Source organism: Mytilus galloprovincialis, chromosome 5, assembly GCF_965363235.1.
Source record: "Mytilus galloprovincialis chromosome 5, xbMytGall1.hap1.1, whole genome shotgun sequence".
In the NCBI taxonomy this organism is placed as follows: Eukaryota; Metazoa; Mollusca; class Bivalvia; order Mytilida; family Mytilidae; genus Mytilus; species Mytilus galloprovincialis.
This window is the reverse complement of record NC_134842.1, coordinates 86,774,711-86,890,030: the sequence shown is the minus strand read 5'-3', so window position 1 is coordinate 86,890,030 and position 115,320 is coordinate 86,774,711. Positions and strand designations below refer to the sequence as shown.

Genomic DNA, 115,320 nt, shown 5'->3' with positions numbered 1-115,320 from the left:
ATTTTCGTTATATTATGGAGACACCTCTTGATCAAATTTGGAAAAGTAAATTGTGTATATTTTTCTTTGAAATCTTGGGACAGAGTGGTTGAAGTAGTTAATCTATATTTTTCAGGAGTCTTTCAGCATTAAGGTTGTGAGTTGGAACTCTGTGGTGCAAACAATTGAGATACTAGTTCTAATGTTTTTTTTCCCAACATTTTTTCTAAATGCCCTCCCCCCGTTTCTATTGATGTCATCAAGACCAAATATGGACCATCGATAGATCTCATCATGAGGTATGACCAGATGAGGCTGTGTAGGATTTCATCATCCCCTTTAGAAGTTATCTCCCTTTTATTGATTTTTTTCAACATGGCCCCCCCTCATTGTTTTTAAAGATATCATGACCTTATTTGAACAAAAGTTAGATCTCATCATGATGTGTTACCATATGAGGCTGCTAAGGATTTCATCGTTCCCTATGAGAGTTATGTCCCCTTGAAGCAATTTCTTTCTTTTGCATTTTCCCAAAAAGTATTTAAGATAGAATCGATTTTAAAACGACAACATGTACAAGACCAGATGGCAATGTTAATAAACAAATACAATCATTTTGTTGTTAACCGTTATAAGGAGTTATTTCCCTTGAAAAAATATACACAATTTTTGAAAAATTGTATCTCGAGAACCGGAGGTCGTAAAGACTTGGGACCTTCACCAATAATCTTAAGTTCATGTGACCTTCAATTTGCACCCAAGGTCAAAGGTCACCGAGTGCCAAAAAAAAATTACACTGCAATTTCAAGCTTTCATATTAAGAAAACGATAAGAGTTTGCTGCATACTTACAGCGTATAAAATGTTCCTCTCGACGAGCTCTACATTTTATACACTGAGCTCAAAAGAGTCCGACTGTCTGTTCAAAAGTTACGACGGGATGATTCTTAAAAGTATGGTATTGTGTGTATATCTTTTTAAGGTAACAGATATCAACCTACTATAAACTGCAAAGATGATCAGCAGTTCAAGACCTTCAATTTGATGTCAATGTCAGGTCATGATGAAATTTCACCTTGACCTTCACATTATACTATAACCTTGACCTTGTGATATTTGAAAGGTCAAGTGGTCCTGAGTTGAATGGTGATAGTCCCATGTCTCTACGACTTCCGGTTTTCAAGTTTTGTATTGCATCATATATTTGATGATTAATTGTGACCTTGGTGAACTTTGAAATTGTCCCAATTCTTTTTCTATAAAGTTGTCCTTCACCTGTAGATCATATATCATTTAACGGATTTGAGATATCTATTGTCGTTTTAGAGATAATGCAGTTTGAAGTTTTGCGAGCGGAGGCATGTTTTTCTGAATCATCAAGAGCTTACCACTTAAAATGTGTTAGAAATTGAAGAGGTTGACATAGTTATATGTTTGACCAAATACCAAAAACATTCCATGGAAAAAAACACCAAAAAATCAATTTGAAATTTTCAAATTTTGCATTGACTTTGTAAGTTTCATAACTTCTATTTATATAGTTGATATTGCATCATTATTTGCACTTTGTCAAATGGGGTCATCTGATATATCAAATTGAAGGTCTTAATAAACTCTACTTAAAAATGAAAATTTAAACCCCCTTTTCATCCCAGGGGGACGGGTGGGGTCATTTAGTGCAAACATTCAAATTTCTCAGATGGTAAGGTTGTCGCATATCAAATGAAAGAACATAAAGCGTACATTTCAAATTTCAAATTGACGTCTCCCAAAAATGGGTTGGATGGGGTCATTGAGTGCAAAACATAAATTTTCTTTCAAGATAGGGTTGTTGTATATCAAATGAAAGGTCATGATGTGTACATTTCAAATATCAAATTCCTGACCTCCAAAAATTAGTGAGATAGGGTTATTAAGTGCAAAAATCAAACTTTCTAGAACATGGCGTTGTCGCATACCAAATGAAAGCTCATCTACTCTATGTTACATATATAATAATTCCGATCTCAAAAATGTAGGCGGATGAGGTCATTAAGTGATAAAAGTGAAAAGTTTTAGAAGGTATGCTTGTCGTATATCAAACGAAAGGTTGTACAAAGTTCATTACGAAAACATCACTTTTACAGGAAAGACCTTTCAATTGTTTTACAAACAATTGAGATACTAGTTTTATTTCATTTTTCTATTAAGTATAAGATAAAGTTCATTTATAGAAAAAAATATAGAAATCCTATATTAAATTTAAAAAAATGATTTAGACCCGCGAGCCCCCTTAAATATCAACCTTGTGTTAGTTCTAATTTTTTAAGAAAATGTCAAAATGATCTAGCATTTCCAGTGACATAGCTACAACTTCTAGCTGCAACAAATTATTGAAGTCTGATATATAACATTAAGAAGATGTGGTAGAATTGCCCACGGTCAATGAGACAACTCTCCATCAGAGGGGGTCTCATTGGGGGGTTCCGATTCCGGATCCCGCTTACTGTTTTGTCAGATTCCTGTATCCCGCTTACACTATGTACATAAGCAATTCTCATTTTTTTGTCATTTCCTGGGTCCCGCAAGACCTAATTTCCAGTTTGCACGCCACAAAAATTTGACTTTCATGTGTCACGCATACAAAAAATCGACAATCCCGCGTCACGCTTAGACCCCAATGAGACCCACATCAGTCACTAAATGACACAAATTAACAACTATAGGTCACTGAATGGTCTTTTACAATGAGCAAACCCCATACCCCATAGTCAGCCCGGAAATGACCAATGTAAAACTATTTAAACGAGAAAACTTGCCGCCTAATTTTAATATGTACAAAATAATGAATGAAAAACAAATATGCTACACAACAACATATGACAACCACTGAATTATACTCTTGACTTGGGACAGGCACATACAGAATGTGGCTAGGATGAAATTTGAAAAAAATAGGCAGGACAGGAGTTTTGAGTAAAAAAAAGGCAGGACGACAATTTGGGTAAAAAAAAGTCAGGACGACAATTTAGGTAAAAAAAAGTCAGGATAAACTAAAAAAAGAAGAAGGCAGGACCGATTAGAGTGAAAAATAAAAGATTTCCATAAACCAAATATAGTTGACCTATTGCATATAGTATTAGAAAAAGACTAAAACACAAAAACTTAACTTTGACCACTGAACCATGAAAATGAGGTCAAGGTCAGATGACACCTGCACGCTAGACATGTACACCTACCTTAGAATCATTCCATACAACAAATATAGTAGACCTATTACATACAATATAAGTAAAACAGACCAAAACAAAAAAACTTAACTATAACCACTGAACCATGAAAATGAGGTCAAGGTCAGATGACACCTGCCAGTTGAACATGTACACCTTACAGTCCTTCCATATACAGAATATACAAGACCTATTGCTTATAGTATCCAAGATATGGACTTTACCACCAAAACTTAACCTTGTTCACAGATCCATGAAATGAGGTCGAGGTCAAGTGAAAACTGTCTGACGGGCATGAGGACCTTGCAAGGTACGCACATACCAAATATAGTTATCCTATTACTAATAATAAGAGAGAATTGAACATTACAAAAAAAACTTTTTTTTCAAGTAGTCACAACCATGAAAATGAGGTCAAGGACATTGGACATGTGACTGACGGAAACTTCGTAACATGAGGCATCTATATACAAAGTATGAAGCATCCAGGTCTTCAACATTCTAAAATATAAAGCTTTTAAGAAGTTAGCTAACACTGCTGCTGCCACTGGATCACTATTCCTATGTCGTGCTTTCTGCGACAAAAGTCGCAGGTTCGACAAAAAAAAACTATGGACTAAAATATCCATGAAAATAAGGTCAAGGTCAGATGAACCTTGTTAGACAGACATGTGAACCTTACAATTATTCTATTCATTGAATAAACATAATGAATTACTTAGTTTCAGAGAAACAAAATTTAATACCTAATCCCAAAACTGAACATTAATCACTAAACCATGACTTTGTAAGGCTAGGCGATCTCTAATGATGGTAATGATGGACAGCTGTTAAAAGTCCTGTGGCAATTAAATGCATATTCAGGACAGGTACATGAATATTAACCCTGCTTTGTGCAATCCACAAGAAGAGCAGCAGCAAATATCAATTTTTGAGTCGTTTAGGTTTTAACATGCCAGAGTTCCAACTTGAGGCGAACACTCTAATACAAGACCACTGATGTTATTGTATAAAAGACTCCTTAGTTGTAAATGTCTGTGTCATTTGGTCTCTTGTGAAGAGTTGTCTCATTAGGGCACCACTTCTTTTTTATATGTATACCTAGCAATGAATCCATATACATTTGTACCAAATATAGTTGTCCATATTACACATAAAAATGGGGTAACTAGTCAAATAAAAAGACCATACAAATATGAAGCTATCCAGCACCTTTCAAGTTTGGACAATAAAATTTTAAAAAAGACAACCCTGTTAAGTATCCCTAAGTTCTGCTGATGATACACTGCCAAGCCAATGATGATGATAGACGCCAAGTGATGGAAATATAATTAAATATAAATAAATATAAATAAATTTAATTAAATATAAATAAATATAAATAAATTTAATTAAATATAAATAAATACAATTAAAGCATCTGCCTATGTCATACCCTCCACCACAGAAACCTCTTCCCCCTTTACTTGTCATCCAGATACAATTAAGATAAGATGACTTTTCAAATAAATTTTAATTACCAATTATTATGATCCTACACGATACAAAATAACCAAATGAAACCAAACACAATCTGCTTCTTTTAAGGTGGTACCTAACACTACAGGGAGATAACTCTGTAAAGTCAGCTAAACGTTTTAATTACATTGTGTTGTAAAAGGAATATTAAGCTTCTCAATGATCAAAATTGGTGTTTGTCAAACTGCTATATAACCAGTATAATTTTTCTGATAAAACGGTTGGTTCAAATTTTTTGAAATTTTTACATTTTTGTAAAAGGGTTACAGTAAATACTTTGTCAAAATTTTAAGAAAATTAAACGAGCCAAATTAATTTTAGTCGAAGTGTTGGGTACCACCTTAAGATGTGTGTAAATATCAAACAAACAGTTACTTGTGATATGCTTTTGATCACGGTTGTAAATTATCTTTAAAAAGGAGGAAAAGGATCTGCATCATGGGTTTGGTATCAGTAGCAAAATATTACAATAATGCAAAATAAATGACAGTACTGAGGATACTATCTATTTTCCTGGTTGTTTTTATTATAGGGGGAAATAATCCCAATGTAATTTCTTAGTCTATATATAATTACGTATAAAAGTTAATGAATTAAAATAAAATCATGTAAATTTTTTGATACATGTAATAAATTTTGTAATCATTTAGTGACTATTCTTTGTTTAATATATAAAATTAAGGCTTTCTAGTCCTTAACTTATAAATAAATAATAGAATTCCATTTAAAAAAGAATCCTCAGTATGTGTCAACTTTTAAAAATGACATCAAAAAACAATACAATTCTTATACAAAGTAAAACTGTGGTAAAAGCTATAATATAAAAATATTAAAACATGCATGTACAAATTATTTTTTGAGAATTACTCAACTTATTTACTGGGTAATGAAAACAAACTAAATATCTTGATCGGTGCAAAAATGATTAGATTACCAATGAAATAGCAGAGGTGGGAAAAATTTGGTTGATTATTTAGGAAATCACTGAAGTACCACTGGAGGAGGCCCCTCTAACAATCGGTGAGCACCCCCCCCCCCCCTTTATGAAAATTTCTGGATCCTCCGGTGAACAGATTACATTTCATTCATTCACATTTTTAACCTCAAGCTGTTTTAAACTATATAGTTTCTTTACTACTTCCAAATTTCTAAGCTATTTGTTTTCAAAATTAAGTAGTATATTTTTATATTTATTTATGGAATTATGGAACCCAGGAAGGGAGATAACTAGTGTTCAGTTATTATTTTTATAGTCCGATTTATGCATTAGGCCGGAATGTGGTATAGTGATTCAGTGTATGATATGTTTGCTCATCCATCTACAACTTTAACCCACAATTATCAAGATTAAATGGGACTTTCCCCGATACTTTCAAATAATCTTCAGTCTCTGCCGACATTGTGTACTATTTTTTATAACTTCTAAAGGTTCTTTAATCAAAGAATGGATTTTTCTTTTCTTATATCTTATTACTCATATTGAAGGATAGGTTAGTTCAGCTGATATCAACATAGATTTAGTTAGAGCAGATTCTCAACTTGCATCCACAAATCTAACAATTTGATCAATCTTCCAAGGACTGCATCAATAGTTGAAGGGTGAAATAGAATGTTTATGAATTTAACAGAGAGTTAAAAGCATATAAATGTCAGATCTCATTATGAAAATAAATATCTGCATGTAAAAGTTTTTTTTTTTAGTTTCAGAACAAACCCAATCATATTAAGGCTTGGTATAACAAGATTTTACAATAAAAAAAAATAAAATCAGATAAAAACCACTAAAATCAGATAAAATCATATAAAACACAAATGTTGTTATAGCAAACCTTACATATACTTCAAAGCTACAGTGGTAATATACTGTGGATTCATTTGTTTTCGTGGGTACCAATTTTCGTGGATTAAAGAAAACTTGCATGTTCGTGGATATTTAATTTCATGGTTTTGCGAACCTCTGTATACAAAGCCTATAGAAAATTTGTTATTCGTTGAACATTTAATTTCGTGGTTAGAATCTACCCACAAAAGCCACGAAAATTGGTATCCAATGAATAATAATGAATCCACAGTACTATTGTCTTGAAGTAGAATGTATTGAAAATTTGTATTAATGTCAATGACAAATTTGTCATAATGAGATCCAACTGTTTAAGACAATATTAAAAGAAGGATAAAAACATAATCAAAAAATTTCAAACTAACCTATCCTTCATATGATGAAATTTTAGGAGATGCTTCCAAAAGTTAAAACAAAGTATTTAAAAGGTCCATTCTTTCAATTGGGAACCCCAAAATTTCATTATAATAAATTAAAATACACACTGCCATTAGTTACAGAAGATAATCGGAAAGTTTCAATGAAAATCTACCAATAGTTATAACCGTGGATGAGAGATGATGATGGACAAACAGACAGAAAACACAAATCTTCCCATTGCAGAGGCGGTTTAGAGGGTCCCCAACCCCTTTTGTGGGAAATAAATTGTAATTATAAAGGGAATCACTTGGGCTGGCCTAGTCCCCTCTTAGGCAGTCAGTGGAGTAAAACCCAACCAAAAACCCAAACATTTTTATTTGGGGTCAGAAACTTAGTAGTTAAAATATTTAACAAGGGGCTAGTTTCATATTCTCTTTTCATAGTGTTTGGCCATCAAAATCCTACTATTTTGGATTGTAACCGACAAAATTCATTTCACAAAGCACTTGTAAGGCTTACATGGTACACAACTTAAAAATATATGTAAACCTATGTATGTCTTGTGGGTACTTTGAGAAACCATATGGCATACCTTTGGGACCCCTCAAATAACAATAATTTCAGTTGAATTTTTCATCAATCACAAAACAATAATTGAATGCAAGTAATATAAATAAAAAAAATTCTATAATTTGAAATTCAATACAGCAATAAAAATACAATTTGTTAAAAACTCATTCTGCTTACAAAATAACTGTCTACAGATTGTTCCAATAGAGATAGTAACTGTTCATCTGATATTGTTTGCAGGATTATTGTCTGAGGATTTTACCATACAACGAAGGCAGCAACTGTTACACTTTCAACTGAAAAGAAATAAAGTTAAGTTTCAATTATTTTATATCAAAATAATCTTAAGGGTATATAATAAAAATCCAATTTAAAAAAAAACATATCAATGAATGTGAAAACTCTTCTTATTTTTGCGACTTCATTTTACTGAAATCTGTCAATAAAGTTAATTATAAAGTCTATAATGTATTATAAAGAAGCGATTTATTTTATGTTGCATTAAGTCTTTTGAAAGATATCTATTGAAGAACCAGATGGGGCATTTTTTGATATTCTATGATATTACAAAGGCTGAAATTTAAAATCTATACTAAGGCCATATTTGGCAAGTGAACATTGTCATTTATCTTACCTCCTATACATTTCCAGGAATATGATTGGTTAAAAGCGTCCGCGTGCAAACCGTGTATATTTGATATTAGGTTAGTAGGGAGGCGGGGCTTATCTCATACACGGTTAGTAGTGGAGTTACGTCCCTTTATATTCCATATTAGGTAAGAAGGGGGCGGGGCTTATTTCATACACGGTTAGTAATGGTGTTATGTCCCTTTATAAAAACAAAACGTTACTGAGAAAAAATCTTAAAAGTTCCAACAGACGAAGAAATTGATGATTAAGATTGAATTAAATTCATAAAACACATTTAAACCTTACAAGTCGTTATTGTTGGCATCTGTTTGTGTAGGATCAATGGAAGTATTTTCTTAATGCTTACAGTATTGAAGACTTGCTCATTTTGAGAATCACTAGTCTTAATTTCACACGTTCAGATAGTCGGTAAGATAAATTCGTTACATAGTGTGCTAGTGACGTAATACGGTATATATGGGGTCAGTAAATTCCATATGGGGATTCGAGCTTCGCTCTTACCCCATATGGAATTTACTGACCCCATTTATACCGTATTAGGTCACTAGCACACTATGTAACTAATAATATGGTACTGATAAAATAAAGAGTATACTGTTGACCAAACTCTTATAAACCTTTAACCCTAAAGTCAGTATTTATTTCCAAATAATATTATTTATAGAATTATTTTCTTTTAAAAAGGGATTAATATTACTGGTACCTACCTATATATTAGCTGTATTAGACCACCAAGTCTTATTCCCACACCATGTATGTATGTATGTACGTAGATCCCTCCGTTTACGGAGCACCCCTCGAGAGCTGCGAGGGTACAGTGGAATCCGTGTACACTCCCTATCGGGATTAATGGAGATGTGTCACTAACGTATTTACAATGAAAACATGCCACAGAAAGTATCTAAAAAGAAATTAATACATTTATTAATTTTACAAACTAATTTATATGTCAACCTAAAGATTACTTTACAAATTGGTCTGATTTCTTACTTTATGTACCAATAGTTTAACATTCACCTATTTTGTAATATTTATATAAAATATCGAAAAACAAACCAAAATAGTCAAAGGTTTATGATTTGAATTCTGCACTCAACTACTTTGAATAATGAAAATGAGTTGTCTCCCATTGAATAAACATATCTTGCAGTTAATTACCAACTAGTCTCCCCTTGAAAGTTGATTCCTATCTCAGGATTTACTCTCGTAATTGTAATAGAAATTCTTGTTAATGTACCTGCTATCTCAAAACATTAAACTTGTAAATAAATTCTTCAAAGATGTTTTTCATGCAGAAAATAAAGATGAATATGTACTTTTTATACACATGTATTTCTAGAAAATGTGTAGAAATTGTTTGACTTCAATAAACTTGCCTTCTCAATTTCATGGTTAAGCCTCAGACTTGGTTGAAGATTTTATTGACCATCTTCCTTTGAGCTGCTCTCCTGGCTGCCAGGGTGGCTGTCATCATTATCTTAATTGCAATCTTTCAGTTTTTGGTCCATTATTTATAGAAATAAATAAAAAATATCAGATGCACTCTCAATTAATCACATATCTTGAAAATTTCACCAAATCAATTCTACCCGTAATGACCCATGATTTCTCCCACCCTCAAAACTATTATCTAGACCTCTGTTTACATTTTTTTTATTTACAGAACTCTAAATAACAGTCAATACATTTTTTTGTATTAGCTAGTATAATGCATTTGAATCTGATATCAAAGTAAAAACAAATGTGAAAATCAAGTAAATAGTTATATATATTCCCTACCATGAGGAAATTTCAAGAATGAGGAGTTAAACAGGGGAATAATTTATTACCTCCCATTGCCAAAAAAATTCACCTGTTGGGACTCCACATCATTGCTATATCTAACAAAAATACAAAATGGTAGAGCTATAATTAAAAATAAATAATTTGATATAAAATATTCAAACATTTACAAAAAATATTTAGCACCTTGGTATCATTCTCTCCCATTACTCTGACTTTCTCAACCATTAAAAAAAAATGGTCACCAAGATATAATCAATATTGCTGAAAGTGGTGGTTAACACTAAAAATCAATCAATCTTTTTTCACCAGGATGTTTCTTTACTATGATTATTTTGAAATAATTTGTTTGAGCTAAAAACAATGCTAAAAATAAAAAAACATTGGAAAAATATTTATATCATACAAATAAGAAAAATAAAAAAAATACATTTTTTTTTTTTAGATTCTCCATTCTTAACCTACTGGAAATGTTTTGAATACACATAGACCCATTATTAAGATAGTCTCAAGAAAGTCTACAAGTAATATTGTAAAATTCTGAAGTATCAATTTAGCATACAACTTCCAGTCTTGCTGAAAATGGAGAATCTTTACATTTTTTTTTTTTTATTTGTGATAAAAATTATAAACATTTTTTCAAACATACACAAAAATAGTCTGAATTACATTCTTTTTTGTTTCAGTCGTATTGCACAATAATTTCCTGCAGCCAAAGTTGAAGTCACCTGAAAAAGAAATATGCATTCTAATATCTGTCAGAACAATATTCAATGCAAAGGAATCAGTAACTGGTTTTTGCATTGATGATGCATAGAAAATTGATTTACTTTGTTTTAAAGTGATGTGTTGACATGAATTTACAAACAACCAGTCTTCTTTAGCAAACAAGGGATGACAAGTAGTTGGTTGTTGTCCAACATATTTGTTATTATTTCATTGTTTTATCATAAATCTAGCTGTTGGTTTTCTTGTTTGAATTGTTTCACATTTTATCATGTCGCCTACTTTCTGTTTAATAGTTAATTGTAAAGTATATGTTTTGCTCATTGTTGTAGGCCATACAGAGACCATTAGTTGCTTACAAGTTCATACAAGTGAGAGGTTTAGCTAGCTATAAAACCAGGTTCAATCCACAATTTTCTACATTAGAAAATGCCTGTACCAAGTCAGGAATATGACAGTTGTTATCCATTCGTTTGATGTGTTTGGACTTTTGATTTTGCCTTTTGATTTTTGATTTTCCTTTTTGAATTTTCCTTAGAGTTCAGTATTTTTGTGTTTTTACTTTTTACATCCATGTCATTTGGTCTCTGGGAGAGTTATTTTATTGACAATGATCTTTTTTACTTTATACATGTGGACAATTTTAGAAAACAGATTTTCTAAGTAACAGTATATTTTTTTATTTCCTTTATTTATCTTCATACCTCCTAATGTCCTCCTTCCAGATTATATATACGATTATAGTTTTAAGAAAAATTAAAGTATACTACTTCTCTGCATAATTAAAGTATAATACTTCTTAGCATAATGAAGAACTAGGTTTGTACATGCTCTTTGCTGAATAATTCATTAATTTATGTACTGGTTCTTACCATAAAAGTCAGCTCCAATGCCCATTCCCAACTTAAATCCTTACAGACAAGTTGTGAAGCTAATCTGAAATATAAAATGTTGTCATATTATTGATAAAATGGTTTAAAAGGATCACTTGTTACTGTATTAAAATTAAAAAGAAATGGGTTATATTCAGGGCCGTAACTACCTATGAGGCAGGGGAGGCAACTGCCTCCCCTGAAATTTCTACACCAAATTTTTTTTTGAAGTAATAAAATGAAATATGTACACGAAGAACTTGAATTTATATTTTAAACAACACAAGTTACAGTTTTAACAGTGTTATCAAGATACGTGATATATCTGTCCTTTTCCGGAATTTTGATAGAAAGTTAACCGTTTCAGTATAGCTTTATTTATTTTTTCGTGTGGCCGTCTTTCTGTCATTCAGTATATATTCGTACGAGAACACATATGAAACTTTGCTTTCGACAATTTTGAATAAAACTTAACTATTCACATTCATTTAGGGGCTCAATTAAGCAGAGGAAGTTCCCTTCGTATTGTGAATCTTTTATGATATCGGAAATTCGTTACCGGCTGAATCAGCTGTTGGATCGGTTTTTTTTTAACGTCTCCCGATCGCACGAGAACATTATGGTCAATGCCATAGTAGTTAAACACTCCCATTCGTTGTAGCAGGGACGTTCTATACTAAGTATATACTCAGAACAGAAGGTCCTTGGTTGTAGTTATATACATGTCTGTTCAGCTTACAACGATATTGAAATTCAAGGTCCTCGATAAAAAAAAATATCTTGCGTTCTATGATCTTGCTTTATATGTTTTTTTTAAACTTACCAGTTTAATTTCTAACAAAATTATCTTTAAATACAGATAATAATTGTTTGCATAAAAATTGCTTCCAGGATCCAGCAATACTAATGTGTTTCTTAAAGTAAGGAAATCGAAGAAAACGGGTTATTTTTAGGCATTTTACTGAGAGAAAAAAATCAGCGGTCACCATGTATTTACTGTTAATAATTATAGGTCAAAGTACGGCCATCAAGACGGAGCCTTGGCTCACCCCGAACAGCAATCTCAGGCTCAGACAGCTTGTTTTTACATAAAAATTGCTTCCAGGTTCAAGCAATACTGATGTTTCTAAAAGTCGAAATCGAAGGAATACGGGTTATTTTTAGCCATTTTACCGAGAGAAAAAAATCGCGGGGGGCGTTAAAGGCCTCAAATTAGACAATCGGCGGCTCCGAAACCCCTGCCTCCCCTGAATTCGAACCCTAGTTACGGCCCTGATATTCATGTACTAGATGTTGAGAACATATTGACTAGACAGCAATCCAACAACATAACAAACCAAATAATCATGTTAGATCCTTCAATTTACACTACACATTGTATTTGTGCTGATATCCAAAGAGGGTAGAAATAAATAACAGAAATTTAGTGTGATTATTTCAAGGCAAGGAAAATAAAAAATGGATCTAATTATTTTTATACATGAACTACATTTATCTTTTTTTTCTTTCTTCTTTTCGAAACTGTATACTGGTACCTACCTATATATTAGCTGTATTAGACCATCAAGTCTTATTCCCACACCATGAAAACATCTCACAGAAAGAACCTAAAATATAAAAATTGACAATTTATATACTTTATATTTCCATTTCCCCTACATTTACCAATATTGTTCGGATTTCTGACTACGTGTACACAAAAGTATAACATCAATAGCTGTAAAATCAATGTAAAAGATGAAAAAAAAGTCTTACAAATTTACTTATTGAATTTGAACTCCACAAAAATAATGGTTTAAACATATTTTATTGTTAATAAAGGTAAATCATCTGCACATTTTACAATGAGTTATCTCCCATTGAAAGGCAAAAAATAACATTTTACGTTAGCAACATCACTTTCTCCACTGTAACTGCATTGTATGCTCTAAATATACACTTTTTATCAAATAATGTATAGAATGTATAGAACTTGTTTGACTAAATTAAACTTGCCTTCTTATTTTCTTGGTAAAGCCTCAGACTTTGTTGAAGATTTATTTAACCATCTTCCTTGGAGCTGCTACCATGGTTACTTTTTCATGCTTTTCAACATAATTCTTTGTGCTGGTCAGTTCACTGAATACAATTTATGCACTTAACGAAATGTCCTTTCCATTGTATTTAATCAAGTGTACAATTGTCCCAAGAATGTTCCAAAGCATCTCACAATATTTTTTTTTTCCATTCATGTCAGTTGAAGTTATTCTCAATGTAATATACAAATAATATTTTCAATTCATACGTAAAATACAGTAAAAATACCAGATGTGCTTTTAAATTAGTAACCTGTATTATTGCTATTTTGGCCATTTTTCCTTTGATCTTTTTTTGTGATAATTTTCATATCATGTTACTCGCTTGAGATGGAAAATTATCGCTAGAAACTAAGCATGCACGTGGAGTTGCTAACGAAATTGACATGAAATTGACATGAAATTGACAACGTCGTCATACATTTTTAGGTAAAATAGCGATAAAAAGATCATCATTGTTCATCTTAACTCGATTGCCTTTCTCGCTTTCGCCGTCCCGGCTCAAGCGAGAAAATCAATCTCGTTGAGATGATCACTGATAATCTATAATTTTCTTTCATTTAGAGAGCTCTAAATAATAGCTCTTGTATTAGTTTGGAGACATCTGATATGTAAAGACCTAAAAAAGAGGTAATAAAAAAGAACAGAATAGTAATTGGCTAACACCTATAATTCACAAACATTTTCTAATGTTTTGGAGCATAGTTTAATAAAATATCCCTTCTTTTAAGTTTATCATCATGCACATCATACACATGAAAATTATACTCCAAAAATTGATCATAGCCTGGCCTTACGGTCATAAAACTTTCGAGCATGATTTTTGTACTTAAGACTCGAAAATCAATTAACCAATCAAATTGCTGGATTTCATGTTTCGAGCATCATTTTTGTGCTCTGAGCACTGAGCAAAGTTTTATGCCTTCAAGGCCTGAAGAAGCTCAGTTGTGCAAATTCATATTTTCCTTTAACAATGGAGAAGGTCTTTTAAATACTGAAATTTAAACGGTATATGGAATTTTAAAAGGTCAAAAATTGGTGATGACAATCAATCTTAATCAATTTGCATGCTCATTATGAGAGTTCTAAAGATATGAGTTCGAAACAAAAATTGTTACCTTCTTAAAAAGATTTTAGATTAAAAGCTCCCAATTCTAGAAAAATTAGAAAAATTATAAACATTTCAAACTGCAGTTAAGTTATAATTACACAAAACTGGTACCGTCTGTAAATTTTAATAAAAGTGGGGAAAATTCCTCAAACAATTTCATACTAGGAGTTACACAACTTCAACATGAGTGCAATCTTTCATTGAATAAAATTGAGAATGGAAATGGGGAATGTGCCAAAGAGACAACAACCCAACCATAGAAAAAAACAACAGCAGAAGGTCACCAACAGGTCTTAAATGTAGCGAGAAATTCCCGCACCCAGAGGCGTCCTTCAACTGGCCCCTAAACAAATATATACTAGTTCATTGAAGTTTTGATGGTACAAGAAACACTGAAAATATAAAATACAAATTTATTAAATGCAAAATAGTGGTATGAAGTAGAAAATCTTTTTAGGACCAAATTTAGAAAGAAAAATTGTGAACTAAAGAAATGGTAAAAAAATGCTGATTCTTTAGAATAAAAAAACAATTGTCCAAATTCAAATTGCATGTGATAAAAATCATTAAATTTTAAACTTTAATAACTGAAGAAAAAAGTTCCAAAATTTACAATTCAAAAGAAACATTTTTGTTCCCAAATCAAGTTTGACACATGTATCATATTAATAGGTGATGTCAAAATTTTGTTTTTCATAAGACTGCTTCCAAAAACCTCTGTTTGAAAAGAGGAGAAATCACTGATATCTTGACATTAATAGAGATGGACTTAAGCACAAGGTAACTCTTGGAATGACTGGTTCCTTAAATGGAGGATAACAGTCAGAACTAGCTTCAGTCAATACACAGACAGGAAACAGCTCTTTTTGGCCATTTGTAGAGGAAACAAATCCCATGTAATAACGTAAATAGTTTTTTTCCATCTTCAAATGATAAAAAAAGCAATTATTTAAACCCTCAGGGGTGGTTCAAGCCATTTCTAAAGAGAGGGGGCTCCCAGCCAGGAAAAAAGGCAGGGTTCAAACTAGTTTATGTTCTGATTCAATTGCACTGATCATCAAAAAAATTGTAAGGGTTCCCAAGAACCCAATGTCTCAACGACTTTTGCTGTTAATCCCAGGCTCAACAAAAATGAGGGGGAAAAAATCAATAAAAATATTCCTCTAGATATTATCTTTTGATTGTAAGAAGCTTCTGTCCAAGTTTGGTAAAAATCCAGGATAGTTTATGAATCTAATAAAATGTTTTAAAAACTTTAACTTCAGATTGTATTTAAGGTTAACTAAGTCCATTTATAAGTAAAATACGGAAAAACAGGAACAAAGTTTTAAATAATTTTCCTTCTAGATACTAGCTTTTGATTGTAAACAAGCTTCTGTCCAAGTTTGTTACAAATCCAGAATATTTAAAGAATTTATTAAAATTTAAAAAACTTTAACCACAGAGTGAATGTATTGTATCCTGGCATTTATAAGTAAAATATGGAAAAATTAATTCGTTTTATTTACAAAATTTACTTCTGGATACTATCTTATGATCATAAACAAGCTTCTGTCGAAGTTTGGTAGAAATCCAGAATAGTTTAAGAAAGTTATTAAAATTTCAAAAACTTTAAGCAAAAAATATTTGTGATTGCCAACGACGACGCCGCTGACAGAATGTAAGATGGCTAGGTCTCATTTTTTTCAACTAAAGTTGAAGGCTGGACAAAAAGTATTAATGGTATTTTACATTTACAGTTCAGCAAAATGCATAGTATTTTTTTTATTTGAATTGTCTATAAAAGATTCACTTATGATAATTCTTATAACAATACTTCAGGGATTGTTGGAGTAATTAAACTATATTGGCATGTTTTAATTTCTATGGCACCTTCATCAGAATAAAAACTAAAGAGTACAAAATGGTGAAGTGATAATTTGCACTTCACAATGTCAACAGGAGGAAAAATAATAAATAAAAAATAAAGAAGGTAATAATGGGAGTAGACTTTAAAAAGAATGTTACATAAAATTTGTTGAATAGTGTTTAATCAAATTTTGCAGAGGTACATGCTTCCAATTGGCTTCGCTCAGAGTTACTGCCTCTAATTGGGACCACTCTGCGGGGGGTACTGCTTCTAATTAGCTTTAGCAGACAGAGGTATATATGTACTGCTTCCAATCAGCTTCGCAACAAGACAGAGGGTATGTGCTCCCAATTAGCTTCACTAAGAGGTACATGCTTCCAATTGGCTTCGCTCAGACAAACATACTTCTTCCATGTTGAAATAGTAAGGTAAGCAAGTCTGTACTACATCCAGCATCGTAAATGGTACATAATTGCAATTCAAATGTCGTCCAAATTTACAAAAACATATTTTATTTAACATTCTTGATCCAGTTAAAGTTCACATCTACGTTCACTCCCTATTTGTAATTTATCCTGATGGTGTCATTGTCAAATGCAAATTAACATAACAGAATTCTGTACTCTCCTTTAGTTTCAATCCTGATAAAGGACCAATAGGAACCAAAATATATCTTATTGATTCACTGTAGCAATCCCTATAGTATTTTTCTTATCTTTTGATTGAAAGAAGCATCTGTTCAAGTTTGGTAAAAATCCAGAATAGTTTATGAATCTAATAAATGTTTAAAAAACTTTAACAGCAGACTGTATGTAATGTTTAATAACTTGAAGAAAAACTAAGTCCATATATAAGTGAAAAACAGAAAAATGGAATTTCATTTTTACTTCTGGATACTATCTTATGACCATTAACAAGCTTTTGTCCAAACTTGGTACAAATCCAGGAGAATTTAAGTAAGTTATTATAAATTTTAAAACTTTAACCAGAGTGAATGTAATGTTTCCCAGGAGAAAAACTAAGTCCATATATAAGTGATAAACAGAAAAAATGGAATTTTATTTTTACAAAATTTACTTCTGGATACTATCTTATGATCATAAACAAGCTTTTGTCCAAGCTTGGTATAAATCAAGGAGAGTTTTTAGAAAGTTATTAAAATTTCAAACTTTAAGCAAAGATTGAATATTTCTTGATGCTGCCAAGGACGACGCCAATGAAGGAATGTAGGACTGCTATCTCTCACTTTTTCAACTAAAGTCAAAGGCCTGACAAAAAGGGGGATCCAACACCAAAACTCCCACCCTCTGAATTTGCCACTGCCCTCAAAGTATGGTACATGATCCAATTGGAACCTGCTTGGTTAATATAACTGATTGTGTGCAATTTTTAAAAGAAATTTAAGGGGAATTTCGAAAAGAAATGTCAAAATCTTATCTACAAATCATGATGAGCCATTGTTAAATGTGATGAAAAGGTTTAAATTAAAAATAGTTGTCAATTATGTACTGATAATTATAAACCAAATAGTTACTAAATATTTTTAAATCGAATAAAAATTACACTAATTTTAGAAAAATATGATGTTGAATGGACAAAGAAGACATAAACAAATAGTCTAAAAAAAAAATATTTTAAGAATTTTCATCATAAAATTAAAATTTGAAACAAGTTATCTCCCTTGCTTAAAAGTAATAGATTTCAATTGTGTAAAGACCAAGAAACAAACAACAAATGTTGCTTATATACAACATTTGAGGCTTAATGATAAAACTTGATTACATTTTTTTTCAAGCAAAAAGTGAATACTGTGGATTCATTATTATTGACAGTGTTTTTTTATTATTTTTCATGAGAACCACAAATTTTAGTTTTTCACAAGATTATTTTTTGGGATTTGTATGGAGAATTTGTAATATGTCTGAATGAAAGCATATTATTGGGGATTAGAGTTGAAAAATTAACCCAAGAATGAGATATCTGAAGCAAAATAGATTTTACTACCATTTAATGCTAGGGATGATTATTTAAATTTCTCTGGGAAATGATGATAGTTTTAGATAACTCAGAATGAAATTATTTTTTTAGGGGTGTGTGAAATGATTTAATTAATTGCTTTCCCATTTGGTTAAAGATTTAAGTGATTTTGATAGATAAGAGATACATCCAATTAGATTATAATTTTTAAATGTTACTTTTACTTCACCATTACCTTGTTCCCAATAAGTGCTTTAAAGAAACAGATACCCTGAAATAATTTTGTTGACGCTCAAGTAAATAACATTTTGGGACATTTTTCACAATACTGTATTTGAATTCAATCTAAGATACAAATATACATTTAATTTTTTCGTTTCCAATACGTCATAATATGTCAAATACAATTTAGAATTTGATTTAAGACATTTGCTTTTGACATTGTTTCAAAAATTATAAAAAGTTCAGAGTAGCTATAAGCTCCAAATTGTGTTTTTTTTTAATATTTAAATGACCGTACAAATATCAAATACTTTCATTTCAGAATTACATATGAAGATTCCTTTGAAAGCAGAACACTTGAAAACAATAACACCATCCAAAGAACAAATGAAAAAACAGAAGAAAAAACCAGACACTAACTACTGAAAGCTACACCAAAAAGAAACTATGTTACATGTTAGTAAGAGACGCAGCGCTCAAAGCTCAATGTATTTCTGAAATGATAATTTGATATTTGTTTAATCTTCAAAAACAACTTTCAAGATGAACAATAATGTTCAGCTATGAAATTTTAAATGCAGATGACTGTGACCTAAATTTAGTTTCAAGTACAAATGTACTTTGTTATTCTCCAATTTGACAAGCAAGATGTATTGAAAACAGTAAAATAATTGGGGAAATTGTTTAATTACAAATCTGAAATTTCAGGTTTTATCCTTTTCAACTGGTGTATACCACCAAAAATTGCATGAATTGCTATGCAAACCCAATTTCAACCACCCAAAAGCACTGGCAATGCAAACAAGACAATGTTTAAAAATGTTTTATTAATATCAGTTGATCATCGGACCCAACGACCTAAAATGTTTTACAACTTAATAAACCTCATCTAAAGTTATTTCGACTATCACCATTTCTACATTAATCAATTTGACAAAATATTATAAACAAATCAAATAAGCGGGCTATCCACTCTGGGTTAATCTCCAACCTCTTTTTTTAGCTTCGACTGTTGTTGCATATTAAAGTATGCCAAATTGAACTACTGAAATTGATGGGCAAATCATTTTACTGCATTCCTGAAGAAAATTTTGTTCAATGGTTTAATAATCGGGGACGCTTTTTGTGTATTTTGTAATCAAACATATCTTCTTTCTGAGTTTTTTATTTGATTTCCAGTTTTTATAGTACTTTCTAAATTGTATCTTTACATCACTATTGAATGCCCCATTTTTTTTTTTATTCATTTTTAGTCAAAATTACGTTGTTCTCATGAAATGCTTACTAAAAATACTGTGATTTATGTATTCAAACTGAAATATGTTCTAATTGCTTCTGTAATAAATAAGATGAGGAAAACTTTTATAATTAAAAATGGCTCATCATAATCCAGAAACATTGTTAAAAATTTTGATGGTGAATATTTGTGAAAATCATAAATGATTTTGTTTTATATATAAATATTAACTAATTTCAGAAAATCAGAATCAAATTCAATCACATTTTCCCAATTACTAAATGCTTCTACCATAAAATAGTGGAGGAGGCTTTTTCACCTGGGCAAACTGATTTTCAATTCAGACAGCATCACATTTAAGCAGTATATATTAATAATAAAATACCCTAGGTTTAATAATGTACCCCTCAACTTTCTCAAGAGTAAAATATACATGAATTTTGATCTTGGCATAGTGTACCTGAATTTTACTTCACAAATTTAGAGCAAAATTGCATCTATTAGTTGAATTACCATATTGTATCGAAACCCTCATTTCATAGGAGTTACCTCCCCTTCTAATTTAGTGAATTTTTATTTCACTACTCAGTGGCGAATCCAGATCTTTTCATGAGGGGGCCCGCTCCAGCCATGCTACAGTGATTCCTTATATAATCTTCCCACAAAAGGGGGGGGGGGGGGGGCAAGGCTCCCTGGATCCACCTATGCTACTGTCATTCAAAATATCAGTGTTTTCATGTAAACCCGAGTCATTATTTGTTATTTTACCTTATATTTTCTGTAAAAAAAGATACATTATTATATTTTGGAACAGTTCAATTGTAAAAATTCATAGAAGCATATCTTCATTTACTCCAAAAAATATAGAAATTTTTTATTTATAATCTTTTATTTAACACATTTAATAATTTGGTTATGCATGAAAAAGGTTTGAACATTTCTTTTTTCATTCGTTGATTAAAGTAAATAAACATTTCCATTTTTTTTTTCTATTTAAGAAATTATTTACCTATTATATTAAGTAAAACATTTTGAAGAAAGAGATGAAAAAACACATAAAAAATTCATGTTGCATTTTGACAATTTTTGATAGAAAAAATGGAGCGAACAATGAAAAAAAACCATTTAACTTAGTTAAACAATTAGTAAATAAGTTAACATCAAATACTTGCTACCATTCTGTGGTGCCTGAGATCACCCTTTTTTTTTGTTGGTGCTTGGTGTCAGATCATTCCTGGTCTTTGGTAAGTTTGGTGTGTTGTGCCTGAAATCATCCCTGGTCTTTGGAAAGGTTGGTGTTTGGTGCCTGAGATGATCCCTGGCTCTTTAGTTTGGTTGGTGCATGGTGCCTGAAAACCTCTTAGGTCTTTGGTTGGGTTGGTGCTCTTTGCCCTAGTTCATGCCTGTTCTTTGTTTTGGTTGGTGCTCGGTGCTGGAGATCATCCCTGGTCTTTGGTTGGATTGGTGCTTGGTGCCTGAGAACCTCTCAGGTCTTTGTTGGATTGGTGCTTGGTGCCTGAGAACCTCTCAGGTCTTTGGTTGGGTTGTTGCTGTACAATATTTTGTTATCAGTGTAGACAATTTTCTGTCACTTCTTTTGTTTATGTGTTGTCATGTCTTTTTTCACCACATGGTTTTAGATTGGCCCTTTGGTATCTTCCTTTTTTTATGTAAAATCTTGTTAATCATTATACCTCACTGTTTGAATTTTGAGGATTAATATTATGGAAATACCATTAGAGATATGCTATTCCCAGATGTTCCAGGACATGGATACCTTCTTGATTACACTGTGTGTGCTGCTTCATTGAAAAAAGGGGAAAATTAAGATGTCTGGTGTGTTAAATTTTGTGAGGTAGGATATTTCTTGTGTTCCTTCTCAAATTTGTACACCAGTTAATACTTCTGATTGACTTTTTCTGTGTGTTTTATCTCATTGACAAAAATACACAAAAAATAAATACTGTATACTTATACATCTTTGTAAGAACTCTGAAATGGATATGAATAAGAAAGATTAGTAATTTGTCACTTTTATACAAAGAAATGGACATACAGAAATTTATATGCCACTTTTCTTCATCTGTTACAACCGAGCCATACTCTGGGGTCGTATGACTGAGGTTGTATCTAAAACAAAAACAAATTTGTAAATTATTAGTGTTGGAGAACATTGGTGTCACTTCCATCAAATGAGTCCATGACTGAAACATCCTCTTGGCTGCATCTGTAAAAAAAATCTGTAGCGTTTTGGAGAACGTTGGTGTCACTTTCATCAAACGGGCCCTTTAACAAGCTCATGGTAGAGTGATCTTGTTACAATTGTATAGTGCTGCGGAAACTATGCGCTACCCTCCCTGGCCTAGTACAACGGAGTCTATTCAAGGTCTATGACTGTAACATTCCCCTGCTGCAATCTGCAAAAATCAAAATTATAGAATTAAAAATCTGTTGGTGAACTCTGAAATGAAACATAAATAAATATACAAAATTACATACGGGCATAAAAGAATAATATCAATTAAACTTTATTTTATTTTCTTTAAAGTAAAATTCAAAATTAATTTTTTTTTTTTAATCAACTTTTTTTACTTTATTGTGCCATGAAATTTAGCATTGTAACTGCTGTAAAAATACCAAAACTATTGCCATTTGGCTTAGTTAGTCTGTTTCTTATGTTACCTTTTCAGACATGGGACACAGACTTCTTTTTAATGAGTTTTACTGTGTGAATTGCAGTGTGTTTGTTTTTTCTACGTTGGCTCCTAAGACGTATAGGTGTGGGTTGAGATCTCTCAAACCTGTTTAACCCACTGTATTTATGCACCTGTCTCTAGTTAGAAGCCTCTGGCCTTTATTAGTCTTGTATGTTTTTTAATTTTAGTTCATTTATATGTTTTTGAGTTTGGTATGACATTACTTTTACCGAACTAGTACACATTTTTGTGTAGGGCCTGCTGAATTTTCTGGTGGAGTTGAAGAACCATTAGTGGCCTTCGGTTGTTTTCTGCTCTTTGGTTGGGTTGTTGTATAATTTTGTATAAGATTCATATTTTTTGTTGGAAAAACCAGTCACCAAACCTGTTGTGTGCAGAGGCTCCCTTGTTTCATTTTTTTATTTTGACATTCTGTTCTTTTTATTATCTGACCAAGCTGAGCAACCTTCTACTACAATGGTACCTATTAAATGTTGCATGCATACAGACCAAAATGAGGTTAAATGATAGTCTTGGAAAAAAATAATAAATATGTAAAGTTTTTAGCTCATTTTTACAAAATTTAACTAAACAGACTGCTACCCATTGGTTTTCCCGTTTGAATGGTTTTACACTAGTAATTTTATGGCCCTTTATAGCTTGTTGTTCGGTATGAGCCAAGGCTCCGTGTTGAAGGATGTTCATTGACCTATAATGGTTTACTTTCATAAATTGTTATTTGGATGGAGAGTGGTCTCATTGGCACTCGACACACCACATCTTCCTATATCTACTTGCTAATTGCAGGTCATTACTTCATTATTCCACTTTAATTTATGTTTATCAAAAATGAAGTGCTGTTATTTATTGTCTTTTTTTTTTTTTTTTTTTTTTTTATAGCAAATGCCTCTTTAAGTGATAAATTATCTTAATGTATTTTTTCAAACTTTTAAAAAGTGAATGGAAGCTGACTAAAATACACAAGATAATTCAGTAATTTTTTTTTAACAATTTCAAGCTACTATGTGTGTAAAATATCAAAATTTAAGCTTAGCTTTACAAATTTGATGGATTCTTTAATGTTTTTTTAGTGAAAGTGACAAGCTCCTTGTGAAAAAAAGCATATTCTAGTATTGCACAAACCATAAGCCTTGCTATCAACAGTAAATTTAGTGAAAATATTAAAATCAAATCTTCTTATCATGTAGAAAAAGTTATGCTGCATTTTGTTCAAACTCATTTATACTCTTCAGAAACTAAAAAAAAATCAGTCAAAGTCAATCAAATGTTTAGCATTGACAATGCATTGAACATTTCAATAGGACTAACATACATATTATAGGTCTTTACGACTCAAGAGGTCAAAGTCCATAAAACAACCACCAATGACAAAATGCTTTCCATGTCCTCAACTAAGGCCATTCAACTTCAATAAACATTTGGTTTGTCTAGTCAAAGTCAAAGTGCAGTGCTAGTAAAATAGTCTCAACAGAGTAGAAATGAGTAAAAAAAAAATGTTTTTGAAGATATTTGAACATTTATAAAATGATATTTATTTCAAGATGTAGGACACACATTGGACATTTTAGTGTGCTGATTTGGGTCTCCATGCTGTGGTATTTTGTTAGAAGAATGGCATCCTACATCTTAGCCTTGGAATTTATTTTGGAAAATGAAAAAAAAACTTTTGTTGATGAAAGCATGGCAAAAGGCAATTTGATGTAAACAATTTCTGTATTTCTTTTATCTTAGTTATCAATTATAGATGTGAGAGTAGATAGGACCTTTATCAGGACTCTGGGATTGGGTGTTTTTAAGCTCGGGATTTCGGGATTGACCCTTTCAAGATCCGTGAATTCTTTTTTCAAATTTCTAGATGTCGAGATTTAAATTTATTTAAATTCGGGACTAGCTGAGGATTTCGAGTTTTTAAGCCGAGGATTTCAGGATAAGATTTCAGAATTATGATCCTTGTGGTCACAGTTATCTCCCATTGATTACAAGTAAGCTTCATCAAAACAACTCCATTCACTTGTTTAATTTTGAAAAATGACCAGAGCAACTGAATTAATTTTAAAGACCATTGAGGTAGTGGCCATTTTCCTTAATAATAAGAGTGACATTTTTCTCTTGCGGGGGAGTCAAGATTTCCAAATATTTTGTTGTTTGTTAATTGCATCTGACAATTTTTTTTTTTAAAGAACAAATTAGCTTATTCAAAATAATTAAATTTGAAACTCTTCAATTTGAAAAGTTTTCTGTATGAAATTTTGTAGTTTGGTTAGGCATTGCACAAAAAGGGTGGGCTTGATATAAAAAAGTTTCACCCTGCAACATGCTCATGTGCTTAGGTCAGATATTGGTGTGTATGTAAGTTATTTGTTAGTCTGTTTATTTTATTGACAAATCTTTTAGACTTTGGATGATTTACAAGTTCATGTATTGTATAAACATCAGTCTATAGTTGAAGACCTGTAGATGTCTTTGGTTATTTATTTTCATTGGGTAGCTGCCTTGTTGATTTATACCCTACATCCCCCTTTTTTCATAATGATGCATAATATCTAACCAACAAAAGGAATACTCACCAAGTTTGATTATAGATGAGGTTCTTACCATAATATTTGGTAACCCCAGATATACTTAACAGCTGTCTTACTGTTCACATTGCTTACTCTTCAAGGTCATCAATCTCTCTTCTGCTCTCTGCTCAGTTGTTGGCTCCTCTAAAACATCATTTCTTTTTAATAAATATGAAAGAATGGAAATTAAAACTCTATATTATTTATCATTCTTTATAAATCTTGGTTGGTTGGCCGGGTCACCAGACATATTTTTAAAACTAGATACCCCAATGATGATTGTGGTCAAGTTTGGTTTAATTTGGCCCAGTATTTTCAGAGGAGAAGATTTTTTGTAAGAGTTAATGACGACAGACGACAACGACGGACTGTGACGCCAAGTGATGAGAAAAGCTCACTTGGCCCTTCAGGTCAGGTAAGCTAAAAAAGAGTACTTAACCTATATTACCTTATTATAACTTATAATGATAAATTTCATTGATAAAATGTATGTCTGTATAAATGACTTGTATACTAATAGCAACAAAAAGTATATTTTCAGACATTTAATTTTTTTTAAAACTTTTTCAAACTTTTGAGTGAAAATGATAAAGGAGAAGGTCCGGTAAGGACTCATTTTGGCCTCAAATTTCAGTTTCATCTGACGAAAGATTTTGACCACTTTTTAAACACTTAAGTGTCTATTTTACTTGATTCAATTAGTTTATGTGAAAGATTTTAACTGATTTAGTCATTAAAAACGATCCGATTCCAGCTTAAATATGAAAAATCTACCAAATATGCAGAAAAATGTCACTTTACAGATGGTTTTTGTCAAAAATGAAAGTGGCCGCATCTGTGTTCATCCACAACCTTTATATATCTTATGTATTATCAAAAAATACAACTTACATTTCAATATTAAGGATGAACACGAATGCGGCCACTTCCGTTTTACACGGAAACCGTCTAAAATTTAACTAAAATGCTAGAATTTCGAAGATTTCAGTAATTTAGCATGACTTAATGGCGCTACAACCCGATATATGTGCATTGCATAGTCAAAAACAGCCCATATTTATGTGGCAGACGCATCCAACTGTCCAATAAATAACTAAAAGTTTACATTTTAACAATTTTGTAAAACTGTTATATTTTGGGGCCAAAAAGGGGTCTTACCGGACCTACTCCTTTTGTGCAAATTGATTATACATGTATGAGATGAAGAGTAGCAATAAAAGCACTGTTCCTTTCTTTTTGTTTGTTTATTTATGCTGTCTATGTACTGATTTTGTGTTCTGGATGGATATTCCTGTGTGCATATTCTTTGTTTACCAGCTATTAAACTGTAGCACTAGGTCTATCAAAGATGAATATCACTTTATACTTTAATGTCCAAATCATAATAATAGTCAAATCTGAGAAAAGTTTATCAAAAAGAATTTTGGAGAAATTCATCAAAAAACTAATCCAGAAGCTTTCGGTCTCAAACATTTATGAATTTTTTTTTAAGTATATTTAGTTAAGATCACCACAGAAACTTACAATCTAATTGCTAATATACATATAGTACAATATATTATAAGATAAACCTGCTAGTAATCCGGATGGTAAAAAAAAAAATTGATTAAGTTTTGTAATAAACTATTTGACTAGTACCTGTATTCACTTGGTCTACTGTATCAAGGGAAAATCAACATGTTTGTGAAATGAAGTTGATATACTGTCTTTCTTTCCTAGATGCATCTGAATACCAATTTAGATTTTAGATGGCTAAATTTGTAGTGTCAAAGTACTGAAAAGAAACATTTAATTTTAAAATTATTCCAGAAAATGTGTTGCAAACAAAAAAGTATGTGTGTTTACTCCTACCTTCCCTAAAGTTTTGTTGGGAAATTTATTGACTAAGCAATGTTGCTCCCATAGACTCAATACTTTTGAGTCTATTGACCCTACAATACAAGGTTTTCAACATAGACGTTTTCAGTAAGTTTTGCCAACCAGTTCAAAAACTTTACCCAAAGAGGTAGGGCCAATTTGCCGATGATTTTTTTCACAGAAGGGCCAATTTCAAAAAGTGCCGAAAGAATGAAATTTACTATAAAAACAAAAAATAGAAATGCTTTTTGATATCAATATCTCGATTTACATATATTATGACATATGTGGCCAAAAGTTAATTTGACCCAAAAAAGGATGAAAGTCCAATATGCGGATTTTCAGGTGTTTTTAGGTGAGAAAAACAGGGAATCCCCTCAGAAGGACATTTCAAACCAAAAAAAAGTTATGCTTTTTACGACTGTTGTTATTCATACTACTTGTTCCCTCAAAAATGAAATTGGTTTAGAGTGTCCTTATTACATAAAAAACAACTTTTTAAAGAAAAAATTGTAACATCGATAAATTGTACCGATATAGCTTCTTAATAAGAAATATATTTATAAGCATCGCCGTAGCTCCAGTAGTAGAGCACAGAACTACTAATAAATGATGGCTTTAAAGAAAGGGTTCGAATCTCGCTCAGAATATTTGCATTTTTTGTGTTGTTATATTAAATTTTAATGTTTCTATCATATTTTTTCGGATGTTTGCTTAATTCATAGAGTCATTCTGGTTTATTTTGACTATATAGTTTACTAGTTTATCATTTTGCATGTACCAAAGAAAAAATAATGGATTGCTTGTTGTGTGCATTCCTAGACGATCTATACTCTTGACTTACTTTCTATTCATGTGGTTACATTTATTACATATATTCAAGGACCAACTGCCGTCAAACTGATGTAGGGGCCTGTACATAACCAATAACACGAGAATTTATTATATAGCAATGAAACCTACATGTTGCGGGTGTTATATACACATAACTTAAAATAAGGCCATTGTATACAAGGTTCAAAACAACACAAACTATTTTTCGAAACCTTTTTTGAACATGGTATAATATGTAACAAATGCAGTCAACAACAATTGTGTCGCCAATTCACAAACTGTTTAGATACTAGTACTGAAATTTTTACCACCGTCCCTATACCGGTACCTTTGTCATCAGAAAATAAAACAACACAACAGAACAATCAATTACACTACAAATCGTGAGTGTAGGTAAAACATCAAGAAGCTGTTGCATCTGTATCACAACGAAGGTCCGATTTGTTAAAATGACAGAAAAGGCAATATAACATGTGTAAGTAACACAGGGTGATCTATGACCAACTGACGGTAAGATGTTCTCGGGTTAAAATATATACATGTAGTATCTTATCTTATCTTATAGACGATAAAACCTTAAAAGACCAGGAAAAGTACAGATATACATATATTTAGAATGAAAAAATCAAGATTTGAATTTGTTCCATGTTATTTGGCTCCTTGGCATGTTACGTGGTATGACACCTTGCATAAAGGATGTTAATAATAAAATAAAATCAATATTAAAAAATCAATAGCCTTGGCCTTGTTTTTGTAGGAATACCTGTTCAAGGTATGAAAATAGATGATGTGACGCATTTTCATGTACTATAATTAACATCTATCGAGCTATTTAAAGCATGATTTACCTATCTAATCGAATGAAACAAATCGACGGCAAATTGGCTCTACCTCTTTGATTGGTTAAACTGTTATTTGTTCCCTAGACAGATACATGAATGTGAGCTCTATTCTTCTTGTAATATTTGCCACTGGACATTATGCAACCAACAATCAATCATGAATCTTAAATGGTTAAAGTAAAATCTCTATGCTGTAACTTAAGTAAAGCTTGTATATATAGACATGCTCAGACATTAAGAAGATCTTTTACATCTCTAGTAGTAAATCAAACAAAACAGATCACATTAAAGAAATTTATGATAAATAAATGATACCTTAAATCTTCTATAACTTTGAACTCATTTGATGTCCCCAAAAATTTTAAGGAAAAACACAGGGGTTTGTCCAAGTATTTTTTGAAGTAAAGATCAATTTAAACTAAAATGAAGCCCAATTCAAACCTGTTGATCACATGATAATGTATACACTCAAATCTACTCACTTCACACTTGAGTAACCAGCCGTGTAGCCAAATATTTTCTCCTGACAAAAGTATTGCAAAAAAATATGTAACTGAATTTTGCTCAGATAAAAAAGAATTGCCCTGAAGGGAATTGTTTTTAACTTGTTAAAGAACAGTAAAATCTGAAGCATGAGGCTCAAAGAACCTGCATTCAAATTTTTAAGTTTGACCACGAAAACTGATAAACTAAAAAGTGGACCAGGGACAGATATGAAGAATCAAGTTCTTCTACCTTTTGAAATATAGCTTAATAATATATACACTTCAACCCTAGACTGCATCTTCATGCTAACTGTAAAAAAAAAAATATAAGTCCATTTATCAGTAAAATACGAAAAAAAGAAAAAGAAAAATTTTCAAAACTTTGCTATCGATAGTTGAGCAAAACATATGCTATCTATATTAATGAATATTCAGTTGGTGTGACTTTCACAAACATCAATATATTTGCTATTGCAAACTTGACAAATCATGACTGCATCAACCCAGTCTAGTTTATTGTTGGTTGCTTAACGTCCAGTGACAAATATTTCCTGCATATTTCGAACGATAAATGAACACGAGCCAGCTTCTCAAATTTCTTCAGATGGTCTTCTGTTTTCATATTTGTATTTGTATTTTATATTCATGTTCTTCATTTTTGAGAAAAGATTTTAAAAGCGGTGTTCTGAATGATCCATAAAAGAGGGGGGATAGGAGGGGTCTTGATCCCGAAATCCCGGACTTGAAAAAAACGAAATCCCGAGGTCCCGAATTTAAATAAAGCAAATCCCGACATCCCGAAATCCGAAAAAAAGGATTCCCGGATCCCGAAAGGGTCAATCCCGAAATCCCGAGCTTAAAAACACCCGATCCCGGAGTCCCGATAAAGGTCCTATCCCCCCTCATATAATGAAAATAATCTGGAAGCATATCAAGGGGTGAATATTTACCTTGGGTTTTTGTGGCTTCACGAACAGTTTCAAAGTTTACATCGTAAATCTTTTGCTTCTGTAAATTGTGTCCATCTTGTTCGTTTGAAGACAAAGTGCTATTTGAAACACTTTGGCGGGAAGTTTTCCAATGGCCAAAAATGAAGGGTCTTTAAACTTTAAACCAATGAGAACTAACAAAACAAGACACACCCTCGGTATTAAAACTACTCATAAAATTTGTTTTCCCACAGCCTTGTTGAACAATAAACTTAATTAAGATCTCAAATCGAGCATAAAAAGGTCTGATAATATATTTGATATAAAAAATGACATCTAAAGATCTTTTTAATATATGCTTCAGCAATGGAAAAACTAACAGTTTCCCTTTAATCATGGATACTGGTTTTCAGGTAGATGTTTATAATAAGTGATTTATTAGACTTTAATTAAGAAGGGTATTAATTTTTTTAAACTTTAACTTTAACCACAGAGTGAATATAATGTTAACTGGCAGAAAAAGTAAGCCCATTTATAAGTAAAATACGGATAAACATGATGATTTTTTTTACAAAATTTACTTCTGGATACTATTGTCTGAACATATAAAACAAGTTTCTGTCCAAGTTTGTGGTAGAAATCAAGGATATTTCAAGAAATTAAAATTGAAAAAATAAAACAATAACCACAGAATGAATGTTACTGGCAGAAGAAAAAAATAGTCTATTCATAAGTAAAATACGGATAATCAGGATTTCTTTTTTTACAAAATATTTTAAGAAGTTATTAAAATTTAAAAAAAAAAACTTTAACCACAGAGTGAATGTATTGTATCCGTGCATTTATAAGTAAAATATGGAAAAATTAATTCGTTTTATTTACAAAATTTAATTCTAGATACTATCTTATGAGAATAAACAAGCTTCTGCCCATGTGTGGTAGAAATCCATGATAGTTTAGAAAGTTATTAAAATTTCAAAAACCCCGTAAAAACCGTTCAGTTAACCACAGAGGGAATATTTGTAGACGCCACCACCGACGACAGAATGTAGGATCGCTATTGCGACAAAACTCGCATGCTCGACAAAAATCGTCGTTGACGCACATATTTTGATTTTCGAAACAAATAATATGTACTCGTTTAACACATGACATTGGTAGAATCTCTATGTCCGTACTGTGCTTTAATTTGGATAATGCATATGTGACATGTCTTCAAGAAAAGAAATTGGAGGAGAAATTGGTGTTTTTTTGGGGGGTTTTCTTTGGGGAGGGATTTTGTTCTGTTTACGTAATATTACAAATTTAGGTACATCGCTCCTCGGTTCATCTTCATCTATAAGTGTATTATTGATGGAAAGAAAGGCAAGTAATCTATACTCAATTACCCTTTCAGTTATGATTTTTCATACACCGATTTAAAAGTACACTAAACGGAACCAAACTGTAGGATATGTAGGTTATATGTCAATAAGACAGCAATCGAACGACAAAGTAAGCTCAGGACATCTATAGGACAACAAAATGTAGTTTTCGACAATAGATAGGTGTCTTCACAATATGTCAATTTCTAAATCGTCACTAATTTCAAGGACGTATATTAGACGTATGTTAGTTATACGTCCTTGCTAATTTATATAAAAATTGTTAATAAATTTAACAGAAACGATAAAAAAAAATCTAGCATTAAATCGCAATTGTACAAATAATTTAACAATTAAAACATTGAAATATAAAAATTTCAGAAAAAAAATACTTGGGACCTATTAAAAAAGATAGACTTCAAGAAATGAGAAATTATGATACATGCATTGTGAAAGCCTGCAAAAATAGCTAAAAACAACAATAATCCATGTATTAAATCTTTAGAAGTGAAAAAAAACCTTAAAAAAGAAAAACAAATATTAGAAAACCAATAAGGTCTTTCCTCACGTAGGAAAAAGATCTTAATGAGGTTACTTGCAGCCATATTCGTATATATAGAAAACATCAATATACGCCTATATGACAGTAATATACACGTATATGTATCTGGTTATACCAAGGAATTGTATATTTAAATATACAATTCCTTGGTTATACATACGCGTATGAAATTATATACGCGTATAATATAATCGCGCAATGACATGAACGGCCACTCATAGACGTCATTATTATAGGATTAAACACATTTTTTCTAGAGGTTATTGATGTGTAAATGTAACAAAAAATTTGTTCCGGCGTGACATTTGTTCCACCGGAACAAATTTCATAGGCAATAAGTTCCACTGGAACTTATGTCACAGAAAATATGTTCCAGCACTATAAAATTTGTTCCGGAACTAATTTTTTAACTAAGTGTGAAATAAGTTCCGGAACAAAAATCACAGAACCATCAATTTTGTTCCAATATTAAAATTTAAAAAAAAAAGTGAAATAAGTTCTTATGATATTAGTTTTAAACAAAGGTATTTTATAGAAATCAATGAAAATGTTCTGCTCAAACCTATTTCACAGAAAATAAGTTCTGTGCTTGCATGGGGTACATTTGCAATTGAAGGAATGACTTTAGCATGAAGATAAGAAATAAAAGCGATGATAATGTATCTATGTTTGATCGTTTATGTGGTATTCCACCTCCTTGTTTCCTGATGATCTGTCATTGGTGTTCTAATCATACATGTACTTAGCTATGGTCATTGCACAGTTTTTAAAGAGCGTGCATATTTTTTTTTTTTTTTTTATGTCTTTTAATATAATTGATCAGCCACTTTGTCCTTTTCAAAAAAGTACAAATATTCATCTTCAACTATAATACTTTTTTTGGAATGACTTTTATTATTATTTCTTATTCTACTCTTTCCTGGCTCATAAGTGCCATTTTTAGTATTATTACTTGAGCATGTTATTAAACTTTTGCTTTACTCCACATGATCCAATTGGATGTTTATACTTTTTATTTATTACATTATCAATATAATACATGTTTTTTATAATGACTTTAAACTCACTGATGACAAGTGCTCAGTATATAGGAAAACTTGTTTAACCAGTGGAACATATTTCACAGACAAGGAACTTATTTCACCAGGTGAGGAACAAATTTCACAAATCAAGAACTTATTTCACCAGGTGAGGAACAAATCTCACAAACATGGAACTTATTTCACTAGGTAAGGAACAAATTTCGCCAACCCAGAACTTATTTCACCAAGTAAAGTGTGGAACTTATTTCATAGAGATGGAACAAATTATATAGGAATTGTCTGTGAAAAAAGTTCTCCCAGAACATATTTCCTGTGAAATTAGTTCCACTGGAGCTTTTTTCACAGGAACAAATTTTGGCTCACATAAACCTGGGCGATTAACTCACAAACTGAATAAAAGTCCAAAGGTTGTCCTTTTCTACAGGTACTCCAACTTACTAGGAAGATAAAAACTGGTCCTTTAATAAAGCCAAGCGTCTGAAAAACAATGATCTTTGAGGCCAAAATGATTCAATGTGTCAAAGCGACACGAATGGCCCCGTTTCAAAAAGTTGAAAAATCTGCAATTTCAGTAACACATGTAGACACAAACGTGATAGTAGTCTCACATTTAAAAAATCAGCTCAAAATCTGGAGGTGTATAGAAAAAAGTCTGTATAACCATGATTTTCAACAATTTTCAAAGTTGTAAACCCTTAACTTTGGCAAAAATTAGCCGAGCAGATCAAAACTTAAACTTGATCTGTAACTCATCATGGGTAACTCACATACCAAAAATCAGCTCATTATCTGAAAGCTTTTAGAAAAAAGTCCGTATAACTGTGATTATGATTTTCAACAATATATGAGGTTGTATAGGGTATATTGGGATATATACGGGATATTTGCCATTTTAATTTTAGGGATATTGGGATATTTGTCCTAAAAGTAAATGGGATATGGGATATTGATGCATTTATAAAGATATTGAATTTTTAACATGAAAAAAAATAAGTGGAATTTAAAAGTTAAGTACAAAAATATTTACATCTCACTTGATAAAATTGCCCAAAAAAGTTTAGTGCTTTGTTGATTTTAATTGAGTTTATGGTCGTTTTATTTAAAAGTCATCCAAACCCAAGCGAAAAGTATTGATCTATTTTCGATATTTATATGCTCATATGTACTGATAATTTTAAAAGTATTTGTTTTGCTTTCCATACTTTGTTCCTTATTGTTAATTTTCCTTTTTTGGATGGTGATGTTCCTTTGGCACTATCTTACGGTGTTTGTATATTACAACACCTCCGCTATGCCCGTGTCTGTTGTAACGTTTTGGATTTTAATGAACTAAATCTATTTATTACTGGTAAATTATTAAGTCAGGGATTTCGTTACCACAAATCACTTAAAATCTTTACTAAATTCTAGATTTGGTTTTGAAGTTTGGTTCTACAAATGTACCTGTAGAAAACTTATTTCATTTTCACGAAGATGTTGTTTACCGTGCCATTGGATGCTGGATGTGTAATGATTGATAATTTAGTCTCAGATGCATTACTTTTTATTAGTTGTAATTGGCTTTGAACTAGCTGTCAGTAACTGCGAGCACTTTCAGATCTGTACTTAGTGTCTTTTTGTTGATGGGATGTACAAGTACTCGGTCACGTCCACTCTGTTTTTGTTAGTTGTATTTCTATTTGTATCCATCTGATGAGTTAAGCCTTTGTCAACTGATTTGTATAGTTCGTTCTTATGTTGTACTGTTACACCACTGTCCCAGGTTAAGGGGAGGGTTTGGATCCCACTAACATGTTTAACCTTGCCACATTCTGTATGTATGTGCCTGTCCAAAGTCAGGAGTCTTTAATTCAGTGGTTGTCGTTTGTTGCTGTGTTACATATTTGTTTATTGTTCATTTTTTATACATAAATTAGGCCGTTAGTTTTCTCGTTTGAATTGTAACAGTTCTACATTTGTCATTTCAGGACCTTTTATAGCTAACTATGTGGTATGAGCTTTGCTCATTGTTGAAGGTCGTATGGTGACCTATAGTTGTTAATTTCTGTGTCAAATTGTCTCTTGTGAAGAGTTGTCTCATTGGCAATCATACCACATCTTTTTTGATATTATATTTATGCTCATATGCATTGATAATTTTCTTGAAATAATCATAGATTTTTGTTAGATGTATCCATCTGATGATTTAAGCCTTATTGTCAATGTTTTTATTTGTTTTGATGCTTTATATGATTACAGGATATTTTCTTGTGTTTTACCTCTTATTTTTTATTTTTCAAAATAGTTTTAGGGATATATATATGGGATATTTGTAAAAAATATTTATTGGAATATTAGGGGTAAACATTATAGGGATACGGGATATTGGGATATAACTTAATGGGATATGGGATATTGATACCCTCCCTAAACAAGCCTCATATATCAAAGTCCATAGCCCGTAATTTCAGCAAAATTTAGGCGAGTGGAACGAAACTTAAACTTGATCTGTATCTGATCATGATTATAACTAACATACCAAAAATCATCCCAATATCTGAAGGCGTTTAGAAAAAAACTCTGTATAATAGTTTGTTGCAGAATGACAGAATGAAGGAATGACAGAAACACGGAATTACGGAATGACGGAATTACGGACGAGTTTTTGATAAAAAGCAAAACCATTGAAAGGTTCATGAAGCCAACATGCTTTGGCAGTGGCGAATCCAGAAATGTTCATAAGTAGGGGACCACTGACTGCCTAAGAGGGGGCCCGCTCCGCTCATGCTTTAGTGATTTCCTATATAATCAACCAAATTTTTCCCAGAAAAGGGGGGCCCCTCTAAATCCGCCTCTGCTTTGTAGACTTTGAAAGCACTAACATTGTAAACAACTCGGTTGGTTAAGAACAATTCAAAGGCAATTGAAACAACAAACTACAAAACTAAGAAATTTAAGAATTCATTCATCGTCAAGACTGTGATTCATTAGAACCAACTGGAAGAAGATATAGTGTGTGCCAAGTTAGTCGAGAGCTTCAAAAACATCTCTCCATCACTGTCAATATGCGCCCTCTCTCCCGACGAGTTAAAGCAAGATTTGGTTCCTTCGACGTAACGGTTGAACGATACGGATAGTCATACAGATAACTCTGCCAGACTGGATTCAATTCGTGAAACTATGTCAAGCTGGTATTATATGTCCTTAAATTCACTACACCAATTACTTTTATAAAGGTTATAGTGAATAGTGAATGCTAGTTTGTTGATGAGACTGCTTTCAAATCGGATAAGTCTACTCTTAGGACAGTATCTCATCATACTGCCCCAACGCCGATATTGACTCTGGCGCCAACCGATATCTCCGTGTATAGCAAGAACAGATGCAAATCTGTGTACTCTTAACTAGTAGCGTATAGCTTGGTTTTTTTTTATATTGTCCAGTGGCTGGTATTTTCGGTACTCCCTATAAACCAGATAAATAATCAAGTACAAGAGTTTAAAAAAACATTTTTCATATGATTTATATCCAAAGTCTTTAATATTATGGATTTTAGCAATATTATTCCCAAGTGTTCGACCGCACTTTTTGCAAGAATTTTCACATTCGACCAAAAAATGCCGTTGTAGCTAAATCTTACACCTTAATACTTGGATTGGTTACCTGCTTCCAACTGATGGATCTCCTGTAGTTGGTGATCGCAATACTGGTATTGTCCACCATACTGGTATAAAAAATTTGTACCAGTATTGTAACTTTTTTAAAACAGCAATACTGGTACATTACTGATATACCAGTATTGTAGTTGTATTGTTAACTATTTTTTTTATATATACTTTAATGTGTATAATGAATACTGAATTTTAAGCAAAATTAGATATTGAAGATGAAAGGGAGATTAAATGAACTCAAAAAGATAGAGGATAATTGTGAATTCAATTAACAACCTGTTAAAAATAATAACTAAATAAACAAAATATTACAACATATTATTCAAACAATTGATAATTATATAAATAATTGCTCATAATATGTCTATATTTTATTTAATTCAATGTAGATCAAATAAAATAAAAGCTTATTATCATCTGAATTAATTTTTCATAAATTCAAACAAATTATTTCACTATAACACTGTAAATTCAGCATTTACATGTATGCCATCATATTTTTTTTTATAGATATTTTAATATGACATTATATATGATCATATGCATTTGTTGGTCTTTATTTTCACTATAAACAAGATAAAAGATACTAATATCCAATAAATATTAAAAGTTGCTTTAATAATAGGGGAAACTGATTATAATCAAGTTTGTCTACATGAATGTTTAGGGTAGTTAAAGCAGAATTCAGAACCATATGGGCAATACAACATTTTGTACAATTTGTAGCAGATATACATGTATCTACTGGTACAAATACTTAAATTAGACAAGCACTGCTACAGTAAGAAAGCCATACAGGTTCTATTTAAACTAGCTTGAAATCTAAAGAGTGTAAGAGAAAGTTCACAGACTAAATACCTGAATATCAATATAGGAAAGTTGTGCAGATATGCCATCTAAAGAAGAAATAAACAACATCAATGCTGATGATACAGAAGCTATAACAGCATTAATGTCAATATAAAATGCGCTAACAGTGCTAAAATATACTATTGAGTCTTGGATTGTGAGAGCTGGAAGAAACGTAAAGAGTTTGTTAAAATGCTGAGACAGTACGGTTCCCTCAAGAAAAAAAAACATCTGAATATTTAAAACTTTCTTTGATTACAATCACAGTTGTACCTGACATCTATGGCAACATCAGTTAAAGTTACTAAACACACATGTACAATCATTCCATATAAAATGTTTTGTCATGTCATATGTTAATATAATTATGCATATATATGTGACACCTTTAATAAAAGATTAATTACCTATATGTCTTGTTTATTTAAAAAAAAAAGGCAATGGCTATTCGTCCGGCTAGCCGGACGAATAGTCAAAAATGTCTATTTATCCGGCAAGCCGGACAAATAGCATTTTTACGGTTTTTCGCTATTTGTCCGGCCAAATATATAATGATGAAGATATAACATCGTGTTTCTCTCTTTTGTTGTTCTGCCTATGAATTTCCTGTAAGGTAAACAGTCGGGCCAATCATTATTGGCTTCATCTATGATTTCAAAAGATCCTTAATTTATAGTTTCTGTGAAGTTTGGTTAAAGTAAGGTCCCTATATGATTATGCACGATTCTTCATTTAAATTGTTCGGCGATTTTTAATTCATATGTAATTTGAGAAGGGCAGGCACGTGCAACCTGTACCCAAAAGTAGGATTGTGTTTTCGATAAGATTTTTTAAGAAAAAAAATGCATATTAGATACAACAGAAAAAGGGGGGCTACCCAAACCCTGGTGTCTTATTCCCAGTCCAGGCATATCAGTATGTTCATAGATCTGCGTTGTAGTATAACTAAAAAATAATGCATCCAACCAAGTTTGATATAGTATTTTTTCAGAATGCGTTTTGACTCCATAACGTAAATGGGGGTACATCATCAATTTCCGACTTTAATTTCATGCTTTTTATTCCTCACAGTTAACATGTATACGCTATTGTTCTAGAATCACTCCTATAGACATTTGTTTAAAGCAATCACATTATCTCTGGTTTTCTCTATGACATCTTTAAATATGAATCCCGATCTCCAATTCTCAACACGTCCATTGCATACGCGCGTGTGTTATCCGACACCGCGTGTGTTATCCGACACCTCATCCGGGACACTTTCCACGTCACATGACACTTTTATTGATATTGAATATTTGCGCATCCGCAGACGGATGGCCGGACGAATAAAGATTTTTAACTATTCGTCCGGCTAGCCGGACGAATAGACACTCCGTAAAAAAAACCCACAACACTGGTACAATACTGGTACAAAATTTTTGTACCAGTATTGTGCACAATACTAGTATACCAGTATTGCGATCACCAACTACAGGAGATCCCAACTGATTCCTACCCACGGTGCAAAATTAACTCAGTTTGTTTGGATTTTCCTTTTCTAAAATGAATACATTTCGACTTTCAGTGTTAATCAATACTCGTCAACGCTTACAACATTGGTGAAGTTTATCCAATATACATTGAAGGTTCAATTCAGATTTTGCTAATATAACTATGTCACCCACATAAAATAAACCCGAAAATTTCCTATCATCTAAACATATTCCTATTCCTATGTATATGACAAGCAACAGAAACACATATCTCCCTTTGACACCCTTATACGGCAAAACAACAAAACTGACATATACGATATAACACCAAATGAAACATAAACTGGAAGGTAGTTAAATAAAATAATCACCGAGAGGTTAGAGGTTGAGCTAGCTATAAAACCAAGTTTAATCCATAATCTTCTACATAAAACATACCTGTGCCAAAGTCAGGAATCTGACAGTTGTCACACATTCGTTTGATAAGTTTGAGCCGTTTTGATTTTTACCATTTGACTCGGGGTTTGTTATTTTTGTTATTTTGCTTTTCATAGATGTATATGATATATTTTCATTTCCCGGTCCTGTGTAGTTTGGTTGGACTTCAGTGCTGACTCCCATCCGCACTATCATTTTCTATGTTCAGTGGACCGTGAAAATGGAGGGAAATTTCTAATTTGGCATTAAAATTAGAAAGATCATATCATAGGGAACATGTGTACGAAGTTTCAAGTTGATTGGACTTCAACTTCATCCAGAACCTCGACCAAAAACTTTAACCTGAAGCGGGACAGACGGACGAACGGACGAACAGACAAACAAACGCGGAACGAACGGACGAACGGACGGACGGACGCACAGACCAGAAAACATAATACATATAAACTGGGCATAACAAAATACAATAGTAGAGAAAAGGATGTCTACGAAATGTGAAGCATCCGTGTACTGGGGACATATTTTTGTTCTTGTTATCTTCGTTCATTTTTCATAGTTTATTATATATATATTCACTTTTGGTTTTGTTTTTCGCTTTTGCTATGTGTTTTTAGCTTTTGTTTTCTGGTTCAATTTTATTTTCTCGTCAGTTTTCTAAGCGGACGTATCCTTTTTTTTTTAAACTTATGTTTATAAATGAATATATGTAAATATATTGATTTATGTAAATACTCTTGACCTTCCTATTGATTTTAACAACATATACAAGACATACTTAAACAAGAATGTGTCCATAGTTAAGTACACGGATGCCCTTACTCGCACTATCATTTTCTGTGTTTAGTGGACCGTGAAAGTGGGATAAAAACTCTAATTTGGCATTTAAATTAGAAAGATCATATCACAGGGAACATAAAATTGAGAAAGGAAATGGGGAATGTGTCAACAACCCAACCATAGAGCAGACAACAGCCGAAGGCCACCAATGGGTCTTCAATGTAGCGAGAAACTCCCGCACCAGCTGTAGGCGTCCTTCAGCTGGCCCCTTAAAAAATATGTATACTAGTACAGTGATAATGGACGTCATACTAAACTTCGAATTATACACAAGAAACTAAAATTAAAAATCATACAAGACTAATGAAGGCCATAGGCTCCAGACTTGGGACAGGCGCAAAATTGCGGCGGGGTTAAATTTAACATGTTTATGAGATCTCAACCCTCCCCTATACCTCTAGCCAATGTAGAAAAGTAAACGCATAACAATACTCACATTGAAATTCAGTTCAAGAGAGGTCCGAGTCCGATGTCAGAAGATGTAACAAAAGAAAATAAATAAAATGACAATGATACATAAATAACAACAGACTACTAGCAGTTAACTGACATGCCAGCTCCAGACCTTTATTAAACTGACTGAAAGATTATGTCTTCATCATATGAATATCAGGCACAATCCCTCCCGTTAGGGGTTTAGTATCATACTATCATAAAATATATGAGAAGAACTATATACTAAGTTTCAAGTTGATTGGACTTCAACTTCATCAAAAACTACCTTGACCAAAAACTTTTACCTGAAATTTGCACTATCATTTTCTATGTTCAGTAAACCGTGAAATTAGGGTCAAAACACTAATTTGGCATTAAAATTAGAAAGATCATATCATAGGGCACATGTGTACTGAGTTTCAAGTTGATAGGACTTCAACTTCATCAAAAACTACCTTGACCAAAAACTTTAAACTGAAGCGGGACGAACGGACGGAAGGACAGACGGACGCACAGACCAGAAAACATATTGCCCCTCTACTATCGTAGGTGGGGCATAATAATATGTTATTTTTTACCAAACGTGAGTTCTAAAACTGATTACAGTGTGAGTACGTGTCATTGAAGGTGAATGCTGCCGGTCTATATTAATCAAGTAATTTTTTCCTTCGTTATTGTTCTTTTGTATTTGTTTAATATGTGTAATGTTATAATCCCCTTGTGGTCCCTTATATTTCAAATAAAGTATATTATATATTCTAGTCTATCTAAATAGATATTGCAGACTAGGTTTAAAAATTGCGCGAAAACTCAGTTATCTCCCGTAGAGAGCACTTGCAAGTATTACTACGCATAAGTAAATATTGATGCAACCGACAGTCTTTTATTGTTGTTTGCATCATAATTCGTATCAACTATAACTTTCATATCAACATATCAGAATTGGATTTACTTTAATATAAAATGCGTTTACTTTGTTAATATTAATCTAAATAACATTGAAATATTTCGTGTCGTAAGTTTATTACTATCTGCCATGCGGTCAAAATGAAAATATAAACAAAAGGAGTAAGAAATCATGAGCTTTAATTTGACTGATTAAATCTCAATTAATGAATAGAAGATCTTTGTATGTGTGCACGAGATAGTAAAAGGAGTTCATGACGTGTTTGCAATGATGCTCCAAAAGGCACGACTTGTTCTTTGTTCTATTTAATCCGGACAAATTATGTGGTCGATGAGGTCATTTAGAGATATTTACTTTCAGACCGTGAATAAAAAGTGAAGACACTACTCGTTGGACAGAGCTTCATTGTTGATAAAGACATATACATGCTATCCACTTTTATTGGATATTACATTCGAAGGTAATGGTGACAATATAAAACTACAAATAGTGACCGTGTTGGGAATTAATACCCAAAAAAGGGGGAGGGTCAAGAGAAAACAGATGCACAAGATTATCATCATGTATTATCCTTTGCTACAACCCTGGTAAAAATTAAAACAAATTATAACAGAGTTTTAAAGACATTTATAGATTATTAATATATTAAACTTAGAACATATATGTCAGAAATATATATCAAAGAGGAAATTAAAGCTACATTTATTCCTTGACCCTAGCTTCATTTTCCACTTTCCCCTTCACAATCAAGCTTATTGAAATCATTGCATTTGCAAACTACAAAGATAGGCTAATAACAGTTAATAATGACATACATGAAACAGGTACAAATTAATGTAGGGTTAAAAGTAATTTCATAACACCTTCTAAGCGTGGAAATTATGAACAGGACTAGGTTAGTGTTATGTATGATGTAGTTATGATTTAAACAATCTTCCAATCAGTCTGGAGCAATACTTATAAATACATACTTATATTTTTTATTTACAAATACAATGTACATGTATACAGGTAAATTATTTTGTAGGTAGAGTTATATCCCTTGGACATATTTTTTTTTACTTATATAAAAACAAAGTCCAATTTTCTCTTGTCAACATTGATGCAAATCATGCAATACAACTAATTTAAAAGCCTCTAGAGTGCTATTGAACATGTTGAAAGCCTATGTGTACTTAAAATCTGCTGTTAGTTTCTGTGTACAGATCTAGATCTCGAGATACATTTAAAAGGTTTAACTCTGATTAAAAAAATTAGCAAACCAGAAAAAAATGGTTCAAGCATGTCTTGACTAAGTTGACCCACAACTGAATTTAATTTTTATTTTAGTAAGGAGATTATTCTAACTTTAAAAAGAAAAAGAAAATGTTACTAAAGTAAATTATGTAAATTTTGTAAATACATGTATTCATGAATTAACTAGTCATATACATGTATATAGCTAAAATTCATGGAATTTCATGAAATTGCCCATAGACAAGCATTCTTACATGTTAATGTATGACCAAAAGACAATATTCATACTGACAGCTTTTTTCCTAATGCATGTAGTTTAAAGATTTTATTGGATTGCTTGCTTTGTTTTTATAACTGTTTGCTCAAGCAGTTGTACATGTAGTTAAGTTTTACAGTTGCAATCCATAGATAGGTTGTGCTTCAGCTTGTTTTATATTCTTGGATGTTTGAGCAAACATTTAAACAAGCAAAGCATGCAAGCAAAACAAACCTTAAACTACATGCATTAGGAAAATAGCTGTAAAATTTTGCATATTTTGCAATGAAAAGATGTCAAAGACCTGTGATGTCAGGATGTTAGTGGATTCAAATCAAATGCATCTTTGAATTTGGAGTGGGCTCACTACAATGTATTTCAGAAAAATGATAAGCGGTGGCCAGATGAGTCTTTTTTTTTGTAACAAATTGGAGACATATCTTACATGTCTATGGTGAAAGCTTAAAGTTTAGTATGATACTTAAAGGTATATTCAAACTTAAAAGTTGGAAATAATCTGACAAAATATTAATGTCATGGCTTTAAAAAAGTTGACCAAAATGCAAAAAATATTGTACAAAACTCAACATAGAAAATATTTATACTTGAGATAATACATGTACATGTACATACATTTGTAGATGTAAGTGACTCTTGGCAATAACTCATTCATTTCTAATTATTATTTCATTCCAAAAGCTACATACATGTAAAGCTTCAGTTAGATTTGGTTTTATTGATTTAACATGTTTTACTTGATATCCTTCAGGTACTAAATGTATATACATTTGTATATGCAAGAGCAATGCACGATAGACATTGCTAATAGAAATAATTCGTACTGTGATAAGGCTCATTATAAACTACTGTGAATCAGAATTTATTGCGAGGTTTTTATTATTGCGAAAAATGCGAGAAACTTGTGAATGCAATAATTTAACCTTGCATTTTGAAATATTTTATAAGAATTAAACAGGATTTTTCACAAAATCGTAAAAATTAAAATGGCATTTCAGTCTAAAATGACAAAATAGTAATAATAAATGCATGCAATAATTTCTGAATCTACAGTATATGAATAAATCATTAATTTCTACTAACTATTTAACATTCCCATAGCTGCAATATTAGACCTTGGGCTGCTAAATAATTAATTTCTTACTACTTTTTAATTTTCAGCGGTCTTTGTTATCCTTTGATTATTCCAATCTATGATAGATTGGAATTTGTTTAATATACATGGTATAACCAAATGATTATTACTACAGCATATAATCATGATAATTAGTTGATGAATTAACATTAGAAGAAATATTAAACGATTGTAAATAGTGACAGTAATAGCTGATTTATAACTGGTATGACATGTATATGTGTTTTTTGACATGTAAGAATTACATGTAACTTGTACAAATGTATATCCATACTAACCGTACATCGATGCATGACATGTTTGTACAGTCGTCTTACACCAAACTTTGCAGTTCACATTATTAGGTGGTTTTGTTGCAATTTTCCGATTGCTGGTACATTGACGTATACAACGTGTACATTGACGTCAATATGGTAGTTACAGTGCCAGAAATCCCAATGTTGATTATCATACTGCCCAAGTGATAGATTTTTCACAGGGGTCTTTTAGAGCAGCAACCTCGGAAAGAGGAAATAATGTTATGCACAACAAAAAGACATTAAGTACAGATCTGAGAGATGTTATGTGTAATGAAGTTTCATCCCCTTCACGCGGCCTCAGGAAAAATTTACTTGGAAGGATTGAACATTGTTTGGGTTGTTTCCTTTTGGTTTTATTTAACTTTTGATTTTCTTGTACATTGTACATACATGTATATTATATGGGGATACAAAAAGAATGTGTCTTGTGCATGAGAGCCATTGTGAACTCAACTGTAAAAATACTAAAGAAGATGTGGTATGATTTCCAATGAGACAACTCTCCACAACTGACAAGAGACCAAATGACAGAAATTAACAGCTACAGGTCACTGTACTGTACGCATGATGCCTTCAACAATATGCAAAGCCCGTAACATATAGTCAGCTATAAAAGGCCCAAAATCACAAATGTAAAACAATTCAAATGAGGAAATGTTTCTAAAGCAACATGCTGCACTTTGATAGAATTAAAACATACAATTTTTACATAAAATTATTTTTATTCAAAATGTGTTGACAACTGTATGTAGCGTAACAACAGATTTTGATGTTAAACAATTGATTATCTTACAGAATTATCACTCAATTGTCGGGTTGAAACAATTAGTTATAAATTAAAATTGCACATCACTTCTTTAAAATTTCATTGAATTCTTTTTGAAATACAATGTATTAAAACATCGAGTTGGGAAGCAGGAGTTATTTTATGAATGGAGGATACGTTATTTAATCTGGGTGAGAAATAAGATAATATATATCATTGTATATGTAAAAGTTAACTGGAAAAAACTGTTTTTACCCTGAAGAAAATAGTTGTTGCTTGGTTAGTAATGTACCGGTAAATGTCTCATGAAAGGTCAATTATTAATGAACCTTTTTACTGAGCTCTATGATGTATAGCTACAGGATTTAATATGTACATTTTCTATCTGTTTTACTTAAAATACATGTACATATAAATATAGTTAATATATATACATGTACATATCTATAAGACATTAAGTATGTTATAACATTTGACTGTAGCTATAAAGGACAGGTAAAACTTGGTAAAGTCTTTTAGAAGAAGAATCTTGCACATAATTATCAGCAATGCATAATATTTCAGGAAAGTTATTTATCATTTATATTCAGTTCTGTTTTATGAACAAACTTAGACTAGTATTTCATTTAGTCCAGTTAAAAAAAAATTTTAGGCCACAATTCCTGGATATAACATCCTTTGACTTACAATGTACATGTATCATTTGTATTGCCTGTAATACATAGTTGTTAATGTCTGTGTCATTTTGGTCTCTTGTGGACAGTTGTCTCATTGGCAATCATACCACATCTTCTTTTTTATATAAAGAAAATGTTAAGACCAGTTTAAATTTTTAAATTTTGAATTAAGGAGATGTCATGGATGTGGTATGATTTCCAATGAGACAAATTAAAAAAAATGTATCTAACCAAAGTTCAAATGAAGTGGCCATGGACGAAGGCAATTATAAACAACCTAATAACCTTCAACAACGAGAAAAACTTGTACCATTTAGTCAGTTTTGAAAGGCCCTAGAGCTGACGTGAAAGAAAAATGAAACATTCAATTGAGAAAACTAACGAACAAATTCATAACAAAACAATTTATGAAAAACAGAGTGGACAGACATAAAATGAAAGACAACTACATACTTAACTAAATGTACATATTCCTCACTTGGAAAAGGCACTTAAAGTAAGTGATGGGGTTAAACCTGTTTGAAGATGTTGATTCCTGGATAATAGATATAGGAAGATATATGTATATGGTATGAGTGCCAAAGAGACAACTGGCTCATCCAAGTAACAATTTATAATACTAAACCATTATAGGTCATCAAGGTACGGCCTTCAACAAGGATCCTTAGCTCACACCGAACAGCAAGCTTCAAAGGGCCCCAAAAAATTTGTGAGAATCTTTTCATTGTGCTCGATATTTTATTTTTCCATCTATTTCATTAATTGCGCACACACATTACAGGATATATATGTTAAAGTCATTTGCGGGTTAATGTGTTTTATCAATTTTCTTAAAATATTAACTATTTGATCAATTGTTCAGTATAAAGTTTTAGTCATAAAGCATGTACAACATGAGGTACAATGTACATTTATACGTTATGTACCAACTTGAAACATTTTTTTTTATAAAGATGTTTTCCCTGTACCAGATGTATACATACATGTAAATATTGTAATATTATTATTCAACTATTTACAAAAAAAAAAAAATTTTTTAGTTTGTAATCCGTCTTCACATTTTTTGTTGAAGTACATTTGAAGTTTATTCACTTCATTGCATAAAGAAATCTTTGTTTAGAATGAGATAAAACTGAGGAAAAAAAATGTGTACAATATAAATCTACAAAAAGTATATAGTACTTCTACTTGGTTATTTATTTTGTAGTACACATTGACAATTTAGGAGTAACCATCCACAACCATGCCACCCCAGGTGATGCCAGAGGAACAAATGACGGATGCTGCTGCTGCTGTCTCGTAAGTTTCAATTATTTCTACTACAATGTATTTGAAATTTTCATTTAGGCCAAATAAAAATATATGTGTGGTTCCAGTAACCCTACCGTCCCTACTTTTTCGGCTTAAAAATAGCCTACCCTAAAGATTTTATTGTAATTTTTCATTAAGCACTGTTAAAGTCAGAATGTTGCTCCCATAGACTCAATGTAAAAAAAAAAATAAAAAAAAATCCCTACCTACCTACCCTAACTTTTTTTCAGATGTAACTGGAACCATACATACTTTTTTATTTGGCCTTATTTGAAGACTTACTCAGACTACATCACATAGGGTTACAAGAGCGCAATTATTCGTAATGCATTTTCCATAGGATACCACTAGTGTTCCGTATTTTTTTTCTCGAAGACTACACAAACTAGGGAAAAACGGGTGGCAGTTCCTGTTACTAGAAATGCCAGTTTTGCATTACAACCCAAAAAAAATATAGGGTCATGCGGCTCAAATTGACCTAAAATGCAGTTGAAAAAAATCGTCTACTTTTTTCGCTTAATGAAAAAGGCATATTTTTAATGGCTCCGACGTGCAGAAATTGAAGATATTTTCTATACTTCGTAAAATGTGAATATGATTTTCGGCAATTTTCAAACCTAATTGAATCAGCTTTCGATTAAATGTAATTCCAATCCTGTATCAACCAATCAGAAGCCGTATAGGATTCTATTCTGAGTACCATCTTGGGGTAAAAAACTTGCCGGTAAAACGTAAACAAATAATTGCGCTCTTGTAACCATAGTGAGTGATTGCTTGTCTTAAAACTAAAAGGAGGTCTTTGGATGCAGGATTTTCCCCCTGCGTTGAAGACCCATTGGTAGCCTTGGGATTCTTTTTGCTCATTGGTCGGGTTGTTCTCTCATAGACACAATCCCCATTTCCATTCTCAATTCTATTCATGTATGAATTTGAAAGTTTTCAAAAAATTTACAGAAATTGACATTTTTTGTCCCTACATGTATATTACATGTATGTAAAAAATATCACTGATAATTAAGAAAACAATGAACACTGTAATATAAAGGGACAGGGTTTATCAAACTGAAAAAAATAAACATATATATATACTGTTCTAACTGAACTCATGATGAATGTAAGCTAAACTTACTATAACTTATAAGCTTGTTATAACAAGATATGAAATACAAGATTTAAAATGAAGTGGCTTTGTTGATCTTACTTGGACAAAAACTTCTATAATTAGCTGTTGTCTCTTTGTCATTAGGTCAAGTGATGTTTTAAGTGGACAATGGCCTTGCATTGATCATTGATGTATAAATGTCTACTTGGACAATGGCCTTGATACATGTTTTATTGGTCATATGGTGACAATGGCCTTGATGCTCAAATGAGTACATGTTTTATTGGTCATATGGTGACAATGGCCTTGATGCTCAAATGAGTACATGTTCTATTGGTCATATGGTCATATGAAGGAAATTTGTTATATGATTTATTGTATAGTGCATTTACTGTTTCTGAGGCATTGGATGTGTAAGTGGTCAAAGGGCCAGACAACATAATCAGCTATTTACACAGACAATTACAGAGTGTCTCGCATATTGTATTACATATGTTTATTAAAATCTAAATTTTAAAGATTTATATTTTACCGTTATAAAACTCTTGTTTTTTTAAATTCCAATAGGGAACATACTTTATATAATTGTATATAAAATTGGTTTATTGATACAGTTATAAAACTCTAAAATGAATGTCTAATATCAGACCTAACTTTTGTGTAGACCAAACGATGTTGATACTATTTAGATTTATAATAAAATCTGAGGTTGAGATGTAGAAATATGTAGAAAGAGACTTGCAACTATTACATTTCTCTATATACAATGATATAGTCCCAGAGAGAACTTAAAAGATTTCATGCAAATTTTTACTCATTTATAGAACATGTAGTACCTTGTTGTTTGTAGTATATATAGGAATAGATGAAACATTACTAAATAAAGATAATATAGATATAAATATAGATTGCAAAGTGTGTGAAGAATTATCATACTATAAAAATACTATCAAATCAATAAATAAAGTTGATAAAGATATGAAAAATAGCTAAGGGTTGGTGAGGGAAATTCTCTGAATGTTTTTAAAGATACATCATTTACATGTTTATATATACGCAAGTGGTCCGGTAAAGGGTTTTTACTGTAAATTAAAGTTTATTTGTCAATTGGGTTTTATCGATGAGGTTTAATTTTGGTATGGTGATTTACTTTGTTAAAACTTCCAATCATGGTGTTAGCCCTTGTTATGTATATATATTGATGTTTGGACGAGTTGTATATATACATATGTACATTGGTATTTATTTAGTGTTATTATTGTGTATTTTTGTTATGTAAGCATGCTTAGGACTTTTGTGTTTTGTATTGTTTATATATCTGATGACTATACAAAATTCAGACAAAGAAAATTGTCCAATTAATAAATTGATGGATTTAGGGGATTAGTGGGGAAAACACTTGACAAAATTTAAAGGGAACAAATAAAGTCAACTATGTAAACTTTTAAAGTGTTACATGTATGGTAGTGTAAACAACATTTGTTTCCTATAGGATTTCATGTAGTTTTCTTGATAACATAAAGTTAAAGGTTGTTTTATCAGAAGATGTTTAAAACTTAAGTACACAAATATGTCATTAAAAAAAACCAACCTTTTATTTCATAAGTATCGTCCAAGAGCAAATTTATTTGTTTGCATATATTCAGAATGATCTACATACATGTACCTTAATACCTACGAAAATTATATATATTCAGGCCTATTCCTTTGACAGGGTTGGGGAGGAAAGGGGGGGTCTTAATTCATATATCATAATTATATAATTTTAAAGTTCTTAATGTTTTACATAATCATCAATAAATGCAAAATCTACTCAGTTCACTTAGATTGACAAGGACAGAGAGTTTCAAGAGTTAACATACTTGTTTTTTTCATCTTTTGCTCAAAATTTTTGCCATCTTTTCTTTTTCTCTGGTTAATTACAAATTTATACATCTCTACAGCCATTTTAAAACTTTTTGAATTTGAATAACTTATTTGTGTCTTTAATACATGTAACATATATATACATTGTATGTGAAACAAAGTCAACATTTTCAGTATGTCATTAAAATTGAACTTTATAGCTCTTTACCTGTTAAGTATGAATACAGTTTACTTAGTACTTCATTGTACTATTGTATTGCCATGTGTGATCTATGAATAATCATAATTACAAAAAAAATGAATTCTATAGACAAATGGAATTGATCCATGATGTATTCTTAGAAATGTATGTGTGAGTGGATTTTTTAAAAGAAATATATGCAATTCAGTATTGTTAACTTTTTGAACTCTATGTAACAGTCTTCACGATGAACTGTTAAATCTACAGGACGGGCGTGCGGAGCTTAATTTTTAAAATTTTTTAATTAGGTTCTGTTGGCCTGTAGATATGATTTTTACAAGCCCGAGAGCATTTTTACAAGCCTGGGCTGCCAGGGCTGCCACTCAGCGTTAAGACTGATGTAATAATACTATATGTTTGCCCATGATACTGTGGGTTTTTGTTGTTCATACTGGTTTACATGGCTCAGTTAAAAAAATATTCTGTGTAATGACTGGTGATTTTTTCAAAAGTCTGCAAACCAGCTTACATATAGATAATTTGTACTTCATTTCAAACTTTTAAATTGGTGGTTTAAAAAGATCTAATATCGTGTATGAAATCCATGAAAACTTTTATCCCATTAGAAAAATAATAAATCAACAGTAATAATTTTGTCAAAAAATTATAAACTGAACGCCAGTTACATATAATATACATGTGCTAGCACAAAAAAAAATAAGATGTCAATTTCTGACACTTTTCAATTACATGTATGTAAATATACATGTAGGTCTTCTTTTAGATAACTTAGTATACAAAGAAGTGTAAATTGGTACTAATTATGATACTGGTGGGTGATAATAATTGAGATTAAGGGATAAGACAGGTGATAATGATTTGACAGGTTAAAAAAACACATTAGTACAGGTGAAGATAGTACTTCCATGTAGAAGATTTTAATAGGAATGTTTGATTGAGAGTTCAAGGTTGTTGCATGGAATATATACTTGAAGCTTTATTCAAAAAACACTTTATCACTGAAAATGGAGGAATGGAAAGAATTGATAATAACTTATTCAGAGAGGTACATATAATACATACATGTATAATAGTTTTGTAAAAGTCTACGAAATGGTTTAATTTTTAAGATTTCATATTTATGGTTACAACAATACCCTAGTATACAGACATTTACAGTTTAATTTTGTGGATTTCTCTAATTCTGTGAGCATTTACACTGGTTTTGCCCAGTATCTGGTTTACCAAGCAATATCAATTTAAACATCTTTGGCACATTCCCCATTTCCATTCTCAATTTTATAGAAACATCTTCTAGCATTTTTCCCTTAAATTAGTTGAATGCAAGTCACCTTTGACCTGACATCTCATTTAAGTTGACTTTTGGCCTTGGTAAGGAATATTTTTCTTGGAAGACTTACCTCAATTTGATTACAAGTGATCTTGGGACCTAAAGGGGTAAGCTCCTGGTGCCCCTTAAAATAGAGAAGAAAGGATAGGGGTAACAAACGATAACACATTATCAGTACATGTACAACGTAAAAAACATACAAAGCAAAGGAATAGTGCTAGCGCTTTCATTATTATAAATCATTTCTCATAGATAGTTAACTTTTGAAAATATAAATTTTGTCAGGGTGTGGCGTTGTAGAATCTATATGTCTTTACATGCACTAAGACACTCAAATTTGCACCTAGTATTTATCATAATTCATTATGTGTCAAATGAAATTTGATTTACAGATTCAGTACATTAGTTGATCATGTTATCAATTTAAAGTTATATTTGTTGCTATTTCAAAACGTTTGTATAGCCTGATTTTTATGCATATGCATGTAAAATGAATTTGTACACTTTGGTAGATCGTTACAGTTTGGGAAAGGTCTGGCAGTTAGTTAAGGTGGTACATAACACTACAGGGAGATAACTCTTTAAACAGCTGAACATTGTCATTTTATAATGTTCTTTATCATATATACTTAAGCATTGATATGATAGCTTTTGCACATGTGTAATGAGCGGAAGTACACAAGCCATAATTTCCCACCCGGGCTGATAACCCATATCAGGGGCGTCTCGTGCAAAAACCCATAACAGTGATTCTCGTGCAAGTTACTTCCGGTGTTTCCGGTATCGATTGTTTTCTTTTCCATTGTGACGTCAGATATTTTTTATGACGACGTCAACATTTATGGGAACTTTTGTGGGGAAAGTTTAGTACTTGCTAACAAATGCCATTGACAATTAAGAATCACTTTATAGTACAACAAACATGGAGTAATAATGATCATAAAAGTAAAACTCTTCCAAATTTCCAATGATTCAAAATGCCTCTATAGGAAATGTTACCATACATATATATGGAGGTAGTGATGCTGTTGTTGGACAATTATAGTATATTTGATTCATAATTCATAACTTCTTTATAAAGTTTTTGACTGGTTTAGTTATTGCATTTGTTTATTTGCCTTACATGAAACTATTGTTGGAAGTATATGATAAAGCGATTAATACATGGCCTTTTCCATATCAGCCTGGGTATCATCCCTCGACCCATATCAGCACCTCGACTCCGTCTCGGGCTGATATGGGGGTCTCGGGATGATACCCAGGCTGATATGGAAAAGGCCATGTATTAATCTCAATATATTAAGCTTCTCAATGATATGAATAAGAGTTTGTATTGTTTAACCTCCATTAATCAAATGATTTTTTTTTGAAATTTTTTTATTTTTGTCAACATGGTTAAAAGTATGTATTATATCTAAATTTTATGAAAGTTAAAAGAGCCAAATAATTTTAGTTCCTGTACGATGTGTTTGGTACCACCTTCAGATGCTGTATAATACTTTTATAAATGACAATTGCAGAGGCGGATTTAGGGGGGGAGGCCTAGGGGTCCTGGGCCCCCCTTTTTTTGGAAAATTTTGGTTGTTATATAGGGAATCACTGAAGCATGACGGGAGCGGCCCCCTCTAAGCCAGTCAGTGGGCCCCCACTTATGAAAATTTCTGGATCAGCCACTGAATTGTAAAAAGTTTGTTGGACATGTTGACATGTGTAGATATTGCAGTTGTTCTCAACCTTTCATGCGTTTGTCCTTTGATCTTCGTGGGTTGTTGTCTAATACGACTGTTTACTACTGTACATCTTATTTGTGTATATATTCTATATTTATATGTGTGTACATTATTGGATGGGGTGTTAGCAGGTTTTATGAGCAAATCATTAACAGATACTGCGACACAATTGTACCAGTATTATCTATTTCTTATCCAAGGAACATTCCAGGATATAAGCAAAGTTTGACTCTTAAAGCTACTAATTTAGATAGATACTTGTATTTTACAACTTTATGATAAGATAAGTCATGTACATTTTACATGTTGTAAGTAGTTCAATCACATAAAAAAGGATCAAATTAACAAAAAGTTTGATTCTTAAGATAATTCATGTACATTATATGTAAGTACAAAAATGTTGCTCAATCAATTAGAACATGTAGAAAAAGGATCAAATCTGTAGACTTTCATGGACCATGCTGGGCTTGACATACTAATGTCACAGAACGCAATTATTTCATCTTGTGACAATAAATATGACTGCTGATCGTGTCAATATTCACTATTTTCTTTGTGTTAAAATTATGTAAATTTTAAAATGAACACAGATTTAAAAGTGTCATGTATATTGTTTTGTAAGCATGTGCAGAAATTCATCTGTTTCAGCTTCATTTACATTATATATTTATTTGTTTTCAGATCCTTGTCGATCATGGACTCGTCCAGATTATCAACTTTTGTTATTTCAATTTTACTGATTGTGTACGGAAGCTTTAGGTAAGTAAAAAAAAAATCGTAGAGAGATATCCAGTCTTAATTAAGGTCTTTTTTATCAGAGTTCCTGTTCTTGCCTGTGGTGGTCATTAGGACCAGAAAGACTACACATATTCAAATGAGGCTGTCGATGCATTTGAAGAAAATTTTAGTTACCAATTATTTCATGCATAACCATGATGACATGGTATATAGTAGATAAGACCAAAATGATTCCAGGGTGTCAGAAGCTATACTAAACTCAAGTGAGATAAACAAAAAAAAGCAAGAATAAACCATCTGGACCACAAACTTTTATTTTGATAATAGGACCACTACATTGAAATTCAGTGGTCACCTTCCTGAATTTTTGTGTGGTCTGTGAGGACTCCGGACTGACTGACTGGATGCTAGTTTAATGAGAACACACTAAATTAATTGTCAAATGAAATTTCAACCTCCTATATCATGTATATAAATATTTGATTAAATAATTAAGTTGATCATAGGCTCTCTCTTATGTCTGCTTTTTTTGGGACCTTTAAAATTTTCTGTTGGTATAAGTAATGTGCTATTCTTTTTTTTTCACCAAATTTTGTTTGACTAGATCTACAAATCCAGAGACCACATTTTCTACATGGACAAGAAGGATCCGACACCCCACAGTTCAACCATCTGTCCTGATAATTATTACATCAAGCAATGAAATATCATTAGGACATTAAACCCTGAGAATCCAGGAAATAAAGTAGACCTTGTGGGAACTAGATCTATAAGATAATTAGATTAGTTTTAATCATGCTTCAGGCAATAAGTTTTTCCAGAATTTTATGTTGTATACACGAATATTGGTAGTACATCTGGCATACATGTGTAGGGTTGTTCACAGATACAAAAAAAAAAAATTTAAAGGGTTTTATGGTATTTGCTCATTATTTAGACTGGTGTACGTATGCTGGTAGATTTCGGTAGCATTTAAAAAAAATATTAAAAGTTAAATAATTTTCACTTTTATGCATTTGACTACATACTGGTAAATTATTCATATTTTTAATAAATAATTTGGATTGATTGATAAAATTAGTGTATAACATTCAGTCCAACTTTTGAATTAGCATGCATAGCAGAGAAATAGCTTATACCAAATCTCAAGTCTGTTTTGACCTTTAAGCTTGTTGTGGCTACCAGTATACCATCTAAACGACGAGTAGCTAGGACAATTCAAAATCTGGAAAAATAAATTGGAGTTAAAAAAGACATAAATGTAAAGATGAATTTTTTATATATCTGTTTATTTTGGTTCATGAAATTTAAATTCCATCAAGTACTGTGAAGTTGAATTTTTGTTGCTCTCCAACAAATAATAAGCTCTCTTTAAAACTTTGAATTTAAATTACAAACCTTTTCATTGCTGTGAATGATCTGACAAAAGGCAGTGTGTATTCAATTATTATTTATATGAAGTGTTAACTTCTTAAATTACAAGTTTGCACCATTAAGGGCTGAAGGGATTTTGACTCTTAAATATTGACCTGTAGCTTCGGCTAGCCTATAGTGTTTTATTAATGAAATGAGCTTCTGAAACAAGTAGATACAGAAATAATCTTAAAATTTGTTTCAAAGGAATGTTAAAGAGGAAAATTGATAAATTCTTTCGAAATTCTTCTATTTTGGCATAGCAATACATGTATACATAACATACAGAAAATATCTTCCAAGGTTGCGAAGATCAAATTGTTTACATTTCTAAGGATATAACAACAAATACAGACATTTATAGCATATATCTATTGTGAACTTATCATTCTAAAATGATATGATCAATACCATCTGGTAACCCATTGATTGTTAATGGTCCTCAAATTAGGATAAAAATAATAATTTCCTAGCTTTATGCTTACATCAGCTGTTAACTATGCTTGATTGGTTTTAATTAAATTCTATTCAGTGTGATACCTGAGTAAGATTTTTGTCACACGTTAAAAACTGGTGCAAAAAACAGATAGATATTTTTGTCATGTTTGTAACATATTTTTACACATAAAAGAATGGTGCAAAAAAAGTCCAGGTTGTTTCTATTGTGTTTTATGACAACTCGTTATTGACTAGTTTTCATGAATTTAACAGGGGTTGGAATGGGTGTTATTTTTAGGATCAGGTTTAGCATTTACACATAAGGCTTTTTTCACAATTTTTCAATGAAAAAAAGACTAGATTGAGAATGGGGGGTAGAAGGGTGTATCATAAAAAAATCCTGAAAAAGAAAAAATCCTATTCCAATAACTTGTCCAGTTTCGTCACAATATAATTATGATTAATTCCAAAATTCCAAAATTTTAAACCATTGTACTGCCCATTCCTCATGTTCCTGAAGTCATGACAATCTCAATTTAAAAAAAAAAAAAAAAGTACTTCAGCCCTCAAAGTGGATCAATGAATCATAAATTGAATTTGGAGCTTAAATACTTTTTGCTATTTTAAAAAATGATTTTTATGGCTGTTTTATGGTGTTAGAGGTATATTTCATACCGTTACTTTGTACTTTTATTTATTTATGATTGATAGTTATAATGAGTAATGACGTGTGATTATTTAACATACATTCAAATGTATTGATAATAACAAAAAAAGGGGAAGTTCCAGTTTTAGTTCAAAAAGGTACAGAGACTCAGAACACAGTTACTCCCTTTCTCCTCGGATCTGCCAGTGGCTCTTGCAGATTGAGCCTATAAAGTTTTCTTCATATAACACCACATTTGATTAGAAACTAAAAAAAAATATATATGCATTTACTAAAGTATAAAACTATCAATTGAATATATAAAACCTATTTGTAAATTTCTTTGTAAAATTTGTGTAAAATAAATGACAAACACAAACAATAATTACTGTTCAATCTGTTGCCATAAATACAGACTCGATAGCTTTTCCATTTGTGAAACCATTTGTAAAACCTGCTGCTTATTGTCACGTGGACATTTTTTTCCATGGATGAATAATTTCAGATGTTTAATAACAGTAACAGATTTTGTGTCAGGCAGTCAAACTTGATTTTTAAGGGAACAAATTATAGAAAGTGATTTTAACCGTTCAATTGTTTAAGTAGTAGTAACCTGTAGTATCTAATTGTGGCCCCAGAACACGGTTGTTGCATATAGACAATAGATACATACTAAAAAAAAATGCATCAGCACTGTCTCAATTATTTTTTAATACAGTTTTAGTTAGCACAAATTCCATCAAAATTGTAGAAAATTCTTATCAGTTATCAGCTCTTACTCAAAATATGGACAATATATACATGTATATATAACTCGTCTAAACATCAACCCAACAATGTTATACATGTGAAGGGGTTCTTCATTACAATTTGACAGATTCAGACATTATTTTTCACTTTCCAAAACCCGACTACAGTACTTTACCTATGAATTCATTACCCCAACAGGGGCCTCGGTGGCCAAGTGGTCTTTAGTTACTACTGTAATCACTAGCCAGTCAACATTGTGAGTTCAAACCACACTCGTGCGGGTGCACTCTACTTCAATCTTAATTGACTAGGATTGTCAGTTTTCCTATCAAAGGTCGGTGGTTTTCTCCGGGCACTTCCTAATGCTTGTAGAGTAAAACTTTGTTTGCCTTATAAAAAAGAAGATGTGGTATGATTGCCAATGAGACAACTATCCACAAAAGACCAAAATGACACAGACATTAACAACTATGCCTTGCTTGCTTTGTTTGTACAAACATTAACCTAAGCTTTGTAAATAAGATTGGCAACCTAAAACAATATTGGTAGGCATAGTTAACAGTGGTTAAACCTGTTTATATTATATTATAATTTGATTGGAGGTTATCCCAATTACAAATGTACAATATACAAACAAAGCAAGCAATTAAGGTAACCAAATTCTTACTCTACATGATGCAGGAAGCTAGCTGTAAAGGCTGGGGTATATTATGGATTTACATTATATTTCCCTGATCTTGCTAAAGCCTTAAAACCAAACAAGTAATTTATGGAACATTGGATTTGTTTTTCTGTATCGAGACAAGTCAGGAGCCAGTAATTCAGTAGTTGTCCTTTGTTACTGTGTGTTCATTCATTATTTTGTACATAAATTAGGCCATCAGTTTTCTCTTTTGAATTGTTTTACATTTGCCATTTCAGGGCCTCTATAACTGTCTATGCTGTATGGGCTTTGCTCATTGTTGAAGGCCACATAGTGACCTGGAGCTGTTTATTCTTTGTCTTGTGGAGAGTTGTCTCATTGGTAATCATACCACATTTTCTTTTTGAAATTAATAAAACTTCTTAAGACTCTTGGGAATTAATTTAGAGCTTGTTATGTTGTATAGACTGTATATTATGACAGACTTAATTACGCCCCCTTGCTCTTTCATGTTTCAAGTGTTGCATTATTTGATTTTGGTCTTTGGTTTGACCTTAAGCCTCTGTTTGATCCCTTGAGGTTGTTCTTTCTTCATGTTTTAATGTAATAGAGATACAGCATCTTATCTTTTATTTCAAGAGCTTGTATGTTTCTTCAAAGTATGATTGACAAGTTATTAGTCTTTTGAAGTTGTAGGTTTTTCTCTTCATCATAAGTTCAACCTGATTACCTTCAAATTGCAAGAGAAAGTAGAAAATGCCAATTAAAAGCAAAAACCAATTTAAAATGTAATTTCTAGTCATGTTTGTGTTCCTTAGTTTTGTAATTTAATCAATACAATACAGTTAAGCATATTAGTTGATGAATTGGTTGAAATAACATGTCTAATAGATGTCATTATGCTAAAGAAAATTAGGCTATGGCAAAAAACTGAATTGATATAATTCTCTATCATAATAAAGCATGTTAAACATGTTTATTTACCCAGGGTTGCATTTAATATTGTAGCAGCCACATAGATCTATATAGGGCTTTATAGAATTTTGACTACTGAACGTGTAGCAAGCCTCCCTTCCCTAGATTTTTTATCAAACATGATGGAATTTTGTGATGGAACAAATTCCATTATCTTGATGGAGTATTGGAACAGCTTTCCAACAACTTTCCATCAATGATGGAAAATGGTTGATGGAAATTTTTTGATGGAATTTGTGTTCATGATGGTGGAAAACTGATGGCATAATTTCCATCTGATGGATAATTGATGGTATTTTTGCCATCTGATGGATAATTGATGGAACATTTTAACTGATGGAATATTTTCCATTACATGTAATTATGCATGGAAACTTGATGGAGAATTGACCATCAGATGGAATTTGAAAATCTTTCCATATATGGCATTTTCTGTGATGTCATAAAACAATATTTGTTCTCTGTCCTCTATAGGTAATCCAGTTACATGTGTGTATCTTTTAGTTCAGTGTCCCATTGGGATCTCTGTCCTTAAAGTTGAATTAGTTGATGGCAAATTCTGCAAAATATAAATAAAAGAATCTAGCATATTATAAACATCATAAATCAGAATAAGTTAACATTGTAAAGACATAAAGTAAGGTTATTAGTTACTTGTCATTTGTGGATATATAAATGTATAATTGTCAGTCATACCACAGATCTCTAATTTTGGTTTAGGATGGAATTCCATCAAGTACCATCAAATTTCCATCAATTGTCCATCAAGTGTTGATGGAAAATGAAGAAATTGATGGAAGATCTAGGGAAGGGCTAGCTGCTATAAAGAACTATTTAGCAGCTAATATGTCTGGCTAGCAACACGTTGAGTACTAGACAAATATCTGTGTGACCCAGGGCTGCCAAGTCTCAAGAATTTAGCGTGAGACTCGCACATGTTCATCCTTTTTTGTCGGCAGTTTCCTTTGATCTTTTCAATTTTGGCCAAATCTCACGCATTTGCTTTATGAAAAGTTTGCAGGACTTTGTGACCTATCTATGTAGCTGCTACAATATTGAATGCAACCCTGTACTTCATGTATGTAACTGTCCCAGATAAAGGGTGTCTTTAATTCGACGGTTTTGCCTTAGTTTAAGCAATTTATTAAGGTACTTTTAACATTATTACAGTATTTTTCATGTAATAAAGATTAAAAAATATTATTATAAGAATTTTTCAATTTTAGAAAGTACCAATTTAAAGAAATATACAAATTAACTTAACCCTTCAACCCTTCAACCCTTGAAAAAGCAAATAAAGAATAAATTTATTATTAGGCCCCTTTATCATTGAAGATGTTTAAGTTTTTGAAAAGTTCTGTTATAATCTTATGTAAATATCACATACTAAAGTTTAATGACAATAATATTTGATTTTTAAATTGAATTTTTAGAGAGCACAACATTACATCATAAAGGAAAATAGAATATCGAGATTTCATTGTGGTATGATTGCCAAAGAGACAAAGTTATAAACTTTTCTTTCGAGACCAATTAAGGCCATGGATTTAAAAGCTGTAAAAAAAATATATGTATGATCGTTTCTCTCAGTTTAGTGTATATAGGTTTCAATTATTCCTGTTTGTGTTTGTTATCCCCATATAGTTTTCATTTCTTAGATAAAAGTTGACCACGGTACCAAAACTTCTTACTCAGGTTTACAAGTGATGTAAAAATTCAGAAAAGCTTGTCTTTGAAGAAAATCATGTGTTCAATGGTGCTTTTCAAAAAAGTAATTATTTAAAGATATAAAATAGTAGATAGCTATTGTTTTCTACCTTGAGTACAAGGTTACTACCATCTGTAATTATACCCCCGCTTAAAAAAAACTGGAGGTATAGTGTGTTACCTCTTTATTTGTCTGTCCCATTTAATTTCTTTTGTTAAATTGAATCACATGATGATGTTTTATTTTATCATTTTAATGATCATTTGGTCTTGTGACATTAAGAAACTGTTATACTTAAAAGATATTTATATATTTTATTTCTGAAAATTGGACTCCCATAAAAAAATGCTGTCAATCATTGTTCTGAGTAACATCTGGTTTGTTAGAATTTGTTATAAAACATTTTGTTGTGTAACACACTGATATTTTCACGAATTAATTTCCTTTGTGTAGTATGAAACTGAAAAAAAAAATGTGTTCATGTTTAAGCTGATACAGATGTTTTGTACTGTCTTTGTCTGATTAATTTTATGCTAGTACAGATTTAAAAAAAAAATTGTCTCCGAATAATTTCATGTTGTTACATATTTTTTCATGAATTTATTGTCTTTGTCAGTACTAATTTGTGTAGATTATTGACAAGAATTAGTCAATACTTGTAAAAAAGATCGAATCATTGTTTGTTATTTTATGTAAACTGGACACATGCATTACTACTAACAATAATAGCAATAAGAATAGAATTAACAAGAACTATCTTTAAAAAAGTTATCCGACATATTTAAATTTGAGTATAAATTATGTTTAAAACTATCATTTCGATAACCTTCAGAAGCACAAAGATACCATTTAAATAACGTTTTCTCTGTTTGTGTTCAGTATTCTCGGTCCTCGTATCTTTCTGTTTACATTCACCAAAACCCCGTGGAAATCTCACATGCGTAGGTGCGTTCTAAAAGTCATCTACATTCGTACAACAAAGTTTACATTAAAAATTATATAATTGTCCCGAATAAACAGCTGTCACGGATGCAAAGAGCTATTGGAGAAACAATTATTTTAATAAAAATATAAATCTTTGTAAGATCTAGTTCAAATATTTATAGTTTTTCATTTGCTTTCCATCACCATATAATTAACATGACGTTTTTTCAAACACAACCAAATCACCCACCATGACAGCATTTTGTCCAATCACAGAAAGGATTTTTGAGAATGCATATTGTGTTGCCATACTTAAGCCTCCTTAAGTTCAAAGGGCACAAACCGAAACTATACCGACTACGTCGGAAAAATTCATTTGTCATGTGTGTTGATCCTTAGAAATTTTTCAAGATGTCTTCGAAGAAAAAAAAAAGGACTTAAAAAAAATCAATCTTTCTATTTTTCATCATAGAAAAACATTGAATACTAGTATTCTCATCTTTGTTAAGAGATAAAGCTTTTCACTAACTCCCCCCCTCCCCTTTTCCATCCCACACACAGGACCTTAAATTGTGTTTCTGTAATGTTCATGCAGCTAATAGTTAATGTTCCATGGAATAAGCAATAATTGAATTAATGGTAATTATATGAAAATAAACTAATACACATGAGACACCAATAAAGATTTGATATTCATTTACAAATAGAAAGATAAAGCAATTAAACTATTAAGCATGTTAAGTGGGGTTTCCTATCTATACTATTAAACAAGAAGACCTCATTTTGTGTGTCCCTCATTTTGTGTGTCCCTCATTTTGTGTGTCGCTTCTCTTCTTTCCACATAGTCGCATTTATCATCCATTCATATGATTATTCATATTGAGTTATTTTTGGAAAAAAAAGAGAAAAAAGGCATCCAGATATTGTCCCGTCATTGGACGAAATTTTAAGTCAGATTAGACTTCCGGTTTGCATTTTTCTGTATACTTTGAACATACACATACTACGAATAAGTATTTTCAGAATTTTATCTGCTATCATTTTCAAGTTCACTACCCATGGCAGTCACAGAGTTTATTAAATAGAGGGGTCTGTATACTATATCAATGACCACCATGGATCGATTAATAAACTTAGAATTGAAAGTAAATACACTTTATTTATATAGTAATGAATGTTCATAATATAGAATATATATAAGCACTTAAATTATTCATGTGAACTTTTGATACCTTTTCTGAAATTTTCCAGTCATTAAATCTTTTACAAAATTCATTGATTACAAAAAATAAGAAGATGTGGTATGATTGCCATGTTGAGACAACTCTCCACAAGAGACCAAAATGACACAGACTGACAGAGATTAACAACTATAGGTCACCGTACGGCCTTCAAAAACGAGCAAAGCCCATACCCCATACTCAGCTTTAAAAGGCCGCAAAATGACAATGTAAAACAATTCAAACGAGAAAATTGGCGGCCTTATTTATGTACAAAAAATGAACGAAAAACAAATATGTAACACATAAACAAACGACAACCACTGAATTACAGGCTCCTTACTTAAATGTGTATAACATACTAAATGTATGTTCATTTTGAAATTGATAGAAAACCAAAATTTGGGAACTTTGGAAATAAAGGTTCAGAGATAAACAAAAATTTTCCTGTCCCCAATAACGTATGACTTATGATACTTTTGCTGAAATTCTCCAGTCATTCAGTATTTTACAAAACAACACTTTACATACTTTAAACTAGCTTTGAATGCCTGCGATTTTGCGGGTGTGTTCTAGTAAATATTACTTTAATAGGTTTATGTATCAACTCTCATATTCAATTTAAAGTGGGTTAGGTGCAAACTATCCAGATCGAAAGTCACAAATACAACTAAAAATTAGAAGATGTGGTATGATTGCCAATGAGACAACTCTCTGCAAGACACAGAAATTAACAACTGAAGGTCATGATTTGTCCTTCAACAATCATATATCTTTTCCTCTGATCTTATCTGAACAAATCAAAGTTAATTTGTTTCAGATGAATTGAAAACTATTATCTCTGAAAAGTCAGCTCTTTATAATTAGTCAAGTAATAAAGATTATACATTCAAGAAGGATTAAAACTATGGAAACATAAATGATAGACAATTATAGTCATAAGCATCATAAGTGCTGGGAAATTGTCATAGATTTTTCTTTAAATAAGAGGATTAAATGTAAACATTATCAATTGTTATCAGAGGAAGTATTATAAGTCCAAACAAAAGATTATAGACGGAAATATCACCCTATCATGGATGTTTAGACAATTATATAGTGCTCACTTCCTATATTTTATGTGATTTTTTGCATGAACCCATTTAATTGACATCAAGAATATATACAAATATTAGGGATAGTTCTAGAATTGTTTTTTTTATGAAATTTTTAAAAAGTCTAAAGGATAAGTATGTTTGTATCAAATAAATAAGAAGATGTGGTATAAGTGCAAATAAGACAACTCAAAGTCAAATGTGTAAAAAGTAAACAATTATAGGTCAAAGTTTGGCCCTTTGCTTACACTGAATAGCAAGCTATAAAAACTAGGCCCTAAATGACAAGTGTTAAAAAATTCAAACAGGAAACTGTTACAAGCAGTCTAATCTATATAAAAAAGCTGAAAAAACAAGAAAAGAGAAATATCTATTAACCACACGAACAAAAACAGCAACTGAAGTTACTGAACAACATTTTTTTTGACAGTACAGTAAGTGAGTTGCATAAATATAGATTCCTACACTGCAACAAGTGTATTAGATATTTCTCCACTCGAGACAGTTAAGTTTTATTATTTAAAGTGTGAGGCTTGCCGAGGTCTTTAAATAACTAAAAATAAACTGTCGAGAGTTGAGAAATATTGTAATACATGAGTTATAGTGTCTGTTTCTGTTTCTCTAATGGTTTTTATCCTTCTTTTTCAAAGGTTTTCAGAAACTTGTGTTCTTTATATGTGATGTCATAGGCATTGTTGCATGACGTCACAATAGGAAAATTCAGAAGAGAACAAAACATTTAGACGCCATAATTAAATTTCGACTAATCATTTGCAGAGAACAAATTTTTCACTAGTGAGGAGAAATATTTTTCTCACACCGGTCAGGAAATGTGAAATTATCACAAAAATTAGATAAAATATGATAATAAAACCATTATTAGAGAGTTGTCTCTATGTCTGAGTGGCACTCATACCAAATCTTATTTGTTCTACATTTGTTGGTGATATTTTCAGTTGTAGCTGTAGTACTATATCTACTACTATGTGTCTTATACATGTTATGATGTAAGTTATATTTAGAACGAATTATGTACAGATGTACATTTGATCACTGATGTCTTAATTTTACCAATCAGTCTTTCATTTCCTGAATATTACTCAAATATTTCATTTCATCTTTCTAGGAACTTAATCAAAAATTGTTTTGATTTTTTAGTTAAATACTTTGTAATAAAATAGGTTTATATATAAATTGTTTTGAATTTTTAGTCAAATATTTTGTAATAAAAAGGTTTATAAAGGATTTGGTTATGTGCAGTCTAAATCTTTTTAATGTAAGAAAATATCATTAACTGAGCCATTAACATTTGGATATAACAGGATAATACTGTACAATACTTTTATATAATGTCCATTGAAGTAGCATGCTCAATAGTTTATACAATGTTTGGATTGGCTCTGTGGAATAACTGTTATATACACTTAAAAACCAATCTGAACTGGCTTAATGACTTTATAATATAATTGAATTGAGTCCTGGTAATGATATAGAATACAGTACACAGTAGTGTTATAGACTGATTTAAACCAAATTATTTTTGTCCAGGGAACTATTTGAAATGAGGATATGTTATTGTGAAATAATAAATGATAATAGAAAATTTCTGAGAACCTTTAGATAATTCCTGATAGTTCTGATATTAAGATGATTTTCACAAAAAGCATAATGTTATAATTTATTTATTGTAACAAATTACAAGGGAAAATGTCCAACAAATATTACGAATATAAAAATGAATAGATAATTGTTTGAAGGACGAGGATGTATACTCCTAAAGGTCACTGCATGATGTACTACCTTTGATATTGAGCAAAATCCTCACTGACTATATCAAGCTATAAAAGGCCCTTGGATGAAAAATATGAAACAATTCAACATTGACAATTCACTAAATATCTTTTAGGATAGAACTATAACTGAAAAAAAAATAAAGCAAAATAAATTTTTGTCATATTGATATTGTACAAAATCTGAGCTAGATCACACAATATGAAACATAAATAACCCTTTAACAGCACTTACACATCAAAAAGCTTCACTTCGTGACTCAAGGCTGATTTTTTTTATAGGATCATATACGATAACCTAGGAATTGTTACTGTTTATATGTATTCCTTATATGGAAGATATTTCTAATATATTTCTTAAAATTGATCTACTTCTTACAATTTTTGAACAGGAAAAGATCCAATATTCAATTTAAGTATACATTTTGTTTATTATTTCAGATCTCTGAATATGGAGAAGGAAAATGTAGAGAGGGAAAGAGAGAAAGACAAAGACAGCTTTATAGGAAATACTTCAGCAGAAAATGAGAGTAGTATGTTGATTATAAATCTACTTTACTTTAAAGTGTATTGTATTCTATAAATTCATGTATTTTTTATGATTTTAAATTTGACAAAATTAAGATGGAATAAGAATTGCAATTTTGATAGTATTATTTGCATGCAGCTATAAAAATCAACTTCAATCACAATAATTAAATTGATCTTGCATTTTACCATTCTTCCAAATTGAATAATAAGTGGACTCAAAAAAATATCTCTACTTTCATGTGACTTTTAAGGTCTATGTAAAGGCCAGATGATATCCGCTTTAAATTGATTCTTTTGATCTTTTTTTCAAACGATTTCAAAGGTTGGGGTAACAAGAGACTGGAGTTTAGGTTTTCCATTAATGTTATAAAACATGTTAACATGATACTGTTTACCAAAGTTTCTAGAACTACCCACATCATGTATCTTCATCACTAAAAGTTCTAAAAATTAAAAATAAAATAAAAAACAACTTGAACTGAAAAACAACACATGCAATCCAGCAACTCGCTGCTAATATTTCTAAATTATATTTTTAGCTCTGAAAACCATCAGCAATTTAGTTACACTGTATATTAGTGCATAAATTCATCAGAAATTTTGTTTTTCATTGTAGACATGCAGACCATAGATACGTGTCAGGCGGCATTTTTACCGATCGGAGCCTCAGTTTCACTTCTGATCATGTTCTTTTTCTTCGATTCTTTACAGATGGTCTTTGCAATTTGTACTGCAGGTAGGTATTTAAGTTTAGAAAGAAAATAGTGATTATGCATATAGTTAAAATAAAGTGTTGTCATTGATTGAATTTCTTTTGGTGATGACATTATTAACCAATCACAAAATTTGGTGTATGCTTTTGAAATTTTACCCATAATGCATTTGATTTTGAAACAACAGATTAAAAAAATATTAATGTAAGATAAAAATTAAAACCAAAAATTTTATCTGAGTATGCTTTAGAGAATGCATTAGATTATGAAACAACAGATTTAAAAAAAAATTTTAAATAAGAATTTCAATCAATGATTTTGACCAAAAAACCATGCATCATTATACCAGTACTTAATTGACATGTTATAAACAAAGCAATTACAGGAAAGAGAACTTTATATACATATATATTCAACTGTTCAAATCTACAAAGTGAATTCAAAATGTCAGGTCTCTTAGGATTTTTTTTTAGACAAAGATTTGTTATCTAGTCAGATAATTAGCTCTGTTTGATGATATTATCTTATTTGAGCATTTAAATTATTTATGCATAAAAAGATTTTTGAGACTGGTTCTTAGAGCAAAATATGGAGGGGGCTCCAAATAAGGGGGAAAATATCTGTATAGTCAAGAAATATGATAATTTGTGAGCCAGTCAGGTTAATCAATTTCAAGAAATAAAATGTTTTTTTGCTATTTTACAAAATTTTTCTTTGATCTTACTGACTGATAATTTCCTTTCTTGGCACAGTAGAGTGATATGAAAAATTATCCCTATATACTAAGGGCGCACGTACCATTGTCAATGAAATTAGCAATTTCGTCATATGTAAAATTGTGATAAACAGATCATCATTGGTCATCTCAGCTCAATTAATTTTCTCACTTTAACCATACTGGCTCAAGCTAAAAAATCAATCTTTGCTGAGATGATCAACATTAATCTATAATTATCAATCTCATTTTAAAAGCATGAATAAAAAAAAGCTTAATTGTTAGATAGTATTTAAGATTTTAGGTTTCATACTAACATTGCATACTGAATGCTTTAATAAATCCATAAATGGATAAATTTTGGTTAACTTTGTTCTGAGTATTAAAGACATTCCATTATATCAGAAATCTAAATCAACTGTTTCCCAATGAAGTCAGACTTTTTGACAGCTTTATGATGTTTTACTCAATGCAAAGTCTCATCAGTTCAGAATATTTTAGATGTATAGTGAAATTGCATCAGAAAATAAGCTGTTCAGATTAACTTTTGAAATCAGATATGTTGTATGCGTAATGATTGCTATTAAGTATTGTATTTCTATTAGGAGTATTTTCTCGTGTGAACAGTGTAAATGTTAAATAATTTGTAGCAGAAAGACAATTTTGAGATGAAAAAAAACATGTACAAAAGGTGTAAAATAAAGAATCGTTCAGAAAAACATTTCTGTTTTTGGCTTGCCTAAACTCTTTTAAATCAAGGTCATTGAAACTCTTTCATTTTTATATTTAGTCAATAATTCAGTCACTGATGCAAAACCATGTGATCAAAATAAAGTTGGTAACATCTGATTTCCATAATTATATCACATCTGCGGTCCTGTCATTTCCATAATTGTCTTGTAATTTGATTTTTATTATTGCATAGTTGCTACTTATTGACCGGTTCTTTTGAGAAGGTTATATTAGATAAAAGGAGGCCTTGATGTTGATATAGATTATGAGAAATAACAATGTATTGAATGAAAATCGTTACTGAAATTATGAGTGCAACTTTTTATTAGTTCGAACCATAAACTGTCATTTTTCCACCTAATAAAGACATCGCAATGCAAATGTAATTTTCGATCTTAAAAGTATTATATTTGAACTGTTTGCCACTGTTAATCTAGGAATTGATGTTGGCAACTCTTCATTTATAGTTCAGGTATTCATTATCTATTCATCTGTATTATCCACTTCTGAATATATGCATGGTTTCGTCACAGATTCCTATCTGCTATTGTGTGATGGGATTGATTTGGAAGAAAAGAAACAAAAACATCTGTTATATAACATGTATAATGAAATTGATTAGATGTTGAAAAAAAAAATCTAAAAAAATTCAGAATGAAATGGGGAATATATATAAAAAAAAATACCAAAGAGTACTTACACAGGTCGGGACCACTACCTTATATGGAAATGCATAAATTAGCATACTAATGTTCTCGCACATGTAATTGTTTATTTACATGTGACGCAATTTATTTTTACCTAGGTTTTTGACCAATCCACTAAATGAGTCACAATGCATGATGGACTACTACGTGTTTACAATCAACCGAGAACACGTGTTATTTAATGAAATACAACACATTTTTTCGTGCAATGCGGGATTCACAATTTCGCTTAGTTTTTCATTTTGTGTATCCTCATTTATAGTTCGTGATATAAAGTATTACTTCCATGCTCAGATTAACGAAGAGTTGTTTCTATGCGAAGAAAAAAAGGTTTGAATTACCAGATATATAGCCATTAACATGTTTGATAATGACACAAAGATTTCATGTATTTGTCCACCAGACAGCAACGAAACAACAGCGAAAAACACAATTACCCATGATACAAACTTACTAGTTTAAAGTAAGCCGTCGATAACAGCCGGTGCTGATATTCACGAGTACAGCAATGTTCGTATACTAGTAGATAATTAAAGGCAAATGTGGGATCCTTGAATTTTGTTTTCGTAAAAAAGGCGAAGAAATATTTACATACATGGCAGTGTTAACAAAATCTATAAGTATTTTTTTGTCACATTTCAGTATATGGGACTTCCAAACTGTTCCCTTTGTTTTGAAGGTAGTGAAGTCAGCAACTATAGTTTCAGTTTGTTTGTTTTTTAACTGGCTCGGAAATTTGCCAAACTGAATAAAATCATTACAGCTGATTTCTTTTACCTGCAAAGTAAAACTTTGGTTGGCTTGCTTGCTTTGTTTGTATAATTGTTTATACAAGCTTCGAAAAAAAGATTGACATCTTTAAACAATATATATATATATAGGCATAGTTTAACTTTTATATCTTATATTTTGTACAATAAACAAACAAATCAAGCAAGCTAACAAAGTTTTGCTCTACATGCATTAGGAAATAAGCTGTAATGATTTAACCGTATGTATGTGCGACAAGGTGGAAAATTTGATATGTTTTGTGAAAATTGCAGCGTTGGATCTATAATAAAAAAGAAGATGCGGTATGATTGCCAATGAGACAGCTGTCCATAAGAGACCAAAATGACACAGAAATTAACATTTATAGATCACCGTACGGCCTTCAACAATGAGCAAAGCCCATACCGCATAGTCAGCTATAAAAGGCCCCGATATGACAATGTAAAACAATTCAAACGAGAAAACTAACGGCCTTAATTATATATAAAAAAAAAATGAACGAAAAACAAATATGTAACACATAAACAAACGACAACCACTGAAATACATGCTCCTATACAATATATCTTTTTTTTATGGGATAGATTTCTTGTCCTTTTATATATTTAATTGGGCCGGGGTTTTTTTTGTTGTTTTTTTTTTGTTTGGATTGTTTTACACAAGTAATTTTAGGGTCATAAATAGCTTACTTCTCAGCATTGCACCTATGACTGCTTACTTTACTTAATTATGTCTTTGTTGGAAAGATGTCTCATTTGGCACTCATACCCCATCTTCTTATTCCTATATACAAAGCACGTTTTAGAAAAAAAATAATAGGTAATATGGCACCCACTATGATCCAGAGACTTTTAATATTGGAGATATTTTACATATGTCAACAGGACAGCAGCCGAACGATAAAAAAAACCCTCTGAGGCAGAAATGATTTTGGAATGACATTATACAGGTTTAAAAGAGCTCAATGACTTTCTTACTGGACAGTGGTCACTTAATTGGATATTTCACTGTGTCATGTCGTGAAATAAATGCAGGTTCAATTCATAACAATGCACAAAACCGGTTCAACTACTTTTGCAAGGCGAAAAAGAAAGTCGAATCGTGAAGCCAATAAACAATATTTTTTTAATCTGAGCATGCAAATTGAAGATTCCGTTATGTATTTTACATTAAATATATTTGCAGAATAAAAACTTTGGTAATGAGAGTCCCAGACAATATATTAGTTGACTGTTTTCCCACTAATTCCACGTGTTTTAAGTAGTAGTTTACTCGTAGTAGCCCACAATGCATTGTAGTTCATTGAGTCGATTGGTCAGTTTTTCAAGGCCATATTGGCCTTGTGTTTTGGAAATTACTATGCAAATATACTCTGACGTCAGAAAATCTAGAGTTCTCGACCTGTTACATGCTTTTTATAAACCTTACCAAATCAATAATGTACTGATTTATTCATACTTCCTGCTTCCTTGAATTGATCAGTTATAATATAAAAAAAGAAGATGTGGTATGATTGCCTAAGAGACAACTCTCCACAAGTGACCAAAATGACACATAAATTAACAACTATAGGTCACTGTACAGCCTTTTACAATAAGCAAAGCCAATACTGCATAATCAGCTATAAAAGGTCCTGAAATGACAATGTAATACAATTCAAAGAAGAGAGCTAACAGCCTTATTTATAAAAAAAAATGAATGAAAAAAAACATGTAACACATAGACAAATGACAACCACTGAATTACAGGCTCCTGACTTGGGACAGGCACATAAATACATAATGTGGCACCGCGGGGTTAAACAGGTTAGCAGAATCCCAACCTGGGACAGTGGTATAACAGTACAACACAAGAACAAACTATATTTATATAAGTTATGAAACAGATTCATTTAAGACTTAAAAGCACTTAAATTGAACTAGCATAAACTTTAAATGTAGCCTAGACCATTAAACTTATCATTTTTACATTCAAAATTTAGGAAAATTGCAAAATGAATTCCAGTCCAGAATATTTTATCATGATTTACTTACAGCCGATTGCATTGAGTGTGTAGGTAAATCTTTGGTTAATTAAAGCTTGCAAGCTAGACTGTGAAGTCATTATAAGTTAAGGTTAACTACCCTCCATGAGAAGTAGTCTAGTCCTACATACAGATAGATTGGTTATCTGCCGGACGAGTCTACTTTTAAAGGAGGGTAGTTTAACTAATCTAATAATAACTTCAGAATTCAGCTAGCAAGCAAGCTAACCAAAGATATTAGATTTACCTACACTCATTGCAATCCGCTGTAACAATATATTTAATATTGCACATTGTGCCAATTCAAACAAAAGAATTGAAAATTGCAAAATACTGCCTTTCCACTAATCAATAAGCATTTAGGAGAAAATCAAAGACAGTTGGGTTGGCCTGGTGTCTTTATAAAGTGTCCTGGTTGGGTAACATACCTGCCTTTTGATCTAGTACAAAGCGGGGTTAATATTTTTAAAATCACACTAACATGATATCACCTTAAATATGCATTTAACTTGCCACTGAATGTTAAACTTCCCTCCATCTATTTTAATGTATATTCTATGTTTTATTTTCAGTGCTGGCGACTGTTGCCTTTGCCTTTTTGTTGTTGCCAATGTGTCAGTATATCATCAAACCCTGCTCTACAGGCCAAAAGTAAGATATTGTATTGTTATAGTCCTGTTATTTATAGAATGCTACTGGCACATGACACATTGACGTATCCATATTTGGTGTTTAACATGAGATTTTTCACTGATTAAAGACAAGATTTTGAAAACTCTTTGACTGTAGTACACATGATTCAAATTAGATTTTATACTAAAAAAAGCAAATACAGGTGCTTGTGGGAATTGATAACATTAAAAATGTTATACAAATTTTGATTATAGTTATTTATATAAAATTTGAGATGATAACCCTCCCATGGATAAATGTATTACAGTTTATGGTATCAGAAATGTGCAGTTTCTATAAATGGAACTTTTAATACACAGATAAAAATGGAACTTAAAAAAAAAAGTATATATTTAAACATACCACAATCTGCATGATATATATGTGCAGTTTTGTGCACAAATATCATATATATAGGTATATTCTAAAAATACAATTAGGCCAAATAAAAATATATGTGAGGTTCCAGTTACCCGACCGACCCTAGTTAAAACCCCCGTCCCTAGAACTTTTTTTTCATTTCTGAAAAATATATTTTCAAACGATCAAATTTTGAGGAATGTGATTTAGAATAATTAAATTCATAGATTTCTGTCATCTAAATTTCCATCAGAAGTATCTGTTTCGGCTAAAATTCAAGAATTCATAACAGAATGCAACAAAATTAACTAAAAACGTATCATGACTGTTTATTTTACAACCAAACACATGTAAAAATGGCAGATTTCCGGTTGGGGCGTGTATAATTTTTTTCCGATTTTGACAATCAAAAATAAAAATTTGAAAAAAATAAAAATTGCCGACCTACCGACCCTGTTTTTGTCGAGCCTGCAACTTTTGTTGCAGAAAGCTCGACATAGGGATAGTGATCCGGCGGCGGCGGCAGCGTTAGCTAACTTCTTAAAAGCTTTATATTTTAGAAGGTGGAAGACCTGGATGCTTCATACTTTGTATATAGATGCCTCATGTTACGAAGTTTCCGTCAATCACATGTCAAATGTCCTTGACCTCATTTTCATGGTTCAGTGACTACTTGAAAAAAAAGTTCAGATTTTTTGTAATGTTGAATTCTCTCTTATTATAAGTAATAGGATAACTATATTTTATATGTGCGTACCTTGCAAGGTCCTCATGTCTGTCAAGACAGTTTTCACTTGACCTCGACCTCATTTCATGGATCAGTGAACAAGGTTAAGTTTTGGTGGTCAAGTCCATATCTCAGATACTATAAGCAATAGGGCTAGTATATTCGGTGTATGGAAGGACTGTAAGGTGTACATGTCCATCTGGCAGGTGTCATCTGACCTTGACCTCATTTTCATGGTTCAGTGGTTATAGTTAATTTTTTGTGTTTTGGTCTGTTTTTTTTTCATACTATATGTAATAGGTCTACTATATTTGTTGTATGGAATGATTGTAAGGTGTACATGTCTAGCGGGCAGATGTCATGTGACCTTGACCTCATTTTCATGGTTCAGTGGTTATAGTTAAATTTTTGTGTTTTGGTCTGTTTTTTTCATACTATATGCAATAGGTCTACTATATTTGTTGTATGGAATGATTGTAAGGTGTACATGTCTAGCGGGCAGATGTCATGTGACCTTGACCTCCTTTTCATGGTTCAGTGGTCAAAGTTCAGTTTTTGAGTTTTAGTCTTTTTATCTAATACTATATGCCATAGGTCAACTATATTTGGTGTATGGAAATATTTTATGATCTTTGTGTCAGTAGCGCAGGTTTCTTTTGACCGTGACCCCATTTTCACGGTTCATTGCACAGTGTTAAGTTTTTGTTTTTTGGTCTATTTTTCTTAAACTATAAGTAATAGGTCAACTAAATATGTTGTATAGAAACATTGTTAGCTGTACATGTCTGCCTGGCATGGTTCATCTGACCTTGACCTCATTTTCATGGTTCATTGGTCTTTGTTTAGTTATCTTGGTTAATGTTAAGTTTATGAGACAGTTGGAATAAAGCTTTATACTTAGGACTATCAACATAATATCAATGATTAGTATAGAAGGCGAGACATTTCAGTGTGTGCACTCTTGTTTAAAAGTATGTAACTGGAACCACACATATATTTTTATTTGGCCTTATTTACAAATTTCCACTTTGTACTGATACATTTTCTGTTAATTGTATTACTGTGGATTCATAATTATTCTTCTTTAAGTGGGTACAGATGAACCACGATTTTCAAATGTTCAACCAATTACTTATTTAATACTTTGTGCACAGATTGGCAAAACAACAATATCAAATATCAGCAAAAATGCAAAGTTTCCTCAATCCTGGAAAATTGATACCATCGAAAAATAAATAAATCTACAGTATATAATGTCTGATGAATATATTACTTTTGTCTTTGCAGAATATCATTTGGAGTTTGTGGCAGATTTACAGCAGCAGAAATAATGTCATTTTGTTTGTCCTTTTTTATTGTGTGTATATGGGTATTGACTGGTCACTGGCTCCTAATGGATGGTAGGTTATCTTACAACAGGGAACCAGCTGTTATACATACTTTACTATGCAAATGAATACTCAATTGTACCATAAGCAAAGATTTAAAAGAAAAATGAAAAATTGTAACTCTTGCATGTTAAAATGTGAAAAGTAATTTTAAAAAAGAACTGAAGAAAGTAATCTAAACTCTTGTTTCTTTTTGTTTGATTTTGGTTTATATTTTGGTAAGAGAGAGGTGAAAGATACCAAAGGGACATTCAGACTCATAAGTCAAAAATAAACTGACAAAGCAAAGATTAAAAAAGAACAAAAACCAATCGACAAACAATAGAAGAAGACCTTATTGAAGACCAATTGGTGGCCTTCGGCTGTTTCCTGCTCTTTGATAAGGTTGTTGTCTCTTTGACACATTCCCCATTTCTAATCTCAATTTTAATAGTACCCAAAACACAACTTAAAAAAAATGACCGAGAAAAAGGAACCCCACCAAAAACTAGGGGTGATCTCAGGTGCTCTGGAAGGATTAGTAGATCGGGGTAGCTAAGAACTTACCATTATTTCTAAGAGATAGGTTAGTTTCCATTTTTATGGCCCCGCAACGAATTTGGAGGTGCCATATAGTTTTACCCTTGTCCGATATTCCGAATTCCGTAATTCCGTCATTCTGTCATTCCGCAAACAAACCATTATACAGAGTTTTTTTCAGATATTTGGCTGATTTTTGTTATGTGAGTTAACCATGATGAGTTACAGATCAAGTATAAGTTTTGTTCCGCTTCGCTAATTTTTGCTGAAATTACAGGCTTTGGACTTTGATAAATTATTGAAAATCATAGTTATACAGATTTTTTTTCTATACCCTTCCAGATTTTGAGCTGATTTTTGATATGTGAGACTACCATCATGTTTGTGTCCACATGTGTTATTGAAATTGCAGATATTTCAACTTTTTTGGACGGGGCCATTCGTGTCGCTTTAACACATCTAGTTCTCTGAAAATTTTTAAGGATATATGCTAGTATACGATACATTCAATATTTGTTTTATTGTTTTTCAGCTTTAGGTATGGGACTATGTGTAGCCTTTATAGCACTCGTACGTCTACCAAGTTTAAAAGTATCAACTTTGTTGTTAGTAGGATTATTAATTTATGATGTATTCTGGGTAAGTTTTTGTTTTTAAAGATAGACCATCTTTTTGTTCTAATTAAAAAAAAGTTCTATATTGTGAGCATTCATGAAAAAAAAAATGCATTGGAATTGTGTTTTTTGGTGAACATAACACTTTGGTGTTTGTCTTTTTCATAGATATAGGAAGATGTGGTGTGAGTGCCATGACTGCTTTAAGGAAAAAAATATGCAACAGTTTAGTTAGCAATGATTTAAACAGTTTTTTAAGCTCCATTTATGGGCATTATGTTTTCTCGTCTGTGCGTCCGTTCTTTCTTCCGTCCATAAGTCTGTTCGTCTGTCCGTCTGTCACGCTTCAAGTTTTTGGTCGAGCTAGTTTTTGATGAAGTTGAAGTCCACTCAACTTGAATCTTAGTACACATGTTCCTAATGATATGATATTTCTAATTTTAATGCAAAATTAGAAATTTTTCCCCATTTTCATGGTCCATTGAACATAGAAAATGATAGTGCGGATGGGGCAACCGTGTACTATGGACGCATTCTTGTTTATAATTGTTCTTTGTTGGACGTTGAAACACTTTCTTGGACATTGAAACACATCAGTATTGCTGGTGTGTATGGTCATGTGTAAATTATATTTTTTTACCCAGATTATGTTTTATTGTCAACTTCTATACATATGGATTCTGAAAACTTTAAAGTCATTATAGCAACAAATCTTTGAATAGATACATTAACATATTAAGCAGTAAATAAGGTATTTGAATTTCTGATCAGTTGACTGAAAAAGTTATCTTTGGCCACAGCTGATAGTTTAGTAAAGGATGAAATAAACATCCTTGAATTAGATGATACAAATATGTTATTGAATACCACTATAGAATTTTTAGTTCAACAAAGTAAGAAATTGATTTGACATTGTGTGCGTTAATGTCAGACCAAATCATGTGTTATCATTAAAGTAATTATTTGATTGATATAACTGTATCTGTTTCATTGTACCGGTACTCAGTCTCTTTACAAAATGTCATATTAATGTATTGTGACCTTCAAAAGATTTGACATGCAATATTTACAAAAACTGATAATATTTAGTTGATATTACTACTGAAGAAGATCACACAACTACTGTAGATTTATTTATTTGTCTTGGATACCAATGTTCATGGATTGAGGAAAATTTGTATTTTTTTTTGGAGATTTTATTTCATGATTTTTCAAAAATCTGCATAAACTTCTAAATATAATTTGTAATTTGTTGGACATTTGAATTGCGTGATTTTGGGGTTATTCAATAAATAATTATGAAAACCAGATGTAAGAGATGTGGTAAAACTATCTGCCAGATTTCAAATGACATAAATATAAGGAATTATAGGTAACTGTACAGCCTTCAACAATGAGAAAAAAACTTATACTGTTGTCAGCTATTAAAAGGCCTGACATGAGAATTTGAAAGAATTCAAAATAGAAAACTAACGGTCTTATCAATAATAATGCAATTTATGAGAAAAACAAACAAGAACTAACAACAATGTTCCTACAATAATGTTGTGTACCCCATTTCATGCATTTATCATGACATAGAAAACCATTGATGAGGTTCTAAATTATTAGACTAATGCTTGTTGGTTAAAAGGGGAGTAATAATTACCATCATTTACTTTTATTACAGTTATTTATTCTGTTTCAGGTATTCTTCTCTTCCTATATATTTAGTGCCAATGTTATGGTTAAAGTAGCAACCAGACCTGCGGAAAATCCGGTAAGGATTTACTTTTTCATGATTGTTTTCATTGGAATTGTTAGAAAATTATTATCTACTTCACTCTGAAAGGTCAAGCATGCAGCATTCAGAATTAAGAGCAAAGACTGGTTCTAAATCAGAATAATGTATAATATTAGGGTGACATGTTAAACTAAATGAGCTACCATGTAATAAATCGATCAAAATTTAATTTGCCACTTGAGGTTAAATAGCCATCCATCTCCATCTATTAAACTCACAACACTACTTATAAAAACAGAAAATAAATAATCTGTTTTATAATATAAAAGTAAAAAGCATGATTTGTAATCCTAAATAAAAACTACAATTGTTTTTTCCTAGAATGACAGGATCAAGTATTTTGTGCTATAATTGGGATTTAATTTCATAAATTCTGTTTTAACCTTTATTATATTACATGTAATGGATGTAAATTTTGGTCAAACAAATTATTTACAGTGTTCATGTTATACGTTGAGGTAAAAATGTTCTTTTTATTTTTTAGGTTGGAATGTTTGCCAAAAAGTTACATTTAACTGGTCTTGTCAGGGATGCTCCTAAACTATCACTACCAGGAAAATTAGTATTTCCAAGGTATGTTTAGTTTACGTATATATTAAAATTTAAAGAGGTAAAATATACATCTTACAAAATATATTAAAATTGGAAAAAGAACACAGGAAACTTAACCTGTGTACACCATCCCATCAAAAAAATACAAAAGAAACTTAATTTAACATTATGTTGCAATTAACTGAATTAGGCTTTTAAGCGGTATGCAATTAAGTGGAATCGACTGATTAAGAGTAGCAGTACTATCTTCAAGTCCTATTGTGCTATATTAAAATCACTAGCTTGTCAACACTGAGGTTGTGAGTTCCAATCCTGCACATGGCAGGTGTGTTTGACTATATTCTTAATTGACCAGGATTGTCGGTTTACCTGCAGAAAGTTGTTGGTTCTTTCCAGGCACTACAGCTTCCTCCACCAATAAAAACTGGCACTGTGAAATAGCCAATAGATTCGAAAGTGAAGTTAAGGTGGTACCTAACACTACAGGGAGATAACTCTGTAAAGTCAGCTAAACCTTTTAGTTGCGTTGTGTTGTTAAGGGAATATTAAGCATCTCAATGAACAAAATTGCTGTTTGTCAAACTACAATATAACCAGTGTAATTTTTCTGATAAAATGATTGGTTCAAAATTTTTGAAATTTTTATATTTTTGTTAAAGGGTCAAAGTAATAATACCTTGTCAAAATTTTATGAAAATTAAACGAACCAAATTAATTTTAGTGAAAGTGTTGGGTACCACCTTAAACACCAATCATCAATAAATTTTATTGTTTATCTTATTGTTGATGAGTGTAGAGTTCCAATTGCAATAATCAAAACTTGCATTTTAATTTGTTTTTATATGAATTAAACAGGATATTTCTCAATATTGCAAAAAAATAAAATCGCATTTTAGTCTAAAATGACAAAATTGCAAAAATAAATGCATGCAATAATTTCTGAATTTACAGTATATATAATTGTTAATGATTATGTTTTATTATTTAATTTCAGTATGCAGAACTCGAGCCATTTTTCCATGTTAGGACTAGGTGATATAGTAAGTATTATCAGATTATATGTATTGTAGTACATGTCATAAAGATATAAAAGAATTGCTTATTTTTTTGAAACCATTAAAGTTGAGGGTAAAAACTTGACAATTTCAAATGGTAGAGTAATTCAAGACAATTGCAAATTATTAAAATTGTTGAAGAAAAAGGCTAATTATTTTTGTTTTTTAATCACATGTATTTACGAATAAGTAATTCTGAGATAAATCATTATTGGTAAATAACATCAAGTTTAACACAGTTATCTTCCTTGATTTTTCTTTTATTAATTCATTCTAGTCAATTGAATTCTTTCTCAAATCAGTAAGTGAATACGGTAAAACAGTTTATTTTCATGTAGACTCTTTGGTCATTTTTCTGATCTTGCTGATTTTGAGGGCATTAAATTTCAACACTTACTCACTTTGCTTGATTATTCGTAAATATGAGAATTTCCACATTGACATAAATTCGTGTTGTAACAAATAATATTCATATAATTTTCTACTTATGAAAGACCATATGTAAATCACTGTGTTTATAGTGGTCATCGAATTTGTATTGATTTTAAATGTAAAAAAAAACATATATATGCATGAAGAAATACTACATAATAAATATTTTATCTTTTACAGGTAATGCCAGGCCTGTTGTTATGTTTTGTTTTACGTTATGATGCTTACAAAAAATCTCAAATGGTTTCCGTAGAAACAGGAGTTCCCCCACCCCCTACTTATGTACAGCGGCTTACATACTTCCATTGTTCACTGGTGGGATATTTTCTAGGTAAGTATTAAAGAAACATAGACAAGATAAAATTAAGAATGGAAATGAGGAATGTGTCAAAGAGACAACAACCTGATCAAAGAAAGGAAAACAGCTGAAGGCCACCAATGGGTCTTCAATGTAGTGAGAAAATCATGCACCCAGAGACATGCTTTAGATAGCCCCATCACAAAAATATGTAGTAGTTCAGTGATAATAGACGTTAAACTCCAAAATATACAAAAGAACTAGAATTTACCCTCATACAATAAGAAAGAAGCCAGTGGCTTCTGACTTGGAACAGGCTCGATAATGGGTCGGAGTTGAACTTTTTTTTTTGATCCCCCTCCCCCTATACCCTTAGCCAATGTAGAAAAAACAAACACAGCAATATGCAAGGAATACTTTACCACTTTTTCTGAACATAAAACAGAATGTTTTGTAATATTTGCCTTGACAGTGAAATATTTTTTTGTTGTAGTATCAAAATTAATAATACTTCAAGAATAATTATAAAGCTAAAAAGACATGGTATGATTGCAAAGGAGACAACTCTCCACAAGAGACAAAATAATGTAAAAGTAAACAACTATATATATCATTTATAGTTCAATGGGACAATTATGCATTGTTTTGTTGAATTACAAAGTTAATTAACAAGGCTTAGAAATAGGTAGAATTAGAAGACTTGCCATACTACTCGTTGAAAATGTGGTATAAATTAAAGTAATATATGGTCTGTGACTGTATATTGCAAATTAATATATGGTCAGTGCAATTTGACTGCTCAAATAACGTCATTTTTAGAGTGATTTATATTTATCCATTCGGCTGTAGATTTATAAAAATGTTATAGTATGCTCTATTCATAATATAAAGGGGGTGTTATTAACAGGGTCTGTACTCTCAGAAGCTTAGGTCTGTTAACAATAACTGTAGTACATGTAGTATGAAAGACAAATCTTAATTTTTCAGGTTTATTAACAGCGACTGTGTCCTCAGAAGTATTTAAAGCAGCACAACCAGCATTGTATACATGTAGTATGATAGACAAATCTTATTATTTCAGGTTTATTAACAGCGACTGTGTCCTCAGAAGTATTTAAAGCAGCACAACCAGCATTGTATACATGTAGTATGATAGACAAATCTTATTATTTCAGGTTTATTAACAGCGACTGTGTCCTCAGAAGTATTTAAAGCAGCACAACCAGCATTATTATATTTAGTTCCATTTACATTATTACCCTTGCTAACAATGGCGTATCTAAAGGTTGGTAGACTACTTTGATTTATTCATGGTGTATCTGTTTTGATAGATTTTGTTTGGATAGGAAAAGTTGCAGTGAAAGCTGGATGGTTGTAAATATAAAATGGAGGGTAAAAGTGAGAATGGAAATGGGGAATGTGCCAAAGAGACAACAACCCGACCATAGAAAAAAACAACAGCAGAAGGTCACCAACAGGTCTTCAATGTAGTGAGAAATTACCGCACCCGGAGGCGTCCTTCAGCTGGCCCCTAAACAATTATATACTAGTACAGTGATAATGAACGCCATACTAATTTCCAAATTGTACACAAGAAACTAAAATTAAAATAATACAAGACTAACAAAGGCCAGAGGCTCCTGACTTGGGACAGGCGCAAAAATGCGGCGGGGTTAAACATGTTTGTGAGATCTCAACCCTCCCCCTATACCTCTAGCGAATGTAGAAAAGTAAACGCATAACAATACGCACATTAAAATTCAGTCCAAGAGAAGTCCGAGTCTGATGTCAGAAGATGTAACCAAAGAAAATAAACAAAATGACAATAATACATAAATAACAACAGACTACTAGCAGTTAACTGACATGCCAGCTCCAGACTTTAATTAAACTGACTGAAAGATTATGATTTCATCATATGAACATCAGGCACAATCCTTCCCGTTAGGGGTTTAGTATCATACCATCATAACATATATGAGAAGAATATAACCCATGTCATGCCAACAACTGGTTTTTGTATTCATTTATGAGACTGCAACTCAACTATACAATAAAATGTTATTACTGATATGTGTAAATGTCAAGCTGAATATGGCTAAAGGTTTTAATAATTTTATTAGAATTACTCAAAATAGTCTGGAGGTCTATACCTGTTTACTGGAGTTTTACATGTATACTTAAAATGCTTGGATAAGGACATGTAGTGGGACTGCATTACATGTATTTACATGAATTATAACCTTTTCTAAAGCAAACATCAAAATTGTTATTTAAAAGAAAATATTATGCACAATAATATCACGTTGATCTTTTAAGAATGTAGAGGCTTTGGATCTGAGCTCTAACTTATTAACAATTCTTTCGATTTACAAGAGATTTTAGAAGAATATGGGAGCATTGGTTGTACACATTGGCTCTACTCAGTCTGTGCCAAACTGTTTTTGGGTTTGTATGACCAAAAAAATAATTTGAAATTTTTTATGACCCCATTTATGGGCATTATGTTTTCTGGTCTGTGCGTCTGTTTGTCCGTTTGTTTGTCCGTTTGTTTGTCCGTCTGTTTGTCAGTTCATCTGTCCCGCTTCAGGTTCAGTTTTTGGTCAAGGTAGTTCTTAGAGAAGTTGAAGTCCAATCAACTTGAAACTAAAGTAAACATGTTCCCCATGACATGATCTTTCTAATTTTAATACCAAATTAGAGATTTTATCCCGTTTTCCCGGTCCACTGAACATAGAAAATGATAGTGCAGATGGGGCATCGGTATACTTGGGACACATTATTGTTGTACTATATTTTCAATTAAAAAATTTGAAAATGCCTGTCTGGCTGAACGGTTTTTTGTCTGACATTTTGTCAGTCAGAAACAGTTTTGGATACACTGTCTTACTAACATATTTTTCTTCCATTTTACAGGGAGATCTAAGAAGAATGTGGCATGAACCTTTCTTAGCCAATACAACACCCAAAGACGTAGATGTATAAAACATAGACTGCCAAAGAAAACACACGGCAAAAAGCACTTTATTTATGTAGCCATTTGAACAGTGGTACTCTAGGAATAATACTGTGGAATAGACCATTCAATTTATGTAGACATTTTGTCAGTGGTACTACATGGGCCAAAAATTATGAAAACTGTGGAATAGACCATTTTATTTATGTGGGCATTTTGACAGCGGATCTGCAAGGGCAAAAAATAAATAAATCTGTGGAATAGACCATTTTATTTATGTAGGCATATGGACAGTGGTACTGCATGGTCTAAAAATGACATTTTTTACCAGATGGTCAAGGAAAGTTAACACATAGGTTATAACTTATATTAGTTCATTTTCAAACTGTTGATATCTTCAACACAGTGGGAATTTTGTGATTGTTCTTTTGACCAATAATGAATTTCTTCGACTGGAAAAAAACTGAATGAGTTCATTTGTTCTGTCAAATAATGAAAAGTCATAATTAGTGTGCATTTGAATCAGATTTGTTCGTCAAATACTGTCTGTTTGTCTTCCCATATATTTAAATGAGAATATATCAACATAAACATTTTAGTGGAGTTGAGCTGAAGTCAAATACATTCACTGTTGTCACGGTAATTGTTAAACTTTGACCAAGGATTTGTGTGCTTAATTGAAGATATCTTCCAAAAGTGAACCCAGAATTGAAATGTGGAGGAAGAAATAATGATTTTTAGAGGTATAAACAATGTTCAAGTATTTCCATCAGCCAAAATTTATTTGTTACAAGAGGGGAACTTTGTTGGATATGATCGTTGTGCTGAAATATTTTGTAGCCGCAGCCTGACAGACTAATTTGTAGTTACACTGCGTGAAAACATTCAAAGATCTGCACCAGTTTTGTTGGTGAAATCATAATATACTTGTATTTTTTATATATATCAAGATGAAATTCCTTTGTTGTCAGTGGTGTTAGAAAGGGGTCTTGTATAGTATCATAATTGTTTTCATTGTTTTTAAATGACATTTGTCACTTTGTTTTAGCTAGTCAGTTTTTTCAGGGAAAGGTCAGTAAGAGGGACAAATGGTCTCACATTAGGAGACTTTGAATGTAAGTTTGACTAAATTATGACTTCTCTTACAATGATATTTTAGTAAACTTTGCTATATGTCAGATTTCAAACATTTTTGGAAAAGAGATGATGAAATAAATGTATTACATACAGGTTATGTCTAATATTAACCTCAATGCCAACCAAATCTGTTAATCAATGTTTGCCAATTCGCAAAAGTAGTCATTTAGGATGTTCACTTCTTTGATAAAAAATATCAAAAAAATGAAAGTGTATGATCATGTGACAGTGTCTGATTATGTGACAGTGTAGGATCACATGACAGTTTATAATCATGTGATATTGTCTGATCATGTGACAGTGTCTGATCATGAGACTGTAGGATCACGTGACAGTGTAGGAACATGTGACAGTATGATTGGGTGTTAATGAAAGATGGTGCAATAGATTTGAATGCTTATTTCATCAATGTGTTTGTGTTTTAAGTTTTAATAGATATTCAATTGCTTACTTTCTTTTGGGACATCTAATTGGACTTAAAAAATGGGTTATTTGTTACTTAAATATGGTGCTTGATGGTACAATTGTTTTGTCATTTGTATACAATTTAATCTGTTTTCAATATTTTTGTATAACAGGAATTTCGTTTTTTATGGTGAAAATTTTTATGATTTTTATTGTGTTAGCTATGTGTCAACAGAGAATCAAATGAAATTAATTATTATGTCTACAACATGGATAATAAAATGCTAATACTGGTTTTTGAAAATGTAAAGCTGAAATTGGCTTTGGTTTTAATAATTTTGTTTGATTCCAAATAATTTGGATGTGTAAACCATTTCATTGGAGTTATACTTTACTTAAAGTCTTGGATAAACTTTGTAAACGTGTTGGATTGATTGATATCAAAAGTATAGAATTGTCATGATTGTATGGAACTCCTATGTAAACTAAATAATGAACAAGGAGACAAAAAATGTAGTGTATCCAAATGTTTTTTTTTATAAATATAAATTAGATACATAGATAATTAATTGGAAGATATGTAACAGTAGATAGTATTACATATACAATGTCATTCTAAAATTTTAACAAATTTTATTTTCATGAAAATTTCAATTTCGTTTACTATTCATCATTTGTAATTACATTTTAGATAGTGCATATCATCAGAAATATATTTTAATTCTCATTTCACATTATTTTTGTATGAGGTCAAATAAGTAAAATTTCTCATTTTTTTTGAAAGAGATTTTAAAAGAACATTAGTGCACATATCTAAGAAAACATACACGATTTAGTAATCATTCACATGATTTTTTAACATATATCAAGAGTTTAAAATGCATTTTTCAAACAATTATAATACATTAGTTTAATTTTTCAATACAGAAAAAAAAGGTTAAAACTTGCAACTTCTAATTTATATAAAACAAAATAACAGGCTTTATGGTCACTCACACAGCTTCAAAGCTGTAAAAATATTTTACATTCACACATGCATTTGCAAAATTCCATAGACATACTAGCAGTCAGGGTTGTACTTCTACAAGTGTTTTTAATTTACTAGTACATTGGTACAGGTAAACTAGTCTGAAGGTAGGGTTAAATACCTATGACATTCAGAATATTTTTACATATATGTATTTAAGTAAAAAAGTCTTATTTTCTTCATTTCTTAAATTTCTATTTCCTGTAATATCGCTCTAATAGATTGTTTTATGGTCTGTCATTAATATATAGTTGCCTTTATCTATTCAGTCAGTGTAATTTCATGGACATGAAAATCTCCAGGATCAATTATCTCATTAAGAAGACTCATGCCATGGGAGCACTTTTTAAGGTCTTGGACATTTACTTAACATCTGTGTACAATATTTTTCGAGATAAAAAGTTGAAATCAAATTTAAAAATTATAATGCTTTGTATAAGCATGTTTTGACCTCTGATAACTTGATAATTTAAGCAGTTGTAAAAAATAACTTACTGGAATTACATATTCCAAGGATTGATTTAATAATTGGAGGTTATTCAAACCTCCAGAATTAAATAAAAATCTTACAATTTTACTTATACAAGTAAATATGACCAGCATTTCATGTATATAAACATGACTTGTGTAAGTATTAACCCTCACTGACTAGGATAGACTTTCTTTAATTATTTATATGCTGAAAAATTCGAAATTTTGAGTTAGTTTTAGAAGTAACTCCCATTATTTTACATACCTTAAACTTACTACAAATGGTTTCTGCTGTTGTGGACTTTGTTTCCTTTTTTTCTGATTTATCATTTGGACTCTGATGGATAATTATCATCCCCCCATCATATCATTTCTATTGATTTTAGCATATAGACTTTTGTAACAGATAGAGGCATAGTAAAAACTTGTATGTAAGCATATTTTATATTTTCATGAAGATCATGTTATACATTGTGTCACCATCATTTCCATGTTTATAGATTCAAATTAAAAGAGCAGTTATGTATTAGAATAATTTCAATTGTTCAATTACTGTGTAATTTTTATGATCATACATGTAATAATTAATGTATTAAAAGTATGGCAGATTTTTGAAGAATTTCTTTTTATTTCCTATTGACTCTGCTATGAATATTTATAATACAATATAATTTCTGGGTCTTTAGTAACATTTGTGTGATATGAAAACCAACCATTTTAGCTCACTTTATCTGAAAGGTCAAGTGAGTATTCTTATCTCTTTGATAGAATCCTTTTTCATCGATCATAAACTTTTACAAGAACTTTCTGCTCTGAAACTACTGAGTTGAATTTAAACAAACTTGACCACATGGTTATTGGAGTAAAATTGAGAATGGAAATGGTGAATGTGTCAAAAAGACAACAACCCAACCAAAGGGCAGACAACAGCCAAAGGCCTCAAATTGGTCATCAATGCAGCTAGAAACTCCTGCACACGGAGAAGTGCTTCTGCTGACCTCTTAGCAAAAATGTATAATTGTAAAGTGAACATGGACGTCATAATAAACTCAGAAAAATGCACGAGAAACTAAAATTAAAGTTAAGGATGTACTTAGGTGAGGTTTTGGAATTTGTGTCAAACGTTCGAACTCCTTGGTGCTTTTCCATACAATACAACGTTAAATATTTTGCCCCATAACACCCATTTAATTTTTCATATAAGATTTAATAGCTCATGAAAGGTCATTTACCAAAATTTTAGAAAATTCTTGATTTTCTTTCTTTTGTTTTGAGACCCAAATAATACCAATGCAAATATAAGGTGAAAGTCAGAGTCAGTCTTTTTCCGCCATATTTTAAATCTCAAATATCTCGAAAAGGAGGTCCGGTCCATGACCTATCAATATTTTTAGCTTATCTTTGTCCTTAATTGATTCTCTACCAGCTTTTAGTATCAATTTTAATTTCTTAATTTCGGAAATTTTACCTAACCTCACCTAAGTACATCCTTAAACATGTTTTTTGAGATCTCAACCCTCATCAATACCTCTAGCCAATGTAGAAAAAAAACACATCAATACGCACATTAAATTCAGTTCAAAAGAAGTCCAAGTCCGATGTCAAAATAGGTAAAAGAAACTAAACAAAATGACAATGATATATGAATTAACAAAGGACTACTAGCAGTTACTGACATGCCAGCACCTTAGTCCAGACCCCAATTAAACTGATTGAAAGATTATGTCTCCACCATATGAACATCAAGTACAATACCTCCCGTTAGGGGTTAAGTATTATACCATTGGGTCTACTTTAAAGAATGTTTAGATTTACTTACTGTCCATCAACATTGAAACTAGCTCGGTGACCTCCATTTATAGTAATTATTGTCTTTAAATGATGAATTTTACAATTCGTATCACTTTTGCATTTTATCTTAAAAACTTCAATAGGTAACGAGAAACTTATAATAAATAACAAAAAAATTCAGCAAGACAATATTTATAATGAGTCAACATTTTTTAAATGGTCAATTGACTCATTACGTGAGTAAATGCCCTTTAAGGTAGCACAATACGAAGATTTTATAACTCCAACTCCCAAGTTTTAAAATGCTGTAACTTTCTTAATAATGCTTGAAAATTTATAAAAGTGGTAGTTTTGGATAGCTAACAGATTACTCTTTCAAAATAATGCAATGTTAGTATTATGCAACAATTATGTAACTAATTATAATGTTAACTGTGCCTATAATATTTTCACCAAATTTCTACTTTCAAATGAAATTAGCTTCTGCATAGGTATCCTTAGAGGGTTGATTTTATTATATGTTGTTCCTATGGCCATTATCTACAAAAGGGTGTCTCAGATTTCAGATAGAATGTATAGAACAAATTTTACACCTAATTAAACATTATCTTCTTTTATGTGGTTAGGATGTTTACACTAATTAGAGATTTATAAGAGAATGGAATACCATAGAGACAATCTGAGATACCCTTTTGAAGCTCATGATGTGTTGATTAAGATTTCGTTAAAATTTTCTGTATAGTTAAAGAGATGATAGAGCTAAATTCATTCAAGTGAACTTACCCAGATTTTTCCACTAATTACATAATAATTGATTAAACAATGATTGCATAATAAAAATAAAGTATTCATTAAAAGATTAATCTTTTATCTATCTATATATACCTCTTTTATTATTTTCTATACGTTCATAAGAAAGTTACAGCATTTCAAAGGTTAGTGATTGGAAGTAAAACAATCTTTATATTGTGCTACCTTAAGGAGTTTTGCCATTTTTGTTTTGCCTTTCATTTGAAAACTATGTTAGATAGATAAAAATTTATAATAAAAAAATTATTAGCACAAGATCTACAAATGAGTCAAACATTGCTAAAGTAGTCATTTGATTCCATATTTGAGTAAGAATAATTGCTCTTTAGTGACGATATTTACCAAAAATTTTGTTATGCCTATTGTGATCCATACAATTACGGATAAAAAGGAAAATATAATCCACAACACAAGATCTGCAAATATGTCCGGTCAGATGAAATTAAATTTGGTGGTAGCATTTTAGCCACGAGTGCACCAGGTTAGGCTTTCAAACCCAGATTAGATCAAATCAAAAGACTTTAAAATTTGAATTTGCTGTTTTTGTGCTAAGTAGCATTAATTAGTTAGAGCAAATATTGGTCAGTTTGGAGTTGGAATGATGTATACTTGTACAGTTTCATGTCTTCCTGCAGACTGTTATCAGGTGAAATTGAGGTTGTTGGTCCAGTTCAACGCATGATTAGTATTCTTGAAAAATTTACATGTTATTGTCCTGATTGGGCATTTAATTTGCAGCTGGATTTTAAGCAACAAACAATCATCATCATCATGTAATTGTCAGTTGCCTTAGAAGAGTTATTGTTCTTTAATGACGATTTGTTTACCTTTATTTGTGGTTTGGGCTTATAACTATAGCTTATAACTATAGAAGATAGAATTTGAATATAAAGCAATACAAGATGAACACAAAGATTCCAGTTAATGTTGGAGAATGTTGGAGAATTTCCAGTATTGAAGATGTACATATAACCTAGCTATATAGTCTGTATCGTCTGAGTGTATAATATAAGTATCAAGTGATTATATTAAATGAGAATTGACGGCCTGGTATCGCCTGTCTATTTTAAATGAGTATCAACTGTCTGAAATGGAGTTGTCTCATTGACAATCGTACCACATCTTCTTCTCTTTTTTTATATAAGAATGGGAAATACTGGAGTTTTATTTAGTATCTTCATCCAATTCCCGCCGTACCTAGGTAGTTGGTGTTGCAAAAGACGGCTTAGGTTGGTGAGTACATTGATGTTAATAATTTAGAAATGTTTCGTGGAGCACACGGAGAACCCGGCAATTTAACATTATTGTAAGGACGCTTGTGTACTTTATCATGTTTATCTATCCAAATACAGTAAAAGGGGATCTAGTTGTTTATCTTAAATTGGAATGCCTACGGAACATTGAGCTTATTAATAATTTCATCCTTGGGTATATACTATGAATGTCCAAGTGATATGTCAATGTCTAGTTTGCCTGTGTTCTATATATACAAACGATGATGTTTGGGGTTTTATCTGCAGGGACAATAACACATTTGACTTTGCGGTTGGACATATACTAAGCAATGTATGAGTCTTTAAAGATCGATTAAGCATCTATTCTCATATATCTATATTTTAAATTTGTGTATCCATTTGTACTGTATTCCCACCATGTAATGTTGTCATTTTAGCCGTATTTTTAACATTGTCATGAAGCGCGGAGGTTTGGCTAGCCATAAAACCAGGTTCAACCCACCATTTCTACTTTTAAAAAAATGTTCTGTACCAAGTCAGGAATATGGCATTTGTTATCTAATACTTCGTTTCTATGTATGTTGCATTGTCGTTTGTTTTTTGTTGCACTTTAGTGTTCTGTTGATTCGTTCTTCTCCTCTTGTTGGTAACTGTAACCTGTATTTGTTTTCTCTCAATCGATTTATGGATCTTGAACAGGGGTTTGCCTTTATATAGCACATTTGGCAGAAAAATGTTATTGAGTGATAATGTCACCGGTAATAACATGGCCAACCAGACGTGACCTTTCAGAAAATATTGCAACATAAAATCGAAAGTATCTATATAAATGAAAAAGTGGAAACAACCAACGATTAATTCAGTTGTGTATTTGCTTCCATGGTCTTCACAATAGCTTGGTATGCTTGTTAGGTTTATAGAGTGTAACAATTAGTACCAAGTTACACATTCTTATGTTTTTTTAAACCACTTTCTATTTTCCTTTTGTGTCTGTTTGTTTTATTCACGCATCATTATCTATATTATATTGTCGTACAAGAGAGAGGTTAAGCGCTTTAAAACCAGGTACAATCCACCATTTTCTACATTTGAAAATGCCTGAACCAAGTCAGGAATATGACAGTTCTTGTCCATTCGTTTGATGTTGATCATTTGATTTTGCCATTTGTTAGGGACTTTCCGTTTTGAATTTTCCTCGGAGTTAAATATTTTTTATTTAAATTTTTTCAATAAAAGCAAAAAAAAAAAAAAAAATACAAAATACAAAATCTCAAAATCTCAAATGGAGTCTACTTTATAACCTTACGTACACTTTGCGGTTGATGTATGTCCTTCATGCATAGCTTTGATTCATTTTTCAATTTTTCCTTTTTTGTTTGTTTTGATTATCATATATTATCACGAGTCTGGAGCATTACTGAAAATATACATTACTATTCGAAATGCGCATTTTGGACTGTTAAGTATTAGGTAAAAACATTTTTATTGACTATGCAGTGCCTTTAATTCTGTAAGAAGTCTTTACACGAAATGTAGTCTCTAGACATATTACTAGATCTTAAATTCTTGAGTGGTTGAAGCTTTTAACCGTTTATCTGTTATGTTTTTAAGATGTATTGTAACAATTATTTGAGAACAAATTGTCCATGTTGTCCTTTTGTTGATTATATTCTTCGTATTGCTATTATCTTTAATAGATAGAAGAAAAACTGGATAGAACAAGTCTTCAACTTGCCTGGTCTATATTTAAACCCGAACCCAGTTTGTCATCAGACAATTTATCTACGGTGTATGTCAAAAAGATGTACTCCACTAATAATTCAGAGGAATTGCAATAAATCGGTGGGTATGGCACAATATTTCCTACTATGACTTTAAAACAATGCGCATCATTAAAAACACTGTTTTTTATTTTATTTCAAATGTCCGTGTAGTAGTTTGTTTTGTCATAAAACTGAAATATATACACCATATCCTAGCTTTTTCTCTCCGTTCAAATAAGAAATTGCTATTTAAACGTTTTTTTTTTATGGTAAAGATGGCATGAAATGGATTCAGAACAAAACTATATGGTACTGAAAGAGTCTGAATGATATTGACGTCATGGAAAAATTTGTGTCTAAAAAGGAAACTCGTAACTTATTAGAAATACCACAAATAACACTTGTTAGATTTTTTTTTCACGGTATCGTATACAATTTTACTAACTGGGTGATGAGTTCTATTCAAACAAAAGCTAACAGTTTTTCTGAAACAATTTTTATAATTAATCATTTACTGCGAGTTGTGTGTTTTAAATCCATCGTCTGTTGACAAAATGATTACTATTGACATACTTGGGTAGGATTGCTACGGATAATTCCGACAACAAAAGTAGGCGTGTTAAACACCATTATGAAGATAAATCAATTTAGATCTACAACATAACAAGTTTTAGTGGGGTTGAAAGCGGATAGATCGGCATATAACGGAATTTCGCCACCGACTGACATTTTTCTAAAACGCGAGTTAAGGATGTATTCTTCTGACTTTTCAGTCTCGTTCAGTCTCGTTGAAATCTCGTTCTAAAATTATTTCCAAAACATATGATAGAAGTGGAAAATATCAATGAATTTTAAAAATATTATAATCAAACATAACTCTGTGAAAAAATTGTGTATTTACCATGAACGGTTTTTGAATAATCCAGTTTTCAAATTTTACGACCATTCAAGTCAGTATTTTTAGTCAAAATTTTGAGAAAATGGGTGAGGGATACAAAAAATGAGTTTACAAGAATAATATACATCCCATCTCATTTTGGTCTTTTCAAATTTCTTAGATATGTATTTTTTCAATCATTTATAACAAAAAAGTTGAATTAATATGCATTTTGTTCTTTAAAATGAGAAAAATCATAAAAATACAAAATTGGCAGTATGGTAAATTTTACACAAAAAAGCATCAAAATATGATAAAACTTTCTTATATTAACACCTACCTATAGTTTTTGTAAGTTAAATTTATTCAGATTGGTCCACGTCATCTTTATGGAAAGTATGAAAAAAAGTTTAATTGTGGAACTGTGATTTTTTTCACGATAATAGCCCAAAAATAGGTAAAAATCGATGAAAAGTGAGAAAATCATCAAAATTGGGCATTTTCAAAGGGCCGTAGCAAAAAAAGAAGCACACCACCATATGACTTTTTCTTCACCAATTGTTTTGTTACAGTCTTATAAACCTAAAAATCAGGTTAAGAAAAAAAGTTTAATTCTAGAAATTTTTGGCTTCTCAGAGGTGTACATCCTTAAGTACTTTGTGTTATATAAATTTATACAGGGAAAAATATTCTGAGACGAGTGCCTGTGGATTTATCACTACATTTGATAGTAAGACAGACAGCGCAATGAAGTGATCATTATTTAGTTGATATCCAACTAACTACATGCAATGTTATACTTTGATATGAAAGTTACATCATGATGGGTATTTGAATTACGATATCTGTCAAAATCTAAAAAATAAAAAAAAAAAAAAAAAAAAAACAACATCAGAAATCTATGGTGTACGAATTTGTTATAAAAATAGGTTCAACTACACATGTTCAATCATGAACAAGGAAAGATAATTCCACCTTTTTTTATTTGCCTAACAAAATATAATTCAAGGTTTTATTGAAAAATTAACAAAACTGCAAAATGAAGCAAACATTTACCCTCAGTGCTCACAAGCACTTTGATTGGTATAACATACTTTCTGATAAAGGTGATCACTGTACATGTACTATATTGTTGTCAATGAGTCTCGGAATTTTAAGAGTAACACAAAATTGGTAATTTATAGTTTCTATCGAAGTTCCATATGTGTTTTACTTTTTCTGCATTGTAACGGTGTTATTTGTGCATTGTTTCTGAATTATAAAGGAAAATAATATCTAGATAAATGCCAACGACTACGCATATGTTGATTGGTATTATTGAATTGAAATAAATAAAATAACCAAAAAAAAAAAGCATTTCATTAACTGACTCTATTCTTTACATTTTGTGTACAAGATTGCCAGAAAAATAGGATTGTCCAGAACCTACAATACCAGATGGTTGATCCGATACGTTTTTGACGTAAACACGATCGCCAGATTGAAGTGTTATTGTTGCGCCAATTGTTAGAGAATTGAAATTACGTGCAACAGAAACTGCCATTTGTAAATTGTTTCGAAATAATCCTAAGTGCAAAAATCCACTTTGACTTTGCCTTGCTGAAGCTGTGAAATGGTAGAGACCCTTGATTGGAGTAGTAAAAATCCCGGTCCCGCTATTGTATCCACTCCCGATATTTTCTGTTATTCTTTCAAACTTTACGGTAGCGTAAGCCGCAATAGAGCCGTAAGGTGGTGACATCAGAAGTGCCAGAAACGTCACTGTGGACGGACCTGAAAATTAAAATAATACGCTGTTTTAATCATTGAAATTTGAAATATCAAGGGCAAGTTCTAATAACCGATTCCATAAAGTAACTGTACTTTATATTGTAAAAAAACCCATTTTAATGAACACTTGAGAGTTAGTGTTAATTGTCTTTTGACTTTCAAGCGAAAAGTTCAAAATTAAACTACAACCGTTAAAATAACATTAGCCGTATTTGGCACCACTTTTTAGAATTTTGGGTCACCAATGATCTTCAACTTTGTACTTGTTTGCCTTTTTTATTATTTTGATCTGAGTGTCACTGGTGCGTCTTATGTAGACGAAATACACGTATGGTGTATTAAATTATAAGCCTGATACCTTTGATTCCTATCAGCATGTCGAAATGTCCTATTGTAATGTTTATTTGTGTATTTCTTTGTCCTAAATGTTCTTGCATTTATTGTTACTGTAGTCCTGTCATGTAATGATGTCAGTTTAATTTTATATTTAACATTGCCATAAAAGGGCGATGTTTCGATAGCCGCTAGACCGGGTTCAACTCAGCATTCTTTCTTAAAATGTCCTGTACAAAGTCAGGAAAATGGCCGTTATATTCTTTCTTATGTTGTACTGTTATACCACTGTCCCAGGTTAGGGGTTCCACTAACATGTTTAACCCCGCCATATTATTTATGTATGTGCCTGTCCCGAGTCTGGAGCCTGTATTTCAGTGGTTGTCGTTTGTTTATGTGTTACATTTTTGTTTTTCGTTCGTTTTTTATATAAATAAAGCCGTTAGTTTTCTCGTTTGAATTGTTTTACATTGTCATATCGGGGCCTTTTATAGCTTTCTATGCAATTCAGGAATCCTAAGACAGGTCATTTAGAAAAATGATAAAAACGAAAGCAACAAATATTTGATTTATCCAATTTTCTCTTTTCTTTATCGCCTTATTCTGTTTTCTGTCTTCATGACCCTCGTATATTTCATCCCTTATTATAATCGAAATGAGTAGAAGAATCTTGATCAGAATATTTAATGAATTTTATTATGAAGGAATAAATGTAAAAGGATTACGTATCGAAAGTGAAGGGAATATTTTCATTCATTTAGACATTAAGTCTGAATAAGAAAAATTCTATATTGAATTTCGTTGTTTCTGCTCGAAATCAATTTATGAAAAATTGATGTAAGACTCAATAGATTTCCGAACAGAAGCAGTTCGCATATAATACCTAACCACATCTACTTCTTTTCATATTTACTCGATAAAGTGAGTGAACCTCAATTAGGGAAATTTGAACTTTTTCGTCTATTTTTCAAAAAGGAACACATCACAGCTTGTAATAACCGGTAACTATTTGCATTATTCATAAAAAATCTTGAAAACTTACTTTGTTTCTGTATTGTTTCCTTTATTGATTCAATTTCCGCACCCCTGCTGTTATACTGTTTCTACATGTCAAGGAACCTGTTTTCTAGTCGGTCTAGTTGTTTGGCAATTATCCACAGAAAACCATTTTCAGAAGATCTCCGTTCCACATTAACACTGTAAACAACGGAACTTAAACTTAAAACGCAATACAAAACTGAAAGAAACATAACTCGTTTTGCAGATTTTTCTTATTTTATCAGTTAAGGATAAAACTGCGTGATGGTTGCAGAAATAATATCATCTGTCGACTGTACTGTTCTCTATATATGTTGAAAACTAATCTAAAATCAATTCCTATGCTGTTTCAACTACGATATTATAACATTCAAAAACATTTTAAGTTGCAAGAAATTTCATTTGTATTTTTTTTTATATATTACAAACAAGACTTTTTAATTAGATTTTTTTGGAAATTCATTGAATCTTTTCAACGGTGTGTCATATGGACGAAGGTTACTGAAATTATGATATTATATTAAGAAAATGATTATGTACATATAACATGCTTTTTTTTTTAGAAATTAAGCATTTTGTAAAATGACTTAATTTTCAAGCAGTTTATAAAAAGCCTAACCTTGACAGGCATTATTTCAAATGCCAGAAAATACCTAGTTTTGTTTTGGCAAAAAGGAGTATTTTAGTGGTTGAGGACACTAACAGGAAAATGCTATCAGCGAAATAGAGAACATGCAGACAATAATATATTAGCAGTACAAGAAAGTTCATGTACATAAGTTTTATAGTTTATAAAACAAATTCGATTTAAAAAAAAAACCAACCGGACACCGAACATGATATTTCCTATACAAACAAATCATCAATATAATTTTTTTTTATAGGCTTTGAGAAAATATTTATAAATGACCGTTGGACATCTTAACGAGATTGATTTTTCTCTGTTTGCGCTATTTTCACATTTCCTAACCGGTGTGAGAAAAATAGTTCTCCTATCTAGTGAAATATCTGTTCTTGGCAAATGAAAAAAAAAAATATCATCAGCAAACTAAATTTAAAATTGAAAAATGCCAAAGCTCGAAACAATTCTTTGGAGGGGCGTTTTAAACCCATCAGAAACAGAAGCCGTAGTAGAGGCAGTAAACGTTTTAGTAAAACACGCGATGGATTATTAAATTTGTGTTTTTTTAATTTTTAACATAAAAGGCATCTACATGGAACACTCATTAAATTTGTTGCAATACCATTGCAAAGAACAGAGATTCAGGATTTGAAATGGTACTGGACCAATATAAGACGCATATATGACTGAGTTGAAAGTTATAATAGGACATTTGAAAAGATGTAGTGTCATTCATAATGAGAAAATGAATCATGAAGTGTTAAAACTGACACAAACAAACATTTAAATAATGAGAAAAACTGGTATATTTAAGTTAAGAAAAAAAAACTAAAAACAAATGCAATTTTGAATTGTATGATAGTCTCAATATCAAAGGTACGTCGTAGGAATTTTTATTACAACTAATTACTAAAATATATTGGAGAAAAATTGGGATGTGCCATTGTGTAGCTTTCAACAGAAACGGTTGGATGTACGATTAAATCACTAACGCAATACAAAACTAAAAGAAACATAACTCGTTATGCAGATTTTCCTTATTTTATCAGTTAAGGATTGAACTGCGTGATGGTTGCAGAAAAAATATACTCTGTCGACTGTACTGTCCTCTATATATGTTGAAAAATAATCTAAAATCAATACCTATGTTGTTTCAACTATTATATTGTAACATTCAAAATCATTTTAAGTTCCAAGAAATTTCATTTGTATTTTTTTATCAATTTCAAATGCCAGGAAATACCTAGTTATTCTGCAAAAAGGAGTATTTTAGGCATATATTACCTTAGCTGTATTTGGCAAAACTTTTAGGAATTTTGGTCCTCAATGCTTTTCAACTTTGTACTTTATTTGGCTTTTTAACGTTCTTGGGTTCGAGAGTCACTGAAAAGTCTTTTGTAGACGAAACGCGCGTCTGGCGTAGATGATAGATTTAGTCCTGGTATCTATGATGAGTTTATTTGATGGTTAAGGACACAAGCAGGAAAAAGCTATCAGCGGAATAGGGAACGGGAGACAATAATATATTAGCAGTACAGTTTAATATGGAGATTCTGATAAGAAAAAAGTTTTTTTTACAAGAAAGTTCATGTACATAAGCTTTATAATTCATAAAACAAATTTGACAAAAAAAAAACCCAACTGGACACCGAACATGATATTTCCTATAAAAACATATCATCAATATAAAAAATAACTGTATAGGCTTTGAGTAGATATTTATAAATGATATTGGGACATCTTAACGAGATTGAGTTTTCTCTAATTTTTGTGCTACTTTCACATTTCCTAACCGGTGTGAGAAAAATATTTCTCCTCACTAGTGAAATATCTGTTCTCGGTAAATGAAAAAATAAAATATCATCAGCAAACTAGATTTTAAATTGAAAAATGCCAAAGCTCGAACAAATTCTTTAGAGGGGCGTTTCTACAGAAGTCGTAGTAGAGGCAGTGAAAGTTTCAGTAAAACACGCGATGGATAACTAAATTTGTGGTTTTTAGTTTTAACATAAAAGGAATCTATTTGGAACACTCGTAATATTTGTTGCAATACCATTGCAAAGAACAGAGATTCAGGATTTGAAATGATATTTGCCCAATATAAGACGCAAATATGACTGAGTTGAAAGTTATAATAGGACATTTGGAAAGATGTAGTGTCATTCATTATGGGAAAATGAATCATGAAGTGTTAAAACGGACACAAACAAACATTTAAATAATGAGAAAAACTGGTCAATTAAAGTTAAGAAAAACCAGATGCTCCGCAGGGCGTAGCTTTATACGACCGCAGAGGTTGAACCCTGAACGGTTAGGGCAAGTATGGACACAACATTCAAGCTGGATTCAGCTCTAAATTTGGATTGTGATTAAATAGTTGACACAGCATAGGTTTCTGACACAGAATGAATGTGTTCTAATGAACTTAAAATTTTTGTTTCTCTTAGAGCAATTCACTATGCTGTTGAATATTAATCCTCTCAAAAAAATGTTTGAAGAAATTTTCTTTTTTATTTATGAAATTTCAAATGAGAAAAATTGAACCCAATTTTTTTAATCACATCCCCCTTTCCCTTATTCCAAAACTAATCTCAATTAAAATTTCTAATGGAGTTTGCAACAATAACTACTCATTTAAATACATCATAAAATATTAAGATGTAAAAAAACTGCTTGTTATTACTGAATGGTAAAGATTATTTTAATTTATCAGTTGGTAGTAAAAAGTGAATATACATTGTATATTGTATATAACAAAGATTTAAGTTGATTCTGGACAAAGAAAGATAACTCTAATTAAAAAAAAATTTGATATTTCACAATATTGTGCAATTAGATATTTCTTGCCATTGCGCAATACTGTGCAATTGAAAAGACTTGCTATTGCACAATACTTAATATAATAATTTTAGATCCTGATTTGGACCAACTTGAAAACTGGGCCCATAATAAAAAATCTAAGTACATTTTTGGATTCAGCATATCAAAGAACTTCAAGATTTCAATTTTTGTTAAAATCAGACTAAGTTTAATTTTGGACCCTTTGGACTTTAGTGTAGACCAATTTGAAAACAGGACCAAAAATTAAGAATCTACATACACAGTTAGATTTGGTATATCAAAGAACCCCATTTATTCAATTTTTGATGAAATCAAACAAAGTTTAATTTTGGACCCCGATTTGGACCAACTTGAAAACTGGGCCAATAATCAAGAATCTAAGTACATTTTTAGATTCAGCATATCAAAGAACCTAACTCATTCATTTTTTGTCAAAATCAAACTAAGTTTAATTTTGGACCCTTTGGACCTTAATGTAGACCAATTTGAAAACGGGACCAAAAATTAAGAATCTACATACACAGTTAGATTCGGCATATCAAAGAACCCCAATTATTCAATTTTGATGAAATCAAACAAAAGTTTAATTTTGGACCCTTTGGGCCCCTTATTATGTTGGGACCAAAACTCCCAAAATCAAACCCAACCTTTCTTTTATGGTCATAAACCTTGTGTTTAAATTTCATAGATTTCTATTTACTTATACTAACGTTATGGTGCGAAAACCAAGAAAAATGCTTATTTGGGTCCCTTTTTGGCCCCTAATTCCTAAACTGTTGGGACCTAAACTCCCAAAATCAATACCAACCTTCCTTTTGTAGTCATTAACATTGTGTTTAAATTTCATTGATTTCTATTTACTTAAACTAATGTTATTGTGCGAAAACCAAGAATAATGCTTATTTGGGCCCTTTTTTGGCCCCTAATTCCTAAACTGTTGAGACCAAAACTCCCAAAATCAATCCCAACCGTTCTTTTGTGGTCATAAACCTTGTGTCAAAATTTCATAGATTTCTATTAACTTAAACTAAAGTTATAGTGCGAAAACCAAGAAAATGCTTATTTGGGCCCTTTTTGGCCCCTTATTCCTAAAATGTTGGGACCAAAACTCCCAAAATCAATACCAACCTTCCTTTTGTGGTCATAAACCTTGTGTTAAAATTTCATAGATTTCCATTCACTTTTACTAAAGTTAGAGTGCGAAAACTAAAAGTATTCGGACGCCGGACGACGACGACGACGACGACGACGACGACGCCGACGCCAACGTGATAGCAATATACGACGAAAATTTTTTCAAAATTTGCGGTCGTATAAAAACCTAATAAAAAATGCAATTTTGAATTGTATGATAGTCTCAATATCAAAGGTACGTCGTAGGAATTTTTATTACAACTAATTACTAAAATATATTGGAGAAAAATTGGGATGTGCCATTGTGTAGCTTTCAACAGAAACGGTTGGATGTACGATTAAATCACTAAGCGAAATATATTGTTTTGTGTTTAAAACTGAAAATAAAGACAACAATAATGTTTTACTCTATGCATGTTATATGCAAACATTTGAAATAAATTGTATTCCATCCTTGCTTTCATAGAGAATTAATAAAAAATAGTAGACCTTTATACTTTTTCTAATTTTATTATTTCAAAATGGAGAACCTAGTCAATTAGTTATTTAATTGTTTTATTTCTCTATTCAAACAACATGTTTTGAGATACTAGTTTTCATATCTGACGATGCATCCAGATCCTGAATATATTTATATAGAGTTATATCTTTAGTACTTAGTAAATCTTTATAGTTTAGTGCTATATTCATGTCACGTATTGTTGTGATTTAAGCGTTTTAGCTATATCTTTTAACATGCCATAAAGCGACAAGTTTGGCTAATCATTAGACATGGTTCAACCCGAATATATTCTAAAAATGTCATATACCAAGTCAGGAATATGGCAGTTGTTATAAAAAGTAAGTCTCTATGCATTCTGACGTTTGTTTGTAGTGCACATCAGTTGTTCCTTTGTTTTTCTCATTCGGTGTTAGCTTGTAACCCGGATTAGTTTTTTCACCGTCGATTTCTTACTTTGAACACCGGTATACTACTGTTGCCTTTATTTAATTGTAGATATTGTTATGTCATAGTTTATTTTATTCATCATATGATACCATTAGCATATTTTATATTATTTTACTGTTATACAAGTTTACGCTATTGTTTAGAAATCAATGTGATTGTTATATGTTATAAAAGTGGTAATATTTTACAGTAATAGAATATTGAATCTGAGTCTGTGTTCTGACCATTTTGCGTGATGTGTGTATAAGTAATTTCTGTCGGCTGTAATACATATGGGTCAAAATCTTTAATTGTTTTTACATAGGCGGTAATGGTAACGTGTTTTCCTGCAGCTCAGTCCATATCGTTAACTTGGATATGTATGATAGCTTGTTTCGAATCTGTGACATTTTCACATATGTGGTTAAATTTTCAGGGTACGAAGTAAGATTACTTTTTCCGTAAATTAGCAAACCCCGAACATCCTGTTGTGATGCGGCTCCTTGTGGTAAAATATCCCCTTTTTAACACAATAAGTTCTTTGAAAATTTAATACTTTGAACACATTCATTAGCTCCATAGTTTTTACACATTTATTCTATGTTCCTCTACTTTCCTAATCACCACAAATAATTAAGTTCAGTCATTTGCTAAAAATAGAAACATGTCCAATATCACTACACAGATATTTTTTCTTTACACGTGACTTTTGAGTTCCTCACTTCAAGGCGCATTAGGGATGTTGTCCCATATTGAAATCCATACTTCTGATTTTTCCAAATATTTTATGTGATCTACATCGGTATAATATTCTGAATAAATCTTTGTATTTTTGTCCATTTCTGAAAAAAAAAATAAAGCTGTTTTAGAACTATAAGGCAATGACACTTTCGTCGCTATATTCATTTATTTTGAATACAATGAGTATGTATAAGTAATTTCTTCCAGATTACCTCCACTAGTCAAAACAAGGATAAAACTTCTGATTATAAACTTTAATTACAATACACAGACCCTGATAGAGCATTCTATAAAATTTTCTTGTGCCTTTATGTGCATTTGACAGAGAAATTATGCAAAACTGAAGGTTTAAAAAAAACAACACCAAAATAATTATTCCTACTAGTGAAAATCTTGTATTTAATACTGTTGAAACCACTCTAAACTACTGGGAAAGTCATCCATATCATATAATTAGAGTGCAATATAGTGCAAATTTTCAAAACTTGTCCTTTCACATAATTCTATTTGAGAAAAAATGTTTTTTACATGTTTTTCAGTGAAAACCTTTTATCAGTGAGAAATCCATATGAGGTCTTAACGGAAACATTGTGACATCACATGTATTATGGCGTCATTCAATAACGACAGATCAAAATAGCGCTAAATATAGTTTGCAGTGTTACGTGAGAAACAGTTGCCGCAAAATTTTAACTCGAAATATTGACTCCAAACGATCTGTAACAATCCTTTTCATTTAATACCAAGACCATAGCAACAGTTTTCATATAAGCATATTTTTAACATACCGACTGTAATTTCAATTGCATAAATACCAGAAATAAACAATTTAGAGCTTGCCTAATACATGTAAAACAAAATGCTTACCAGTTATTCAGGACTTTTTAAAACCTCTAGTTTGCCATCTCAGGTTGAAAAATAATGATATGTCTGGAACTGAAATAAGACAACAAAAAATACTCAGGCTGTGTTATCATTTGATTTAAATACATAAGTATTATTGAGAGAGAAAAATCTATTCTTGGTAGTTTAATCACAAAGAAAGACAAATGCTTCTTCCTTGTGGCTTAGCCACCTTCATTTAAATCTTTTGTCTTAGAACCATGGGTAGTAGCTAACTAGCTTAATAGTTGAATAGGTGCACAGATATATTTTTTTCAAGAAGGTTTGACCCTCCCCCTTTTTCACTGAGAAATGACAATATCTTTTGTTTTGCTCATGTGCATTACAATAATAATTCATGATTTTCTTAAAACATGTAAATGTTTTGTCTGTTTTTTTGTGCATATGATATCTACTGACCAGTGGTCAAATCATTGGATAAAAGCACATGCGATGATGAATCTCACATTACTCGTATGAAGTGTGTTATCTCCCTTGATTATTGGTATTCCTGTAGACCAGAGTGATATTACATAACAAAGACTATATTGTGTCATGTTTACTTACAATTTTATAATATTTAAAAGTTATTTCTTGTCTTTTCAATGTAGTAAACAAATTCCTTTCGGATCTCTCGGAAGTAAACACATTTAAGAGTGTGCCTAAAACAAGTGTTCAGCCCCGTGCCAGAAATGCATTTCAAAAGCGAAAATTTTCATGAGTTTTTGCTGATCTTTATCAATAAAAAACTACTTACCATCATTTTCGGTGGTGTACAAGGTGAAATCAACCATAAATCAGTCTGACAACGTCTTGAATTGAGCTTCTAATTTGGGTCAAAATCTTTAATTGTTTTTACATAGGCGGTAATGGTAACGTGTTTTCCTGCAGCTCAGTCCATATCGTTAACTTGGATATGTATGATAGCTTGTTTCGAAGCTGTGACATTTTCACATATGTGGTTAAATTTTCAGGGTACGAAGTGAGATTACTTTTTCCGTAAATTAGCCAACCCCGAACATCCTGTTGTGATGCGGCTCCTTGTGATAAAATATCCCCTTTTTAACACAATAAGTTCTTTGAAAATTTAATACTTTGAACACATTCAATAGCTCCATAGTTTTAACACATTTATTCTATGTTCCTCTACTTTCCTAATCACCACAAATAATTAAGTTCAGTCATTTGCTAAAAATAGAAACATGTCCAATATCACTACACAGATATTTTTTCTTTACACGTGACTTTTGAGTTCCTCATTTCAAGGCGCATTAGGGATGTTGTCCCATATACAGGTTGTAAAATAACCCTCAATCAATACATATGTCATTTTAACTATGATCATGATGATATCACAATATTAAAATGAAAAAAAGAAAAAAACTGTACAGAGTTCAAATGTATAATAGAATAACATATCACTAATTTTACAGTATTTTTACAATACATTTGTTTTTAAAATAAATTGGCCACTAGATGGTTTCAACAAGACCATACGTTAAACTTTTCAAATGTTTAATATTTCATTACAAAAGGTTGAAATTTTAGAAAAGAGAGTACATTCAATGTCATACGTGCATGCAAAACTTCCCCAATGAAGACCATTCTGATTAACAAACTAGGTATGATTATTTTTCTGTAAAATACTGGAAATTTATAAGTAGTATTGACAAGTTGTATCATAATCATATCAATAGTTTGAAGAAATTCAGTTTAATGTTTAACAACATCTAAAAGTGATATGGGCAACATTTCTTAAAAAAACTTCAAATCATGCCAAATCACTCTCAATCACACCAAATCACGCCAAATCATGTCAAAAAGTGTGGACCAATGAATCACCAAAAAATGATAAAATATTTATCTCATCTACATGAATAAGTTAAATATTATACAAAAAATGACTTTGATCAATATACCTCTTTCAAGTTGTTCGGTCCAGTTATAAATAAAGGCAACATTAGTATACCGCTGTTCAAAACTCATAAATTCATGGACAAAAAACAAAATCGGGGTAACACACCAAAACAGAGCGAAACGCATTAAATGTAAGAGGAGAACAACAACACAACACCGAAACGCAACACACACAGAAACAGACCAATCATCAGACAAAACACCACGAGAATAACAAATGTAACATGAAAACCAAATACATGAATTTGGGATAGACAAGTACCGTGCCACGTCTTATCTCAATATCTCAAAAATAAGAGAAAACACAAACGACTCAACGTTAAAATGCAACACAAAGAGAAACGAACAATATTATAACAATGACTATCTTCCTGACTTGGTACAGGACACTTTTAAAGGGGAATACAAGTGGTGGGTTGAACCTGGTTTTAAGGCATGCCAAACCTCGCACTTTAATGGCAAAGTTAAATATAACATTGAAATGACAACATAATATTACAGGACTACAATACAAATAAATAGGAGAACATAATAGACAAAGAAAAACATGATTAATAGATAACAAAAAGCATCAGGTTTAAAATTCAATACGCCAAAAACGCGCCTTGTCCACACAAGACTCACCAGTGACGCCCAGATATAAAAGATCGAAAGTGAAAAAAGTACAAAGTTGTACAGCACTGAAGATCAAAAGTTGAAAAGGTTTCGCAAAATACGGCATTGTTTTTATGCCCGGGATAAGAACATTCTTATTATATAGAACAATTCATGCTATTGCAAACAGTAAATTTTATCAAATGAATATGAAAGAGATATACACAAAGAAACCAAAGTATTAACTAATTACAGAAAACTAAACCTGAATACATAACGCCTAGATATAAAAGATCGAACGTGAAAAAGGTACAAAGTTGTACAACACTGAAGATCAAAAGTTGAAACGGTTTTGACGAATACGGCATTGTTTTTATGCACGGGATAAGAACATCCTTATTATATAGAATACTTAATGCTATTGCAAACAGTAAATTTTAACAAATGAATATGAAAGAGATATACATAATGAAACTGAAATATTAACTAATTACAGAAAACTAAACCCAAGTTTATCACAAAATAGACACGCATCCGAATCAGTCCAGGCGTCAACGTAATTAAAAAAAATGTGACGTCACATACAATGGCGAAAAGGCAGAAACGTTATGCCACATTTGAATTTATGAAATTTAGAAACAGCATGACGTCACATATGAAAAACTATCATTCAAAAATGAGGTAGAATTAGGATTGATTTAGAACTAAATACTGATAATTCATTTAAACAAAATGCATATTGCAATACTTATTAATAGCAATTAACTGTAATATATATATATATGTCCAGTTTGTTATCAATCCAACTTCAAACGTAAATAATCGTACAAAAATTTAATATAATTAATAAAGAGGAGGTGATTAATTTTTCTATACGTCATACCTAAATATATAATAAGAAGACGTCAACACATGTGACAAAATCTGATGAGAATTACAAATATAACATTAAACATGTAAACTAAATACATGAATTTGGGATAAACAAGTACAGAAACACGTCTTATAGTAATGCGAATTCACATTCAGCAAAACAGTCACAATCGGGAATAAGTCACGTTTGGTAATTAAAAGATTAGACGACATAATGACAAACCACAATCTACCATGTGGTAAAAATGTCCTTAGCTAGTTTGGTTAAAGAGACATCATATGGATCAACCAATTCGTGATGGTGTCCATAAAATTTACGGAGTGTCAATTTTAATCTGTCCTCCTCATAACTTTGTTGGAGCAGTTTCTGCGTAAGGAGCACACTCCTGTATATAAAGTCCGTATAGTGTGAACATGCACGTGAATAACGTATCAATTGTGATATGTAAAACACCATACGAAGGGGCAGAGGGTATGTTACTGCTGAGAAATGGGAAATTGATAATTGGGAAGTTGAAATCGTCCCGTTTATCATAGATTTGTGTGTGAAGTCGTCCATCTACGTCAATATTGAGGAAAAGATCAAGGTATGAAGCAGTCCTTCCAGTATCAGTAGTATCCTTAATTTCAAGTTCACTGGAATATATGAGATGTAAGTATTGGCTGAAGAATGGGTTGTTCAACGATAAAACATCATCAATATATCGAAAAGTAAAATTAAAGAATTTCGCAAGGTGCTTTTTCTTTTTGTCTTTTAGAAGGTTCTGAATAAATTCTGCTTCATACGAATACAAAAACAAATCAGCCAGCAGGGGTGCACAATTAGTACCCATTGGAATACCGACTGTCTGTTGAAATATAAATCCTCCAAACTCAACAAATATATTGTCGATCAAAAAGGCCAGCATTTTAATAATATCATCTTCAGTATATTTTCTGGAAGATTCAGTGTGATTCTTCACAAAATATGAAGTATTGTATCCCAAAACAAGAAATTTGTATCTACGATTCCCATTTTTATAGAAAAAGCTCTGTTTTATAACTCTCATTCTACCCAAACTCATACATTTGTAGGCTATTGAATCAACATGTTTGGGTAAATATCATATATTTATGTAAGACATATGATAATAAATCAGTAAGTGATGTGTTCAAGCTGACTAAACTATCCGTATGAAAGTTGACTGACTCTCAAAAATAAGTTATTACTAATAAAAACCTTAAGTTCTCGCCACGTTCAAGAGAGGGACATATAATGAGACCCTTTTAGCAATAACGTGTTATTACTGCTTCAAAATATTTCAGTCGCTTACTACTGTACGTTTCATAAAGAATTACTTGAGAGATTTTTTTTATTACCCAAATTAAATATGAAAAAAAAGAGAGTTGTCGACAATAATGGCCGCGGGAGCTTTCAGCACTGTACGTCTACACAATTTGTTGATACGCTGTAAACAACTATTGTGCATCTATGTCAGCAGTTTGAGTAACATTAACTGCAATAGTATTGTCCAGATTAGAGGTATCACGTTTTGTATTGGTATTGGTAGGACTAGGGCGTATCATTGACTGACATCCTCCCTATGTAAAACAATTGACATGATTTGAACACTGGGAAAAATGTAATGTCAATCGTAATGAGAGAATTAGTTATGGCGTAATCAAGAAAAACAACTTGTGTCTTAAAATTATGAATAAAACTTAAAGATTGTAATGTCGTCTCAATAAGATGCGTCGTAAAAAAAATAATTTACAAAAGAGGAACGATAAAATTGAGAAAGGAAATGGTGAATATGTCAAAGCGACAACCACCCGACCATAGAGCAGATAACAGCCGAGGGCAACCAATGGGTCTTCAATGTAGCGAGAATTCCCGCATCCGTAGGTGGCCTTCAGCTGGCCCCTAAAAATATGCATAATAGTACAGTGATAATGGACGTCATACTAAACTCCGAATTATACACAAGAAACTAAAATTTAAAATCATACAAGACTAACAAAGGCCAGAGGCTCCTGACTTGGGACAGGCGCAAAATTGCGGCGGGGTTAAACATGTTTATGAGATCTCAACCCTCCCCCTATACCTCTAGCCAATGTAGAAAGGTAAAAGAATAACAATACACACATTAAAATTCAGTTTAAGAGAAGTCCGAGTCCGATGTCAAAAGATGTAACAAAAGAAAATAAATAAAATGACAATAATACATAAATAACAACAGACTACTAGCAGTTAACTGACATGCCAGCTCCAGACCTCAATTAAACTGATTGAAACATTATGTCTTCATGTACGAACATACAAGAGGGACAGTCCAACTCATAGATATAATTAACTGACAAAGCCATGACTAAAAAAAAAGACGAACATACAAATAATAGTACAGAAGACTTAGAGACTTTTTATTCAAAGAAAAATATTGGATTTGAGAGGGGGACCTATAATTGTTTCCTTTAAATCAATAACTTGTGGTTACTTCTTCAAAAACATTTTATTTGACTTTTACTGTATATTTCATGAAAAATGATTCTGGAAAAAGTTTTATATTTGAAAATAAGTATAAAGAGTAAAAAAAAAATCCTCCTCGAAATACCGATTTGGTTTGCTCTGACTATTATTTTCAAATCTGTTTTAAGACTCAATTCACTCAGAATATTTCCTGTTTGTCATATGTTAGTGAAATAGAATGAAATAAAAAAACAACAACAAAAGAATACATACAAGGTGAAAGGTGCTCGTGCAATTTTTATAAATAGCAGTTATACTACCTTGTTTTATTACCATATTTACATTTGTTAATATATACACCAATTACTTGTACCTTATCCCGGCCTCGTTAACATTAGTACAGAACATCTATTATGGTTAATTATGTTAGTAGACAAATTTTCATTAATCCGGATATAATTCATGTCTTCGCCTGAATGATTTTCTATACAATATCTTTGTTTACAAAGAAGGCAGATAACACGTGTTGTGTTTATATGGAATATAACATAATTAGTGCTTTATTCAAGGAAATGTTTTCAAATATTTGTTTTGAAGGATTATTGATATGCCGTTATCTTTTTCTGTTGTGAATATTCGATTGAAATGCAAATGCGTTTTACAAAATATAACTACAGTAATATCGGATGCTATTTTATCAATTGAAGGTAATTTTCATTTTCTGAGTGTTCTTGTATCAGATTATAGATTGTTATGTCTTGGATAACGTTAAACTAGTAAAATATGAGTGGACAAAAATAAAATGAGACGAATAATATATAGTACAAGTAATCATCTTGAAAACATAACAAATACATATACAAACAACTGTTGACTATTGTATGAAAATACAGTCAAATCTCAACTCACAATTGATAAACACTACAATTGGCATGTATACAATATCAGGTAGTTATACCTGTGCAGTGTTTGAAGAAAAGTTACAGTATAATCCCAACATATCGAATATTAACATGTATATACATAAACAGGTAATTATACCTTTGCAATGTTTGATGAAAATTACAGTATAATCTCTGTATTTGGGTGAATGAGTCAGACATTCAGTTTATTAAATTGCTTTAACAGTCCGATTTTATATCCGAAAAAGTTTCTTATTTCAATAAAAGTTCTGATCTCTTGTCTTAATATTTTGAGTGGTTGTATATTTTTTTTTATGTCAGACATATAGTATACTTTATATATATATTGTGTAACTGATAACAGTTTAAAGTAAATTGAGTTCATAGTACTCTTTATCATGTATTTTATATCCCAAAGCTATGCTTTTTAGATTGATTGCATGTCTTCCAATATTTATTTTTTTTAAGAATTTGTTGTACTTTTCCCCAGAATAATTCAAAATATGAACATTTGAGGAAGAAGTGTTCATAATTCTCTTTTTGTTTACAGTATAATCAGGTATCTGTTTCTACTATATGCCATTGTTTTAATAAATGATTACAGGTAAGTATATGATGAAGTAGTGTCCATCTAAATATTTTATAAAATATATTATCATCTAAAAATGTAAAAATAAATTTTAATGTGTCATATGCTAGATTAGTATTTTTTAGTGTAAAGTATGATTTCCATTTTAAAAATCCAATAGGTGTTTGCATTTCCTTTGTTTGAAGTAAGAAGTTATAAATAGCATGGTTATTAAGGGTTTGAATAGGTTTTGTGTTTAGATGTTCAGATTTTCTTTTATATTTATATTGACTGACTTGTGTATGTTTAGAAGGTGAGTTTTTGATGATATTGGTCCACTGTTTTGGAATAGCTTTTTTTCAGTTTTGTAATCAGCTATCCAGTTATCCTTATTTTTTAGTTTACTTAGTATGATGTCTGAGGATATATTTCCATCTTTATCTAATAAGTCATTTATAACCAGAATGTTGCTTTGTATCTAGTTTTTAAATAGTAAACATTTATTGTTGATTTTAATATATTTATTACCCCATATTATTTGTTTCCTTATTTCCCCAAACAATGTAGGCTTTTGTATACTTTGTATGCCTTCTTATACTTTTATCCAGGTCTTCATTTACTGCATATAAAACTATGGGATTTGTTTTATAATAATTTTTTTTTCAATAATGTTTATATTATCTATATTCATCTTAAATATCAAAAATATCACCTAACTTATTCAAAAAATATTTAGGAAATTTTCAATGTTTCTCATCATATTCTTCAAACATTAATTGTTTTATTATCCATTTTAGTTTAATTGTTGAAATATAGGTATCTATACAAATCATTTTTAGCTCACCTGGCCCAAAGGGCCAAGTGAGCTTTTCTCATCACTTGGCGTCCGGCGTCCGTCGTCGTCGTCCGTCGTCGTCGTCCTGCGTCCGGCGTTAACTTTTACAAAAATCTTCTCCTCTGAAACTACTAGGCCAAATTTAACCAAACTTGGCCACAATCATCATTGGGGTATCTAGTTTAAAAATTGTGTCCGGTGACCCCGCCAACTAACCAAGATGGCCGCCATGGCTATAAATAGAACATAGGGGTAAAATGCAGTTTTTGGCTTATAACTCAAAAACCAAAGCATTTAGGGCAAATCTGACATGGGTAATATTGTTAATCAGGTTAAGATCTATCTGCCCTGAAATTTTCAGATGAATCTGACATTCCGTTGTTAGGTTGCTGCCCCTGAATTGGTAATTTTAAGGAAATTTTGTTGTTTTTGGTTATTATCTTGAATATTTTTTCAGATAGAGATAAACTGTAAAAGGCAATAATGTTCAGCAAAGTAAGATCTACAAATAAGTCAACATGACCAAAATGATCAGTTGACCACTTTAGGAGTTATTGCCCTTTATAGTCAATTTTTAACCATTTTTCGTAAATCTTAGTAATCTTTTAGAAAAATCTTCTCCTCTGAAACTGCTGGGCCAAATTATTTGAAACTTGGCCACAATCATCATTGGGGTATCTAGTTTAAAAATTGTGTCCGGTGACCTGGCCATCAAACCGAGATGACCGCCATGGCTATAAATAGAACATAGGGGTAAAATGCAGTTTTTGGCTTATAACTCAAAAACCAAAGCATTTAGAGCAAATCTGACATGGGTAAAATTGTTAATCAGGTGAAGATCTATCTGCCCTGAAATTTTCAAATGAATTGGACAACCTGTTTTTGGGTTGCGGCCCCTGAATTGGTAATTTTAAGGAAATTTTGCTGTTTTTGGTTATTATATTGAATATTATTATAGATATAGGTAAACTGTAAACAGCAATAATGTTCAGCAAGGTCAGATTTACAAATAAGTCAGCATGACCAAAATGGTCAGTTGACCTCTTTAGGAGTTATTGCCCTTTAAAGTCAATTTTTAACCATTTTTCGTAAATTTTATATATCTTTTACTAAAATCTTCTTCTCTCAAACTGCTGTGCCAAATTGATTCAAACTATGCCACAATCATCTTTGGGGTTTCTTGTTTAAAAAATGTGTCCGGTGACCTGGCCATCAAACCAAGATGGCTGCCACGGCTAAAAATAGAACATAGGGGTAAAATGCAGTTTTTGGCTTATAACTCAAAAACCAAATAATTTAGAGAAAATCTGACATGAAGTAAAATTGTTAATCAGGTGAAGATCTATCTGCCCTGAAATTTTCAAATGAATTGGACAACCTGTTTTTGGGTTGCGGCCCCTGAATTGGTAATTTTAGGGAAATTTTGCTGTTTTTGGTTATTATATTGAATATTATTATAAATATAGGTAAACTGTAAACAGCAATAATGTTCAGCAAAGTAAGATCTACAAATAAGTCAACATGAACGAAATGGTCAATTGACCCCTGTAGGAGTTATTGACCTTTGTAGTCAATTTTCAATCTGCTTCCTTTGTTTAATATTCACATAGACCAAGGTGAGCGACACAGGCTCTTTAGAGCCTCTAGTTAATCCTCCTTCCATATTAATTTGCGACAAATTATCCCTTGTAATCATATCTATTTTCCCATTCCATACATAGTCAATTATCATAGTTTTAATGTTTTGTATAAAATCTTTTGGTAATATCATATCGCTTGCTATATTTATTATATTTGGCAGTATTAGAGACTTGACTACAGTTACTCTTCCTAGCATACTTACCTTTCTTTTTGACAACATGTTTTAATTTTTTCAATTTTATCAGATTGTTTTTGACAATTAAGTTTTTTTACAGTTTTCTTTAGTATAGCCAAAATAAATGCCCAAACTTTTTATAGGTTCTTTCGTCCAATTGATTCTTTCGAATTTATCCTTAGTATGTTTATGTCTGCCTAGCCAAATTCCTTCTGTTTTAGTTCTTTTTAATTTTAATCCTGAGAATGAGCCAAATGTTTCTATTAAGATCATGACTGAAGATATTTCCTTTTTCGATTTCAAAAATAAGGTGGTGTCGTCAGCCAATTGACATATTTTTATACTTCAAACTTTTCCATTTAATTTAATTTGGAACCCTTAAGTATTTTTCTCAGATCTAAATCTGCATGCTACTACCTTCACCGCTAGTACAAAAATCAAAGCGGACAACGGACATTCTTGTCGAATTCCGCGACAGATCTGAAAGGGTTTGATATCCACCCATTATTTACAATGCACCCTGATATACCATTGTATATAGTCTCAACCCAGTGTATAATTTATTTTGTTTAAATCCAATTTTGTTTAATAAAATTTAGAATGGAAATGGGGAATGTGTCAAAGAGACAACAACCCGACCAAATAAAAAAACAACAGCAGAAGGTCACCAACAGGTCTTCAATGTAGCGAGAAATTCCCGCACCCGGAGGCGTCCTTCAGCTGGCCCCTAAACAAATATATACTAGTTCAGTGATAATGATAATGTTTGTATCATGAAAAAACATTCAATTGAATCAAAAGCTTTTGAAAAATCTAGAGATAAAATTGCTCCTTCAACAATGAAGTTTTCAGCATAGTCAATGACATCTTGTATTTGTCTTATATTAAAACCAATGTATCTATTTTTACATAGCCCTTCTGGTCTGCATTAACAATATTGGGTAGAATTTTTTTAAGTCTTTGTGCAAGTGTGCAAGTGCATCAGCAAGAATTTTAACATCTACATTTAATAAAGTTATTGACCTATAGTTATCCACATATTTTGTATCATACTTATTTTTTGACACAAAGTAGTGTAACAGCCTTCCATTCAATACGAAAACATTAGACATGTGCTTTAGACCTATTTCATTGTACAATGTGACTTTACTCATTTAAATAACTCTGGTCATGTGATTACTGAGCTTTCTATATGCAATGAGAAATACAAAAGCATGCAAACAGAAAACTCAGTACATTTGTGCTTTTTTTATTTTTAACATAAAAGGCATCTTTATATATATTTTATTCTGAAGAACCTATGTTGATACAATAGTATACCGAAATACATAGACATACATAATAATAGTATAAAACATGGCGAGGTTACAGCAAATAGAGAAGAAAAGAATGCAGAAAAGAAAAGAGAAGAAGGTTTGGAGGCTTCCATTTTATCAGAGAGAATTCATTTTTGTATTACTGATTCTAATGAGCTAACACAGCTTTTAAAGTTTTGATTGTTTTCCAAAAATGCATATCTGCTTCAAACTTTAGAGTATAAATGTTGGTACAGAATTTTTTATCTATACATTCTTTCATTTCTTCGGAAAAATATGTACATTCTAAAATATAGTGAAATTCATCTCCAATTTCATTACTATTACATAAGTTACATGTTCGATTTTCTCTGGGTATGTTTTCCCCATCTACCAGATTCTAGCTTGTGATTTCCGGTTCTAAATGTACAAAGAGTGAACACGTCTTTATCGTCTAGCTTGTTGATATAGTTCTCGAAAGCAAAAATATAAATGCAGTAGTTAACCGTTTTAGGACTGTTTTTAATATTTGAACTCCAAGTTTGAGTAAATTGGTCTTGGAGACTAGTTCTAATCGTATGCTTTAGCCAATCATAATTGTAAAAATTTTGATAACTCCATATGTAGGAGATGTATTCATTAAAAATGTTGGAAATATAATTTAGTCATGAAGATCTTAAAGTGGAATCGTT

General features: G+C 31.4%; 1 protein-coding gene, 3 long non-coding RNA genes and 1 pseudogene across 5 annotated transcripts; 1 reads left to right on the top strand and 4 right to left on the bottom strand.

The window, feature by feature from the left end:
- Window positions 1-4,685: 4,685 nt before the first annotated feature.
- On the bottom strand, window positions 4,686-17,335 carry LOC143076613 (uncharacterized). The gene is made up of 6 exons (XR_012978724.1): window positions 13,502-17,335; window positions 13,046-13,113; window positions 11,507-11,570; window positions 9,503-10,636; window positions 8,834-9,027; window positions 4,686-7,771 (listed from the first exon to the last, which is right to left on the bottom strand). It is a non-coding gene; the product is annotated as an uncharacterized LOC143076613 (long non-coding RNA).
- A 6,713-nt stretch (window positions 17,336-24,048) lies between these two features.
- LOC143076612 (uncharacterized) lies at window positions 24,049-30,363 on the bottom strand. The gene is made up of 3 exons (XR_012978723.1): window positions 30,224-30,363; window positions 26,894-27,029; window positions 24,049-25,399 (listed from the first exon to the last, which is right to left on the bottom strand). It is a non-coding gene; the product is annotated as an uncharacterized LOC143076612 (long non-coding RNA).
- Window positions 30,364-41,874: 11,511 nt separating this feature from the next.
- On the top strand, window positions 41,875-87,236 carry LOC143076611 (signal peptide peptidase-like 3). Of its 2 annotated transcripts, XM_076252431.1 has the most exons (14): window positions 41,875-42,222; window positions 47,357-47,448; window positions 54,372-54,449; window positions 66,471-66,562; window positions 67,177-67,296; window positions 72,794-72,872; window positions 75,268-75,380; window positions 76,420-76,526; window positions 78,189-78,260; window positions 78,769-78,857; window positions 79,831-79,876; window positions 80,504-80,654; window positions 81,797-81,906; window positions 83,538-87,236. In XM_076252431.1, exons 2-14 carry the CDS (start codon window positions 47,393-47,395, stop codon window positions 83,604-83,606), a joined length of 1,182 nt encoding a protein of 393 aa, XP_076108546.1. In that variant the 5' UTR covers window positions 41,875-42,222; window positions 47,357-47,392; the 3' UTR covers window positions 83,607-87,236. The 2 variants fall into 2 exon arrangements, with proteins under 2 accessions (XP_076108546.1, XP_076108547.1); XM_076252432.1 differs by lacking the exons at window positions 41,875-42,222; window positions 47,357-47,448 and adding an exon at window positions 51,564-51,675.
- A 7,209-nt stretch (window positions 87,237-94,445) lies between these two features.
- Window positions 94,446-96,482, bottom strand: LOC143076609 (collagen alpha-2(VIII) chain-like; annotated as a pseudogene).
- Window positions 96,483-101,526: 5,044 nt separating this feature from the next.
- Window positions 101,527-104,647, bottom strand: LOC143076610 (uncharacterized). The gene is made up of 3 exons (XR_012978722.1): window positions 104,140-104,647; window positions 103,368-103,436; window positions 101,527-102,601 (listed from the first exon to the last, which is right to left on the bottom strand). It is a non-coding gene; the product is annotated as an uncharacterized LOC143076610 (long non-coding RNA).
- Between the last annotated feature and the right edge of the window lie 10,673 nt (window positions 104,648-115,320).

Coding starts and splice junctions, on each gene's coding strand:
- LOC143076611 (XM_076252431.1), top strand. CDS start 47,393: ATGCCACCCCAGGTGATGCCAGAGGAACAAATGACGGATGCTGCTGCT. Junction 67,297..72,793: donor CTTTGCAATTTGTACTGCAG/GTAGGTATTTAA, acceptor TTTTATTTTCAG/TGCTGGCGACTGTTGCCTTT. Junction 80,655..81,796: donor ACTGGTGGGATATTTTCTAG/GTAAGTATTAAA, acceptor TTATTATTTCAG/GTTTATTAACAGCGACTGTG.